The sequence below is a fragment of the Peromyscus eremicus genome, chromosome 13, assembly GCF_949786415.1.
Source record: "Peromyscus eremicus chromosome 13, PerEre_H2_v1, whole genome shotgun sequence".
In the NCBI taxonomy this organism is placed as follows: Eukaryota; Metazoa; Chordata; class Mammalia; order Rodentia; family Cricetidae; genus Peromyscus; species Peromyscus eremicus.
In genome coordinates, this window is record NC_081429.1 from 36,807,246 (window position 1) to 36,931,117 (window position 123,872).

The 123,872-nt window shown below is 46.7% G+C and overlaps 3 protein-coding genes and 1 long non-coding RNA gene across 8 annotated transcripts in view; 2 read left to right on the forward strand and 2 right to left on the reverse strand.

Moving 5' to 3' along the window:
• Positions 1-6,102, forward strand: part of LOC131923496 (uncharacterized) — a 9,403-nt gene extending 3,301 nt beyond the window's left edge. Inside the window, exon 2 of the long non-coding RNA XR_009382635.1 lies at positions 5,775-6,102. This is a non-coding gene — a long non-coding RNA (uncharacterized LOC131923496). The remainder of the gene's footprint in view (positions 1-5,774) is intronic.
• An 18,839-nt stretch (positions 6,103-24,941) lies between these two features.
• On the forward strand, positions 24,942-33,224 carry Prkag3 (protein kinase AMP-activated non-catalytic subunit gamma 3). Of its 2 annotated transcripts, XM_059278213.1 has the most exons (13): positions 24,942-24,974; positions 25,350-25,389; positions 25,823-25,975; positions 26,284-26,690; positions 27,920-28,001; positions 28,133-28,191; positions 28,297-28,342; positions 28,521-28,575; positions 29,026-29,152; positions 29,301-29,466; positions 32,156-32,193; positions 32,352-32,498; positions 32,813-33,224. In XM_059278213.1, exons 1-13 carry the CDS (start codon positions 24,942-24,944, stop codon positions 32,927-32,929), a joined length of 1,470 nt encoding a protein of 489 aa, XP_059134196.1. In that variant the 3' UTR covers positions 32,930-33,224. The 2 variants fall into 2 exon arrangements, with proteins under 2 accessions (XP_059134196.1, XP_059134195.1); XM_059278212.1 differs by lacking the exons at positions 24,942-24,974; positions 25,350-25,389 and having other exon boundaries at positions 25,745-25,981.
• Positions 33,225-35,907: 2,683 nt separating this feature from the next.
• On the reverse strand, positions 35,908-60,924 carry LOC131923256 (sterol 26-hydroxylase, mitochondrial). Its single transcript, XM_059278222.1, has 9 exons — positions 60,613-60,924; positions 42,077-42,267; positions 38,338-38,537; positions 38,036-38,233; positions 37,743-37,915; positions 36,943-37,109; positions 36,669-36,750; positions 36,384-36,596; positions 35,908-36,233 (listed from the first exon to the last, which is right to left on the reverse strand). Exons 1-9 carry the CDS (start codon positions 60,871-60,873, stop codon positions 36,114-36,116), a joined length of 1,605 nt encoding a protein of 534 aa, XP_059134205.1. The 5' UTR covers positions 60,874-60,924; the 3' UTR covers positions 35,908-36,113.
• An 11,862-nt stretch (positions 60,925-72,786) lies between these two features.
• Positions 72,787-119,573, reverse strand: Ttll4 (tubulin tyrosine ligase like 4). Of its 4 annotated transcripts, none has more exons than XM_059278571.1 (20): positions 119,352-119,573; positions 102,354-102,528; positions 95,707-97,275; positions 94,731-94,840; positions 94,317-94,380; positions 89,469-89,593; positions 88,947-89,057; positions 88,481-88,557; positions 87,434-87,625; positions 87,270-87,352; positions 86,959-87,087; positions 86,578-86,700; positions 86,212-86,310; positions 85,406-85,540; positions 84,678-84,824; positions 75,814-75,916; positions 74,989-75,199; positions 74,776-74,846; positions 74,311-74,396; positions 72,787-73,893 (listed from the first exon to the last, which is right to left on the reverse strand). In XM_059278571.1, the coding sequence occupies exons 3-20, from the start codon at positions 97,179-97,181 to the stop codon at positions 73,635-73,637; spliced, it is 3,600 nt and encodes a 1,199-aa protein (XP_059134554.1). In that variant the 5' UTR covers positions 97,182-97,275; positions 102,354-102,528; positions 119,352-119,573; the 3' UTR covers positions 72,787-73,634. The 4 variants fall into 4 exon arrangements, with proteins under 4 accessions (XP_059134554.1, XP_059134553.1, XP_059134556.1 ...); XM_059278570.1 differs by having other exon boundaries at positions 102,320-102,528; XM_059278573.1 differs by lacking the exon at positions 102,354-102,528 and having other exon boundaries at positions 95,707-95,816; positions 96,192-97,275; positions 119,352-119,571.
• Positions 119,574-123,872: the final 4,299 nt, after the last annotated feature.

Below are 123,872 nucleotides of genomic sequence, written 5' to 3' on the forward strand. Positions count from 1 at the left end.
TTCCCTTCTTCTCCACACCGCCCATGCTGAAAGAGCTAGCCATGGTGAGGTCGTAGGTAAGGAGGGGCGGAAAGAGGCGGCTGTTTGACCCTCTGCCTTACAGCTTCCCACCTCCTTCCCGTCTTTTCCCCAAATCCTGTTCCAGAGCCCTCCTGGCTCTTTTCTCCCGTCTTCACCTAATCTCTCACTATGGGTCTCATGACGTCCGACAGCTTTTCCCTATCTACCTGCCAATTCCTTGTGATATGAATTGGACACATTTCTTTGGGGGGGGGAAGAACACGGGGGGGGGGGACACACAACAGAATATCCAGGGGCAGGGAGCGTCAAGGTGGCACTTCAGAAGTGCTCGGGCAGAGACCAGAAAGCAACTGTCTGCTAGGGTCCCGGTGCAACTGCCCGGTGGCTGGGATCCCGGAGCGGGTAGAGCCTGAAGGCAGCCTGCAGGATCGTGGTACTGAGTTCCAATACTGGCTCGGGGTCCCCACCCTCTGGCGTTTGGAGTTGCGCGGGGGACAGTTCCCATTCAGCACTCACCACCACAGTCCCCCGACGTGCGCGGGGCACAGGAGCAGCAGCAGCAGCAGCCCGAGGCGGGAGGGCACAGGCGGCAGCATCGTGAGCGCTCTACCGCCGTCTGGCGCGGGCGGGGGGATGAGGCTGCGGGGTGAGCCGGGGCGCGCCGCCGCCGGGTTTCAGGGCGAGCGCGGCGACCGAGGCGGCGGCCGGGAGACGAGGACTCCGCCGGCGGCGGCGGCGGCGGCGGCGGCGGTGGCGGCGGCGGCGGTGGCGGCGGGGGGGCCCATCCCGGGCGAGGAGGGCGCGGCGGAGGCGGAGAGCGGACCGAGCAGCCAGCGCCTGTGTCTCCTGCGGAGCTCGCTGGAGAGAAGAAATCAGAGCCGGGGGCGGGGGTGGGAGGGGAGCGGGGCCGGAGCGTGGGCGGGGGAGGGGGACAGGGGGGCCACGGGGGTGGCAGTTGCGACAGTCAGGCGGCGGGACTCCTGGGAGGGAGCCGTGCGCCCCGGGGCGGCGGGCGCAGAGCGCAGCGGAGGGCGGGAGCCCGGTGCTGGGGCGGGGCCCGCGCGCGCTCCTGGGTGCGGGACCCGCCCGCCTGCCCCTCTCCTCGCCTCTGCGGGGGTTGTCCCCTGCCATCCCCGGGCCGGCGGCACTGAGTGGCGGGAAGAATAGTGGAGAAGGGAAAGGGGGGGGGGGGGGGGAGGAAGAAGAGGAACTGGGAGAAGTTTGACAGGTTTGTTGACTGTAAAGAGAGAAAACTTCCCAGGAATGAGGGAGTTTGGGGGGAGGGAACAGTGCTCAGGGAGATACAGATGGGGGCCAGGGAGGAAGTCGGCCCGGGGCGCGGGATGCTCCGTAGAGGACTGTCCAACTCGACTGCCGGCCCAACGCACTTTGAAGGCGTTACTTTCTTGTGGATAGCCAACTGCGTGTCATTTGCCCCTTCTTCAGCCCAAGGGAGCCAGCCCCAGGCCTGGGCTCTAGCTCCCCAGCCTCGCGTCCAGCCGGTGTTTGGGGGCGGACAGTGTGGGGGAGATAAGACTGCAGTGGAGCCTCTCCAGGGCCTGCGCTCCAGCATTCGCTCCTCAGAAGTGAGGTGCAGGGCCGAGCTTGCAGACTTCCAAGAGAAGCGGGGGGTCAGCGCTTGCTGTAGCCGGGTCTCGCTTGTCCACGGGTCCCTGCCTCGAGTTTCTTCCCCAACTTGGCCCGGGCAGAAGGGATGGGAAAGCCAGCTGCAGGTGAGGTGGTTTATCTGATTCTCTAATGCCACAAAAATGTCTTTGATGCCCCTGACCCCCCTCCCCACGCGGGGGAGATCAAAGGCCTCGTGGGGAGGAGGGATAGCTCCATTCATCAAGCCAAGCGGCTGGCAGCGGGGCGGCGGCCTCTGCTCCTCTGGCCTGGGGCAGAGGCCCCCCGACGTGCCCCAGGAGTGCCGAGGGACAGGTGGTGCGGACATTCCGAAGCAGGAGCCAATTTCTCTGCCACCACTATCTAGAGGGCCCATCAACCTTCAACAGGGGACCTTAAGCCCACGTGGCAGAAATTTCACACCAGAGGGGAAAGTTCCTTGTCGTTTGGGGTGGGGAGGAATTTAGAAGTGGAAACCGAGAACACGGCCAAGACAGACAAACACCACTGGTGAGCAGAGAGGAGGCAAGGTCCTGCGTCCAAAGAGTGGGGCAAATGGGTGAAGATGAGACTTGGGGCCAGAACCGAGGCAGGAGGAGACCAGAGATGCCTACATCAGGAAGGGGAGCAGATCCGGGGGAAGGAAGGGGAACGCAAAGTGAAGAAGAGAGAGAAGAGGAGAAATCTTAGCCTAGGCACAAAAATCAGGCCTTGGATTTTCTGGGAGCCCCAAGGCAAGGGTCCTGGTGTCAAAGGTGCACCAGTGTAGTCCTTGTCCTGGGTACTGAGATTTGAAGAGTGTGGGTTACTCTGGGGAAGGAAAGAAGCAGGGGAGGAGGAAGAGGCAGCGCTTAGCCAGATAATGGACCAACCTCTGTTCCTCCCACCCTAGCGCGCACACTGCTCCAGCACGTAGCAGTTTTCGCAGGCTGCCTTTGTATTAGGCAGTACCAAGCCGGCACATTGCACATTCAAAGATATACCAGGCTGGGTAAATACTGAAGCTAGTTGGTGCCAACCTGGCAGCCAGGAGGTTTGGGGGGTCCCTGGAGGCTGCAGGTGGCCAATGACCAGCTCCCTGGGAACCAGTGCCTCTGTTCCAAGCCCCTTATCCCCACCCTGCTACTGTTATTGCAGATTATGAAATGCTCTCCCTGTCCTGCATTCTTCTCCGAGGCAAGAATTTTAATGTATTTGTCTTTGTCATCAGGGGACCTGGGCTCTGGGATCGCCCTGAGGAGGGAGCGCCCCAAATCTAGTCTGTGCTGATTCCAGACCCCAGGCTCTCTCAGTTACCCCACCTCCCCCCCCCCCCATGCCCTAGCCCTGCCCCCTGCCTCCCCCTCCTAAGACACTGTCTCTCCGTGGGGTGGATAAAAATGATGTTATTGAAACAACAGAATTGGGAGCAGTGGCAGGGAGCAGGGATCAGCTCAGGAAACTGGGGTGTTTGCCAAGAAGCCTGCTCCCCCGCAGGCGGCCTTTCTGCCCCTACCCCCCACCTTTCCTCTAAACACACACACACACACACACACACACACACACACACACACACACACACACACACAGAGTTGGCCCCACCCCTCCTGCAATGTGTCCCAGCCAGATCTTGCAGAATCTTTAGCTATCCCTGGACTCTCCAAGCCTTCGTCCATCCCCCGACCCCCACCCCCAGCCCCACTGCAGAATCAGTTGGCAAATATTGCTTGCAGAAGCATCAGAGCCTAGAAGACTGGGGCCTGAGCCTGTGACAAGACAGCCGGTCTGGAGCCCCTAGTTCAGAGCTTTGGTCCCAAGGTATTTGTGTTTGTCATCTGGAAACCAGGGCTCCCGGGATCATCCTGCCTTACCTCTCTATCTGCACACAGGTGCTCCCCTTTGCCCTTGGACTGGAATCTGGACAGAGTCAGATCAATGACTTTTGTCCTTGTGTCCCCTCAAACCTTCAGAAACTTGAGTTTGGAGGTTCTGGGGTTTTCAAGCCACCGCTGTTACCTAGTAGATTTTCCCAAAGAGCAGAGATGGGGACTGAGGCACACAAACAGCTGGAGATGTGTATGCACACTCACACGTACATCAGATGGACCCAGGCAAATGCACAACCCCACAGAAACCACACCCTCGCCTCCCATTCCACAATACTAGGTAATTTTCATGGGCAGGTACAGATGGAGAGAGAGTTGATGGGCTGGCTGGGGCTGAGATTCACGCCAACCTCCCTGACAATCACACCCATGTACACACAAAGCATACACACACACACACACACACACACACACACACACACACACACACATGCTGCCTCTGCATATACGCCTGTCTAGATGGAATCGGAACAGAAAAGGGAGTAGTGTAGCCGCGGGCAGCTTGAGTTTGGAGATTTGGAGATGACAGCCTGGGCATCGGGAGCCAGCCCCTTCCCCCATCGCTTCGCCTTAGTGCTGTGAACCTGTAAATTCCACTTCTAGGTTCTGGTGCAAAGACCCTGAAGGGGAGACTTGGGTGTCTGGCTGTGGGGTTGAAGAGGAAGGAGGGGCAGAGGTGGAGACTGTGGAGGGAGAGAGAGGCAGCTGGAGACAGATAACATCGGAACCGCTGCAGGCGAAAGCAGAGCCCTCTGTCCCTACTGGATTCTGTGTCCTCATGTCTCCCCCACGTACAGAACTCGGTCTCTAAATCATTCTGTTGTGGGTTGTTGTTGTTTCCCCCCCCCCTTTCTTTCCTCAGGATGGCTGAAGCTGCAGGAGCCCAGGAATTTAGGCCTGTGAACCTTCCCCTCCCAATAAGCTCCATTCTCTCCCCTTTCCCTCAGTCCTTCTCTACATCTCTAGCATGGGGTCTAACTCTCCTTTTCAGGAAGGGCCTTGAGAATTCCTCCAAGCCCTGGGTCTCTGGGATTCAGAAGAACAGAGACCATTAGAGAGATGGAGGGGAGGAAAAAGGAAGAAAAGAGAGAATCATTTCTTCTCCCTCTGGGTATCCCAGATAGCTCTATTCAACTTCCATAGCCTGTATAATATATCCCGAGAGTGTGTCCACCCTTTGCCTCATCATACCTGCCTCACAGGCCCAGCTCCCGAGGAGATTCCGTCCGAACCATTGTCTCCACAGGGACTCCCACCTCAGAGCCCACCTGCCTCCACTCTTCCTATCTCTATCCTTTCTCTCAAGTCCAATCCAATCAGAGAGAGAAATAACCTGCCTGGAAGAATCTTGAAATAAAGGGCAGGGGCTGAGCACAGAGGCGCTGCCTCCCACCAAGGCTGTGTTGGGAGGACATGTCCCAATGTCCCTCCCAACACAAGGACAACACAGGACAGGGAACACTGGCTTCCACTTAGTTCAGCCCCAGCAGCCCAACAGGAGACGTTAGCCCCGTGAACTTCTGCAATGTCTTGTCCCAGGCTGTCTCCTGCACGGGTGTTCCTTTGTTGTCTGGTCTTTGTTTTTATGATAGTGGATCTGCTTCTTGAACTCAAGACCTCAACCATTCCAGGAAAGCATATTATCTCTGAGCTGCATCCCACAGTCCAACTCCTGCGGTTTTGACTGGGGGTGGGGGTGGCAGCCTACTCAGTCAGAGCTCCAGAGTCCAGGTCCTCAAAGCCAGCCTCTGTCCGGGTTGTATTACTGGCTGTTGATGCTCTCACCCTGGCAGCAGGAAGCACCTACTATGTGCTGGGCAGCCAACTAGATAGAATAATCACGTGGATTAGTGTAATGGATCTGACTAATCACAGTGTCTCAAAAAAAACAAAAAAAGGAAGAAAAGAAAAAGAAAGAAAGAAAAGAAAACAGCCTTGAACAGCCTTGACAGCACCTGGGAGAATGAAAGGACCTAGGAAGGTTCTTGGGGGACAACTCAGAGAATGGAGATGTTCCTCTGAAGAAGAATGTTCCAGCTAAGATCTAAGAAGACAATCAGGAGGCACAAGGAGGGAAGGGTGTTTTAAGCAGAGGGAACAGCCATTGTGAAAGTCCTGCTAAGAGTATGGAGGGGGGGACAGGTGGGGGTCAGTGAGCTTGTGGCAGAACAAGGCGATTAGGCTCAGGGATTTGGGGTGATCAGATGAAGAAAAGCTTTCTAGTCATGGGAGTGATTTTTTTTTAAATTATTGTTTCAAAAGCAGTGACGTGCTACAGACCAAATCCATTGTCGATGGGAAGAAAAGGAGATGGAGGGAGACCTCCATAGGACAAGAGACCTCACACGTATAAAGAACAAAAGATGCAAAGTTGTGCTCCAGTGTTTATAGGGCAGGCAAATTACAAATGCTCACCTTACCACGAGGCTATAGATAAACCCTCCATCAACCGAATATATCCTGCGTGGACAATGCATTCAATACATCTAACCCACTGAGTGCAGTAGCTTGGCCTGACATCTCATGGGCATGCTCAGAACCCTTACATTAGTCACTTGATTTATAATAAAGCACTGACTATTTCATATAATGTATACTGTTCTGAAATGAATGAAAAGCTGAATGGGGTACAGCCCACACAGGTGGGTACTTTATAGGCATGAAGGGTTAAAAAAGACAAGCAGCACAGTGTACAGGAAGGACCATCTCATGTTTCCCCCTGGTTGGGCTGCCCCGGAGCTCGGGAGAGCATCCTACTGCATATGACTAGTCCAAGAAATGAGATCCAAAGAATGATGTCTAGTGGATGCAGAGAACTTTCTTACCCTCATGAAGGCAAACCTTGGTAAGTGGGGTGAGCCAAGAGCAGTTTGTAAGTAGCTACTCACCACCATAAAAGTTTGGGGTAGTTGCTCTCGGCCTGGGAGAAGGAGGCAGTTGTATCTCGAGGAGCCCGTGGAGAGGGATCGCTAGCGAAAGTCTGTGTCTTTTCGTGGAAGTTCATTTCATTGGTGTGCAATTAATTGTACATTTGTTTATGCTCTTTTCTGTATTCTTATTTTCACTGGGGGAAAAGTGTGTGTGTTTATGTAGACACATGGTCAGATTTTATTTCTACAGAAAGGTAGAAATGCACCACGAGTCCAGCCTAGAAATATCCCTTCGTCTTTAATATGGGCCATCTTTGAGTTCTACATGGTCCTTGAACCAAGTATATGAAAGCCTTATGGGACTGCAGGAAACGAGGATGACCTTTAAGGAGGCCTGCCTGTATCCTCTAGAGAAACATCTAATGAAGTTAGGAGGTTGAGGATTATGGGTATCTTCTTTTTGGTTTTCCCAGAAGCCCAGAGATAACCCCCTTCTTCTCCAACATCCATTCTGTACTGCTTAGCCACACAAAATGATGTCCCCTGCAATGGGGTGACAGGAGCAAAAGGCGGGGGGGAGTCAACGTAGGAAACCCCTGGAGATTTCACTGGGGCAGTAGGGCATGGCCACTCCTATGCTTTGAGAAGATGGGTTATGACCCTCACTGTGGAGACAGGATCAGAGAACAGCCCAAGTTACAGGGAGCAAGAAGACCAGTTACAAGGCTCTGTGGTTGGCTGTCAAAACAATGTGGCTTGGACCTGAATGTGTGGCAGAGGGGAAGAGGGAAGAGGACATGGCGACCTGTGTCAGGGACCTGGAGTGGACCAGGAGACTTGGTGAGAAAGCCTAAGGGCAACTCAGGATGCCTCAGAGTCTTAACCCCTAACAGCATGGATGCTGGTGTCATTCACCCTCAGAGGAGTGCTCAAGGGGGATCGACTTTGGGCAAGGTTGTGAATTCGAGATGCTTCCAAAAACAAACATCCGTGAAGATTTATCTGGCAAGCAGTTAGATATGCGGGCCTGGCGCAGAGGGCTGGAGGGTACAATTAGTTAGATACATGGGCTGAGTCATTGCGATGTAGGGTACAATTACTGTGGATTTCCCAGAGGACAGTATGGGGTTGAGAATAGCCTTGAGGGATGGTGATCAGTCATGGCTCAGTGAGGGATGAGGATGTGGAGGAGACAGAGGAGAGGCTGTGGACCACCGAAGACAAAGAGCACAGCAGTTTCACTGAAGCCAAGGTAAGGGCTGCCCCAGGAGGCAGACAGTGGGCGTACCTGTCGACCCCTCTGAGAGGTCAATAGTAGAACTGTCTTCTAGAAAGCAGGATGAAAAACACCGAGTGAGCCAAACCCCAGGCCAATTTTGCTGATGCCCAAACCCCATCCCACCACCTTCTTGCCATGAAACTTTCATTGGCGCTGGTTGGCTTGCCAGATACAACCTGCGCTTAACTTGGCATCCTCCTGCCCCAGTCCAGTTTGGCTCTTACTTATCGCTCACTTTGTCCCCTGGGAAAGTCCTGGCCATCCAAGTAACTCTTGGTCAAACCCTCAGCCCTGGCCCACCCACTCCCCTTCTCTGACCTCAGTCAGCCCCATTCAACCCCAACTTCCCCCAAGACCTTTGATACCTGTAGCAACCGCCCCATTTCCCAGGAGCTCACAGCACTTTAAATCTGCTTTGTAGGAAATACAGCATTTAGACTGGGTTTACGCGGGTCTCACCCCTTTGCTTCTGAATGTGTTAGAGGATTTGAGCTGAATCTCAGGATGACCCTTCACACCTCCTGACAGCTGTTGAATTACTAGAAAGGGGGCGATATCCTGCAGGGAAGAAGAACCCAGGGCAGTTTAGTGGAGAGTGGTGTATCCTCACGCAACCGGGTCTTCTGAGCTTAGATAAGAAATTGGAGAGTCCCTCACATTCCTAGGCTGGGCCCCCTCCAGGCCTCGGTTAACTCCACACCCTGGTTAACTCCAAAAGCCTCCCCTCACAAAGTCCTAGCACAGGGCCACAGCGCCATCTCCTGGCAAAAGGCACACTGTTCCTTAGGAAAGACTGAAAGTGTCCACAGGACAGAAATGTGAAGGTAGAGTGAACTCCGATTTGTAAGGTTAGCAATACAGTTTTAGTTTTGGGTCTACAAAACTAAAGTCTTGAAGATGTGTGGAGCAAGCCCTTGTGTATTGGGGGTGGAGCTGCACATCTGGTCTTGCTTTCTGGAGATGTGTACCACCAAAAGTGATCAGACACCTCCTAGGACTTCTGAACTGACACTCAAAAGAAGCTATTCTTCCCCTGGAACTGGAGTTACAGACAGTTGTGAGCTGCCATGTGGGTGCTGGGAATTGAACCCGGGTCCTCTGGAAAAACAGCCCATGCTCTCAACCTCTGAGCTATCTCTCCAGCCCCCAAAGAAGCTATTCAAAAGGGTGTTTGAGTAGCTGGAAGTAGCCATGTTTATACACAAGTATGGCTAGACCACTTGATAGAATATTACACAGGTGTCAGCCACAGAGAAATCCTGTCTCAGACCCTCCCATTAAAAAATTACGAAGCAAGCTGGGCAGTGGTGGCGCACGCCTTTAATCCCAGCACTCGGGAGGCAGAGGCAGGTGGATCTCTGTGAGTTCAAGGCCAGCCTGGGCTACAGAGTAAGTTCCAGGAAAGGCGCAAAGTTACACAGTGAAACCCTGTCTCAAAAAAAAAAAAAAATTACGAAGAGGCCAGGCGGTGGTGCCTCACACCTTTAATCTCAGCACTCGGGAGGCAGAGTTAGGAGGGTCTCTGTGAGTTCGAGGCCAGCCTGGGCTACAGAACAAGGTCCAGGACAGGCACCAAAGCTACACAGAGAAACCCTGTCTTGAAAAAAACAAAAACAAAAACAAAATTACGCAGGCTTTAAAATGTGAAGTATGCGCATTGTATTGGAACCAGGAACACTCACTATAAAATAATACCAAGTGATGGAAAGACCCTCAAACGTAAGGCTTTTTTTTCTTTTTTCAAAGTCTCATGTTGCCCAGACTAAGTAGTCAAGGATGGCCTTGAACTTCTAGCCCACCCTGCCTCTACCTCCCTAGTGCTGGGATGATAGGCGTGCCTCACCATTCCAGGTTTACGAAATGATGGGGATTGAACCCAGGACCTTCTACATCCTAGGCAAGGACTCTACCAACTGAGCCGCATCCCCAACCTTGCTAATTTTTGTCATCAAAACATCAGCTATTTAATTGGGGGGGGGAGACCAAATAAGTGGGGAATTAATTAGGAAAATGTTGCAAGTTCACAAGGCTAAGTGTCCTTCGGGGACAGCCATGTTCAGAGACCCCCCCCTTAGCACGGGCCTGACCCAGAGCATGAGCTTCGTGAATGTCTGTGGAGCCACTAGGTGAACAGGACAAGGGCCTAATACGCCTGCCGCCTGCCACGGCCCTGTTCAGTTCTTCTCTGCCCTTCAGCCTGTGGCCCCCAGTTATTCGTTCTGACTGTGTAAGGGCCCAGCCCGTGCAGGAAGGCTGTCACTGAACCCCACAGACCAACCTCATGCTCCTCTCTCTCAGTACCTCCATTTCAGGTGAACCTCGCATGGCCAGAGGGTGGTTCACCAGTGAGCCAGGTAAGTCACACATTTGGATTCACGTTGAGAATCAACTCTTGCATCTTGAGCCTGTAAAATGGATCATCAGCAGGACGGGTTCTGTCGATTTAAATGTTGAGATGACTTTGGGGTATGAGAGGTTTGCTTGGAGCAATATCTGTATAAAGATGGGAAGGAATAGGGTTGGGTACACAAAGTCTCAGCCGGTCCCCAACCCAGGAGCCCCTTGCCAAGTTAAAATGGTCATGCCTTTGCCATCTTTATCATTGGCTACGTGGGCAGCCCCAGAAAGGGTAAGAGATGTTTCCGGCCACTGAGAGGCGTTGATTCTGGAGGACCTTGATGACTGGAGACCTACATCTGCCGACTGCACTCCTAGCAGCTCGTGAGAAACCCCTTCCTTGAAGAGGAACCTGGGCGGCTCGGCTCTGTGTTTACATGGATTCAGTGTTGGGCAAAGAGAAAATTAGAGCCGCGATCGCCATCAGGAGTGAGATGATCATTCCAGCTTGTGATACTACCCCAACCTCTCCCCCTACAAACCCTCTCCCTGCCCGATCTGTCTCCCCCACACTGGCTGGCATCCCCCACACAAGCCACCCAATCCAAACCAGATTGCCATGGAGACACCTTGAGTGATGGCCTGTCCAAAGTGAACCACGAGATACCCAGCGTGCTTGGGCATGTTCCTCCTCCTGACTGTCCCTCCCTGAGCTTCTGGTGTGCTCATACCCTCCATCTACCCTGCCTTTGTCACAAGTCCCCGTTACTGCTCTCACATGCCCACTGTCTTGCTTCCCTGGCACACCAAATATCCTATTGCTCAGACCCTGCCTCCACTATTACAGCTTACCTACCACTTTGGGTCATTTTACTTTAAATTTCAGAAGGCAAGCAAGATCTTACCAGTTGAATTTACAGATAGCTGGATGTGGTGGCCCCCAAAGGGAGTGGCACTATTAGGAGGTGTGGCTTTGTTGGAGTGGGTGTGGCTTTTGTTGGAGGAAGTGTGTCACTTGGAGGAGGTGGGCTTTAAGGTCTCGTACATGCTCTAGATATGGCCCGATGTCTCAGACCACTTCCTGTTGCCTGAAAACTAAGATGTAGGACACTCAGCTACCTCTCCAGCACCATGACTGCCTGCATGCCCCCATGTCCCACCATGATGACAATGAACTGAACCTCTGAACTGTAAGCCAGCCACCACAATTAAACCCTAACTAAGACACCAGAGTTTGATCAAATTCAGAAAAATCACTTATCAGCTCTGAAAATTTAGGCAGAGAACTAGCTGGCCTGTGCCTCCCATGAGAATCTTAATTTCCAGGGCCAACTCCCCCAGAGATGTGTAAGGATAGCATCCTGAAGACACAGAGAAAGGACAATACCAAAAGATACTAGGGCCAGGCATGATGGTGCACATCTTTAATCCCAGCACTCAGGAGGCAGACCCAGGTGGATCTCTGTGAGTTTGAAGCCAACCTGGTCTACATAGTAAGTTTCAGGACAACCAGAGCTATGTAGAGAGATCCTGAGATCCTGTCCAAAAAAAAAAAAAAAGATACTAGGTATCTTCCCCAAAATTATTTTATTTTATTTTATTGAGACAAGGTCTCATATAGCCCAGCCTGGCCTGAAAGTTGCTATGTAGCTAGGCTAGTCTTAAAATTTCAATCCTCCTTCCTCCACTTCTCAAATGCCAGGATTACAGGTTTGCATCCCACCCTCAGACAAAATTTATTATTTTAAATTTCTATTTATGCTTATGAGTATATGTCTGAGTATGCATATATCATGGGAGTGCCCTTGCCTGCAGAGGCCAGAGGAGGGCATTGGATTCCCAGGAACTGGAGTTACAGGCGGTTGTGAGCGTCCTGACAGAGTGCTGAAAACCACACCCAGGTCCTCTGGAGGAGCAGCAGGCTCTCCTAACTGCCGAGCATCTCTCTAGGCCAATGTGTTTTTTTAAGGGAAAAATTTAGGACGAGGACCAAATATTCCTGCACTAAATGAAGATAATTCCCAAAGAACCAGAGGTATCTATGGCTCCATTGCCTTGGAACTTTATGTTAAAATGAGACAATTTAAAGAATAAGGAATAAATCATAATGGTTTAAGTGGAACAGAGATAATGGCAAAACACATTAAGAATCCAGTGGTGACGGCATCTGGAGGAACAGGAACTATGCTCAGATGTTAAATTCATCCATGCTTTGAGGGGAACAGGGAGGGTCTCCAGGAGGAGAGACAGGATCCAATGTCCCTGAGTGCCACAAAGGACGGCCCAAGCTGGGCTCTCACCCCTAGATAGGGGTCCCCTGTGACTGATGCTCCTGAGAGGCTCGGGGGCCTGGTCTGGCAACTTGTCAGTCTTTGGCATTTTTTCCAACAATGGTGTTTGGCCTCCAGGAAGGCCAAAATTCTGGTCCTGGGGAGCTGAGTGCTGATTTTGTGTTCCAAGTCTGGCCCTTTCTCCACCACAAGGAAGAGTGGGCCCGGCTGAGTCCTAATCCAAGGCAGATCCCACAATCCTTGTGTGGTGACTCCTACGAGCCAGCAGAGGGCGCCATATCCTAACGAACAAATTTGAAGCACCCTCCAGCGATCACTTTGCAGCCACAGAGTCAGGAAAGTTACTTGGCTTCAGTGAGATCTCAGAGGGACCAACCAGACCGCAGCTGCTGTGGGCAAAGCCCTGAGAAGGGACAGGGTGAACCAGTGGGGACCAGGGCTGTCCTGGGAAAAGTTGTTTCTCTCTCTCTCTCTCTAGATCAGTGATTCTCAACCTTTCTAATGCTTCGACCCTTTAATACAGTTCCTCATGTTGTGGTGACCCCCAGCCATAAAATGGCGTTCATTGCTAATTCATGCCTGTAATTTCGCTACTGTTAAGAATCCGTAATGTAGCCGGGCGGTGGTGGCGCACGCCTTTAATCCCAGCACTCGGGAGGCAGAGCCAGGCGGATCTCTGTGAGTTCGAGGCCAGCCTGGGCTACCAAGTGAGTTCTAGGAAAGGCACAAAGCTACACAGAGAAACCCTGTCTTGAAAAACCAAAAAAAAAAAAAAAAAAAAAAAAAAAAGAATCCGTAATGTAGTTTTGGAGACAGAGGGTTTGTCGTGGGGTCGCGACCCACATGTTGAGAAACACTGTTGTAGATTAGCGACTACCCTGAGCCTTGGAGAGTAACATTCCATTCTGACACCACCTTCCCTTGGGGACCTCCACGCTGGAGAGGAGACTGCTTTTCTCTTCCTCCATCTTACCACTTCAAAGCATTTTTAGAATGCTCTTGGGGGAAGAGAAACCACAGCATCATCAGAAACCTGCTGAGTTCCACTGAAGACTCAAAGGTATCATTTTTGCCCCCGAGTTCAAAGTGAATTTGTGATTTCAAGATGTTCAAACAAAATTAGTTGATAGGTATTATTAGTGACGGTAAAAATAAATGCAAAAATGAAAAATGCTCGTAAATAGGAAGATTGTTATTTCTTTCACAGCAACTGTTATGAGACATGGGTGCTTCATAAACCGACAAAGCCAAGAGAGTCTGTGAGTGAGAAACTGGAACATATCTAGGATCGTCCTAGAAATGGCGGTGGTGGCTGCTTCTGCTTCTTCTTCCTCTCCTACTCCTCCTTTTTTGGGGGATGGGGGTTGAGACAGGGTTTCTCTGTGTAATTTTGGTACCTGTCCTAGATCTCACTCTGTAGACCAGGCTGGCCTCGAACCCACATAGATCCACCTGGCTCTGCCTCCCGAGTGCTGGGATTAAAGGTGTGCGCCACCACCGCCCAGCATCCTCCTTTTATTCCCTCCCCCTCTGGAGACAGGGTTTCCCTGCAGACCAGTCTGGCCTCAAACTCAGAGATCCACCTCTGCCTCTCAAGCGCTGAATTTAAGGTGTGTGCCAGGATGCACGGCCTGAGTTCTCTTTTCGAAAACTTTGTTATGATTTGTTTTAAGATAGGCTGTCCCCTACTCGTTACATAGCTAAGGAAGACTTTGGACTTCTAATCCTCCTGCCTCCATTTCCCAAGGGCCCAGATTACAGGCTTTTGTGCCACACCTGGTTTATGTGGTGCTGGGCTTCAAACCCAGGGCCTTCTGCATGCGGGGCGCACATTCCACATCCTTAGCCTCTTTTCCGTGTTATTCCTGTCTTCATTCTTTGGAATTTCCTAGTGATGTGCATGTGTTACTTTTGAAATGTCAACCCTTCGAGGGAGCTATTACTACTCCCATTTTAGGAACGTAGGCATCAAATCTCAGTGAACGTCTGCTGTGATCTGCTGAGAGTCACGTGACCAGCGCAGGCATGTCGGCAGCCAGGCAGAGCAAAGACTCTGTTGAGACCCTGAAACAAGGAGGCTACACTCTACCCACAGTCTCTTTTTTGTTTGTTTGTTTGTTTGTTTTGGGTTTTTGTTTCTGGTGCTAAGAACTGAACCTAGAGCCTCGTACACAAACCACTCTAGACCAAACACTGAGCTGTATAACTCCGGCCTTACCCAAGAGTTTGTTATTGGTTCTGGGTGAGCTAGAACTGTTCAGGACAGCCGAACAAGCTACTCTGTGGGTGGGAGCTTGAACCTGGCCTGGGGGTGACACTTGTTTATTTTTCTAACTTTATTTTATTTCTCCTTTACAGAACCGAGGGTTGAGCCTTGGGTCTCCCACAGTAGGTGAGCATTGTCCCCTGAACTACCCACCCCAGTCCCTAAAATCGACACCTAAACCCGTGGAACTAGTGGGATGCGAGTTCCTGAAGAAGGTCAGAGAGAGGAGGTAGGGAAGAGAAAGACGAAATAAACATTGTCGAGAATGATGAGCCCTGAAGGAAAGTAAGTAGAAGAAACGTGGAAGGCGTGAGGCTGTACTGAGCAGTAGTGCTGAGCTTGGTTATTGGAGGATGGTGTCGGTGAATCCAGGCTGAACAGTGAGACTGAGCTTGACAATCACTGTAATGAGGTACTCCCCGGCCTCACAACACACACCCTGAGACTTTGGGCTGTGGTATCAGGATTTTCCAGGGGCTAACAGCTGGGCTGTGGGATGTTTCCTTGTGGAGTAAAGTGCAGGCAATGACGGTCTCTTCCTCTGTGGAGGTTGCAGGGCGTGGGACACATGGACCCCGAACTGATATTGCCACCTCTGGACTTGGGAAAATAAGGGTTACGATAAAAGGGAAACATACCGGAGTTCCTGGTTTAAACAAAATCAAAGCCAGCCCTCCTCCAGTGCCCTAGGGACCCAACCAATTTCCAAATTAGTTAAAAACAAATAAATTGAGTTTACCATGGCATGTGGCTGAAATTATTCTAATGCAGCCTGTCTTCTGAGAATTAATTCGAGATCTCCCTACCTTCCCTGAGAGTGTATCTAAGTCTTCAAGTACTTACATAATGCCGAGATCTGCACTTAAGGATGGGTGTTTAGTCCTCAATCATCATCTGAGTGTGCAGACATCCACAGACACATCCATCACCCATCTGGTCCTCAGTTGGTAAGCCACACAGGTCGAGGCTCATTTCCGTCAGCTCTTTTCTCTCTCTCCATATCTGATCTTCTCTTGAGCATAGTAGACATTCTTGTTGCTGGCCTTGAACTCACGATCCCCCTGCCTCAGTCTTCCAAAGCTAGGTACATGTCACTGGGCCTAGCTTGTAACACGAAATCTAAATGGTCTTTTAATAAAAAACCAGGAGCCAGATATTGGGGTAAATGTTGAAAGATCAGACAGACAAAGGAACAAGCCACAGCCTTGTCTTACCTCTAGGACTCCTCAGCTGAAAAGCTTTTCAGCCAAAAAGGGCTTCTGCTGAAAATGCTTCAGTTCCTGTCTCCTCATGCCTTATATACCTTTCTCTGCCCAGCCAACACTTCCTTCTTAGTGCTGGGATTAAAGGCATGTGTGCTTCCCAAGCAAAGGCATGAGATCTCAAGTGCTGGGATTAAAGGTGTGTGACTCCCAAGTACTGGAATTAAAGGTGTGTGCCACCACTGCCTGGTCTCTATGTTTAATCTAGTGGCTTGTTCTGTTCTCTGATCTTCAGGCAAATTTTATTATGGTACACAATATATGACCACACTAGCTTCTCTCTATATTCATAAATTTTTTAATCTATTAATTTAAATTATCCATAGTTTCACAGTTTTTCTTGGTTTTTTTTTTTTCCTGTTTCTTTTTAGAGTTCATGGTCTACTATGTAAGACATTGTTTCCTGGAGCATACACTCTAGAATTTCCTGGACTAGGGGGATGAATTAACTGTTTTTACTAGTCATGAAATGTACTACGTCAGTTGCTTTTGCATAACTATAACCAGAGTTCCTGAAGGAACAACTTAGTAAAGACGTGTCTCGGCTCACGATCTCAGAGGGATCTGTCTGTGGCTGTGCAGCCTCGTGGGCTTAGTCGGCAGGAGTGCGGGGAGGAGGCTGTTCACTTCACGGCAGATTGGAAGCCGAGAGTGAGGAAAAGACTGGAGATCCTGTATAACCTTCAAAGTCACACTTCCGAGTGTACTGTTTCTTCCAGCTAGGCTCCATCTCTTAAAGTTTCCAGAATTTTCCAAAATCACACCACCAGCAGGGGAACTAAGCATTCAGCACATGAGCCTATGGGCATGGTTCATATTTAAGTCATAACATATATCCTTCTATCTTTTTTAACGTATTTATTTCTACTTAATGTGCATTGGTGTTTTTGCTATGGGTGTCGGGCCCCCTGGAACTGGAGTTACAGACAGTTGTGAGCTGCCATGTGGGTGCTGGGAATTGAACCCGAGTCCTTTGGAAGAGCAGCCAGTGCTCTTCACCGCTGAGCCATCTCTCCAGCCCTTCTATCTTTTTGATAAATTTTCTTTTGATATAAAATTACAATTTGGCAGCAAGGTGTGGCAGCACTTTAATCCCAGCACTCAGGAGGCAGAGGAAGAGGCAGGCAGATATCTGAATTTGAGCCCAACCTAGTGTATAGAGCAAATTCCAGGACAGCCAAAGCTACACAGAGAAATGCTGTCTACACACACACACACACACACACACACACACACACACACACTCCAAAAAAATTACTTCAGCACTTACTTTAAGTACTGAAGATATTCTTCTGCTTCCTGTTTTTTTTTTCAATATTTATTTATTTATTATGTATACAGTGTTCTGCCTGCATGTATCCCTGCAGGCCCAAAGAGGGAACCAGATCTCATTACAGATGGTTTTCAGCCACCATGTGGTTGCTGGGAATTGAACTCAGGACCTTTGGAAGAACAGCCAGTGCTCTTAACCTCTGAGTCATCTCTCCAGCCCCTGCTTCCTGTTTTATTATTATTATTATTATTATTATTATTATTATTATTATTATCATCTTGTTTTTGTTTGGAAGTCAGAGAACGCTGTAAGAAAGTCTGTTCTCTTCGTCCACTGTGTGGTGCTGGGAAGTAACCCCAGGTCTTCCCGGAGAAGAGCAAACTCAGGTGGTTCGGTCGGAGGTAATGAGTGACAGAAGGGTGTGGCTCTGTGGCGGTGATTTGACCTTATGCTGCAGGGCAGCCTCGGAGATCCTCACGTTTCATCCTCTCAGGGCCATTTCCAGGAGGAAAGAGCTCTGTTGTTTCAGGAAGAGTTAAACACGCTCCCTGTGGGATGAAGTCTATCGATTTCGCCATCGCTGTAGCCAGAGGTGCTCTGGTCAGCTGTCTTCAGCAGACACTTCTGGGACCCACCGGAAGCTGAACTCTCAAAAGCCACATGATCTGAGATTAGGGGGAGTGTGGTTTCTTTAGTAACTGAAATTGTTAGGTTAAAAATTTAAAGAGCAGGGGTCAGGAGATGGTTCAGGCCGCAATGTGCTTGTCGTGCAAGTGTGAGGAGGGCCTGAGTCTGGATCCCCAGCACCCAAGTAACAACTGGGTGTTAACAGCTGTGATACCAGCACTGGGGGTAGGGGTGGAGAACAGGTAGATCCCTGACACTCACAGGCCAGCCAGTTTAGCCAACTTGGTGAGCTCCAGGTTTGGCGAGACACCCTGTCCCCCAAAGTAAGGCGGAGGGCTAGAGAGATAGCTCAGTGGCTAGCCAGCTGTTGGTGTTCTTCCAGAGGCCCAGAGTTCAGTTCCCAGCACCTGTGCTGGGCAGCTCACACTAGCCCTGTGACTCCAACTTTAGGGGATCCGATGTCCTCTTCTGACCTCCACAAACACCCACACTTACTTCCATATACCCACGCCGTCAGCCACACGGATACACAGAATTAAAACAAACGAAAATGAATATTAAAGTGCGGGAAATTCAGGAGACACAAGTTTACAAAAAGATGGATGGAGAACAATTGTGAAAGACGTCTATATTGACCTCTGCCTCCATACGCATACACACAGAGGGGGGGAGTGGGCGGGGGGGGGGGGGGAGGGAGAGGGAGAGAGAGAGGAAGAGAGAGGAAGAGAGAGGAAGAGAGAGAGAGAACATTCTTTAAAGCATTGAAGGGAGACCTAAAGTTTTGCCCAAAGAGAGTCAAAGACATTCCTGATACCAACAACATCTGCATAACACCATCCCCAGCATCCCTCCAGAAAAAGGTCCAGAGGGGGGCTGTGAGGCCACCTGAATTGTATTAACAAGACACTCATTCTGTCCAGGTCCTTGGGACTCTAGCACCCATGCTGTTTTCCAGGAAAGGGTGGACAGAGGTCACTTTCTCAGTGTCTGGACCACTCAGGCCTTGGTTACCCCATTTGCAACTTCTCAGTGATAGGTTTCATCTAGGGCGCTCCCCCTCAACCTCTTCAAGGTGTTTTTATCCCTTTGATATAAAAAAAAAAATAATAACACTTAAAAACAGGATCTCCAACCTCATGGGCCAGACAAATCTGCTCTGCAGTGAGGGCAGCCAAATCCACCCAGGGTCAGAGTGCACAGCCCTTATTATATATCCAGTGTGTAAGAGAGCCAAGAAATAGGGTTACACGAAACATAACTCCACAGCCAGAGATGAAAACCAACCACCAAAGGAGTACACATTACCCAGCTGAGGCCTGTGCCTTCTGCTGATTCGCCTCGCCCGAGGGGATGGGTGGGGGTGGGGCTGGCAACCAGGACAGATGTGGGAACAGTGGTCAAGAAGCAGGTGCAAGGGAGGGGGGCAGGGCCAGGGCAGGGTAGAGGCAGGGCCAGGGCAGGGTAGGGCAGGGCCAGGGCAGGGTAGAGGTAGGGCCAGGGCAGGGTAGGGCAGGGCCAGGGCAGGGTAGGGCAGGACAGGGCAGAGAAGGGAAGGGTAGAACACTCCTTTACACAGAAAGCCACAACAGTTTGAAAATGGTACAGCTCTGTCTCTGCTGGAGGAGGCCACCTCAACTCTGAAGGCTGGTGAGGTAAGAATCAGAGCCATCCCACATGGTCTGCCTTCAAAGTCTTGGAACTGGAAGTCTGGAGACCAGGGAGCAGGTGGTGAGGTGAGACTAACCAGTACTAACCACTTACTGAGCATCTAGTACCTGCCAGGCCTGAGCTTTCCACAAGTCATCTCGTATGTCAGTTGTGGCTGCTGGAATCCAGAAACGGTAAATGTTAGCCTTGTCTCCATCACTTGATATTTTTTTATCAAGTTACTTCATCTATTTTTGCCTCTGTTTGTTCATCTGCAAAACAGAAATAATAAAACGATTAATCTCACAGGGCTGCAAGGGGCCACAGGCTCAGCAGCCTGTGATACATTTCACACCGTGTCTGGGAGATTACCGAACTCTGCATAAGCATTCTATGAGCACTTGGGGACTGCTAAGCCTAGCCCACTCCCACAGTGGGAGTGCTTGCCAGAGAAAGGTTTGGCTGTCCCAGCAAAGGTTCAACTTCTCAGTGGCTTAAACAAGGCCATTTGTTTCTAACGTAACTGTCCAAAGCCAAGAAAGCCAGATAAGGATGGGGTTGAGGATATGCTATGATCTGTCTGTGTCCCCAAAGTTCATATGTTGGAAAGATCTCCCCTGTATAACAGCACTGAGATGGGGCCTTTGAGGGGTGATGAGGTCAGAGTCTTCCCTTGGGAGTAGATGAATGCCGCATTCATGAAAGTAGGCAGGTTATCTTGAGAGTGGGGTTTCCATTTGAGTGAGTTCAGCTTTCTCTTGCACTAAAGCATGTTTCCTCGCCCTTCTGCCTTCGGCTGTGAAGTCCCTGATGGCTGAAGGTTCTTGATCTTGGATTTCTTCCGCCTCCAGATCCATGAGAAATAAATTTCATTGTGAATTACCCAGTCTAGGATATCCTGTTAGGGCAACACAAAACAGATACAGATAAGTCAATCTAGAAGAGGGCAGAGGAGGTCATTTTTTTTTTTTTTTTTGGTTTTTTGAGACAGGGTTTCTCTGTGTAGCTTTGCGCCTTTCCTGGGACTCACTTGGTAGCCCAGGCTGGCCTCGAACTCACAGAGATCCGCCTGGCTCTGCCTCCCGAGTGCTGGGATTAAAGGCGTGCGCCACCACCGCCCGGCATGAAGTCATTTTTAACCTATGTCTTTCACCATGGTGATCTAATGGTTGCCCCAGTGCTATCATATACACCCCATTAGGAGCCTAGGGGATGTTTCCCCCTTCCAAGGGCACCCTTATGAAGTTGAATGTGATAATGCTGCTGAAATCTCATTGGCCAGATTTAGCCACATGGCCACACAATCTGCAAAGGAAGCTGGGAAACATAATTGTAGGGTCTTACTGATAGAGGAAGAAAGAGAGAAGAGAATCCATGGGTTTGCCTACCCCACAGGAAGAAAACATTCACACCTTCTGAAGAACAGTGAGTCAGTTCCAGTTAGACACCAGTTCTCTGAGGCATGGGTATCCCATTACCAGGTGGCCCTGTTCTGATGCCCCATAGCCCATCAGGCAGAGACCTGTCCTTCATACTACCCACTAACGACAGGGGAAGAGAAGCAGGATAAATATAATTAAAACATTCCAGAATAGGAAAGGATGACCACCATGCAGATGCCACTGGATATTAACAACCCCCAAGTCCAGACTCTCCGGGACCTTGGTTTCCCAAACAGGCACCTTTGCCCATGAGAAGCTGGTCCTTACCCGGTATCCCCTGCAGCTGTGTGGGAGTGGCATGCCTTCCTCAGAGACATTCCAGTTTTCCCAGATGTCTTCCAGCTGTTGGAGACATGTAGGGTGGTTAATAACCGGAGAGGAGGGTCAAGTGAGGCCTTAATGGTCAGGTTTATTTGCCAATTTGACATCCTCAAAAGTCTTAGAAGGCTGTTTGGCTCCCAATTTGAGTAACCACAGCCAGTGGTAGCATGGAAGCATTGCTGACATGCCAGGCTTCTCTAGACTTGGAGTTCTTGCCTGTTCTCTCTCAAACTGGTATGGCTCCCTGGAAGAATGTGAGCAAAGTTGTTTGGCTCTAAAAGGAATGCGCCTTTCCTTTGCACATTTGTTTGTGGGGTTTTTTTGTTTGTTGGTTGGTTGGTTAGGTTTTTTTCTGTTTTGTTTTGTTTTTTGTTTTGGGTTTTTTTTTTTTTTGTATTTTGTTTTGGTTTAGTTTGGTTTGGTTTGGTTTTTCTAGACAGGGTTTCTCTGTGTAGCCCTCATTGTCCTGGATCTCGCTCTGTAGACCAGGCTGTCCTGAACTCAGAGATCTGCCAGCCTCTGCCTCCCAAGTGCTTGGATTGAAGGTGTGTGCCGCCACCACCCAGCTGATTTTGTGTGTGTGTGTGTGTGTGTGTGTGTGTGTGTGTGTGTGTGTGTTTGACAGGGTCTCATATACACCAGGCTGTCTTGAACTCTTTATGTAGCCCCTGCCTCCACCTCCTGAGGGCTGAGGTTACAGTGTGCACCACTGTGCTGATTTATGAGGAGCTGGGGATCAAACCACGGCTTCACGCAGGCTGGGCAGGCATTCTACCAACTGCGGTACATCCGGGCCATCTTCTTCTCTTCTCTTCATTCCCATAGCTGTTCTCATTCCCATTCATTTTCTTTCCCTTTTCTTTCTTTGCATGCTATGAGGCATGGAATTCAGGTTCTCCACATTTGAGGTAAATGCTCTCTATCGCCAAACTCCATTTCTAGCTCAGAAATCCTCTATTCTATGTGTGCCCTCCGGCCAATCCCACTGTCTTGGGAACCACTTGGGCAAGGGCTTGAGTCTAGGTCCCACCCTTGTTGCCTCTTCCAACCCCTCCACTGATAGCATCTCACTGAGTTCGTCTCTCTCGTGGGACTTTGACAGCAACAGCAGTAGTGTGTGTTTACACTGGTTCCATGAGAAACCAGCTCTGTGGACCATCCCCAAAGGCGTGTGATACAGTGGAGCTGGAAAATCCATCCCCCAACGCCCCCAGCATACCTCATGCCCCCTTCACAGATTCAGAGCAGGTTCAAATCACACCACTGCCTTCTCCTGCAATGCTCCAGTCTCCGTGTCCCACACATAGGACCTCCTCCTCCGGAAAGTCTTCCCTGACTGCACAGTGCACACAGATCTGGTGCATCATGCCCTGTGGCGTGTGTTCCTTGCTTCCTTCTTGGTACAGAGCTGCCCTTCCACATGCAGATATCTTTCGGCTCATTTGATTGCTGGCCCCTGGGTGGCCAAAATATGCTGGCTGGATGTGATGAAAAGTCCCTCTGGGGATCGGCCAGACCCAATTAAGGTCTATGCTGGCTGCTTGCTTGCCAAATGACCTTGGAAAGCATTGCCTGTTTTCTCTGAGTTCGTTTCCGATGGAATGAAAACATTCTGTAATAGAGACTGCCAAACGGGCCTACTGTCTAGTTTTCCTTTCTTTTAGGGGTAGAATTGAATGAATTTTAACTGGAAGGGCTGCCCATAATAATGACCAAGATCCTCAACTCCCTGCCCCTTGAAGCCAAACATGGCCTTGTGGCTAAATTTGGCCAATTAGCTGTGAGTGGAAGTGAGGGAGTAACGTCCACTTCAGGGCTTAGAAGATGTGTGGATTCTTTTCTTTTTCCCTTTTCTCTTCTTCTGGCTGGGATGCTGTGCAAGGGTAAGGTAGAAGCCAGAATGGCCATCTTGTATTCAGATGACCTCACAGCCACCCTATCAGCTCTAGACTGCCTATAGACTATTATTGTTTGAATCTCTGTGTGTGTGTGTGTGTGTGTGTGTGTGTGTGCGCGTGTGTGATATGTGTGGTGTATGCCTGTATTCCCAGAAGCCAGAGGAAGGTGTTGGGTGTTCTTTTTTATCAGTCACCACTTTAATCCTTCCTGGGACAGGGTCTCTCCTAAACCTGAAACTAGTCTGGAGACCAGGAAGCCCCGGTGACCCTTCTGTTTCCACACCTCCACAGAAAGTGACCGCATCCAGCTTTTTATGTGGGTTCTGGGGACTTGAACTAAGGTCCTCATGCTTGCAAGGCGAAGTGTTCCTGCCCATTGAGCCACCTCTCAAGCTCCTGAGGCATTCTTGTTTGTTTGTTTGTTTGTTTGTTTGTTTTGGAGACAGGGTCTCACTCTGTAGCCCTGGCTATCCTGGAACTCACAGAGATCTGCCTTCCTGGCTCCCCTGAAGTATTCTTTTTTTTTTTAGTTTTTCGAGACAGGGTTTCTCTGTGTAGCTTTGCGCCTTTCCTGGATCTCACTCTGTAGACCAGGCTGGCCTCGAACTCACAAAGATCCGCCTGCCTCTGCCTCCCAAGTGCTGGGATTAAAGGCGTGCGCCACCACCGCCCGGCATCTGAGGTATTCTTAAATTGGGTCTTCGTTACAGCAACCAACTATCTACCCTGACTTTGTGTTTGGAAGGGATGCTACTTGAAAACCTAAAACAAATACTAGTTTAGAGACTGACTAGCAGCTAGCAAGGAAAACATTGCACACTGGCAAGCTGTGGGCCATTGTCACGTTTCCACAAACTGTGACAGGGTATGACTGTCATCTGTCATGCCTAGTTACAGAGCAGAGGACATGCTGATGGCCTCCCATTCTTTGTCGTGGCCCCATTTGCTGTGCCTCAGAGGTTCCGCTCTCTGGCAGCGGATCCAGGCTCCAGGAACACTCCTGAGAAGGCAAAGCTTCCGCCCTGCACAGTTCTCCACCCTCCTCAGGGGCAGTGGCAGGTGCTTTGATGGAGAAAAGGGAATACGTTCAATAAATCCAGCAGGAAATCCAATAGTCCATTCCTGAGTGTTCACTCTAGGGCCGGGGGGTCCAGATGGAAGAGACTGGAATGAGAAGGGGAGGGGAGGGCCAGGGAGAGGGGAGCCAAGGCAGCTGGGTCAGCGGTTCCCATTTGGAACTCTGACTCAGGCCCTAGGAATGCCAAGGAAGGGGGTGAGCCGCCACCACGGGAGACAGGCTGGGTTCCCCTCTGGCACAGGAAGATGCACAGCCAGTACACATGGTGGGCTAGGGGCTGGGCTCCTGCACACCCCTCATCTCTCAACCACACGTCGACTCAGGGGTTGCTCCCTCTGCACACAGATATGAGCCCATGCTCTCAATCCCATCTTGCACCTTTGAGATGATCAGCAGAGTGCCCACCTGCTTGACCCGTGCTCCCCATCACTTTCGCCTTTCACCTAAGAAGGGAAACTGGTTGGCGGCACTCAAAAGGGGATGTCGAGACATACCCTGGCTGCTCTATGAGGACCACCCACAACCCCCTCACAGTCTCGAGTGTATCCTTCCTAACTCATTCCATCCTTGGCTAGGGAGGTTTGCGTGGAGGAGAAAGTAGTGAAGATGGCCAACTTTTCTCCTTTGAACTCTTAGCTCCAAGATGAGAGTTCCGCCTCCGCAGCGCCCCCAAGCCGCGGCGAGGGAACAGCTGCGGGCTGAGCGCTCCCTCCCAAGACCTGACAATCAGAGAGAACCTGATCCCTGAGGGCCCGCTGCCAGGGGCCAGCCCAGAATAGTTGCCACCCCGCCGCCAGCCGCCTGTCGCGCACTCGCTAGCGGACTTAGGGCTGGCCGCATGGAGTCTGAGCTGGAACACACACTGCCTGGGGTACCGGGGTCCCAGGGGGCCGGCGCTGGGATGTAGGGAGACAGCAAGCGTGTGGCCGTGTGTGTGTGTGTGTGTGTGTGTGTGTGTGTGTGTGTGTGTGTGTGTGTGGTGTGTGTGTGTGTGCGTGTGTGTGCGGCCCATGAGCTTGCTGTGCACTGTACTCTGTGGGTGTGAGCAGGCCGGTTCCATGTATGTATGTATTTTGCATGTATGTGCCTGTGTGGGATTCTGGGTGTGCCAGGAGTGTGCAAGTGTGTATGTTGTGCATGTGTGTATACACATGGTGTGTGGGTAGGTGTGTTTTTTAAAGGGGACAACCCAGGGACTTCAGAACAGGAATCATTTTCACAACAATTCAGATATTCTCTTGCGTAGACCCTGACCTGGAGCCACAGTGGGTGTCCAGAGAGTCAAGGTGGGTGGAGCGGGGCTCCCTGTGGGGCTAGCCTTTTCTCTATAGCTCCCTTGGCTCCCACCTTTCTGAACCCCAATCCCTAACCCCTCCCTAGCTTGGCCTTCTCCCTCATCCTTTCCCCAGCGTGTGTCCCCCACCTTCCCTTTCCTCTTTGATGAAGATCTGAACCCCAGTGCTAACCTTACCACTTCCCAGCTGTGTGATTTGTGGCAAATTGCTTAACCTCTCTGAGTTTCCGGTCCCTTGCTGCTAAATAGGAATGCTATTCCTATTTACAGTACCTGCCTCAGAAGATTTCTACGAATAGAAAATGAAAACTGTTGGGGGGAGAGGGGCGGTGCTTTGAAAACTTCCAATGTGGTCACTGATGACGTCGTGATGGGTTTTGTTGTAGCACGCCCTTCTAACCGAACAGGTCCTTTCCTCCTTCCAGAGATGGACTTCCTAGAACAAGGAGAAAACTCGTGGCCATCACCAGCTGTGACCACCAGCCCAGAAAGAACCCATGCAACACGGGGCGTCAAGGCTTCCAGATGGACAAGGCAGGGGGCTGTGGAGGAAGTGGAGCCACCCGGATTGGAAGAAGGTGAGGGTATGGTCAGTTATGGTGACAGGGGGCAGCAGGAATTCCAGAGTGGTGCCCGACCAGAGATCACACGGAGCCAGGCCAGTCTCATCTTGTGGCCTCGGTCTCTCTACATGAGAGGCAGTAACTGTGCTGCAGGCACAGAGCCCCGATGCGGCCGCCTTGGAAAGATGGAAGAGAGTTGCAGTCTGCTAGGACTCTGAGACTCCACCACATCCGGGCGCCCCAGCGCTGCCAAACCCTGAAGGCACCGAGAACGTGCTTTGGAAGATGCAGTAATGCTCCTCGCTGCCTTCTTCCCCCAACAGGTGCCCAGGCCAGACCAGCTGCTGAGTCCGCCAGGCAGGAGGCCACATTCCCCGAGGCCACACCCTTGGCTCCAGCAGTTCCCTTGGCTGGAGTGGAGACCTCCCCCAGCGGGTGGGACCTCCTCTTGCCCGACTGTGCAGCCTCAGCAGTGGGTTCCAGCACAGGTGACCTGGAGCTGGCCATCGAGTTCCCAGACCCGGAGGCCTGGGACGGTGAGCTCCAAGGCCTGGGGGAGGACAGGCCTCGGCCTTGCCCATCCCCACGGGCCCCACTTCTCAGCTTGAGTTGGGATGATGAGTTGCAGAAGCCTGGGGCCCAGGTCTACATGCACTTCATGCAGGAACATACCTGCTATGATGCCATGGCCACCAGCTCCAAACTGGTCATCTTTGACACTACGCTGGAGGTAAGACCCTGGTTTGACCCTGGTTGAGCTCAGGGCTCAGCCTCCTGCCTCTGCAGCTACCACTCATACCCTCCTGGATGTCTTGTCAAGCCGAAGTCCCTGCAAGTCCCTTTCTAGGACTCCTTAGTATCATAGGGGGAGTAGGGAGAAAGGATGCTCTGTGAGGACCCCCTAATTGTCATCACAGCTCTGTCACTCTGAATCTGCCAAAACCTGGGGTTGGCCACTTCATCTCCATCATCTCTAAAAATGGGGACCAGAGGCTTGCTCCTCCCTGTTTCAAAGGAGTCTTAGAACAACCCAGGACAAAGAAAGAACACTCTGTTAACTGTGTAAGATGTCGCAGAGTCATTCAGGACCAAGAGGAGGATACTCTGGCAACAGAAAAAAAAAAAAAAAAAAAAAAAAAAAGCAAATGGTTTGGAAGCTGCTCTGCCATTAGGCGAAACTGACTCCATCATTATCACTGTTACGGCAGGGCAAAAGATGCCTACGTGCTCGAGGCGTGGGATATGTGTCATCCGCAGAACACAGTCTGGTTCCGGTGCTTCGCAGAGGGATATGTTTTATTTTAATAGCGCCGCTTAATCTTGATGTGAGCTAAGAGTCGGGTGCAGTGGCCCACACTTGTGATCCCAGGCCTGAGGGGGCTGAGGCAGGAGGGTCCCAAGTTCCAGGCCAGCCTGGAAACCAAACACCACCACCACAGAAGCCTAGAACGGAAGGACAGGAGAGAAGAGAGAAAAGAGTTAAGGAAAGGGAAGAGATGGGGAGGAAGAAAAGAGAAGATGCAAACCAAGTATGCTCAGCACATGTAGGTAGTTTTGCTTAGGATAAGGGTCAAAATAAGTTAGCGTCAAATTTAGCGAGGAAATTGTTGTAGCTCTGCATATGTTATGGGAATAGTTATACCTCTGTCACTTAGATGAGCAAAAACTACACCATGTCTATATGCACACGACCTCCATGTAGAAACCTGCTGTATCTAATGATGGCCCCTCGGTGCCTCTGGGCACAAGCAGCCTTATCTGTGTGGTAAACGTGACGACAGCGGTCTTGTCATGGGAAAGAGGCAGACACATGTGGAGAGGAAGCAGAGCGAAGATCCCATGGAAGGACGGGGACACACACACACACACACACACACACACACACACACACACACAGCAAGAGGGGAGGCTGAGGGGCCTGCCAGTCCTCCCCCGCCTTTGTTCTTTCCTGCCCCTCAGATTAAGAAGGCTTTCTTTGCCATGGTGGCCAACGGTGTGAGGGCAGCCCCTCTGTGGGACAGCAAGAAGCAGAGCTTTGTGGGTGAGGAGAGGGGGTTGGGGAACGGCGGGAGGGACCTCACGTGGTATAAGAACGCCAGCAGGATGGGGTCCTCGATGAGCCTTACACCTAGGCCTGACCTTCCCCCAACTTGTCGCCTGTCCACCCTGCAGGCATGCTCACCATCACAGACTTCATCCTGGTGTTGCATCGCTACTACAGATCCCCCCTGGTGAGTTCTGGGGTGTCACTCGGGCTGGGCTGAGCTGGGGCGTCTTCAGGAGGCCCAATGCCCCAGGGCTCATGCCTGACCCTAAAATCCCACCCGTGCCTTTAGGTCCAGATCTACGAGATTGAAGAACATAAGATTGAGACCTGGAGGGGTAAGTTGGAGAAGCCTGTGGGGTTAGAGTTGGGGCCCAAGGCCTGGCAGAGAAGGTGGGATTTCCTGGAGAGCACAAGTCCGTGGGGAAGCCTCCAGTGCCTGCAGGAAGGAAAGGTGTTAGGAGGCAGGATGCAGCGACCGGGGACCCTTGTGGCCTGACTTGAGTTTTTCTTCAGAGATCTACCTACAAGGCTGCTTCAAGCCTCTCGTCTCCATCTCTCCCAATGACAGGTAAGCATCTTCTCTGTTCGCCTGAGCACACCCCCATCTGTCTGTCTCAAAGATTTTTGTTGTGACATTTACTGCTTGCTTAAGTGTGTGAGTGAGTGTGCATGTGTGCGTGTGCGTGTTCGTGTGTGTGTGTGTGTGTGTGTGTGTGTGTGTGTGTATTATCATGGCGCACGTGTGGAGGTCAGAGGACATTTTGCAGGAGTTGGTTCTCTTCCACCGTCTGGGATGCAGGGATTGAGCTCAGGTCATCAGGCTTGGCATCAAGGCCATCTTGCATCATCTTGCCTCAGCCTCTTGGATCGTGCCCTTGTGCTATCCCATTCAGACCTGGATTTGTTCACTTCTTCTGGGAAGCAGAGGGATGAGAGGACCCCGGTGCTCTGTCCGGGGGCCTCAGATGGAGGGTCTCTCCCGCATTGCTCCTAGTCTCTCTGCTTTCATTCGTTAAAGTCTGTTTGAAGCTGTCTATGCCCTCATCAAGAACCGAATCCACCGCCTGCCGGTCCTGGACCCGGTCTCCGGCACTGTGCTCTACATCCTCACACACAAGCGGCTACTCAAATTCCTGCACATATTTGTGAGCCTGGGATGGTGGGAGCAAGCGGGGAGCCACGGGAGACACTGAAGGTCAAGTGTCCTAGCCCAGGCAAAGGGAGCGGGGGGGAGCTAGAGCCCCTGGGAGCACCTTGATCTGATGAGATCACCACCGCATCCCATCCCAACAGGGTGCCCTGTTACCACGGCCCTCCTTCCTCTGCCGCACTATCCAAGATTTGGGCATCGGCACATTCCGAGATTTGGCTGTCGTTCTGGAAACAGCTCCTATCCTGACCGCGCTGGACATCTTTGTGGACCGGCGTGTATCTGCGCTGCCTGTGGTCAATGAATCTGGTACTACACACAGGGCGAAAGGCTCTAGCTAGGGTGGGCAAGGCCGGCCCGAAAGGACCGTGTGGGCAGGACGTGGAGCCAGAGTCTTAGAAGTCTCTGCTTGCTTTGAACTTTGGGCCAGTTATCTGAGCCTCAGTTTCCCCAAGTGTGGAAGGGAATTTTTTTTCTAGGCAGGGGTGTTGTTTTGAGACAGGGTCTCACCCTGTAGCCCGGAAATTCACTATGTAACCCCTACTGGCCTCAAACTCATGGTAGTTCCTCTGCCTCCGCCTCCTCATGCTGGGATTTGGGAGTGCACCACCACGCCCCATGTGTCGGGGACTCTTCGTCCTTTTTGCCTTTGAAGGAGAACCGGTAAGATTACCTGCAATAAGGTGACTATGGTAGTAGGGAACAGCAGATCCTTTTGTGTCTTGTATTAGTGCACCCTAAACTTGACCATGGGATCTTGATGTCCTGTTCTAGGAAGGTAGAAGGGACAGCAAGAGTCTCTCTTTAGTTAGACTGTGACCACAGATATTTCAAAGTTGGGGCTGGGAAATGGTTCATTGGGTAAAGGGCTTCATGCTTGACGCTTACATCAAGACCAGAGTTCGGATCCCTCAGCACTCATAAAAGTGGGGATGGTATGGAAGCCTGCCTGTAAACCCAGGGCCCAGGAGGAGGCAGCAGGGGACCCCTGGACATGAGCTGGCCAGCTAGACTGGCTGAATTTTGGGGTATCAGGTTCAGTGAGAGATTTTGCCTGAACAAAGTAGAAGGCAGTAGAGGAAGATGCCTGGCATCAACCCTGACCTCCACACGTGCACGAGCATACACACACACACACACACACACACACACACACACACGTGAGAACACATTCACCCCACACACACACACACACATACACACACACACTCACACACACACACGAGCACACACACACACACACACATACACACACACACACACACACACACACACACACATGAGCACACATATATACATACACATGCCCACACATGTGAGAACACACACCCACATGAGCACACATACACACATAGACACATACATGCTCACCCATGTGAGAACACACACCCACATGAGCACACATACACACATAGACACACACATGCTCACACATGTGAGAACAGACACACATAGACACTACATACACCGCATTAAAAAGAGGAAATACAAAGTTATATTCACCAGAATGAAGTTGAACATTATGAAGGGCTTTTAACTTATACTCAAACATGAAAACTCTCAAGGGAAATAAAAATGATAGAGAACAACATATCGCCATAACCAACTCATCATTTTTCTGAATTAAGAAAATAAATTACAGACATCAGGTCATATCACCCCCATGCACTTCAGTCTGGCTTACAGTCACCTTGTTTTATACTTCCCAACACAACTGTGAACAGCTGGGCGGGTGAGATGGCTCAGCCAGCACTAACAATCAAGCCTGGTGACCCGAGTTCAATCCCCAGAACACACAGGGAAGGAGAGAACCGACTCCTGAGAACCGTCTTCTTCTGACCCCCACATCCATGCTGCGGCATGTGCGCACACAGCAATAATAAATAGAACGTAAAGGGTCTGCTGCACTTATTTAGGTGTGTGTGCACGCACACGTGGGTGCCTATGTGCTACTGTGCATACAAGGAGATCCGGGGACAACTCTCAGGAGTCAGTTCCCTCCTCCTACTGAGTGAGTACCAGGGATCAAATTCAGGTTGTCAGGATTGACGCGTGCCTTTACCCACTGAGACATCTCATTGGCCCTTCAAGTATTTTCTTTTTTAAGAGAAAAGCTATTTTTAAAACTATGAATAACTTATTGCGACCTAATTTCCAATCCTGATTCTCATTTTCCCATTTCTCCCAAGAATGATTGTTTTTTAAACAGCCAACTTGTCCAAACCAAGTCCAACTGAAGTCCATTACTTCTCATTTCTTCAGTTTGTCCCTGAAGTCTGTTTAAATCTAAGACTGTTCCCTTTCCTCTCATTTTTCACGGCACAAGTCACTCGAAAAGTCTGCATTAGTTTTCCTGTATCCCACCTTCAAGGATACAGAGACGGCTCAGCACGGAAAGACACTTGCAGCCAAGCCTGACGACCTGAGTTCAATTCCCGGGACCCGCACAGTAGGAGAGAACTGTCTAAAGATTGTCCTCTGACCTCCATTCCCATTCATGTGTGCTGCGGTACTCTGATGTGTACACACACACACACACACACACACACACACACACACACACACACGCACGCACGCGCGCGCACACGCATGCACGCATGCATGCATACACAAACAAATGTAGTTTAAAGGGTTAAAAAAAAAATCCCATGTCCAGATTTGTCCATCTGCCTCCTGGAGGCGGCTGTGCCTCATTCTCCTGCTCCTGTTTCCTGTGAACCAGAAATTGAAATTAAATGACTAATGTCTGTACACTACGAGGCTGGCATATTTCACAGGCGCCGCCGCCGCCATCCTCTCCCTGCAGCTCACGGGAGCCTGAAGTCAGGCGTCTCAGTGATGCTAAGTCTATTTGTAGGTCGGGGCAGCATGATGCCCCATGACTAAGCCAGCAGCCTGGGGGGTACTATCAGGGAACTCATTTCAAAAGTCTTCCCCATGTCCCCTGAAGAGCACCCTGGTTCTGAGCTGGGCTTTTCTTCTCCATTCCCCGCTACAGGTCAGGTCGTGGGCCTCTACTCCCGCTTTGATGTCATTGTAAGTGTCTGTGGGACCTGGGGGTGCCACAGGGAGGCTGCGGCGTGAGGACCGATGGGAAGTCTCTGTGGTTACCCTTCACAAGTGTATCAGAGTGCCATCTCCAGGCTGCAGCCTAGGTAATGAGGTCATCCATGACTGTCTTCCCCCTGCCTCAGCACCTGGCTGCCCAGCAAACCTACAACCACCTAGACATGAGTGTAGGAGAAGCTTTGAGACAGAGGACACTGTGTCTGGAGGGGGTTCTCTCCTGCCAGCCCCACGAGAGCCTCGGCGAAGTCATTGACAGGATCGCACGCGAACAGGTACCTCGCACCCCTCCGGGCATGCCCTCAGCACAGATGGCCTAGTTCTTCTTTGTGTAGCTCTCGCCATCCCTGTATACCGGGCACTTGGCCTGCCTTCCCTTTCAAGACCAACTTTTGGCATCTGCATTGGTAGGTGTCTGGTCCTGTTCATAGGGCCCTCATGCCAAGATCCACAGCCAGCTGAGTGGTCAAAGCCACGGCCAGCTGTTCCCAGGAGATGTCCGTGGCTCCTTGAGCTATCTTAAGCTTTCCCCCTTATTAGCTGCTGGAGCCAAAGGCTCTGCCCCTCCCTGAACACTGTGGACCCACAGGTGCACAGGCTGGTGTTGGTGGATGAGACCCAGCATCTTCTGGGCGTGGTCTCCCTCTCTGACATACTTCAAGCGCTGGTACTCAGCCCTGCTGGCATCGATGCCCTCAGTGCCTGAGAGTGCCTGAGTCCTCACTCCCAAGCCATCTCCCTCACCTGAAAACCAATGGAAGGATCTAGGGGGACTTGGTCTTCATCTTCTTCCACCCCCGTTTGCTGGCTCTGCTCTGGTACAGGTAGGCTCTGCCATGAGCTGTAGGGTAGTCCCTTAGTATTTCTGAGCTCCTAGATCTAGTTAGGGTACCCTGAGCATGGCAGTGGTGCCAGTCATAATTGAGAAGCCCCATAGGAACTGTCAACAAAGGCTTTACAGACTGCTACGTCATCCCAATTCCAGCTGAGGTTGTGGAGGTCCTGCTGGAAGGGATGGATAGAGGTGGGAAATCCTGAGCTCTGGGAAGGTAGAGCTGCCTTCTCTCTACTCTGTTCCCACTGGGAATTTCTTGAGAATAAAGCAAGCTAACAAACTTTTGTTGAATGCATTTCTATCATCGGTATGGGCTAACAGAGGAGGGGGTGCCCACCTACTGCTCATCTCAGTGAATTTTGACAGATTGTGGACTGTCCTGGCACCATGCTTGGTTGGGGGGCATTGCCAAAGGATGGGGCAGAAATCCTACCCAGTTAGCAGTAGGGGGAGATTCCTGTTGGAAGGGCACCTCCTCTTCCCGATTTGGTCAACGTCTCCTCTTTTTCTCACAGGCTCTCCAGCCTTCCCTAATTGTCCTTGCTATACCTACACTCCCAGAGGCCTTTGGGCATGCCCAGTACACCAGGATGATGAAATTAAGAGCAATCGAGTCAAGCCTGAAAGTCCTGAACCAGAGGCACTGCGATCAGCCTAGGACAATCTGTATGCCCTGTCCCTTTTTAAGCCTTTCCCTCCCACCTGGGTCAGGGCTGAGCTCGATGTGGCCGTGAGCATGCAGCCGACGGATTTAGCTGGGCGCCTGGAATGCTTAGTTCTGGATGCATGTTCCCAGCTCCTACGAGCCCCGGCTGTTCTTTCCCTGTGGAAGCTCCCATTGCGCCACCACCATCATACAAGCTGCTGGCGGCCAACATTGAGCAGCCCTTGAGTCTAGAGCTGTCTGTTGGGGCTGAAGCGGGACTGTCACGGTGCCCTTTTTGGGTGTCCATAACGGGTCAGCCATTGAGGTCTACAGAAGTATGTGGTACTTACTCTCAGGCTCCAAGAAGCAGGTCCAGCAGGGCTTCTGATGCTGTTGTCCATTGGGCTCCTTAGCTCTCACTAGTAAGTCATGTTCTACCCCCAGATAGATTCAGATCTTTGAGAATGAGCCATCAAGAAAAAAGAAACAAAAGAGCAAGCCCTGACCTTGGATGCTACAGGCTTACTCAAAGGCTGCAGTCATTGAAATGAACTTACAGCAAGCTCCTTGTGTCTCCTGAATTCAAAGACTTGAGGGAAAGTCTGTCTGAACTTGGCAAAAACTACAAGTGGCCTTCCTTTTTGTGCGTAGAATGTTATTCTGCCAATATTTTTTAATCTTTGATTTGTAACAAAATGATAAGGAAAATGTTTATTCATTACTCACCTAGCAGGTGGAACTCAGTCTGCAAATGGGAGTCTGCAGGAAACATAGCTGATCCTGCAATGCTGGATGAACTCAATTCACCAAGTACAAAGAAATGAATCTCAGTCGATTCTGGGCCTCTTCGTCTGCCGTTATCCTCCCCCGTGATGGCGTGGGTCCTCAGATCCAGTGGTCCAACACAGAACAGAGTAGATTCCTATTTCTATGATCTTCTAAAATTCTTTTTCATTTTACTTTATGGCATTGTGTGTGCATGCAGGCATGAGTGTGCCACAGTGGAGTGTGATTGTGTATGTGTGTGTGTGCCTGGAGGTGAGTGTCCCACAGTGCAGATCAGTGGACAACCTCAAGCGTGGGTCCTCTGCTTCTACCTTGTTTGAGACAGGGTTCCCTTGTCGTGCTTCTGGGGATCTCCTGGGACTGCAGTACAGGGATGGCACACTCCAATATTCCTGCCTTGTTCAGCTGTACGTGAGTTCTGGGAACTCGATCTCAGGGATTCACACATGTGCACCAAGTACTTCGCCCACTGAACCACTGAGCCATCTCCCCAGCTCGCCTATTTTTCTCTCTTCCTCCTCCAGCTCCTCCTCCTCCAGCTCCTCCTCCTCCTCCTCCTCCTCCTCTTTTAATTTGTTTTGAGAAAGGGTTTCACTACATATCCCTGGCTAGCCTAGAACTCACCATGTAGGCCGAAATGGCATCAGACTCATAGAGACCCACCTGCCTTTGCCTCCCAAGTGGTGGGATTAAAGTCATGTGCCACCATGCCCAGCTGGGTAGTCAGTCCCATTTTTAATTTTTTTGGGAGGAGGGGAATCTTCATACTGTTGACCATATGGCCATGCTGTTGATCATATGTACATGAAGTATAGGCTATGAACACTGAGCTCCAAACTCCAATCCCCAGTCATATCACATAGACACCCCACTCTGTTGCTCAGGTGAGTGTTAAGCTCCTGGGCTCAACCAACTCTCCTGCTTCAGCCTCCAGAGTAGTTGGGGCTATAGGCGTTCATCGTGGTGCCCAGTGGGTAGCTTTTACTATCTACAGCTGAAGCAGGACTGTCAGAGTGCCTTTTTTTTTTTTTTTTTTTTTTTTTTGAGACAGGGTTTCTCTGTGTAGCTTTGCGCCTTTCCTGGAACTCACTTGGTAGCCCAGGCCGGCCTCGAACTCACAGAGATCTGCCTGGCTCTGCCTCCCGAGTGCTGGGATTAAAGGCGTGCGCCACCACCGCCCGGCAGGGTGCCTTTTTTTGGGTGACCATAACGGGTCTGCTATTGAGGTCTACAGAAGCATGTGGTACTCTCAGGCTCCGAGAAGTAGGTCCAGCAGGGCCACCCACCATGATTCTAAGGTGCAAAAAGGCATTTCCCCACAAAAGAGGGTCGGTCACATGCTGAGTGAGGGAAAAACAACAACAACAACAACAACAAAGAATCCCCCCAAATTTGAATTCAAAATTTTATTTTCAGTTGTACCCAAGGATGGCCATGTGATAGGAGATGCTCTACTGTCCTGAGTGGGTGCTGTTCAATAGAGATTGTGCCAGACATTTGGGGTCTATGGGAAGGGCATAAAGCTTCCCTGTCAAATCAGGCATCCTGTCATGTGACGTGAGACTGGCCATGGACTGCTGTGCTAGGGCTTCTGGACGAGCCCCATGAAGGCAGGAGCCCAGCTCAGGATTGTCTCTTCAGAAAGTGCAGCTTCACCTTCTTGTTGGGAACCAAGACAATGCGGGCCACAGACTTCACTTCCCCCGTCTCGGGAGCCAGGCCCACCTCATACTGTTGGATCAGCTGGCGGGGAGAGAGGGCGGGGCCACTGGAATCTTGATCTCCTATTCCTGTTCCTTCTGCGGGCTTCTCCCCTCGACCTCCCTGCCCCTCCTCTCCCTGCATTCCACCATCTTGCCTGACCCACACAAGCCTCCCCACATCCCTGCTCACCCTTGACAACAGGAGTTGCATCTCCAGTTCTGCGATCCTTCGGCCCAGGCAGGACCGAACCCCATAGCCAAAGGGCACAGAGCCGAATGGGTGCTGGATCCTGGAGTTTTCCGTCTCTTTCTTCCTCAGCCATCGGTGAGGCTGGAAGCTCTCAGGCTCAGAAAAGACACTGGGATCCCGGGACACCACATAGTGGCACAACACAAACTGGGTCTACAGAGGATGAGTGGCATGAGCAAGGGCGGCAGGCACTCCTGGGCACCTGGGTGCTCTAGCCCAACTCACGTTCTTGGGGAAGAGGAAGCCATCAATTTCCGTCTCCTTTTCCATGATGATCCGGGAGTTTGTGGGGATCACAGGGTAGAGGCTGCAGGGAAAAGAAAGTCTGGGCTCTGCTTGCAGATTGGGTGAAAGGGCATCCCATGCATCCCTGGCTTTCCAGTGCTCTCTTCCCACGTGACTCTTGTCCCTAGCCTCCAGCCTTGGGCAGTCCCCACTTCCCATCCCTGCCTGACTATAACCCCCATATAGACCCTGCGCACATGGCATCATGTCCTACCGCAGGGTCTCCTTAATCACAGCTTTGAGCAGGGGAATGTTGGCTAAATCCTTGTGCTGGGGCACCGTCCCAAAGGGCACCACACCCACCACTTCCTTGTGCAAGGCCTCCTGGATCTCTGGGTTCTTGGAAAGGTGGTACAGGGCCCATGTCAATGTGTTGGATGTCTAGGAGATAGAATGGGGGACGAAGATGAAGTAAGGGGGTAATTTCTAGGCAAGAGGCTAGCTAAGTGGCGGGAGGGTCTGTGAGTGGATACAGGAAAGCTGGCTTACTGCCAGGATGACAAGAAAAAGAGAAGAGGTTTCCTGGACATCTCTATGCTAAACATGAACCCACAGGTTGAATAAGGACCAATGTGGTGGAAGGTTGCATTTCAACCACAGAGGGAACTATATATAACAAGGAGAGAGTATGCCACAAAAAAATGCTAGAAATGAAGTCTTCTGAGTACAGAGGGCGCTTGTGGACAAGTTTCCAATTCTCTCCCTAAACTGCAGCAAGAGAATTGGAATCCTGTAGGATGGAATCTCCCAGCTGTCAGAGGGAAGAAGAAAGAGACAGGTGGACAGACAGACAGAGACAGGCACAGAGACACACAGAGAGAGACACAGAAAGAGATCCGGGGGCCCAGACACTGATGGAGTTCCCCTCACAGGGAATTGCCCTCAACTGAGCAAACAACCACAGTGATACAGAAGAAGCTAGGATGAGAGGTGAAGGTGTGTCAGAAGGTGGGGTGGGAACAGTACAGGATAAAATCAGGGAGTCCCAGGTCTCCGTCAGCCTTTCAAATGTACCGTGTCCACGCCAGCCAAGAGCAGCTCAGGAAAGGTACCCACGGCCTCCTCAGGACTGAGCAATTCATTGGTCAGCAGGAAGTGCAGGTAGCCCGATACCTGGACGCCGTCTGGCCCAGCTGCCTGTAGCTGGGCTTCTATCTCCTTAACTTTCTTATCAATCAGCTTCTCCCCTGCAGGGGCCATTGGGGAACAGAGGAGGGTGAGTTTAAACCACCCTAAAAGCAGGTAGTGTGAAGGAAGTCATGGGAAAGGCCAGCATCCTCCCCTGACTCCAGACTGGGACACCTCACCAAAGGAAAAAATGTTATCCCAGCCATTCAGGTACCGCTTCCAAAAGGGCAGCAGAGGACGAGTCCACTTGGGAAGGAAAGTGACGTAGAGTGAGTTCTGGAACATGAGCCCAACAGATCTGATGAAGGTGGCAGTGTCCTCAGGGATGGAGGGCTCCAGGCAGCCAATCCTCTTCTCAAACAGGACATAGCAGATGGCTGAGGAGTAGAGAGACTGTCACAGCAGGCAGAGCCAGAGGACTGAGAACCCGGGATCCCCATTAAGGCCCATTCCTACCCCCAGCCACTCCCAGCAAGGGTACCTTCCAAGGCAAAGTTGTAGAGAAGATGAGCAACGTCCGGCACCTGATCCCCCGACGCACTTTCTGCCCGCACTTGGTCCAGCCGGGTTACAAAGTCATCAATCACCTCATTGAAAGCGTCTGTGTAGAGCGCAGCCTCAGCTGGCTTCAGTAGTCGCTTGTTCAAAGCCTGTCGAAGGTGGTGCCACTGCGGTCCTTGTCTAGGGAAGGCCGAGAACAGCACGGGATTTGAATAAACGCTATCATCTCCCATCCACTACCAGAGAGTTGAGGGAATCTCAGACTCCTGGGATTTAGAATTAGGCCATCACCAAATATAACTGAGATGATCTAAGAACCACAAAACTGCCAAGCGTGGCTGCATACACCTGATCACAGCATTTGGAAGATGGAGCCCGGAAGATCAGGAGTTGGAGAGAATCCTTTACTAAAAAGTGTTTGTGAATGCTGCCTGGATTCCACGAGACCCGTCTGTGGTGAGTGGATTTTAAAAAGGAAGACAGGATGAACCACAAAACCTCAGAGTCTCACCACGGCACTACAATGTCTGGGTGCAGTGGTCTTCTAGAACAACTACCTAGGATCAAATCATAGGTCTAACCAAGGCTGGCGGTACACACCCGAATTCCCTATGTTGGCTGGGCTATCCTAAGTTGGAGGCCAACCTGGGCTACAAAATAAGATTCTGTCTCCAAATAAAAACAAACTAGCAAACATCACAGGTTTATAGCTGACTGGCTGAGCGACCTCAGAAAATAGGCTTAATGCCCATGTGCTTGGGTTTTACCCCTGTATGTGGAGAAGGATCCAAAGCATGTCATAACAGGGTTGTTCAAGTGCCCAGATGAATGCTTGGCACACGGTGTTTAGTAAATATTGACTGTGACTATCTTTGAATTATGTAACTCTGGAATCTTCTGTATGTGACATGATGAGAGATTCACCCAGACCTTCTGTGAGGAGGTTGAATAAAATAGGAGCAAGTTGGGGTTCCCCTGCTGCCAGGGTTCTAAGCATCTATGCTCTCCTTGGTTCAGGGGGGCAGGAGACCCACAAAACTAAAGCTCCAAGTCTCTGTTCTATAACTACACAGTAGATGCTTAGATGTCTGCCCTGGTTTACAGGGAGGCCCAACGGGGTGGTAGACATGCTCCAGAGACACGTTTAAGGACAGCCCCACACTCAACTAACTCCCAAACCCACACCCTTCCCTACGCCAGCTAGATCAAATCCATTTCCTTAAAGCCAGGTGCAGAGCCACAAGTGCAAGGTGTCCTGGGCAACAAGGAAGAGCGGGACCCCCCACACACACACACACAGCTGGGTGTGTTTGCACACTTCTGGTAAAGTGGAAGGGAAGACTCAGTCATCAGTACTGACGGCTTAGGAGAACAGAATGGGACCGAGGGAGACACTTAGCACTCCATTACCGAAAATCAGAAATTTCACTTGATGACAACAATTACTATTAGCCAGGCATCGTGGTACATACTTGGAATCCCAGCACTCGGGTGGCTGAGGCAGGAGCATCAAGATGTCTGAAGTCAGTCCTGGCAGAATAATGAGTTTAAAACCAGCCCTGACTACATGAGATCTTGTCTCAAACAAAGGAGCAAACAACAACAATAACAACAAAACAATATTGCTATCAAAAAATTTAAAACAATTAAGTTTTAAAGAGAAAAAAAAAATGGGCTGAAGAGATGGCTCAGAGGTTAAGAGCACTGGCTGCTCTTCCAGAGGTTCAATTCCCAGCAGGCACCCGGTGGCTCACAACCATCTGTAACTCCAGTTCCAGGGGTTCCACTGGCATCTGCAAGTACTGCGGGAATATGATGCTCCCATGTACATGAAGGCAAAATACAAAACACACACAAAATTTTTTAAAATCTTTAAAAAAAAAAAAAAGAAGAAAGAAATTTAAAAATCTGTAATACGCCTCAACCCCTAACTCCCAGGAGCTTTGTTTGTGCTTGAGGAAGGCTGTCACTAAAATAAACTAAGAGTATTGGGGAAAAAGAAACGACAATCAAAACAGACCCATCAGGTTGTTAAGGCTTTTTCAAGGAGCTAGACATACCGGCCTTTAATGGCGGCCCAGTCAGAAGCAGTTCCTTTGCGGGGAGGGCTGCCTTGAAAAATAAGACTCTAAAGACAAATCTGTTAAAACATGGCAAGAAAAACAAGTAGCATAGCTCTGAAAAATAGCTTTTACTTATCGATTATTTGGTGTTTGTTTGAGACAGGGCCTCATGCAGCCCAGGCTGCCCTTGAATTCCTGCTCCTCCTGCCTCACTTCCTGAGTCCTGGGATTGGAGGCATGCGCTACATACACACCTAGCCCAAAGTAGCCTTTGAAGGAATACCAGTGACGCACATAGAAAATTGGCTTTAGGGTGAGAAACATAACTAGATCCCCAAAGGGCCCTACATCATGTTCAGCTGAGTTGCCAAATCAGATCTCACTCTAGCTCACAGGGTCAGGGAAGTTAAAGAGATCTTAAATATCATTCTCTAGTTTCAGAACTTGGAACAAAGATCCTAAGAATTATTATCTTAGTTATGAAACTGTTCACCTGTGAAGGAGACAGAAAGAAGAAAGGAAACCCCAGAGACTGAATCTATGGACATCAGAGACAGCTACAGTGAACTATGACCAGGTTATTTTCTTTCCGAAATATTAAGGCTATATATATATAATTCCTTCAGTTCCAGAGTTAGGGAGATCTCCTTCATTACTGGCTAGGGGTGTTACGTAATGTAAGACCTCCCTTGGCTTCTGTCTTCGCCTGTAAAGTGGGGCTAGTAATACTACCCACTCCAGGGTAAAATGAGACCTCAGCCTGGTGTCCGGCATTGTCAAAATACATAGGTATGATCAATGTGGCAGCTGTACTAAAGCATCATGGGAAAAGCCACTTACTGTTTTTGGAGTTCTGCTGACACAGCTAAGAGACATCTGAACATACCCAATTATAATCTGTATCCACCAATAATTCCATCACCTACTTCAATGAGCTCATAAGCAAATAACAGTGCATCCTTCAAATGTCTCTGCCAGAATAATCATAACCTTTCTAGGCACAACAGAAATCTCTATCTATCTACATGTATGTGGAATGCATCCAGGAAGCTTATAGTCCATGATTTGTGTGTAATACAATACACTCAGAGACATATTTTATGAAATTAAATAGAGCCCTCACAACTAAATGATAATGAAACTTTCTCAACAACAAATTGATGTGTTTTCAACCATAATACAGAAAAATGGATCTGGAAGAAGAAAAAAAAAAGTGGTTCTGGCCTGTAATCTCAAGGTATTCATGACAGTTTCAGGATAGAGACCATGCTTCAAAACTTAAAAATTACACAGGGCCTGGGGATGTAGCTTAGTGGTTGAGGGGGTTGAATGAGTGCCTAGCAGGTACAGAACCTCAGGTTCAATCCCTACTACCGAGAACAAATCTTGCTGGTGTTTTAGTTCAAACACCCCATATTACAGGTCTGAAACACAGAAACAAGAAAATGATTGGCTTGTCCAAAACGACACAGTGTATCAGTAGAAAAGACAGTGGCTGGTCCCTGGGTTTCAGCCCACCCCAATGACTGCTTTCTAGACAAGCGGCAGGCTCCGAAGGTCCCACTCTGCCCTGCTTCTGACTGGCTACCCACACCTGCTCTCTTTCCACCTGGTCCTCTGTGGCCACGCCCCCCCATCCCTTTAAGCCCCGCTCACGTGACAAAGATCCCATAGGAGAAGCCCTTGTGGTCTCGGTGCGCCTTCCACTCCTCCATGTGGTCTCTTATGGGGTACTTGCCCTCCTGTCTCATCACTTGCTCCAAGAGCGAGGCACTGGCCAGGTTCACATGCTTCTGAGTCCCGAAGGAGGATGTCCACATTGGCCCATACTTGGCCTTGTTCTTTGTCTGTGGGTATTAACCAAAATGGAATAACTGGAAAGGCGGAATGACATTTCTGGAAGGAAAGATGGGGTGGGAGAGGATCTGGGGGCCACACCAGACCCAGTGGGCGGTACCAAAGTGCATTGTGCAAGAGGAAGGCACAGCGAGGTCAGTGGCTCTGCAGACAGGGACAGAAAAAGCGGCCTTACTAAGACTATGGAGGCCTCCGACGTTACCTGTCGGGTGGGAGGATCTGAGGCCTGTGGAGGAATATGGATATATGGGAAACTGGGGGTGGGGGCTCTTGCAGATTAGGGGCAGTTTGTTTGGGAATTTTTTTTTTCAAGACAGGGTTTCTCTGTGTAGTTTTGGTGCCTGTCCTGGATCTCACCCTGTAGACTAGGCTGGCCTTGAACTCACAGAGATCCGCCTGGCTCTTCCTCCTGAGTGCTAGAATTAAAGGTGTGTACCACCACCGCCTGGCTAGGTGCAGATATTTGTTTTAAGGGATCTGAGTAGGCCTAAAGTTCCTTCTTAGCATTTAAATCGACTGTAGCAAAAAGGTATAATGACATATTATGTATGAAAATGGCATAATAAAACCCATCACGTTGCATACCAACTTAGACAAATAAGATAAATAGGCCAGTGTGATGACTCAGTGGGTAAGGTGCCTGCCATCAGGTCATGACTTGAGTTTGATGGCCAGTACTCACATAGTAGGAGAGAACCAATTTCTGCAAGTTGTCCTCTGACCTACACACACACACACACACACACACACACACACACACACACACACAGAAACATGTGCACACTACACATACATACATACCACACCATGCACACACATACATGCACATACACAACAAATAAATAAATGTAGTAAAATTTTTTTTAATTCTTAGATAAATAGAAAATGTTAAAGATAAAGAAATAAATCTACTTGTAGCCTCATTGAGCTGAAGATGAATGTAATTACAAAGAGAAAGAAAGAAAAACACAATTAGGAATTCTAAAAAGAGCATAACTTGAGATGAGAAATGCAGGGTCCAATATGAAGTAGGCTGTGTTTTGTTTGTCTGTTGTTGTTTTTAAAGCAACAACAATAAAAGTAATTCATGTGTCATGTAATTCCTAAGCCTTTTCTAAGGACGAGGGGTGTAGCTCAAAGGCAGAGATTGTGCCTACCACGCACAAGACCCTGGTTGGACCCTGCACAGAGACACATCCTAGACTTTCTAAGGCACTTGCTAACTGATACTCTTAGCATCTGGGAAGTTGGCATTGCTAAGGGCTAGGAGCATCATTTAGTGGTACAAGGCTCAATCACCTTGAGCAAAGCCCTGGCTGTTACAACGTACTGATGGCTGCTGAAACGAGAGAGGAAAGAAGATGGGGGGAAGCCTAAGAGGAACCTGCAAATGTAAAACAGAATTGACTAGCTAAGTTACACCCACATAGTGAAATAAATAAAACCCTGTGGTTTTCTGGTCACTTCCTCTTCCCAATTGTTGCTGGAGACCAGAGACTCTGAGTCATCTCTTGCTACAGAAATTTAGGCCAGAGGGGTTCTGTGAAACAAACAGATTTACAGAGAAGAGACTCATCTCTGAGGTTCCAGAAGGAAACACCACCTGATCGATATACAGTCCAGAAAAATGTCAATCTTCCTGATTCTCTCGGGCCCACTAAAACATAATTGCTCCCAAACCAGTTGTCCAGAATCTACCCTGAGTTAACAAGGCTGCCCACTGCTCAGAAGCCAGTCTTGACAAGACCCCCACATCTATTTGTTCCACACTTCTACCTTCCAGGGACATGGCCACTGTGGGTGTGGTAGGATCCTGAATTGTTCAACCACAGTGACGACTCCTATTTCCCCTCAGGAAAGTCAGAATGTACACACCTGACTGGTGGGAGTCTCAAACGGCTCATCCCTATTTTGGAGGACAATTGTTGATATTTCTAAAATTCACTACAAGTTTACAAATAGGGCACAGGATAGCTACAGAATGGAATACAATAGCAACTTAAAAAAAAGCACAAAGTGGCCCTACTGTACTGACACAGAAAGATACCCAAAGTAGACTGTCAAAAAAGAATGTACAACCTCTGCCTAAGGAAGCCATCAATGGGGAGATTGCTCAGTGGTTAAAGCCCTTGCAAAGGACCAGAGTTTGGATCCCCACAAACCACATAAATCAGGTGGGCACCACCTGTAGTTCTGGAAGTGAACAAAGGGGACCTCTGGAGCAAGCTAGCCGGTGAGACCAGCTACACTGGTGAGCTCTGGGTTTGACTGAGGTCCTGCCTCAAAGAGTAAGTTGGAAGAATGAATAAGCAAGGTTCCCGACATCAACTTTGGGCTACTTATGCATCTGTGTGCACACACACACACACACACACACACACACACACACACACACATGCATGCATACAACACACATGCATGCATACAACACACACACATGCATGCATAACACACACACATGCATGCATACAACACACACACATGCATGCATAACACACACACACACACACACACACACACACACACACACGCACATACACATGAAGGAAAGAAGCAGGGAAGGAGGCTAAATGCATTTTCATTAAGAAATACTAAATGGGGCTGGGCGGTGGTGGTGCACGCCTTTGATCCCAGCACTCAGGAGGCAGAGACAGGTGGATCTCTGTGAGTTCAAGGCCAGCCTGGGCTACAGAGTGAGTTCCAGGAAAGGCGCAAAGCTACACAGAGAAATCCTGTCTCAAAAAAGAAAAAACAAACAAACAAACAAACAAAAAAATACTAAATGGATACTTCAGAAGACACAAGAATGATTACCCAGGGCAGAGGGGAACAGGAGCGAGTGTATTAGTTACTCAGCTGTTGCTGTGACAAAACACCATGACCAAAGCAACTTATAGAAGTATTTAATTGGGCTTATGGTTCCAGAGGGATAAGAGTCCATCATTGCTGGGGGTGGGGTTGGGGCATGGTGGCGGGAACAAGAAACTGATAGCCCACACCTTGAACCACAAGTTCAAGCAGACAGAGTAGGGTGAGGGCCTTGAGCACTCAAAGCCCACCCCCAGCGACATACTTCCTCCAGCAAAGCCCTACCACCTAAAAACTCCCCAAACTGCACCACAAACTGGGAACCAAGGGTTCAGATGTCCTAGACTTTGGGGTGCATTTTTTCATTCAAACCACCACAGGGCATAAGATCGCTCGATGTATACAGCATGGTATGTTGTTTTAAGTTTTCAACTATGGAAATGTCTAATTTTTTTAATTTAAGAGGAAAAAAAAGGAAACAGTATTTTCTAAAACTCAAGCCACTAACTATTGGCCAGGTAATTCTAGAAGGCAGAGAAACCTGTTGAACCCCTGCATTCATACAGATACTCCTGAAATGTATAAGTGAGCCTTAGTTGTATCCATTTGCCTGAAAATGGGTTTTGTTTACTTTTCTTAAAGCTTCCATTAAAAAAAAAAAAAAAGTAAAAGTCTGGAGATGTAGCTGAAGAGTGGGAGAGGACTAGCCTGGCTCACACGAGGCCCATAGTTTGGTCTCTAGGGGTCAGGGGAGAGGACAAGGACACAGACCACTAAAATTGGAGTTAGATGTGTGGCACATGCCTGTATTCCTAGCACTTGGGAGGCAGAGGTAAGGTTACAGGTTCAAGACCAGCCTGGGTCACATAACAACAATAAAAAAAAAATGTTGATGTAACATTTTTATTACAATGTGGATGGAAGTGATCTTCTGCAGTGACAAATAGTGCTTTGTAGATAAATTTACTTTCTTCTTTAGACTGTGATTTATTTTCCAAATGTTCTACCACAATCTTGGAATCAGGAAAAAAAAACATTTTTATAAGACTTGGTAAGGGGGTTGAAGAGATGGCTCAGTGGTAAGAGCCATCTCTTCAATGGACCCAGGATGGATTCTTAGCACCCACGTGGTGGTTCATAATTGCCTGTAAGCCCAGCTACAAGGGAGCTGATGCCCTGTTCCAGCCTCCACAGACACCAGGCATGTTCATGGTGCACAGACATGCATGTAGGCAAGACACCCGTACACATAAAACAGTAAACATTTTGAAGAAAAAAAAGAGTGGATAATAAGTTGGGCACAGGTGCCTTCCCTGCAACCCAGAGCTCCTGGGGTTTCCTGGCTATCAGGGCCGAGGTTTTAATTTCTCCCTTTTTCCTTTAGACTTTTCTCTGTCAGTTTACTTGGTGGCACTTAACAAGGACCTCCTTATGTAAGGACTTATTTTAGAAAGACATCAGGAGACTTGCTGAGAGACGTGTGCTGCCCGGTGTGCTGAACATTAGGAGGTAACCTGAGCCAGCCAGCCAGTTCCAGAGCTTTCACAGGGTGCTGCCTCAGAGCTTGGCTGAGCTAACATGTCATCAGCATGAATGAGAGGGCCAGTCCTCACCTGGGGGAACTCCAGAGATGAAGAGTGAGGGATTCATCAGCATTCACCTGCGGTGCTCCCGCCCCATCCTGGGCACAGGTAAACCAGTAAACACTACAGAGAACACCTGAGTGCAGAGTCCGCATCCCAGTGTGTCAGACAGACAGCTGAGAGAAGTGAATTACATAGACCCCCAAATTTCTTCCTAATTATTTTGTAGATGTCTTTTTACTGTTGTTGTTGTTGTTGTTGTTTTGCTTTTTTTTTTTAAAAAAAGGTCTGTCCTCTGACCTCCACATGAGCATCATGTTACACACGTGCCCTCATTCACACACACACACACACACACACACACACACACACACACACACACTCCAAATCAAAGTTATAATATAATATAACATTTCATGCCCAGTAGGACAGCTTGAAAACTTCAACAAACAAACAGGAAATAAGCACTGATGAAGGACAAATTGGAATCCTCATCTATTGCTAGTGGAGAATGCAAACAGGCTACTCCCTGTGGAAATTCCAGACCCATGTACCCAAGAAATGAAAACATGTCACACAGACTTGTCCGCAAAGAAACTTAGCAGCAGATGGCAGGCCAGCCCAGACACCCACCAACAGATAACAGATAACCAAGCTATATGCATACAATGGGGTAGTGTTCAGTCATGAAACAAAGGACTGACTCAAGTCTCAACTTGGACAAATCTTAAAAACGTATGAGGTGGTGGCACACGCCTTTAATCCCAGCACTCGGGAGGCAGAAGTAGGCGGATCTCTGTGAGTTTGAGGCCAGCCTGGGCTACAGAGTGAGTTCCAGGAAAGGCGCAAAGCTACACAGGGAAACCCTGTCTCGGGAAAAAAAAAAAAAAAAAAAAAAAAAAACCGTAGGATAAGTATGACACAAATACAAAACCAAAGGTCACATGTTGTGCATGTTGTGATTCATCCTCTCCCCACCCCCTTTAGAACCGGTTTACCCAAACACTGATTCACATAAAAATGGTGGTCAGGGATACTGGCAATCTCAGCATCCCAGAGGCTAAGGCAGGAGGATTACAAATTTGAGACCAACCTAGGCTACATACAGAGCCTGTCTCAAGAAAATAAGGCTTCTTATAAACTTGAAAAAGTATATTACTGCATTACTTTATTTCACCCACTAAAAGCAAAAGATCTTATGTATGTGTGTGTGTTTACATGTGTTACTTTCATGTACATATTAAATGTTATATCTACATACACGATAACATCTTCTAATGAATTCTTTTCAGATTAGTTTACAGATGAGAGAACACATAAAGTAAAACTGTTGAATTAAACCAAATGCCTTGTGTCCACCCGAAAAATAAATTTTCAATAAACAAGTTGGCCTAAATGGGTTGATAAACTAGAGATGAGAAGGTCTCCAGAGTCATTAGCATACATCTGTGTCCCGGCTGAAAGGTTCTGTTTATCTCTGCTAGACATCTCACAGCATCGGGGCCTGACCCAAAGTCATAAAACTATAACCCCAGCCTAAAACAAAATGATCTCTGCTGTAACTCTTTAATAAACAAGACTAACACCGTTGGCTTCATGAAAACACATCGCCAAAGCCGTCAGCACTAAATACATGGTAGACACACAACTTTCTCATGTTATTTTAGGTCACAGAGGTCTACCCGTGACCTAAGAATAAATATGCAAATGATGCTTAGCACTCTGTTTCCTGCATCCTGTGTAGCGGAGTAAACTTTGAGGCTAGTCTTCGGCAAAGAAACAACATCTCACAGCTCAGTTTGCATAGTGAATCTAGACATAACAGCTTAAATCAATTACATAAACATTGATAAGTCAGCTTTTCACACACCTTAAGGTCCTAAAATTACATGAAAGCTGGTAACAGGTATAAAACATCTAAGTAACTTCTAAGTTAAAAACTGAAAAAAAGTCTCAGAAAAAAAAAAAATTCCAGGCGGTGGTGGCACACACCTTTAATCCCAGCACTCAGGAGGCAGAGGCAGGTGGATCTCTGTGAGTTCGAGGCCAGCCTGGTCTACCAAGTGAGTACCAGGACAGCCAGGACTACACAGAGAAAGTCTGTCTCGAAAAACCAAAAACAACAACAACAACAACAAAACAAAAACAAAAAGATACCAGAGGAAGGGAAGACCACATCTTGATTAGAGAGCTAGTGGAGACACCATGCTAAGAAGAGACTCTCATCCGTCAGCCACAGACACCATCTGTGTCAGAGACTCTCCACTCTTTAGGCAGGAGTTGCCGTCAAAAAACCATAGTCAACAGGCAACGGCCCTCTTTAGTTGTGGACCTGAAACTTGCTTGACATTATCATCCAGAAGGCTCCATTTGAGAGATAATTACCTGCCAAATGCTATGGCTCACCTCTGTGAGCCCAGCACTCAGGAGGTTGAGGCCTGAAGACCAGGAGTTGGAGGCCAGCTTGGGCTACAGAACAAGCCAGAGAGAGAAAGCAGGCGAGGGTGAAGTATACTGTATAGCAGACAGTGATGCCCTCGGGAGGCAGGGGCAGGCAGATCTCTGAGTTCGAGGACAGCCTGGGCTACAGAGTGAGTTCTAAGGCAGTCAGGGCTACACAGAGAAACCCTGTCTTGAATCCTCCCTCCCCGCAAAAATGTGCCATGGACTTTAGTGGGCGAATCTATGGCAACAGTCCCTGGGTAAACCTACAACAATGCAGCTTATCGAATCTGATTCCTGGCAGTGTAGGCCGATGTCCAACAGCAGGATGACATCATGAGTAAGTCTCAGCCACTTCTGGGATGAACATTACCACAGTGTCACAAGCATGAGTGTCACTCATGCTTCCTATCTGTGATATACGCAGATCCCTATGGCAAAAGTCGGCTTGGGGCTAACACAAGTGGCTGAGTCAGTTGATCAGACTATATAGCCTCCTGGCACACCATTGTTGAGGGCACAGGAATCCATGCTCAGTTCTATCCTGGGCCACAGAGGCAAGAGACTGTAGTGCACAAGGAGGCAAGGAGGCCCAGGAACAGTCTGTGACAAACACTCCAGTCCTTCTCATGCCATGCCTACACTTTGGGAACCGAAACTATGAGAGTTTGTAGGTCGCAAAGATCAGGAAGTGAATGGCCAGCTCTGCTTGCTGATCATGAGCAACCACAGAAGACGACGACGACGACGACGACGACGACGACGACGACGACGACGATGATGTCCATAAAGTGGCAAATCCTAAGATGTGGTTCTCATGTGATCCACACATCAGACGGTGGGCAATGTTTTAAGATAGGAGAAGGTATATAGGAAAGAAGCCATGGAGCCACTTTGAGACAAACATGGACACATGTAGACATGTGGAGACATAAAGAACAAGGATATGTAACTGCCGTGGAGACCAAACACTGGAAGGAGAGTAACACTCTGCTTTAGAGGATCCTGGGAGCCTGTCCCGGTAGACCAGGGGTCATGGAAGAGACAATGACCTCTCTTTCAGTTCCTGTCCATACTGCATCTAATCTAGGTTGCTATTGTGTCTCAGTTAGGGTTTCCATTGCTGTAAAGAGATACCATGACCACGGTAACTCTTATAAAGGTAAACATTTTTTTTAAAGATTTATTTATTTATTATGTATACAGTGTTCTGCCTGCATGTATCCCTTCAGGCCAGAAGAGGGAGCCAGACCTCATTACAAATGGTTGTGAGCCACCATGTGGTTGCTGGGGATTGAACACAGGACCTCTGGAAGAGCAGTCACTACTCTTAACCTCTGAGCCATCTCTCCAGCCCCAAGCTGGGTGACTTTTCATCTCATGACCCTCCAGCCTCAAAAGGTAAACATTTAATTGAGGTGGCAGCTTACAGTTCAGGGGTTCAGTCCATTATCTTCATGGTGGGAAGCATGGCTGTGTGCAGGCAGACATGGTGCTGGCTACATCTTGATCAGAAGGCAACAGGAAGTAGACTGTCTCACTGGGTGATATCTTGAGCACATATTGAGACCTCAAAGCTCACCCTGACGGTGACACACTTTCTCCAACAAGGCCATACCTACTCCAACAAAACCACACTTTCTAATAGTGCCACTCCCTATGAGCTTATGGGGGCCAATTACATTCAAACTACCGCATACCACCAATTTTTAATTTACAAATGGCCAATGAAGAATCTGAATTCTAGAACTCATAGGAACTTCCCAACAGCCAGACTTCAGAAGGCTTAGCTTCCATGAAAGACGATAGGACAAGATCAATTTTCTGATTTGTTCTCTTTGATCTCACCCTTCTGTCAGTCTCTTTGGTGTTTCACCTTTTTTTTTTTTTCCCCACAGCTTGTTTGTTGTTGTGGTAGTGGTTATTGTTGGAGACACGGTCTCTCTATGTAGTCCTGGCTGTCCTGGAACTCGCTATGTAGACCAGGCTGATGTCAAACACACAGAACTCTGCCTGCCTCTAACTCCCGAGTGCTGGGATTAAAGATGGGCATCACTGTATGTGGCCTTGTCACAGCTTGTTAGAAGGCTGACAGCCAGTTAGGGCCAGCTGAGCAGGTACATGGGATTGGCAACAGCTCTATTTATTCTCCCCAAATAAAGTGCTGGGACAAATCTGTCCTCTAGGCAGGCACGACTAAGCTTTACAAGATCATGGTTTTGTAACAACACTGTAGTCAGATGTTGCCTAAAACAACCAGAGCAGATTTGATATAAGCTCTTATTAGGAAAATTAGTTAGGTCATCTGAGGAGAATGACCTGTTTCTGGACCTTTTTTTTTTTTTTTTTTTTTTTTTTTCTTTTCTTTTCTTTTTTTTTTTTTTTCTTTTAGCTGTTCTGGTTAAAAGGCCATGGAAGGAGGTTGGGGATTTAGCTCAGTAGTAGAGTGTTTGCCTAGCAAGCACAAGGCCCTGGGTTCGGTCTTCAGCTCCAGAAAAAAAAAAAAAAAAAAAAAGGCCATGGAAGGATTATTAGAGAATGACCCCCCCCCCAACCTGCCAACAGCACCTTGAACCTCAGACTCTGAATTTTTAAGGAACCCTGTGACCCTTCTGGAATAGAACAGAATCAGAAGCCTGGCTGGAGCTACCATGAGGCAACTTTTTGATGGGCCTTATCTCACCGGGTTCTGAGGTGTCCTGAGACTTCCTGCCTTATTCATCTTAGTAAGGGGGTGCAAAGCCAGGCACAGTGGCTCAGGCCATTGATTCCAGCACTCGGGAGGCAGAGGCAGGCGGATCTCTGTGAGTTCGAGGCCAGCCTGGTCTACAAAGTGAATTCCAGGACAGCCAGAGCTACACAGAGAAACCCTGTCTCAAAAAACAAAACAAACAAACAAAAAGGATGGTGAGGAAGAGGAGGAAGAGGAGGAAAGCAAGCAAGCAGGTGCAGAACAGAATGTCCTGGGGGGGGTGCTTCTCAGACTGGAGGTTATCCTGCAACTCACGCTGAGCTTATGGTTGCCTGGTGTTTGGGTGTTGAGTGGGTGGGGCAAGGATCTGAGGGAGTCAGCATCTTGGTCTTACTCTTTTTTCACACGAAGTAACAAACTAAACCTAAAAGTATCTCTTTGTGGTTTTTTTTTTTTTAAGATTTATTTATTATGTATACAGTGTTCTGTCTATATGTATGACTGCAGGCCAGAAGAGGACACCAGATCTCATTACAGATGGTTGTGAGCCACCATGTGGTTGCTGGGAATTGAACTCAGGACCTCTGGAAGAACCAGTCAGTGCTCTTAACCTCTGAGCCATCTCTCCAGCCCCCTCTTTGTGTTTTTACTGGCTGAATCTGTCAGGCCTTGGCTGACTTACACATACGAACTTAACATGTCTGTCCTTGTCAGAGAGGACTGGTGGAGGAATCGACCCCAGAGATGCACGGTATCTATCTAGCCTGTGTACTCAGAGTGGAAAGCCCAAGGCAGGTTCTGGAGGTTGCTGACTCAATTATAAGTATGGCGCCTGGAAGGCACTAATCTGATTCCCCGTGACAGAATGGGAACAAGGGCTGCCTGCTAAGCAGAATGCTGTTTCTCTCGAGAGTGATAACTACGTGAGTCAATGAGTCCACTAAAACCCTGAGTGTTAGATGACTGGAGAACATAGTATGTGATCATCCTGGTGAATCTGTGACTGGGCTGAGGGGGCAGCTAAGCAGAGAGTGTGGACTTGGCATGCGTGAGGCTCTGGGGCTTGATCCCCAGCGCTGCGCAAAGGAAGGAGGGAGGGAGAAGAAGGAAGGGAAGGAGATAGGAGAAGATCACTCAACTCAGAAACAAAAACAAACAAAAAAACACAGCTGCATTTTGACATCTCCTAGCTAGGGCCCGGTTTGGTTTAGGGATGGGTCCCTTAGGAAGCTCAGCAAAGCATAAACTGCTCAAACCAGCCAATAGCCCTGACAACTAAAGTACACTCACAAAGGCCAAGGCTTATTTTGCCATATCAACTAGGCAGGCCTTGAGGGCTGACAGTCACCAGTCACGTGGATAAACAAGAGTAAACAGGCACAGGTTGCTCTTTTCCCTAATCTGATTGGCAAGTGTCAGAAAGATGGCTCATTCTGAGTCACAGGCATGGGACTGCCGATGGGACAGCCTGTCTCAGTGCCTTCAGAGTGTCACCAGGACTTAACCCCAACCCCTCACAGAAGCAGAATCCCCATCTCCAAGTAACCGGCGGTGCTAAATAATTAACAGCATTCGCACCTCCCCTTGCTCTGAACCTGGGCTTGGATGAGCTCCTGCCACACCAAACCAAGCCAGTGAAGTGGCACTAGCTGGACTCCTGATAAGGGGCACTGTGCACAGTTAATTTATGAAGATGTTCATGTTGGAAACGGAACCAAGTGACATGCAGACTAAGCGCCACTATGATCCCAGCACGGAGGCAGAGGCAGGGATCGCTTGAGCTCAGGAGTTAAGGATCAGCCTGAGTAACACAATGAGACCCAGTCTCCAAACGAGAGAGCTGGAGGTGGGCAGGGTGGTGCACGTTGGTAATCTCAGGACTTCAACCATAAGTAAGGCAGGAGGATTTTGAATTCAAGGCCAGCCTTGGTTACACAGTGGATCTCAGGCCAGGCCAACTGGGCTACCAGCACCCTACCTGGAAAACAAAGCAAAACAAACAGTTGTATTCACAACAACTGTTTACAGAACTGCACTGTATGAGTACATACGATTTATTATCCTGTAGATAGGCATTTCACACGTTTCTACTATATTTATTTCTTTGCCATCACTAATTTTCAGGACTAGAGATGTATCCAGGGCCTAGCGCATGCCAGGCAGAAGGTTTATCATACAGCCATGCCACAAGCCCTACAAGAAGACATTTTTGTGCAAGTGTGCAGTGATTACTTCTATGTCTGAAAAATGTCCATTTTTTATGCAAGAAGACAGAACTGTCATAGAGAGATTCATACCAGACATCCTGACAGGAAGAACTTCCCACTGATTTTACCACTCAGGGAACAGTGAGATACAACAAGAAGAGAATAGAAGAGGATCTGAGAGCGATTCAAGGCTTTGCTGTAACACACTCAGAAAACTGTGAGCACTGCTTATCCCCAGACGCAACTCCCACAGCAGCCCAGCCCCGCAGCCTGGTAGAAAGCTCGGTCAAACAGCATGCACAGCATTGTTGACAAGCCCCAGCACAGCAAAATTGAGGACAAGGAGTGGATGACCCGAAGCAGATGCTGAACCTGGGGACAGGCAGACCCCAGCGCCTGGAACTTGGGGGACAGAGGTGGACAGACACAGGCTCAGACCTTCCTTGTTCAACTCAGTCTTTCAGCCATCTAAACAGACAATGATGAGAAATCCAATCCACAAAATGACACACACATGTGCAGGAGCTACTGAGGACCACAGGGAGTACCTCAAACCAGGGAATTTAGAACAAGAGATACGGACTAGATGGCATCTCATCATGCTCCGGATCAATATTTTTGAAAGGTCAAAATTTAGTAGAGGGCCTGGAACAATAGCTCAGCAGTTAAGAGCTCTGGCTGCTCTTCCAGAGGAACTGGATTCAATTCAAGCACCCACAACAATCTGAACCCCAGTACCAGGGGATCCAATGCCAGCTTCTGGACCCCTTGGACACTGTAGGCACATGGTGCCCAGACATACATTCAGGCAAACACTCGTACACATAAAATAAAAATAAAACCTCAAAAGATTTTAATTTAATAGACACTTACATGTAAACTTGGGGCTGGAGATATAAATCAATGGTTAAGAGCACTTATTACACAAACAGAGGACTGGGGTTCAAGTCCCAGCACCCACATTGTAGTGTACATAAACTCACAGAGGCACACATACATGCACATAAGATAATTAAATAAGCATTTTGAAAGGAAATTTATACATAAATTTAAAATATGTTCACATTGCATTTTTTTCCAGGATGCTTGGTATTATTTTTTATCAGAAAGAAAAAAAATGCAGGCCTAGGGCTATAGCTCAGTGGTACAAAGAGAAAGAGGCTTCCAAGTTTTATTTTATTTTGTATACACCATATGTGGTATTTGTGCATGCGTGTGTGTGTGTGTGTGTGTGTGTGTGTGTGTGTGCATGTGTGTGTGTGTGTGTGTGTGTGTGTGTGGCTAGAGGAAGATATAGCGTGCCCTGCTCTATCACATTCCACTTTATTTCCCTGACACAAGGTTTCTTACTGAATCTGAAGTTCCCTATTTCAGCTAGGCTGGCTGGCTAGTGAGCTCCTTGGATCCATCTCTCTCTGCCCCAACCCAATTCTGGAGTATTAGATTAAAGTGGCCATGCTCAGCTTCTTTCTTTTTTTCTCTTTTTTACAGGAGTGTTTGGGATTCGAACTCAGATCCTCATGCTTGTTCAACAAGTACTCTCACCCACTAAGCCATCTTCCCAGCCCCGGGTGTTTTTCATTTATTTCTTTTTTGCAGAACCCAGGGCGTGGAACATACTGATATCTTCAGCTTCTCAGCATTGCTTGCCCTATTCCTCTGGGGTCCCTTGTTTTCTCACATCCGAGGGTGTAGCCAGATTGTGCTCGGCTAGCTGCCCATAATACCCATTCAGCTTTCCCCTTTGTGTGGCAGCCTCCTGGTTTGGGTAAGAGGGACCCCAAGCCTGGCTTTAGAGGTGAGGCTTCATGGGGCAAAACAACCTCTGCCTGCCCAGGGAAGGGCAATTATGTTACACCAAGGCTTTCAAACAACTTCTGTAACACAGCCAAGCCAAGACACCTGAAGGAAAACAAAATGACTGCTTTTATGGCTCCATGAATCTTGCTGTAGGCAGGTTTTATTGCCCTAAAAGTCAAATGAGCTGGAAACCTGTACCCTAATGTCATAGTGTTAAAAAGTTATTCTAGGGGCTGGGCTGTTGGTTGTGGTTAAAACACTTTCTGTGTAAATGTGAGGGCCAGAGCTCGCTCCCACCCACCCCCATCTCACATAAATACATAAATGCTGAGGTGTGGGGACCCACCTGTAATGCCAGCCTTGGAGGGTGGAGATAGGGGATCCTAGAACAAGCTGGCTAGAGACACCGACCTAAGAAGCTTTGCTTTTGCACAAAACAGATGCATACAGAAGCTTTTTACCAAGGTGCGTGATAATGCCCTAGAGTGTGGTCGTGGCTTTAGAGCTAGGTAAGGTGTAGAGGTTGGAAGAGTTTGGAGGACCAGGCTAGGAAAGGTCTCTATGGCTGTAAACAGAGCATTCGAGAAAGCTGTGGTGAAAGCTGAGACAATAAGGAGCCTCGGAAGGAGCTATGTCCTCTTAGAGACTAGCTACCAGTCCTGACCAGAATTTTTTTTAAGAGTGTGCACAGTAAGGGCTCTGCTGACAGACAGGGTCACAGGTGCAAAGGAGGAGCAAGGTGCACCTTGTTATAAAGTAGCAACGGATCTAGCTGAATGGCATGCATGCCCCAGGGTTTGTGAAAGGCCAAATTTAAGGGTGAAAACTCGGAGCATTTGAAAGACCCTTCCAAGCAATATATGGAAGGAGCTGTTTGGATACATTTTAAACCACAGGCAGTAAGGTTCGGGAGCAGTGATAATGACCTAAGGGTAGAATTTATCATCAAGACAGTGCTTGCCCGGCCTGCAGAAAGTCCAGCTTTCATTCCCGAGCACTTCTTAAAGGATTTGTGTACTTGGAAGCGGGGGACGGCGAAAATGTGGAAATGGAAGTTAAATGTAAAGAGAGAAAGGAGATATGGCCAGGGGCAGCTGAGTGCCGCTTGCTCAGATTAGCACCCAAGAACAGAGGCGCTAGGTGTCAAGGCACCGAGAGAGAGACCTGAGGCACCCCACAAATTATCCTGTGTCAAGGCACCCCACAATTATCCAGGTTGTCCCACTCACTTCAGATCCAGAGGTTCTGGGGAGAATGGTTGCAGGGTAGACCTGGCGGCTGCTTTCCAGGGCCACCTGCCCAGGCCTCAGTTGGTCCTTTCCCAGTACAGCTACCCGGTCACTGCTTAAATGGGCTTGTGTGTAGCTGGTGCCACTGATGTACCAGAGGGTGAACCAGAAGTCCTAGCGGAGTGTGAGGAGTGCTAGGTTTGATGCACACAGAACACAGTAGCTGTGGGACTACAGTGGTTCAAAGAGATTAGAGACAAGGGAAGGAGGAAGAAAGAGGAAGGAGGAGAAAGGGAGAGGAGGGAGAGGAGGGAGGGGAGGAGGGAGAGGAAGAAGGAGGAGGGAGAAGAAGAGGAAAAAGGAGAAGAGGAGGAGGAAGAGGAGGAAGAAGAAGAGGAAGAAGGGGGAGGAGGAAGAGGTAGAGGAGGAGAAGGCAGCCTTCTGGCAACCTGGCCCAGAAGGTTGGAACACTTGCTGCAAAGTCTGATGACCTGAGCTGGATCCCTGGAACTCACATGATAGGAGAAAGCCATAGCTGTCCTCCAGATGTGTGCCACATCGTGCTCACGGGTACACATGTGCACACATACAAGTAAATAAATAAATGCAAAAAGAAAACTTGTAACTTAAAGCAAAAAAAACAAAAAACCAAGCCTAGGGAGTCAGGCAGGCGTTTGCCAGAGGGGCACAGTCACCACAGAGTCTTCATGGAAAGGCCTAGGAGAGCCATACCTAGGACCCCAGAAAGGTAGGGTAACATCTAATGGAGAAGCCCAGCAGGCAAGGCTGCTGGAGATACAGGGGGGCATCCCCGACCCAGGGTGCAGAGGATGGAGGAGTTAGGGCATTAGGACATGTCTGCACTGATGGGTTTCAGTTTTACAGGGCTCGCCTTCTCTCACCCTCCACGTTGTCTTGGATACAGGGAGCTTTTTAACTTTACTGGCTAACAGCAGAAAGGGCTTTGTCTTGAGTGTCAAGTCTGACTCTAGACTTGACTTGGTGCTCAGACAAGACAGTTGGGACTCTGGGCACCAAGGAGTGCATTTCGCCTTGTGAGAAGGACATGACGTTGGAGGTGGGAGTGGCGTGGGATGCTATGGTTTGGATGTGGTCTTCCTCAAAGATGTGTGTGTTGAAGGCTTGGTCCCCAGTGCAACAGTACTGGAAGGTTCTGGGGCCTCTAAGAGGTGGACCCTAAAGGAAGGAGTTTGGGTTATAACTACCCTAGACTCCCAAGAGTGAATTAATTCCCACAAAACAGGCTGTTATAAAAAAAAAAAAAAAAAAAAAAAAAAAGCAAGCCTGGTCCCTTCCCATAGTCTTACTTCCTTTCTTACCATGTGATCTCTCTCTCACAAGCAAACTCCTGGCATGTGACGCCATCCATCATGATACACACAGTAACAAGACCTTCTTCAGAGGCTAGCTAAATGGACCTTTTTGGACTTTCAGTTTCCAAAGTTGTGAAGGAAACACACCTTTTTCTTTACAACGTGTTCATTCTTCAGCATTGTGTTAGAGTTAAAACAAAAGAGACTAGGACTCAGGAGCAGATCACACCCAAAGGACACTCAACTACAGGAGTTTCCCATCTTGCAAAGACAGTTTGAAAGACAAACCAATTCTAACCGATACAAAATAAGTTACAGAAACACAGCCTTCCTCAATGATGCTGTCTCTGGGTTTCATGGATGTACAACACTCCTGGTAACTCACACCAGCCACAAGCATGTGCAGCAAAAATGACTGATGTGGTTCTCATGGGACAGCTCAGATTCATACGATCATTGTTTAGAGTTGTCCAAGAACTGCAGCCTTCTGCACTCCTTTAAAAGACCATTCATGGGGCTGGAGGGATAGCTCAGCAGGGGAGTTCCTTTGCTGCTCCCCAGGGCTTGAGTCTTTTTCCCAGTACCCATGAACTACCTGTAACCCCAGCTCCAAGGGATCCTCTTCTGGCCTCTGATGACAGACAGGCAGACAGGAACACTCAAACACATACACAGAAATAAAATTAAATCTTAAAAAAAAAAAATCTATCTCTGGGGCATTGTCCTGGCTGGTTTTGTCTGTCAATTTGACACAAGCTAGAGTCATCAGAGAGGAAGGAGCCTCAGTTGAGGAAATGCCACCGTGAGACCCAGCTGTAAGGCATTTTCTCAATTAGTGATACTCGGGGAGGACCCAGCCATGGTGGGTGGTGCCATCCCTAGGCTGGTGGACCTGGGTTCTATAAGAAAGCAGGTTGAACAAGCCAGGGGGTGCAAATCAGTAAGCAGCACTCTTCCATGGCCTCTGCATCAGCTCTTGCCTCCAGGATCTGTTGTTTAAATCTTAGATGGTCTTTTAATAAAAAACTCAGAGCCAGATATCAGGGTGAAAGCTGAAAGATCAGAGAAGCAGAACAGCCAGCCACTAGTTCTTACCTCTACGAAATCCTCAGCCTAAATATAGTGAATTCCTGTTTCCTCACATCTTATATACCTTTCTCTGCCCTGTCATATTACTTCCTGGGATTAAAGGCCTGTGTGCTTCCCAAGCAAAAGCATGAGATCTCAAGTGCTGGGATTAAAGGTGTGTGCCTCCACTGCCTGACCTCTATGTCTAATCTAGTGGCTGGCTCTGTCCTCTGATCCTCAGGTAAGTTTATTAGGGTACACAATATACCACAGGGATCCTGCCCTGTTTGAGTTCCCATCCTGACTTTCCTTGGTGATCAACAGCCATGTGAAAGTGTATGTCAAATAAAACCTTTCCTCCCCAACTTGCTTTTTGGTCATGGTGTTTCATCACAGCAATAGAAACCTTATCAAAGACGGGCATGCTGGTGCACATTAATAATTTCAGCTCTCAGGAGGCTGAGGCAGGAAGAAAGATTTATAGCCAACCTAAGCTATATAAGGAAACACAGTCTTAATAAAACTAAAACAAACAAAACCGTATACTCATGGTTTTGCTTCCTCAGTCTCCTTGGAAAGCCATCTAGAATTACGTCTTGAGCAAATCCCCCTGAGAAAGCTTCAGTCTCTAGCCCTGTAGGCGTTCCTCAGACCTCTCAATTTCTAGAGGCTGAAATCAATCCAGAATTTTTAATCTCCTTTGTTTCTTGGCTTAGAGGTCTGCAGGGAATGATTTCTTCTCTCTCTCCCCCCCCCCCTCCTCTTCTCTCTCTCCCCTCTCCTCTCCTCTCCCCTCCTCTCTTTCTTCCCTCTCCTCTCCTCTCCCCTCCTCTCTCTCCCATCTTTCCTTTCCCCTCTCCCCTCTCTCCTCTCCCCTGGAATTAGGTATGTAGACTGGCTGGCCTTGAATTTATTGAGATTCAGAGCCATTCCCACCCAGCACAATCCCTTCCTCTCACAGCGTGTGTCCGTCAAACTGCTGGTGACACTCGTCGCCTGTTTTAGCTCAAAGGGTTCTCTCCGCACCTTGCACACCCTCCCACTTTATGGCCAGAGCCTCAGACACTGGCGAGCTAAGTTCCCGTATTTACTATTTACCCCACTTCTCTCCCTCGCCCGGCTTCTCCATCCCAGTGCCCAGCCCCAGGTGGCTCTGCCAGCGGCCGGGTTACCTGGAGTTCGTGCAAACGCAGCACATAGCCTCGCACGAATAGCTGGAATAAAAAGCGAAGTGGTCCCGGTCCCGGAAGCTCCTCCAGACTCCGCAGCCGCCGCGAGTCCCGACCTCCTCCAGGACCCTCCACACTCGCGTCTGCGGGCAGTACGGCCGGGATCGCAGCCTTGGCTCGGGCCCCCTGTGGGCAGAGGCCAGGGCCCGCCACACGCGCGCCCAGGAGCGCCCACCTCAGCCTTGCGCGGCTCAACGCAGCCATGGATCGTGCCTGCGAAGCCAAGAGTTTGGATCCAGAGACTGGGAATCCCAATCAGAGGCAGAACCCGGGGCTCTTTGGACCGGGCGGATTTAAAGGCAGAGGTGACCTGAGGGCGGGCCAGCCAGATCCTTTCCAATCAGGATCTATCGATCACACAAGTGCCACTTTCTCCAGCTGCCAGATCCCAACCAAGGAGGCAGGCTGAGGTGGGCAGTGTGTGTGACCCAGGAAGAAGCCCGGAGCTCTCTGGCGTCTGCGACCTCCTCCTCCACGGATTCGCAAGAACTTGGCAGGCTGTTGAGCTGGAGCACAGAGGTCAACTTCCAAGAGCTTCAGGCCCCACCCAGCAAGACCCACCTTTGCTTAGCCCGCAGAGGGCTATCTCTGGTGTCCCTCGCTTTTCCAGATGGTCCTGGAACGCGCTGCTGTTTCCCGGCAGGCTGAGGCTGAGTGTGGAGCTGGGAGAGCTAAGGGAGCCCAGCAGCCAAGGTCATGTGAGCCCGGAGAGGAGGAAAACAAAACTGCGGTATTAGTGGTGTTTTAAAAACAGTGCCCCTACCACCGCCGCCACCATAGATACCTTCTCACCCCAAACCTGCTAAGGCGGCATTTTCCGACCTTCAGGCTGAGAACAGATTTAGGGATTGGAGTTTGTTTTTGTTTTTCCGGATTTTGATTCTGTTTTCGTTTTCCCGTTTTTGTTTTAAGACACAGGCTCATCGTGGAGCCAAGACGGGGCTCAATTCTCCACTTTCCTGTCCCAACTTCCAGAGTGCTGGAATTAAAGATCTTTTATGAATCAAGTGTGGTGGCGGACGTCTTTAATTCCAGCTCTCAGCAGGTGGACTTCTGTGAGTTCCAGGACAGTCTATAGCGTGAGTTCCAAGTCAGCCAGAGCTACATAGTGAGACTCTATCTCAAAAAAACAAAACTAACAGTAATAACAATCACGAAATTTTAAAAAGGAGGAGGGGCTGGATAGATAGATGGCTTTTCTTTCAGAGGACTCGGGTGGCTCACAAACTTCCAAAACCTTCTGCTGGCACCAGCTGGTGCACAGACGACATGCAGGACAAACAGCCACACATCAGAAATAAGTAAATTCTTAACAATTTTATTTGGGGGGAAAAAAAGACTGCCCAACATGTGGCCTGGCTTCAGAATTATTTTAATAGAGTGAAAAGGATAAAATAGGGCAGAAAACTCGCTGCAAGAAGAAAAAGTAGTAGTATTTCATGAATCCTTTCTTTTGTGTGTATTAGAAGTGTAGTTTTCTTTTGCTGTTGTTGTTGGGTTTTTTTGTTTGTTTCCAGACAGGGTTTCTCTGTGTAGCTCTGGCTGTCCTGGAACTCACTCTGTAAACCAGGCTGGCCTCGAACTCAGAGATCTGCTGCCTCTGGCTCCTGAGTGCTGAGATTAAAGGCGTGTGTGCCACCACCCACCCACCCCATTTTGTTTTTTAATGAAAAACACGATTTACGCAAATACAAAATGAACATGGGATTGGGGCTACAGTACGGTGGAAGAGCACTTGCCTAGTATGATGAAGTCCTATGCTTAATCCCTGGCATCCTCAGCTACACAGCTAGTTCGAGGCCAGCACACACTCCATGAGACCCTGTCCCAAAGAAAATAAAAATAAAGGCGGGATCAAAGATGATTTAACCAGTAAATGCAGAAGCCAGCAAGATGGTAACATAGGTGCTAACAGCATGTGAAGGGTTGGGTTTTTTGTTTGTGTTTGTTTTTGTAATCACCCGGAAGAGGGAAACACCAGGGATCATTCTCAAGACAGTATTCTCCCCAAGGGAATTAAGGGGCTTTTCATTAGGGTAAATTATGCATCTTTATACAGGAAAGGCTCATTACATGTTGAAGTGGGCACAGCCTTGAGCATGCCCAGTTCACTTCTCTCACTTTCTCTTACCTGCTCTTTCCTGCCTGTCCCCTTTTTTTCCCATAGTCCCTTCTTTTATGTAACACACACACACACACACACACACACACACACACACGTACATATACACACTCTTTCTATGTGTGCTTGTTCATGTGTGTACATGCCCATTCATGAATGGGTAATGTAGAGGTCACAGGGCATCTGTATTAGTTCTTTTCTGTTGCTGTGATGAGATACCATAACCAAGATTTTTTGTGTGTGTGTGTGGGTTAGTTTTATGCCAACTTGACACAAGCTAGAGTCATCTGAGAGGAGGGAACCTTAACTGAGAAAATGCCTCCATAAGAGTGGGTGTGGCAAGCTTGTAGGACATTTTCTTAATTAGTGACTGATGGGGAAGGGTCCGGGCCATTGTGGGCAGTGCCACCCTTGAGCTGGTGGTCCTGGGTGTTATAAAAAAGCAGGCTGAGCCAGCCAGCAGGAGCAAGCCAGGAAGCAGCACCCCTCCATGGCCTCTGCATCAGCTCCCGACTCCAGGATCCTGCCCTCACTGCTTTTGATGATGAACTGTTTGTTATATGGAACTTAGTGAAATAAACCCTTTCCTCCTCAGTTGCTTTTGGTCATAGCAGTAAAAACCCCAAGATAGATGTTCATTTTTCTCTGTTATATGCTTGGATTTTCCTGAGTGCTATAGCCAGATCACATGGTAGTTTTAGTTTGTTTCTGAGGGGCTTCTATATTGATTCCCACAGTAGCTGTACTAATTTACATTTTCCACCAACTGTGTATAAGAGTTTAGCCCCTATCCCCCCTCCACATTCGTGCTAGCATTTATTGATTTCTGGATGATGCCCATCATGTCTAAGGTGAGATGGAATCTCAATATAGTTTTTCTTTTCCTCTCACCCTGTAGCCCAGGCTGGCCTGAAACTTTTGATAATGTTCTTGCCTCAACTTCCCAAGTGTTAGGATTATAGGTATGAGGATCACATCAAGCTTTACAATGCAGTTTTGATTTGCATGTCTCTGCTGGGCAAAAAAAGAAAAAAAAGTCAATTTTTAATGCAATTATTGGTCACTTGTACTTCTTTTAAGAACTGTTTGTTCAGTTTATTTACCCATTAATTGTTTGGATTATTTGTTTTATTGCTATTTAGTTTTGGGAGTTTGTGTGTTTTAGATCTCAATCCCCTGTCAGATGAGTAGTTTTCCATTCTTCAGGTATCTTTTCATTCTTCTTCCTTTGCTGGATAAAAGCTTTTTAATCTTGTGTAACTCTACTTGTCAATTCTTGTCAGTATGTCCTAGGCTATTGGAGTCCTTTTCAGAGTCTCTATCTGGTTGTTCTGGATGGTGGTGATGCACACTTTTAATCCCAGCACTCAGGAAGCAGAAGCAGGCAGATCTCTGAGTTAGAGGCCAACCAGGGCTACACAGAGAAACTCTGTCTAGAAAGAGAGAGAGAGAGAGAGAGAGAGAGAGAGAGAGAGAGAGAGAGAGAGAGAGAGAGAGAGGAAGGAAGGAAGGAAGGAAGGAGGAAGGAAGGAAGGAAGGAAGGAAGGAAGGAAGGAAGGAAGGAAGGAAGGCAGGCAGGCTGGCTCTGAATCTGGAAGTGTTCTACCCTGTCATTTCAAAAAATTCATTTCTGAAAAAGATTTTAACTTATATGTATGTATGTATGTATGTGTACATACTTACAGGTATGTGTACATGTCTGCAATATACATTATATGTTTAGAGTGCTCTCAGGGGCCAGAAGAAGACATCAAATCTCTGGGGAATTAGAGTTACAGACTATAGTGAACTGCCACATGGATGCTGGGAACTGAAACCTAGGTCCCCTTCAAGAGCAGCAAGCCTTCTAAACTGCTTAGCCATCTCTTCAGCCCTGTGTCCATTTCCATACAGCAAGGCACAGGGATCTTGTTTCATACAGTTGTCCAGTTATCCCGACTATTTGGTGAAGAGACTGTCTTTACTCCAAAACATGTTTTTAGCAACTTTCTTGAAAATGATGTGTATGTAGCCCCATGATTTTACTTCTGGGTTCTTTATTACATTGATTTCCATGTTTTTGGTTGTTTTCATTAGAATTTGTAGATCACTTTAGGTAACAGTCATTTTCACTACATTAAGTCTACAGTTTTTGAGCATGGGAGTGAAAGAGACCCCCACATATGGGGGGGGCTTCCTCCCAGACCCCGGGTTAGGTACAAACCACATCCAAACACTTGTTTTCATAGTAATCCTTTATTAATCAGGGAAGAAGTTAAAGGGGCTGCTTTCTGACTCAGGCAGAAAAGCAGCAGCAAATGACCTTGCGGGAGTAATTTTTAAGAGGAAGAAAGGGGGAGGTCTGTGTTAGAATGTGCTAGGATGAGGTGATAAAGGAGACAGAGGATGAGGGAGAAGGGGGAGGGGACAAGGGAAAGGCGGAAGGGCATTTGTCCCCCCAAGAGGACAAAGGAATGCCTCTGGATAGAAAGAAAACAGACCCGACATATAGGCAAATGTCTGTTTATGAACGGCCGGTTAGGATGAGGTGTTATTTTAATTGGGCATGTTAATTAGGTGAACCAAAAGGGGCTTCTGATGGCAGGACTTTGGTAGTCAGCCTCAGGAGGAGGAAGTAGCCATCTAAGGGAATAGTCCTTGGTGGCTAGCTTTAGTAATCTAATGGGTTTCAGGAAGGCAGTGGGGATGGGGAGAAGAGCAAGGCCTGCCAGAGCCATGCTTGCCACGCTCAAGCTGGCCAGAGTCCCTTCAGTAGGTCTTTCCAACTTCTAGTGTCTTCAATTCTTTTCAGTGTTTTAACGTTTTCGTAAGATCTTCCTTTGAAGCGGCTGTTTGTTCTCCAATGCGTCTTTCTGGCACCCTTTAAAAACATTGGGTGGCTATAGATGCATGGGTGGCATCTGGGTCTTTGCTCAATTCCATTGATCTACATGTTTACTTTTATGCCAGTATCAGTCTATTTTTGTTACTATTTACTCGAGCCAGACACAAGACACTGGGTTATTGTGACCATGAGCACTTTTCTTTACAGACCTCAGCTCTACTACCTGGGTGATTCTTCTACTCTTTAGTGCAGTGGGTCTCAACCTTCCTAACGCTGTGACTCTTTAATATAGTTCCTCATGTTGTAGAGACCTCCCCCACACACACATACCACAGAACTATTTTCGTTACTTCATAGCTGTAATCTTGCTATTTATGAATCATAATATAAATATCTGATATGCAGGATATCTGATATGCGAGCCCCAGCAAAGGGTTGCAACACACGGGTTGAGAACCACTGCTTTAGAACAAGGAAAGCTGGCTGTCAACCCAATGGTTTATGGGGCTGATTCCTCTCTCTAAATACCTCATTCTATGTCTGATCCTCAATTTTCACAAAGCAAAGAATTGACTATTGTTGTTCTCTGCTGTGGCATCACATTTCTGAAGAGAAATGTTTCCAGCCTGAGACTGCTCCCCTGCAGAGACCCACTACAGAGACTAACTCCTCTCCCTGTGCCGCACTTCATATGAAAGCGGAGTTTCACTCTTATGGGACAGTCCTTGTGCTCTATCAGAGCCAGCACAAGCCTGCATGACCCTGGCTTTTCTGTGTCACTGTGTGTCTGTCCTTCACCCTCCACTTGGCACAGTCAGGTCAGTGACAAGCCTCTGTGCAGAGGGACTGGAAAACAGCATGGCAGGTGTCATGACAATGCTGACGTTTCACTGAGAAGAGTCAAGGGCAAGTCATGAAACCCTTTCATCAACTCTCCCATAGGACTGGAAGAATACAGTTAATATTCTGACCTGCCCCCTTCGAAACCAATGTTAGTATTCTGACTCGCCCCTGGGTGCTGCCCTGCGTCCTGATAGAAAAGCCTCATCTTAAGGAAAAACCTCTCTCCTTCTCTTCTGCTTCTTCCTCCCACGAGGTGTGCACCCTTGACCCCCCCTCTTTCTCTCTCCTCTCCCTCTTTTCCATCTTTCTCTTCGTCCCTCTATTATATATAATAAACCATTTCCAAACGGAGGCAGAGTCTGGGTCGTGAATGACTGTCTGCCGCCATGCCCATAAGGCATGGGTTGCCCACCAGCCCGACGCTGCATCTGCCCAGCATGCCAGCATGTTTCGCTGCACATGCAGGATACCCTCAGAATACCCATGCAATACATCATAACACATATAAAGTTGGTAATGGTGATAAATCATATAAATTTTATTTTCTTTATACTTCCTGGTATGTTTAAATGAATTATTTTTAGAATAAGAAAAATTTCTAACATTAAAGTACATGGAGCATGGAGTCTCTGCCAGTTTTACTTGTGATGAGATTAATATCTGGAATACATAAAGAACTTTTTAAATCAAATACCAACACCCCCAAAAGGCCGATTAATGGGCAAATAAACTGAACAGGCAGTTCTCAAAAATAATTACAAATGGTTGCATTAACACTTAATTTAAAAAAATTACTAATGGCCAATAAATACATGAAAAACACTGTTCAACATCCTTAACCATCAGAGAAATACAAATCAAAACTCTGTTGAGATTTCATTTCACCCAGTCAGAAAGGCTATCATTAAGAAAACAAACAAATGCCATTGAAAATGTGGGGGAAAAGGAACACTCACACACTGTTGGCGGGTTGCAGTTAGTGTAGTCACTACGGAAATAAGTATGGAGTTTCCTCAGAACTAGAAGTAGAACCACCACATGGCCTAACTATACTCCTCCTGGGAAGACACCTGGAGGAACCTAAACACACAGCAGAGAGACCTGCACATCTATGTGAATTACAGCAGTTAGTCACCACAGCTGGATTCTGAACTAGTCTACTAGACCATCGGTTGGTGGATAATATAGCACATACACACAAGGCATTTCACTCATCTATAAAGAATGCAACAGTGTCATCATCTGCAGGGAAATGGATGGAACAGAAGACCATGTTAAGCAAAATAAGCCCAGCTCAGAAGACAAATACCAAAGCTGGGTATGGTGGCACACACTTTTAATTCCAGTACTCATTAAGGCAGGAGAATTGTTGCAAATTCAAGGCCAGCCCAGGCTATGAAACCAAACCAACCCAAAACTATAGAGCTTCAAGGGTTGGAGAGATGGCTAAGTGATTAAAAGCTGTTATAGAGAACCCAGGTTGGTTCCCAGCACCCACATCAGGTGACTCAGAACAGCCTGCAACTCCAGCTCCAAAGGGATCTGACCTCTCTGGCCTCTGAGGACATCTGCACTTATGTGTCCACACACAAATTAAAAAAAAAAAAAAAAAAAACCCTTCACACAAACACTGTTTTCTCACATTAGTGCAGACTTTATTCAAAGCACACACACGTACAACTCTCAGTGAAGAGGAAAGAGACCAGGAGGATGGGAACAGAGGTCAATGGGAGATAAATATACATAATGAAAACGTCATGACAAAATCCATCATTTCCTAACACAAATAAACTAGTAATAAAAGGAATGAAGTATTGACTTGTTTTACAAAGTGAACATTGAACTCATGCTAAGTCAGACAAGCCAGACACAAAAGATCACAATTCTATTTATGTAAAACATCCAGAATGGGTGAACCTACAAAAACGGGAAGATTGGCAGTTACTATGGGTAGGGAGAAGGGGAGGGGAGGAGGAGCAACTGATTAATGGGCAGAGTTTGCCTTCAAGTTTAGAAAAACGTTCTAGAACCAGGGGAAGTGAAAGTTTTCCAATATTATGAATACCACTGAAATGTACACTTAAAATGCTAAAATTTAACACATCAATTTCACTTCAATTATAAAATGCACAGGTCTTACACAATTCCATGAGTTTTAGCAAGCATATCATCCATAAAACCAACACCCAGGAGTATAGTGTTGCTATCAAGCACGGTTCCTCCTTTACCATTGTTAGAAAGGCAACCACTGCTGCTTTTAGCACCCATAGCTGAGTTCCCCTCCAAATTTCAATTAACTATATATATTATAACCACCACGTCTGGCTTCTCTCAATGCTTTGGGTCACAGGTAGATACGCTGTCTTTATAAATTACTGCAAGAGTTCAATTGTGATCATCTTATGCTCACACAAGTCCCATGTGTAAGCTGCAATGGCTTTACCCCCTCCAACTGGTCACAGCTACCTTTCAATCTTAACTGTACCCGTTACCTCATTGTGAGCATGGCTTTAATTTCTACATCTCATGAAATGGTAGTGAGTGAGTGAGTGAGTGAGTGAGTGAGTGTGTGTGTGTGTGTGTGTGTGTGTGTGTGTGTGTTTCTGAATAAGCTTTGGGCCAAGGAGTATGGCTCAGCAGTTGCCTACTGTTTGAGACCCTCAGTTAGATCCCTAGCATTGAAAAATTAAAAAAAAAAAAAATTAAAAAAAGAAAGAAAATCAGCTTTATTTACTTACTTTCAACTGTACAATTTTGAGGTCTGCCAACTATATACAGTTGTTATCACAACCACAATTAAGACAAAGATATTTCCAATGTGCCTCTTTACAGTCAATCCCCTAGCCCCTCCATCATCTATAGGCAATCCCCACCTTCTGTGATGATCATTTCCTTTTTTAGAATGGAATCAGGAAGCATGGACACCTGCTTCTGGCTTCTTTCATTTATCCCAGTTTTCACGCTAATGTCTAAACAGTACCTACTGAACAGATGTGTTAGTTTGTTCTTTCAGTAACTGCTGGATACATGGGCTTGTTCTACTTTTTAAACTACTCAACAGTTGATGAATGGGCCTGTGCATCCTTGCCAACGATACAGGCATCTCTACCAGTGGCTATGCATTTCCAGACATGGGCATTTCAGTCTTGGAGCCTGTAAGTTTTTTTTTTTTTTTTTTTTTTTTTAAAGATTTATTTATTATATATAGAGTGTTCTGCTTGCATGTATGCCTGCATGCCGGAAGAGGGCACCAGATCTCATTATAGATGGTTGTGAGCCATCATGTGGTTGCTGGGAATTGAACTCTGGACCTCTGGAAGAGCAGCCTGTGCTCTTAACCTCTGAGCCATCTCTCCAGCCCAGGAGCCTGTAAGTTTTACTTGTGCCCCTGGCAGCTGATAGAGTTCTAAAATTTCAAGCTAATTATCTTGATCAAATCCACAGCTATAATCTCCCATGGGTAGAATCAAAGCACAGTTCTCCAGTCTATGTGGGGGTTGGTTCTAGGACCTCCCAGATAGCAAAGCACATGGATGTTTCAATCCCTTAGGTAAATGGAGTACCATTTGCCACATTTAACCTGCACACGTCCTGTGGTGGACTTCAAAATGTCACGCAAATGGCTGTACTGTTTTGGAACAGTGACAAAACAAACAAGTCGGGTCCTGTGGGCCACAGCCACCCCAGTCCTGAGAACATCTGCTGAGCTCTCACAGCTCTGCCCTACAATCCCTGGCACCACTGCGGCTACTCCAAGAAGGAAAGAGTTTGGTAATCATTTTGATATTTTAGGATTCTTTTGAAATCTGCACTGTGAGGCTTTTTTTTTTTGATGTCTTACACCCAATTTAATCCCCATAACTACATCCAAGAGATTGATATACTTGGTAACTAAACTGAAATTTAGACGATATAGAAACATTCAAATGTTGGCTTCTCCTGTGGTAATAATCTCTGGTATTCTAATCTCGGCACATTCTGCTGGTTAAGGCACAAATGGGTCTTAGAATGCCACACTACTGATCCTGCTGTGACCTCTCACTAAGACAACCTAAGACTGCTGCTGCTTCCACTGATCTGAAGCAGACAGAGGTCAAATGAGCCACCCGGGTGCCCAGGTGTTACAGAGGAATGTTCAAGGCTAAGCATTGCTGAAGAGGCTGGATCAAAATCCCAAGCGACAAGATACAGCTCTCTAAAAACCATTGTTTCCAGGCCCAACGCAAACTAGACACTGGAGCAGTAATTACATGGAGTCTTCAGTACTAACGAGGAGCCGACCGTGGCCGCTGCCTAGCAGCCTCCGGCCATCACCTTATCCCAATAACTAATTCAGCTGAAGGACGTGGAAATCGCTGTGTGTGAATTAACCTTCTTCACGGGCCCTCAGCAGTGCTTAATGGCCACAGAAGCCACCAAGAATGTTCTTTGGCTATGGTGATAGGAAGTTACTTTCAGTAAACAGCTGCCACCCTGAGAATGGCCCCCAAGTGACACCATCCCCCGGTACAACTGCTAGTCCTCTGGCTCCTACCTGACTCAGGATCTGTCTTCCATGCTGCTTCTCTTGGACACCAGGTACTCACTCACTCTTGTTCTTCTCTGCCAATCAAGGTTCTTGGGATAACTAAATTATCAATTCACATACATATTCATTAACGCTTAATGTTCCCCTCCCTGGGATACCAGCATGCTATAAAGATGAACCCAGACAAGAGATTCCCACAGGAATGGTGACATTCAAAGGATAATGAAAATTATGCACTAAGTGAAGGGGAGTGAGGTGTCTAGCACTATTCTGGCCTTTCCTGGGACATCTCTGTAGCTGTTCCCCTTCCTTCAAGGAACAGCTTTATTGGCCTGCCTCTGCTTCCTAAGTGCTGGGATTAAAGGCATGAGCCACCACGCTGTTTCAAAGGAAGATTTTTACATTTCTTGCACAGAACAATCCCCTGGTGCTTTCGTTTGGCTTAGATTTTCACAAGCCTGCAGGGTAGGTCTCACATTCATACTGTAATGAAAAAGACTTTCATATTCATTCATACTGTAATGAAAAAGATTTCATTCCTTGTCCCCGGCATTTGCTTCCATTCTTCCAGAGGCTGGCTAAGCTATAAACTTGGGAGAACAACTGAAGCGTATGGTAAGTATGTATTCAACTACACTTCCAAATTTAAAACTTTCAAAAACTATTTCTGTTTAAAAATCACTTTCAACTGAATGTTATCTATTGTTGACTCACCAGCGCTGAAATTTGCAGTGAAATAATTTACCAACATTTCACACTCTTGAGAATAAAAAGGTAAGGCAAAACATTAAACCCCACTTTTTCTCCCACTAGCGAAACAGACCCATGGGCCTTCAAATGTAATGAAGACGAGATACACCATGCAGCTGGGCACAATGCCTACAGGCTGCCCTGGCATTTGTGAGGCCAGCCTGGGTCACACAGACACAAAGCAGAAACCGTCAGTGCACTGCTGTCTCATCGGGGTCCCCCAGTCCCTCCCTCTGGGGGGCCCAGTCTGCTGCAGTGCTCATCTCTGCAGCTGCATGGTTGGAGACTGACGGTGTGATGGGGACCCTCGGAGGGCAGGCCAAGGAATCAAGTCCACGTGAAGGAGTGAACTGATTCAAACGGGCCTCTGCACCGAAGACATGCATTAGGGATAGTGCTGCTGAGCAGAGGCCTGTTTCCCCGGGCAGACTATGGCCCTTTGTTACGTGTGCACTAGAATCCGGTAACCAGGAAAGGAGGGTGTTGGCTGTTGAGATCAGATTCTCTAGAACGGCCATGGACTCTCCCTCCACTGTGGACTGACTTTGAAGTCTTTATCATTGAACAGGAAGTACCGACTAGGACTTTGCTATCCAGCTTTCTTCACAACTGTCAACAAAGCCTTAGGACTGACCGTCATGTCTACCTACTCTGTGACCTTGAACACAGTCAGGTCTCTCTTATCTTTCCAGGCTCCATGCCAATTGGCCACAGGACTCCAGGAGCCATGAGAAAAGAAGTCTCCCTCTTTCCAAAGCTCAGAAGAATGTGGACAAGACCAGGCTGAGACTGAGCTGCTGGGCTTCCAACCCGGTGTGCACAGGGCAAATCTTGTTTATCAGATCTAGGGCCAATTGGCTTCTTCTATGCCCGCTGCTGGAGAGCCCGGAGACTGCAGGTCCCAGGGAGGAGGGGTGCCAGGCTGAGGAAGACCACAGTTCTAGTAACGCTCTCCCACCTCAGGCTTCCTTGGGCTCTGCTTCCCCACACTGGGGACAACAGCAGTGCTTCTGGTTCAGGGGCAGCGTCCTCAGAGAGCTGTACACACAGTTCAGTCAGTCAGTGTTTATTCAGTGCTCAGTGTTTACTAGTCCAGAAGGGAGGTAGCTATAGCTGAGTATTAACTGTCAGGGATGAGAAGCCTGTCCTGCAAGAATGACTGCACTAAAACCCCTCTGCCAAGGCACCAAACCCTGCTCAAATCAAAACAGACTACAAGACTTCCTGTGTCGAGAAACACAGCTTGTTCCACCCTCCTCTACATAACCTGACCAAAATTATCTGGGATCTGGAGAGTCACAGAAGACGGAGGGCTACTGACTGGGTGGAACCTTAACTGGAGATATGTTATGGAGGTCACCCCAAGACCAGGATGCCAGGAAATGAGTGCAGCCTGCCACGGTTTCCCCTGTTTGTCTTTGAAGAAGACTGAAGGTTTCTAGAAATGGCTCTTCAAAACCAGGATGTGTAGGGGACAAAAGACCTAAGGAAACCAGGCCTTTCAAGGAATCCCTCTCAGTTACAGAACAAGAGACTTCTGTGTGTTTAGCACGCTTTCTCCTCTTGAGCAACAACTCCAGCCCTGTATCAGGGCCTCAAAGAAATCACACATGGCTCTCAGAGTAGAAACCAAACCCTGCTTTATAAGGCTGCTTGGCCGTCACTGGCTTCTCTACTGAGATATGAGGCACCAGCCAGGCAGTGAGGTGACAGAGGGTGAACCTTCCTCACCTTCTCCCGTCACCCCCACCCCTCCAGCCCTCCAGATGCCCATATCTACAATAGAACCACTTCAAAAAATACTCTGAGGAGGGGCAAAGTGGAGGGCGGTGGAGGCTCAGGCTGGTCAGCAGGTTGGTTCCCTTGAGGTAGCTGAGTGCTCCCACGCAGGAGACTGGTCATGGGCTCACAGCAGTCAGGAGGGAGTCACCGGCTGACTGGGAAGCAGAGGAAGCAGAAACTCTGGAATTCTGCCCAGAGTACTTGAGGACAGGTAACACCTGGGTAGAGTGGTCGGCCTCTTTGCTGGTGTCCTCCTTGTTCTTGGAGGATGAAGTCTTCCTGGATATGGGGGAAAGGCCAGCTTGACTCTTCTTGGGCTTGGCTGGTGTCCCATCTTCACAGGACAACACGCTTCCCTCGGAGCAGCTTTGCTTTCTGAAAGGAAAAACACAGCTGAAGCTAGACTAACGTGTCATTTATGCCCCTCCAGTCTGAGGCAAGCACCCACACCATGACGGTACTGGAGACTACCATATGGATACACAATAGCCATAAGATACATTTTATTACTGCGGCAGTGAGATCTCACGTACAAGGGCCAATTGGATGAAAGGGTAAGAGGCCTCGGGACTTCCTACAGACAGAGGGTACAGCTGAAAACGGTCTGTTTCTGCAGAGGGGTCTTTGCTGAGCATCCCACAAGTCACCAGGAAGAAGATATTGTGGCTGTATATTCTGACATTCCTACCACCCCTAGGTGGAGAATCCCTTTCACCGTCATGGTCTGGGGAAAGAAGAAAGACACTCCAACTTCCCAACTCAATAGCCCTCTCTCACTGAAGTAGCACTCACCTTGACTTGATGCGTTCTGATTTGCTGATGGCACTGGGTGTCCCATCACTCTTTGCGCTAGTCATGAGTGATGTTGGCAGAGACCACTAGGAACAAAGAAAGCAGTGAAGAAAGAGGGCCAGGCTAAGTCCAAGAAGGAATGCTCAGGGCCTTGAGGTTCTTGTTCAGCTCCGCCACTCTGTGAACACAGGGCTCTCATCTGCCCTATGCTACATCATGGACTCATGTGAATAACTCTTGGTTCTCTCCCGAAAGAGACAGAAAGTTAAGGCTACAGATCATTTTTTCATCCTTCAAAGACAGACATCCAGTGTATTCAGTAAATAACTACATCCTTGAAAGGGAAACAAAGAGGTGCGGACTGAGAAAGTAGGAAGAGGTGGGTACCAACATACCCACAAGCCAACCATAATGATAATGCACTTAGCTTGAGAAGAAGCTGTGCCCCTACACTGGTCCACTTACCAGTGGAGCTGAGTCGGAGACGATCCCCGTATGGAAGCCTTTGTAGCACCAATTCCGGAGCAGATCTACTCCTAGGACAAGATGAGCAGAGGTTGGGACTTAACAGGGAAGACTCATTTGCTCACCTCTTTTCCAAAGAAATCTATTTCTTGGCCTAATGGGATTGAATCTCCTACTAAACATGGCCTCCTGTGGGCCAGAAAGGCGTATCACCTTTGAGCTTGTTTCCATGGTACTTCTGTTCCCACTGGGTGGTGAGAATGTTGAAATATCGTGGCTGCTCAAAAAAACGAAGATAACGAGAAGAGATTCGAGAAGGAAAAATTCTTTCAAATTGACCACGACGAGAAAACTCATCTTCCATCTCGACCAGAACCCGAACATCATCTGGTGTCAAGACATCCAGCACAGATGCATAGAAGTCCTGTAGCCCAGGGAACAGGAAGAAGGGCAATGTGACAGTGTGAGCCAGACACTGAAGCAAGCAGCTGGGGTAGGGAGCAGAGCTCTGGGGCTCTAGTCTCCAGGACTCCTGTGGGACTCCCAACGCTGCCTGATCTGAGGTGTGCCAGCTCTTCGCCTTATCTCTTCCTAAACCCAAAGGACGGAGCTCCTGAGGAAAGACACTCTTGGCTAGAGACAAGGAACCATTTGGGCTGAGGGAGAAGAGGGTGTTGTTGAGTCATGGCCAGTGCCCAGCAACTCCGATTTGGCAGCCTATGCCCACCTTTCTCACATGCAGGCCCCACATTTACTTTGAGAAGCTCAAACCTCTAGTCTCCCAATGGCTCTCAGGGGGAGAAGTCCACAGTGTTAAATGTGATGGTTCTCCCAAGAGTGAGCTAAGATAACCCAGTGCTGAGAGCATGGTGACAACCATCCACTGTCCCAGAAAGATGCAAGTTCCAACAAATCTCTGCATATAACAAGACTCCATTTGGTAAGAAACTCTGATCTAGACAGGAAAGCTCATCTTCCTGGAGCCTGTGCAGTTTGGCCGAGGGCTGTTGGTAACTGGAGGGAAGATAAATCTCCTACCTGGTCAGGAATTTTCGGGGTCAGGTAATAGGCTTTCTTCATCTTCTGTGCAGTAAAATGCTCTGGAGACATTTGACATTTGTCCCCAGGAGAGCTTGGCAGGCTAAGACAGAGGTGGACAAAAAGCAACAGGCAGGTCAGCAGCTTCTTGTGCTGAGAAAACACGGCGAGAGAGAGGATCCAGCGCGAGACTCCTTCCCAAGCACCGATGAAGACACATGGAGATGCTTGTCCCTTGAATGCATCACTCTAAAGTACACTCCATTCAAACAACTTGTCGCCCACAACCACACCACTAGATATCTGAAAGAGGCAGGCACACCAATTTGCCAAAAAAAAAAAAAAAAAAAAAGCACGGAGAAAGCCCGATTATTGGATACTTCAGTTAACACTAACTACAAATCAAGCTCTGCCCTATTGGCTGGGGACTTCGGGCAAGACAATCTCTGGTACAGTTTCATTATCCATGTCATTATGATCACTATATCACTAAGATTTTTTTAACTCTTTCAGACAGAGTCTAACTCTGGAACTCAGGATGGCCAGGAACTCACTATGTAGTCCAAAGCTAGCCTCAATCCTCCTGCCTCCTTATGGGATTATAGATATGGGCCACTACATGGCTATGGTCACTGTTGAGATATAAAAATGGCTAGCAGGCCAATGAGATGGCTCAGTAGGTAAGGATGCTGGCCACCAAGCCTAATGACTTGAGTTCAACTCCTGGAATCTACATGTGTCTAGTAACCCAAGAAATTCCTTTAACCAAAGAGGCTTGAAGAAAGTTCCTATTTGATAAAAAAAAAAAAAAAAAAAAAAAAAAAAAAAAGTAGTCATTCTCCTTGTCTCTGACAAAAGGCACCTGTGGCTCTTCCATTAACATAAGACTGCAGTTCCTACTAACTTGTCAAGGTCAAGGCTAGCCTCTAGGCTCACTCAGTACCTGCTTACCAGTCCCACACCAGCTCTCAAGCTCCCTTTCTCCAGTTCCCACACAACCCTAGAAAGAACCATCACTTCTCCCCGCTTTCCCTGGGAGACAGCCTCAGCAGCTCACAGTACACTTTCCCTTCTACCCTGAGTGGCTTTCCCTGGGAGACAGCCTCAGGAGCTTACAGTACACTTTCCCTTCTACCCTGAGTGGCTTTCCCTGGGAGACAGCCTCAGCAGCTCACAGTACACTTTCCCTTCTACCCTGAGTGGCTTTTATTTACTGAGCCCATTTTTTGTTCTTCTGGTGAGGAAACCCCAGGAGCAGCATAAATGAGATCCCTTCCAAGGGACTTAGCTACCCCGAACCAAGCTGTTGATCTGACTCTCCTAAGGTATGGACGGATCAATAGTTTCTGCTGGCTTTTGCCACCTACCATATTTGGCCTTGTTCCAAATTCTAGAATCTTACCTCTCCTCTCTTGGTTACTCTGGCTCCTGAAGTCTGCTATGCCCACATGGCAATGTCTCTCTAGCGGATGTCCCTCCAGAGCAGACTGCTTTATTTACTACTACTACAAAAGCCAAATCAGTGTGCCAGGAAGCTCCTCCTGCCCCTCTTGGGCTCTACTCACAAGGACAAGGGACACCTTTCTTCTGTGATTTGGAACATTTCTCTTTGACAAGTTTCCCATTCTGCATTGGGACACACCAGATGGGAATTCTTGTCACAATGACACTTTATGCACCTCAGTTCAGCTAGCTTTCTCTCTCCTTCCTCTAGGAACTTCAATTCCACCTGCAGTCCCACTAGGCTATCTCTCGGCTCCCACTTGCCTGCTCAGCTCTCTCTCTTCCTCAAGCCCTCCTAGGCCTCTCCTTCCTCGGGGACAGCTCCTCCCACAGCCTCTCTAGGCCCACGCACTGCTCTTCTACACGTTCTCTCTTGGGGCTTATAGTAAATCCTTCGTTGTGAAATATTTGTTTACACTGTGAAGATGTGTCTTTGCCAAAGTGCCTTCTGATTGGTTTAAGAGAGCTGAATGTCCAACTGCTAGGCAGGAAGAGGTTAGATGGGACTTCCAGGGACAGAGAGAACTCTGGAAGAAGAAAGGTGGAATCGTCAGCCAGACAGGGAGAGGAGACAGGAAGTGCAAGATGGAAGAGAGATAAAGTCACATGGCAGGACAAAGATAAAAAAACACGGGTTAATTTAAGTTATAAGAGCTAACTGTGACAAGCCTAAGCTAAAGGCCAAGCTCTGGGCCATTATTTACTTGATGGCAGTTCAAAGATAGTCTGACAAGAAAGCTTGCTACAAATGGCACCCAACGTGGGGCCATGTATATCCACATAAGGCCTGAGAAAGCTTAAAAAAAAAAAAAAAAAAGTTCAGAACATGGAGTGTCAGACCTGGTGACCATGGTCTCCTGGGTAGGCTCAGTATACAGAAGCACAGCTCTTTTAAGAGGCCCTGCTGTGCAGCAGAGCACATGAGTACCCAGTCCACTAGGTAAAAAAAGACCTGCTACTTAGACTGAGCAAATTCCCAGAGCTGGGGCAATAAGGCTCCGGCTGGTAATTACACAGTACAGATACAGACACACGGCTAGGCTCCCACCAAACTGAACAAGGTGAAGCCAGCCACCAATGCTGCAGGTAGCCTCGCCATTTAAGGTTTGTCTCCCCTGGTCAGAGAAGACTGCAGACGCAGAGTACAGTGGTCCAGACCAAGAAAACCTTTAAACAGATACAGTAAAAAAATGGGTATAGTCATTAAAAAAATAGTTTAAAAACAATAAGGTCTTTAAAGAAATAATAGAAAAAGAATAAGCCACATAAGGATGGAAATATACAGGGCATCTAGATCCTGTATGGTGCTCTGTTGACTTTGAATTTTTTAAATGGATAATGGAAACTGCTAAATTAAACCAACCTATATATTTTAAGACTATCTTGGCTTCAAAATGGAAGTCAGGAAATGTGTTGCATTGGGGGAGAGGTTATGCCTTTGTTTCCACAGGAAACAACAAGTTATGGTTCTCTTTTAAAATTAATAAAGGTCAGATTGATCAGGAGAGACCTGAAAATCTTGGCTACAGACATGAAGGAAAAAAAAAAACAAGAAAGACTACAGGACAGGCTTATCCCTCTACTATGGGAACAGCTCTGAGACTGGATGAGAAATAAATCTTGTTGGCTAGCTACAGAGTCCTTATGACAGTTTGGTTATGCAGTCCAAAAAGACTTATAAAGTTGACAGATGTCTTTTACCTGCACAAACATAGAACAAAAAATGATCTTTAGTTGACTAGTATACACTGCACATTCCATACTTGTGTTAACACAGATTTTATATATATTACCTCTAAGAGTTTGTGTGTTTTCAGAAAAAAGATTAGACACAATAAAGACAAGGACCCAGGTGATCCAACCTCTCAGAATGCTTCTGTTGCAATTTCATCAAAATTCTGCATCTAGAACAACTTCAAAGCTGCTAGCTAAGATGGTTTGGCCATACAGACTATCCAGCCAAGGCTTCAGATAAACTCTACACTTTCCCATCACATAGAGATTAAACAAAAATAGTAAGAGCTGGCTCTCCCAGGACTTGATCATTATCCCAATTTTCTTAGGGTCCTCTAAAAATGCCAGCGCTCTAGACAACAGAAAACAGTTGAGAAAACATGACCCCTAGAGGTGGAGTTGGTGGTTTTTGCTTGTTCGGTGAGTTATGGATGTTTGTCATCATTTAGTGGGGTTAGAGAGGTTAGATTCAAGGATCTCTTTTTTAAAAAAGAAAAGTGTGTGTGTGTGGGGGAATACAGGAATGCTAGGATAAAAAGTAGATTATTGAATCTACTTTAAACTAAAAAGCAACTATTAATCACAAATATTTTACCCTAGTATAGATTTTTGTATACTGATACAAATTTAATGTTATTTTTGTTAGAAAATACTCAATGTATGTTTCTACTCTTAATATAGTTTTGTATATTGATACAAATTTAATGTTATTTTTGTTAGAAATTACTCAATATGTTTCTACTCTTAAGATAGTTTTGGATATATTGATACAAATTTAAGGTTATTTTGTTACAGTGTGTGTGTGTGTGTGTGTGTGTGTGTGTGTGTGTGTGTGTGTGTTTCCACTTTTGTTTAAGGTATTGTACCTATGCAGCTCATTTAACAATGTAATGTAAATTTCTAGTCCTTGAAAGTTATTATTATAAACTATTTAGTATAATTAAAAAATACAGGTTAATAGTCACCTAACAATTAAATTTGTGGCCATGTTAAGTATATTTTCAAGGTCAGAGTATATTTTAGATAGACAGATGGTCTTTCAAACACTTCAGAGACCTACAGAATATGGCATTTAAAATGTTTTAATAACCTAAGGCTTTTGATGACAGTAAGACAAGTCTGCTCCTGGCAGCACCAATTTACTTCAAAAAAAGATGATAGACATCAAAGGACCTCCATACGAAGTTTGCTTTTATTGTGGCGAAGTTGGCCACTGGGCAAGAAATTGCCCTTGCCTCAACTGCTGATGGCATGCTGTCCAAATTGGACAAGCAGGACACAAAAGAAGGCAACTGCCAAACTTTGCCAAGACAAGGTAGAACAGTTCTTCAAAAATTTCCTGTTTCACAAAAAAGTCTTGTCAGATATTCTAGGCCTGTAGGCTGAAGATGGATGCCCCAACATTGCAAAGGAACCTTGGGTGACTGCCCTGGCAGCCAGCTGTTTCTGTCATTTGTTTGTTTGTTTGTTTGTTTGTTTTTTTCGAGATACGGTTTCTCTGTGTAGATTTGGTGCCTGTCCTGGAACTTGCTTTGTAGTCCAGGCTGGCCACAAACTCACAGAGATCCGCTTGGCTCTGCCTCCCAAGTGCTGGGATTAAAGGTGTGTGCTACCACCACCCAGCTGTTTTTGTCATTTCTATAGTCTGGAAATTGCTTGCTCTGCATGTCCTGTTACTCAGGTAATATTATATCCTTCTCAGGTCTCTGATGGAGTTGAAGACTAGATAGACAGTTATAGTTACAGTTTTCCTTGTTACCAAATTCAGAAAAGAAATTCACAAAAGAGGGAAAAAGTGTCTAAGGTTGAGAAACATAAAAGCATGTTTATCTAAGAAAAGGTTTTAAGGTCTAAAAAGGTATTTTTAGGATGGTAATATAACTTATGATAGAAAATGGTTTAGGTATAAGACTCTGGACTCTTTAAGAAAAGGTTTTAAGGTCTAAAAAGATATTTTTAGGATGGTAACACAACTTATAATAGAAAATGGTTTAGGTATAAAACTTTGGACTCACTGAGGTAGGACAGGTAATACAATAGATTCTCTGAATTTGCCAAATACAAATGGACTGGACATTGTGATGTAAATTCTTAGCTGATAATTGTCCTTATTGTTTATAGTTTTACTGTGTTAGAGTTAAAACCTTCCCTTTTTATTTAGACAAAAAGGGGGAAATTTTGCAGAGTATTTGTTTACACTGTGGAAGATGTGTCTTTGCCTGTAGAATTTCATTTTACAACCAACTCTCTTTCATTCTTGGACTACAAACAACTTGGCCTCAACACAGATCAATGGCCAAAGGTTGTATGCTCCATTTTCAAATTCTCTCATATGGTAACAACTTCTGCCACTGAACAAAAAAAGATCCCCAAATCGCTTGTATCTAAATTTCCTCTGCTCTACACTTCCAAGGCTCTTATCTTTAAGGTTTTTCTACTTCCCACTTAAAAATCTTTTACTCTATAATTTCTCCACGTTCTACTCTCAAAAAATCCCTTACGATTATGCTGTAAACTCTCTCAAGATTTTTAAGTTAATTGGGCATGGTTACTAAATCTATAAAAATCATTACCTAAATCTGGCTTGAAAGATAACAAAAGGTTTATAGCTAAATCTTACGTGGGTAATCTTAATTGACTACAACTTACTACACATGTAACTTGGATTCAACTCTTGTTTAAAAACATGAACTTACCAAAAGATATTTTAAATAGTAACCACATGGTTGGCAGCCATCTTTACTAAGGTTAAAGGATACATGGCATATGACTTTACCATCTTAAGGTGACCACTAAGGTAACACCTATAAAACCTCTTAGTCTTACTGAGTCCTTGGTTTATCACTGTATCTCCTTTTAGACTAAGGAAGCAACAGCAAGTCTCCAAAATATTTTGGATTAGTATGTATTTTTGTATGATAAGAAATTCCCAAGGTTATAAAGGTATACTCTGGTTAACAGAACTTAACTTAGAAATGTACGTCTAACCACTTACGTCTTTGCTAACTCTGTTCAACACTAGGCTTCTAAAAAAAATTTTAAATAAGGAACAACATAGGTATGTTTGATAATAAGATTTATAAATTCGAGCTGGAGAGATGGTTCAGAGGTTAAGAGCACTGACTGTTCTTCCAGAGGTCCTGAGTTTAATTCCCAGCATCCACATGGTGGCTCACAACCACCTGTAATGAGATCTGGCACCCTCTTCTGCATACATAATAAATAAATCTTTTAAAAAAAGGATTTATAAATTCCTAAGGTCTACTCAGGTTCACAATAATATATGATTTAGCCTCTTTGCCTTTGCTAACTTTGTTAAGTTTCAGCTATTTGGATAAACTGAGCCATACAAGAAACTATGATGCTCTATAATGGTGCACGATAAAAGACTAACTTCTAAAGAGTTATATAATTCATTTAGTGACAAGTTTTATTTAGCCTCCTGTATATGTTTAAAACAAGTAACTTAAAACAAGTTTGTTGAAATCTATTAAATACTTAATAGATTATGGTCCTCAAACTCTTCAGAGATCTGATGAATAAGGCATTTTTAATTTAAAAAAAAAAAAAAAAAAAAAAACTTGCCAGGGTCTGGAGAGCTGGTTCAGAGGTTAAGAGCATTGGCTGCTCTTCCAGAGGGCCTGAGTTCAATTCCCAACACCCACATGGTGGCTCACAACTATCTATAATGAGATCTGGTGCATTCTTCTGGCATGCAGGCATACATGAAGGAAGAATATTATACACATAATCAACAAGTAACTCTTAAAAACAAAATCTTCCAATGATAGACAGAAATGCCAGCTCCTAGTGGGAACTCCAAGGTATCCAAAGAAGATAGATGGAACATGACTCTACCTGATTTGTGGTCACACTGGGCAAAACTTCCCCATGCCTCAACTTGCCACCAGGGCTCTACCCAAGCTATGGACACTGTTGGGTTGACTACCCTATCTCTCAGACCTGGGTCTGGTAGCCATGCTGCTCTATGTTGTAGATGAAGATTTACTGCTGTCCTGTACGGCAGCCAAAGAGAGACCACTGCTCAACGAAGCCGCCGGAGCCTAGGGCAACCTTCTAGGTAGTAGGTAAGTCTCTGTCATTGTAATTGATACATATATTTCCTACTACAATTTATCCTCATATCTCATATCACTGGAGATATTGACTAACTGTATTGTTTTGTTTTGTTTTTTGTTTTTCATTTTTTGAGACAGGGTTTCTCTGTGTAGTTTTGGTTCCTGTCCTGGATCTCACTCTGTAGACCAGGCTGGCCTTGAACTCACAGAGATCTGCCTGGCTCTGCCTCCCGAGTGCTGGGATTAAAGGCGTGTGCCACCACCGCCTGGTGACTAACAGCAACAAGCATACCAGCTCCTCCCCAGGGCAATAGCATCCTTCTCTTCGTTTGTAAAAATCAGGCCTTCCTAGAACTACCAGGTCTCCAGCTGAGGAAGACAGCTGACCTTGCTACCAGGCTCTGAAAGGAGAGAAACTCACAGATGCTTTTAATACAAAATCATTTTTTTGGGTTCCCAAGCTTTTACTCTGACTCAACGACATGAGTCTACAACTTTCTCTCCAATATGGATTTCAATACAGATTACAAATAGTGGTAGGTAATGCTAACCTACATAAAATTTTTATTACTTTTTGTAAACTTCAACAATTCTTGTAAGCTTCAGGGAGTCCACTTGGATCTACCTCTCACAGGTCAAACAGAAAGAACTGACTCCCTTTTGGCAAATGGAATAATTCAGGTAACTGCAGGACAAGGCCAAGTTTACCTCCAGAAACACACAGTGGGTAAAGTGGGTCAGTTACCAAGAAAATCACCTTTTTTGTTTATTTTTTGTGTTTTAAGATAGAGTCTCACTCTGTATCCCAGACTAATCTCTATTGCATGAGATGTCCTGGCCTGCACCTCTAAGTGCTGGGATCACAGGTGTGAAACAGCATGTTCTGCTGGGAGCCAGAATTCGTACTCTACCCTCTCATTCTCTTGGGCTGAATCGATTACTGTTATAGGATCTTCAATGTCCTTATTTATAAACTACAATACTAATATGCAGGCTACAGAATTGAGTGGATAAACTATATTTCCTTAACTACCCCCCCCCCCCCGTACTTACTAAACATTAGTTTCCTCAAGAATAGTTTCAAAACTTTGGAGCGATGAAGGAAAAACTCCACACTGAAGTGCTTCAGAAAGATGTTTAGAACTAGGTTTTGATGGATAGAGAATCTGAATGACGACATCTTTAGAATGAAGAAACCACATAAGCAGATGAAAGAACACTACATAGTCCTTAAGGATCTGCCAGGGCACCAGAATCAAGCAGAATAGAAACATACACCCAGGAAAAATGGCTGGGGCCTCCAATATCCAGGTATGGAGGTTAAATTTGATCCTTGGGTCCTGTGGAGATTCTGAACCTAAGTAAAGTAATCAGACTTACTTCCAGGGTACTGATATGGCAGTGGTATGTGGACAGACAGCAGAAGCAGACTGAGCCATAAAGGAGACCACGCAAGCGCAAGCGAGAGGCTCCCAAACCCATTCCTTCCCCAAATTACAATGGGCTGCTCCTGCTGCCATCCCAACCTAGGGAAGCTGAGAAGCAGACCTGGTGCTGGAGCCACTGGAGCTGCTGGGGCTGCTGGAACTGGAGAGGATATCCTCCATGGTGGGCAGAACGAAGCCTGCCAGGTTCAGGAGATCTCGGATCATCTGGCCTTTGATGCTGATGTCCAGGGGAGAATTGGAGTGGAGGCTGCAGGGGAAGAACGCAAACCAGGGTCAAAGCAGCACTCCAGAATGATTTGGGGTCCTCCATCAAAATCAGGGTTTCTTATTTCCTGGCTTCTTTACAACAAAAGAAACCCCAATACCACATGTGTGAGCATCTTCAGCAAATATGCTCAGCTGGGTATGGTGGCGCACGCCTTTAATCCCACCACTCAGTAAGCAGAGGCAGGTGAGCTCAAGGCCAGCCTGGTCTACAGAGTGAGTTCCAGAACAGCCAGAGCTACAACAGAGAAACCCTGACTCAAACAAACCAACAACAACCAAACAAATACCCTCAAAGACAACAAATACCCTCATGCAGCTTGGTGAACTTGCCCACGCCCTTGGTTTGCTAGAAAATGGTAGGGATCAACAACTTTTAATAACACTTTTCTATTCTCAAAGATCCTTAAGTTAACAGCAAAGTATCAGTGAATGAGTATAGACCATGACAGGAAGATACATATCCTAGTGAGAGAGACCTTCCCAAGTCAACAAGACGATAATGACAGGGATTCTGAGGATGAAAGGTGGATTCTACTCAGAGTAACTAACAGTACCACCTACCTTGGGGAAATGTTGACTTCTAGGACCCAGGGCTTTAGGTTCTCATCCAGCATGATGTCAAAACCAAAGAGTTCATGACAGCTGTAGGGGCGCCGCACATACAACTTCAGTAAGTTGGTCACGTAGGGCTCTGACCTGCCGGTGGGATATCTTGAATTAGGAGGGCAGAATCAACTTTCTCTTTTAAAGTGCCTCCTCAGAGCCAACAGGGGATGTATGCGTACAATCCCCATGCAGAAAGCAGGGAAATAATCTTGGCAGCATCAGACCATCTCAATCACGAACACCATCCACTCCCATCCCAAAACAGTAGCTCTTAAGAGATGTGCCTGATCTGGGCCATCACCTTGATGAAGTTTGGTAAATGAGAGGTATGGTGGTCTGAGTGAGAACGGCTTCCCTAGGCTCATATATTTGAACAGTTGGTTCCCAGTTGGTGTACTGTTAGGGAAGGATTAAGAGGTGTGGCCTTATTGGAGAAGGTGTGTCACTAGTGGTGGGCTTTGAGGTTTCAAAAGTCCAAACTATTCCCAGTTAGCCCCCAAGCCTTGTGCTAGCTCCCTGGAATCCTAAATCCCAAATTAAATGCTTTCTTTTATAAGTTGCCTTGGTCATGGTGTTTTATCACATTAACAGAAAACTAAGAAAGCAGAATTTAACTCTACTTCTTCCTATCTGCTGTCCTCAAAACTGAAACACAAAATGGGCACAGCTTCAGGGCACAGCTTCAGGGCACAGCAGAGGGGCAAGGAGAAAACATGAGGGTTCATGGCACACCCAACAGCCAAAGAAGCACTGAAACTCACGAGATGATGGTTTTGACAACAACATCCTTTATCTTCTCCCAGATGATATCACTATTAATTCCCTTCTGGCTCAGGTAATTCCACAAAGCCTTCAGTGCCCTGAAGGGAGAGAAGGAAGGACTTGTGCTTAGTCCTAGAAATGAGTGATGAGAAAAAATAAGGAGTAAGGAGGTAAAGACACCTTCTTTGTATCTCCCCAATGGTATCTGGACATAAGAAAGAGATGCATTTGGATGCAAACAGACCAATTCTGAAATGACAAATGCACTAATATTCCTCAACTCCTGCCCCAAACCTCCCAAAGGCAAAGAAAGCCCTTCCTAGGTTCAAGACAGAGTTTTGATCAGGACACACTGCCCTCAGTACCATTTGTGGCCCTGGCAGGCTGTCTCATCAGCGTTGGCCTGGTACTCGGCATTCTTTTTATTGACACTGTAGTTGGTCAGGTGCATGAACTTGTTGCTAAGACTCTTCATGGAAGGTGAATACCTGGAAGTGAGAAAATGGCAGAGGCATGATGGCGAGAGCAGATGGAGAAGAGGCCAACTATTTCCCCAGGAAGGAGATAAAGGACAAGTGCTAATCCACTCGGCAAGCTCAGGAATTCGTTCCTCATTTCCCACCCTCCCACCTTCCTTACTGACAAAAACCACTACTGAGCTATCTGTTCCTTTTCTGCTCAGTGACGTCATCCCGAGGAAAGGAAATCTCCCAGTGTCAGGGGAATGCCTCACCACCAGCACATACTTGCAACTGGCAAAGCGGACGAGTCCATCCGAAAAGAGGTAAATCCGTAGAGGATCATAAGAAGTAACGTAAACGTAGATCCGAAGATCAAATTTGCTGCCACTAATGAGGTAGGGTTTGTGTAGATACCTACGGAGAGGAAAGGCTACCTTTACACCAGCCGAATGAGTAAGGAGCTGTGGTGAAAATCTTCAACAGTTGACTAAGGAAGGTCTTCGGCTGGGAGGTCACGAGGTACAACACTCTAAGAAGGGAATTCAGAGACCAAGAAGACAGGAAGGTGGAGAGGAATGTGAGCTAGACAGGCTCACCTCTGTACCAGGAGGGGCCTGCGCTTGGGGAGCTGACTCCATTTGTGAATGACCTGAATGCCAATGCCTCGAGCAGATGCTGGCTAGAAGTCAAAGGGAAGGAGATGAGATCTGCTGTCTTTCCCTCTCGTCCCATCATCTACTTCTCCCTTTGCCCCACTCACTGGCTTCACAATCCACTTCTGGCGGCTGCTGCTCTCCCAGGCTTTGCGCAGGAGCTTGGCATCCTGGGGCAGGATGAAGGACTGGGGGAAGAAACTGAACTCCTTCTTGCCAAAACGGCTCTGCATGCGAGACAGGTTCCGCCACAGCCGGTCCTTCCTCCCAATCTGGAAGGAGCCTGGGAAGTGGTTTAGCTACAGAAGGCAAAAAGGCAAGTAGAGGGGAAGGCAGAGGTGAGACCAAGAAGAACAAGAGAAGGCCCGCCCACCCCAACACTCCAGCATCCCCCGCAAAGTTCATGTTCCTTTTTCTGCCACCATCTAGACACAAACCAGAGTCACCCGGCAAGGGTGAACTAACCAGGGAACTGCCTCCACCAGACTAGCCTGTGCCTGTGCCTGTGTCTATGGGGGCATTTTCTTGATTAACTAACTATTGAGGTGAGAGGGCCCAGGCCCACCTAGGCAGAAAGCAAGCTGAGCAAACCATGGAGAAGGAGCCCGTAAGCAGTGTTCCTCCACAGTCTCTACTCAGCTCCTGCCTCAGCTTCCCTCAGTGACAGACTGAGCTGTAAGCCAAAGTAACCCTTTCCTCTCCAGACTGCTTTTGGCCAGTGCTTTATCACAGCAAGAGAGAAGCAAACTGGAACAGTCGTGACAGTCATTTGGAATACAAAGGAAAAACTATTACCTATTTTCCCATGACAGCATGTGAGACAAGACCACGGGGAAATCTAGGGGCATGAGGACACAGTGTTCCAACAGAACCACAGAACACTCGTGACATAAACGTAGCTTGTGGAGTAGAAGCAGTTAGTGGTAACAGGAAACTCATCCAACTGAAAACAGACAAGGCCTCTCAAGACACAGAAAGAAAATCAGCTGAGCAGCAACAGGCCTGGGGTGGGAGACACTTTGCTAAGACCCCCACTGTGTTCTCCAGAACTCTCCTCTCCAACTGTCCTCACGTGAATGCTCTCCAATGTTCCCTCTCACTGCCCCAACAACACTCTCATCCTGGCCTAGTCCTAGTCCTTGGAAAGGGCCCACCTTCTGATGCTCTCGAATGGATCGAAAACCAGGAGACTTCATGTGGTGACCCCAGCAGCCCAGCCAGTCATCATTCCCTGCAGAAGGCAATAGAAAGTCGGTCTCACTTAATAGCTCAGACTCTGGGACAGAACAAGGCCTCACTGCTGGACTCACAAAGGTGATTTAAGAGTTACCATGGAGCTGTCCTACATGAGGCCTTAAGACCAGAGCCAAAACAATGGTCTTCTGCCTCCCAATTCTGAGCAACTGGCTCAGCCCAGAGGATTTTTAAGCCAAAACAATGGTCTTCTGCCTCTTAATTCTGAGCAACTGGCTCAGCCCAGGGGATTTTTAGAGTTACACCCTTCTATGAGGTTGGAAGCTTCAAGACAGGGTCCCCACATACAACAAGGGGTCTCTAAGGCGCTCTTCCTGTCCAAACCCCATCTGGCAGGGCAAGGAGGTCAGTGGAAAAGTAACTCACTCTTGCTGATTTTGAAGTGCGACCGTCCAATGGTCTGCTTGACTATGTTGGGGGTCACTGTGCTCATCTTCCACCGCAGAAGCTTCCTCTGTTCCCAGGGAAGCTTCTCCACTGGGGAAAGGCAAGGGCAGGAGGGTCCCAGTGAGGAGATGAAAAAGATGGCAGTGGTACCATCCTTTCCTGGGCAGACAGATCACTACAAATGTTCCAGATCAGGTTTTAGAGAAGTGCACTTTATGGAAAGGGGGCTGTGCAGAAGTGAGGAGCAAAGGAAAGGTTGGAAGGGGAAAGAAACCGATTAGAGGCCGTGTGCTAAGTCAGGGATTATGAGACTGAGAAAGGCCAACAAAGGACAGACATGCAAAGTCCACTATTGAACCTAATCCCTGTGAGAACTGAGCACAGGGCAATAACTACTACAAGAGCCATTCTGGAAGAGCTCTCCCACCTTGTCCCCTCCACCCAGGTTAGCTAGCATCCTCCTGTGAGTTCCTCTGAATTTTGTCCCTTGGTTACATTTACCTCTTTCATCCCGAGTTCCAAAATAAATGGTAGGGGACACATTGGGGAAGAGACTATAGATGAGGGCTGGTCGTACAACTTTCTCATGATTGGGAAGGGATTTGGACATTAAATCCACGCAGTTCCTGTGATGGAAAACAAACAGAGCATGGGAAAGTGACAGCTTTGAGGTGTTAACAGGATTGCATATGACTCTGAAAAGACAAGTGTTTAATAGTCATTCTGCAAATATGAACTCCTACAGTGCTAACCTGCCTATAGTTATGGACACCACCAAGTGTCAAAGAGCCCAACACTCTGATAGTACATCTCCAACACATCCCATGGTAAGTCACAGATTGGGGGATCCCCAGAAGGAGTTCTGAAAGAGGGAGTCTGGGTGGACACTAGGAGAAAGGAGAAGACTGCTACACTACAACAAGGTGGGGGAGGAGGAAAAGGATGACAGTGATAACTGAAAGGAAGAGACAAATGTTGGTGTCTTGTTTTTGGTTTCTTCCAGACAGGGTTTCTCTATGTAGCTTTGGCTTTGGCTGTCCTGGAACTCACTCTGTAGCCCAGGCTGACCTCAAACTCACTGAGATCACACCTGCCTCTGCCTGCCAAATGCTGGGATTAAAGGTGTGCGCCACCACCGCCTGGCCCAGAAATATTTTAAGTGAGGAAAGAACAAAAGAAAGAAAAGCAACAGTGAAACGTGTTCTAAGCTTTGGCTCATGTGAAAACATGGCTGGCTCGTGTCCTTCTCTACTCTCGACTCTGATGGCAACCCAGGTCCGGATCTCATAGACAGAGGGAGGAGGACCCTGGGCCAGGGTCTTTACACTGAACTGATATGAGCCATAAATATTACCGTAAGATTAATTTTCACATTGTAAAGAAAAGAAGAAAAAAACAAATATCTCAGTAGCAGAGCCCTTGCCTAGCAGAGAAGGCCCCGAGCTTGATCCCTAGAACTGTGACAATACTTTTTTTAAAAAGTTACTCTTGTTATTTTCAGTACAACAGAAACAAGCTCTATATGTAAAATAATTCAGTGTTCCATAACTTATGATTTTTAAAATTTGTTTTAAAGGTAGGAGTTTCTACAGAAAGGCAAGGCTGGTCTCAAATTCCTAATCTTCCCACCTCAGCCTCTCAAGTGCAGGCATTAGACATGTACCACCATGCCTCACCAAACAAGGAAAACTGAAGAGAACGAGCCATGCTACAGAACAGAGACAAGGCAGGAAGATACGGAGGCACTGAAAGCATCCGTCCACCCTACAGCTAGCAAATGCATTTCTGGACGGACCCATGGCTCCGAGAAATAAAGACTGGTGCATTGCAGGATATTTCATCACACTGTGAACCCCAAGATTGTGTTATTACTGGAAAAACCTGTTTCTAGTTGTCGTACAGCTCAGCCCTAGCACACACTTTTAAGCTTTCTGCTCAAATAATGTAAATAGGATTAAAATAAAGTCAACCATAGGTCAAGAGGTGGAGCAGGCAACCAGCTGACAGGAAGGGAACATAGGATTATTAAGAGTTTTTAAGACAGTGTAGTTCTTGAGAAGAGGGAGACTTCTGGGATGTCAGAGGAGGAAGGTCAGCCAGGTGCTTTCTCTGCCTGAGTTAGCAGGCTTTCACCCCAGCATCTGGCTCCCAGAGAGTCTCTATTGGTAAAATCGAACAGTTGAGATTTTGTTAAAAACACTCATGTTCACATAAAATAAGGGCGGGATTCCGTTCAGTAACCTTACTTACGAAGGTTCAAAGTTGGAAACAACCCAAACAGCCTCAACAAGAATGGTGAAGCTAATGACACGTATCAGTAGAGTGTGGCAGTAGTAGTGGCACATGCTGGGGTCGTTCTATCATCTACAGTCACAAGGTCTGGGCCAGCCAGGGCTGTACGAGACCCTTCTTAAAAAACTAGGGGCTGGAGAAACGGCTCAGTGGCTAAGAGCACTTGTTCTTGCAGAGGATCTGGGTTCATTTTCCAGCATCTATATTTCAGTTCACAACTACCCATAACTCCGGTTCCAAGAGATCACGGATGGACGGGGACAGACGGACGGACAGAAAGCCAGCCAGACACACACACACACACACACACACACACACACACACACACACACACACACAGTTTTTAAAAGGAGACAGAACAAACAGCATAATGAAAGGGCACTGAACTTATCCTTAGGCAAGGCTATAAGCTACGATCCTGGAACATTTAATCTCCTTCAACGGCTCTCAGTATTTTCGCTGGTTTCAAATGTCTTCCATTGCTAATATCACATGATTCTGCACAGCAGCAGAAAATGCAACACAACTATTGCTGGGAGGCAGGGGCATCACCTGAGCTTCTGAGTTTGGGGACAAGGCAAGGATCCATCTGATTTATTGATTTTTCCTATGTTGTCAAATGTAACTTTTTTAATAACGGAGGAAACTAGGCATGGTGGTTCACATTTGTAATTTCAGTATTCTATAGGCTGGAGCAAGAAGGTTACCATGAGCTCAAAGCCAGCCTGGCTACACAGCCAATTTTTCTTTGATGGAGCTTGAGATCAAACCCAAGGCCTCACACTAGCCAAGTACTCTACCAGCAAGCTAAATCCTTCACCCATGAAATTTATCTTCTCCATCTAGAAGGCTAAAGGGGTGTGCAGCTTTCTTGATGATGGCCCACAAATGAACACACAGCCACTCTTGTATGTGAAAAGGCAGGACTCCAATTCAGTAGATCTATGATCTTTCTCTTATAGCAAACAGAGGCACTTAACTGACATCTAGTATCTGCAACCAGAACCAGCTTCACTTTTATGAAACCAAGACAGGGTGAGCTTAAAGAGACAAATCATGCAACATACTGAGGACACACATGCCAGGACTTCTGTTCCCTTCACAGAAAGATCGAATTTCATTTCTCCCATTTCCAGACACCTCTGCCTTCACCTTGCTGGTTTGCTGCTGCCGCCACACCATCTTATTTACAGAGACATGACAGCTTTGTTCATGCTAACCCAGACATTTACTTATTATGGGCTGTGCGTACATGACTGCCAGTGTCATTCAAGTCAGGGACACTTGAGGGAGTTGCTTCTCTCTCCCACCATGTTAATTCTGGGGCTTGAACTCAGGTCATCAGGTTCAGTAGCAAGTGCCTTACCAGCTGAGCCATCTTGTCACCCTTAATTTTCCAATCCTTTGTATTTTTAGAAGAGAAAAACCTTCAATATTCAATAATTCAGGAGTTCTCTCTTTTTTTTAAACAAATGATTAAAGAGTTTAATTAATGAAGACAGGCCTAATTCTGAGGCAAGGCTGGAAGGGAAACAAAGAAGACTATGCTGGAGAATATGGTTTACTCTTTGTTTTTTGAGCTTGTATAGGCTGGCCTCAAATTCACAGTATTTATCCAGCATCAGATTCTGGAGAACTAAGATTAATGCCATGGCACCTAGCACCAAAAGTGTCTTATTTGGGGCTAGAGAAATGGTTTCAGCTTTGCAATAGATCTGAGTTCAGTTCCTAGCATCTACATCAGGCAACTCATAACTGCTTAGAACACCTTCACTGGGACCCTACAGGCACCTGCACCAACTTACACACACCCATTAAAGATGAAATAAATCTCCTCAAACTGACACGAATCTAGCCGTATCTGGGAAGAAGGAATCTCAACTGGGAAAATGCCTCTGTAAGATTGGCCTGTAGGCAAGTCTGTTGGGTTTTGGTTAATGATTAATGGGGGAGGACCCCGCTACCTCACTGTGGGTGGTGCCATCCCTGGGCAGGTGGGCCTGGGGTATATAAGAAAGCAAGCTGATCAAGCCAGGAGGAACAAGTCAGGTAAGACGTGTTCCTCCATGGCTTCTGCCTCAGTTATGCCTTGAGTTCCTGCTCTGACTTCCCTTCATGATGGACTGGGATATGGAAGTGTAAGCTGACATGACATAAGCCCCTTTCTCCCCAAGCTGCTTTTGGTTATGGTGTTTTTTGTTTTTGTTTTTGTTTTTTTTTTTTTGGTTTTTCGAGACAGGGTTTCTCTGTGTAGCTTTGCGCCTTTCTTGGGACTCACTTGGTAGCCCAGGCTGGCCTCGAACTCACAGAGATCCGCCTGGCTCTGCCTCCCGAGTGCTGGGATTAAAGGCGTGCGCCACCACCGCCCGGCCTTGGTTATGGTGTTTTATCACAGCAATAAAAACCCTAACTAATACAAGTACCTCTTTGCTTATTTTTAATTTTAATAACCTTTATTTATTTGTGTGTATGTGTGCTGGGGGTGCACACATGCTAAAGTGCACATACAGATGACAGAAGATAACTTTTGGGGGAGAAGATTGGTCCTCTTCTTCCAGCATGGGGTCCAGGGACTGAACTTCAGCTGTCAGGCTTGGAAGCAAGCAGCTTTACACTCTGAGCCACTGTTTGGTCCAAATGTGGTTTAAATAAGAGTCCTTAAATAAGTTCTAAAAGCCTTTTACAGAATAAAAATACAGAAGCTTTCAATATCTTTTGACATAGCATTCCAAAGTATTTGCACTACAAAAGGACTTAAATGGCATAATGGTGCGTAATCACAACACTCAGGCAGATCTCTGTGAGTTCAAGGCCAGCCTGCCTGATGTACATACTGAGTTTCAAGACAGCCAGGGCTATCTAGAGACCCTGTCTCAAAAAAATAAAAAAATAAAATAAATCAAAACAAACATTTCTTAAACTACAAGTATACACAAAACAAACAAACAAGAAACTTGAGGAGAATGAATTAGGGTTCTTAGGCCCAGTTAGGGTAATGTCATTACAACCTTCAAGTGTAAGGAATGAGCATCTGCCAATGATCGGCATAGCACTCACCGAGATATTATTGCCACTGACTCGCTGGGGGAGATAACACTTAAGGAAGAGCACTCTGAGTCTCCTGTAGAGGAAGAACAGAGAAATCCTCAGCAGAAGACGGTGCTGCATGTGCACCCTCACCAAGCCCAGGCAACTATTTCTACACCCCGGCTGTCAGCCCTTCTTGAGGGAGGAATGAGCACCACTCCTGCTCTGCACTGCATTCCTTGAACTTAACAGATGAGAGGAGGCAAGACCAGTGGGACAGAGGGGCTAGAGACCAAAGGCCCTCACAAGCTCCCAAGTTAGGCCTCCAAAGCAAATGACTGATCCAGGATAATGTCAGTCAAGCCTGGCATACACTGTTATCCCCCTTCCCTAGGGGACAGTGACCAAACCCCATAGTAAGAGGCAAAAGGATTCCTTACTTACCTTCCTCTTCGTCATTTTCATCATGGCTGCAGCAATCTTCCAAACCATCTCCTAGTTCATCTTCTGTATCTTCAGGCTCCACCTGGTTTGGCTGGAGGTCAGTAGCTGAACTGAAAGAAAAGAATCATGCCTCCACCCAGGCCAACTCCATAAAAGAAGTCACACTGGAGTCTCATTCCTTCACTGTCTCCCAGTAACAGTCTCATCACTAATCTGCTATTTCTTGCCTGGACCTCATAAACTATTTCTCAGGTCCTCAGAATTTAGGTCCAGCCATAGTTCCTCAGTTGTACATCCCTTATTTGAATATCATTTTCTTTGAAGTCTCTTTACAGTATGTAAGTTTAAAATTCTGCATACAAAAGTCATCAGTGAGTATCTGGTAATTTATATGTCCTTGGGATGCTCACTGGGAACTCAGAAGGCCTTGGTGGATCAAGGTTCTGGAACAGTAACAAGACACAGGAGAAGGAACCAACTATGTCTATGTCTTCAACTCTGAATTGCTATCATACCAAGAATGCATGGAAATACAATTTGGTTTGGAGTAAGTAGAAAAGTCACAGATCCTAAGATGTGGTGTCTGGAATTCTTACTTCTCCCCTGGTAATAACCTAAAACAGGGATGGGCAAACTCTCCAAAGGAACTATCAGTAAACAGCTTCAGTTTTGTAGGTCATTCAGTCACAACTTTCCAACTGTACTGTTGTAGCAAGAAAGCAGACAAAAAACCATAGTAAATAAATGGACAAGGCTGCATCCAATAAAACTGTTTACAAAAGCAAGAATTAGTCTGCAAGCTAGTTTTCCTTCCCCCCCTTAAAATCAATCCCTACATTAGAGCGAAAACTAAAACTTGTAGGACAGCTAAAAAATAAAACCAACTATCAGAGGTAGAGGGTAGCAGTGTCCCCAGATTATGGTCTAACTACTTACTGTACTGTTCTAAATGAACCAAAGACAGGGTGCAACTTACCAACTACCCCTAGCACTTGAGCTCAGCTCCTTGGCTTCCTCAGGCTCCTTCCCAGGCTGGCCAAGATGGACAGAAGAAAGGCGGGTGGCCACTTCAGCTACACCAAGAGGCTGGAGGGAAGAAGGGGGAACAGGAGCTCTGTCTTCTCCAAGTAATTGGGGGTCAACTATAGACCCACAGGTAGGGCTGGGGTTGAGCCCATGGACATGTGAGGCAAGGAGGTGAATGCTGATCCTTTTGGTACAAAAGACTGTACTGTCCAACCCCAAAGTGTCTGAGGCACCAGGAAGGATCCCACTGTCTAATCCAATATCCTCCTGAGGAAACCGCTGGCCCATCAGAGGTTTCCACCGCCTGCTTCTGTTGAGAAGACCCCACTGGAAGCTGGGATTCACAAAACAAGCCTGCTCAAACTGGTAGCCTTGCCGTGGCATCTTCTCAAAGCCTTTTGCAGTCAACTTCCTCACAGCCTCAGTGAAGTGTACCTCTTTAGTAGCGCTCTGGGAATCCGGGTTTTCATCCAGGCCACAGGGATGTGCCTCCATCCTAAAGTTACTCTGACTGCACTGGGAAGAGGTAACACTGGCTGTGGATATATTGAAGGTGCTAGGGATAGACGGGGTGTTAGGGGCAGTGGCATCATCTAAGACAGCGCCAATGCTTTGGGGTACCTTACGGTCACCAGGCTGGGATACACAGTCTCCAGTACCCCCTGAATGATGCCAGGAGACAGGCTGGATCTTGGATGAGGATACTGGCTTCAGGCCATCTGTGGCTTGTGATAAGGGCACTTTAGTGCTATTTGGCCTCATGAAGGAGTTGTTGTTCAGCATGGGCTTGTAGGAGGACAGTGGAGATGCAATCTTCCCTGAGATGGCAGAAGACAGGCTCTTCCTTGAAGGATTTTCCCCAGCTGCTGCCAGTGAGAGGTATGGATCAGTGGGTGAAGACGCCATGGGCTGGGCCATGGGGAAGACTGTAGAAGATGTGACTTTATTGGCAGTGACACTGATAGGGAGACCCTTCTGAGGGAGAGAAAAAGGTCTTTTCTCTGATGGGCTGGAACGCAAGCAGAAAGATTCCAGTTGCTGGTATGGTTTTTGCCTCACGTTGGTGCGGCGGTACAGCAGAGTATTGCTGAACAAGTCAGGGAGAGATTGCAGGTAACAGGGATTGCTGTGGCCTGCAATGACAGCTGTAGTCCCAGAGCTACATAGAGTGCTGGGGCAAAAGAAATAGGCTGGCTGGGGCGGGACTCCCAAGAGACTGGTGCCCAGCCCTGCTGACAGTGTGCCTACGTGCTTCCTTTCCAGTTTCCAGATTGGCTTCACCTGCTGATGGGCCTGAGACCAGACTTTGACCTCCGAGGGTTTCTCAGGTGGTGAAGCAGACACTGTGCCTGAGGGATGTCTCTGCTTGAAGCTGTTTCCTCGGCGCAGGCCAATATTGTAGTGCTCTGTTCCTGCTGAGGCCATGAGGGGCCCACATCATGGTGACATGGCCTCATGGTCTGGCTCAGGTAAGGTGCCACACACCTCTAGCACCAGCTGCATCCTTGAATCCGTCAGCCTGCAGGGAGAGAAATGATTGGAAATGCTGCTGGCTTGTAAGGATGGGTCCTGAACTATGTAAGTAATAGGGTCTTGCTTCCATGTTAGTGACCAGTCTTGGTCATCATTTGGGGTCCTGGGAGAAGAACACAATTCCAGGGAGTTTGCAGTGGCCTTCCTGAGGCCTTCACAGGATCAAATCTGGCTCTCTCAAGGACTAAGATTTTAAGGGTCCACCAGTGCGAGGCTGCTCATGTGTCCACACTCTTGGAAAGCTTGCCTCTCTCCAAAGAGGAGTAGTTGTTGGGTAGATATGAGTAAGAGACACCCACACATAAATATGGAACTGTCAAAGAAAAAGTTAAAGCCTTTTTAAAAATAATAATAATAAGAAGAAGAAGAAGAAGAAGAAGAAGAAGAAGTGTCTATCACCATCCCAGACTGTATCTGAATGCCTACCTTTTGTACCTAATAGGTAGGTCTGAAAGTGGCAAAGACCAGCCTGTACCCCCTTCTCAACTCATTCAGAAAGCTCAAAGGTTGTCCAAGAATGCATTGGCTCTACTGTTCTTGCTCCAATTAAACTGTCTTTACTTTGGTCCTTTTTTTTAAACTAGACAAATTCAGACAGAAATAGAAAATTTTCTGGCTAACCCTGAAATCTGTTTGAGCAATTTCATCTCTTCAAGAATCTCGTCAACCATTCCAACTACAATTCCAACCAACATACTGGTTGGAAAGAAGGAAGGCTGGAACTAAACACCAACACTTTCTTACTTGTAGTGGTGACTTTATCCTCAGCATCCGTATGGAACGGAGAACTGAGGGAGAGGCAGAAAGGCAGGAAAAGAACAGCACCTTTCACTCCAGGACCCAGCCTACAGTCTGGTACTCTCTGGGGGTGGAGAAATTGCTTTGTATGTCTTCTCTTTCAAATTTTTCTCTAAAGCAATATATGCCCAGCCTTATCTCACAATTCTTCAACATGGTCACTGTCTAGATAGAACTCACAGAACATTCTAGTTCTCACAGCTGTGGGGAAAAGGTGGATCTGCCTGCATGACCACATCCAGAGGGAACTAACACCTGTCTAAACCTCAGATGATGGAATCCTGATATCCCTATCAAGAGAGCTAGAGAGAAGGAGTTAGCAGGGAGATTTTTGTTCAAGTTGCATTTACGATATAATAGGAAGAGATTTTGTATTTTGAACAGAGTATTGTCCAAGATCCAAGAGTCCTGTCTACCACCACTAGAGGGAAGACACCAACAAAGAGCCTGAAGAAGTCATGTGATGTTGCCCTCCTTTCCTACAAATGCGGACCTACAGGGAGCCCTTTTCAAGAGTACAAAAACATACAAGACGACAAAAGGAAGGATGAGCTAAAAACAGGTAAGTGCTATAAACAGTATTGAGGTCAGTATCCTCAAAAGGAAGAGACAAAATGCAACTCCATTCAAGTCCAAATGCTGGAAATAGTGTTTAGGGGACAATTAACCTGTACACATACAATAGAGAAGCCTGACATTGAAGGAGTCAAGCCCTACTGATGACTTTGTAAGACAGCACATGTGTACGCATGTATGAGTGCTGGGTACACTCAAAAGACTCACAATTCAACCCAATTCTCTTTCAGGAACCCACATCTTGCCCTACCAATGCAAGGCAATAGATACCCCAAAGCAATAGGACACAAGCGCTAAGGAAATAAAACCCAAGGCTGACATCCCCTGAAAAGCAATTCCACTAATGAGTTCCCAATCACCTCTATGCTTTTATAAGGTCTGGCCCAAGGCTTTATGGGTGACATGTCTAAGAGCATTCCATAGATTTCTCACCAATACCACAGACAGTCCCACTTTCCCCCACAGCTGTCAATCAAAACCACTGCATAATACCTCAGAGCTAGACAGGTGGATGAAGAGACCCTTCCTTCTGACATACATACTACTCGATTTTTCTTCTCTGTAACTCACCAGGTAATTAATCCTCTGTGTCATGAACATCGACCACAGACTCCAACTGGTTTGTTCTTTGTTTTTTGTTTGTTTTTTGACAGGATTTCACTATACAGCTTTGGTGAGCTTGAAACTCAATATGTAAACCAGGATAACCTCCAGCTCACAGACATTTGCTTGCCTCTGTTTCCCAATTCTGGGATTAAAGGCATATGCTGCTGCACCTGGCTGGCTTGCCTTTTAATACAACTAAGGAAGGAGGAGTCTAAGGATAAAATCCCACCATCTTCAAAGGCTAAGGGTAGCTGGCTCCCATATGGTATCCAACTGGCAACCTGAGTTAGCCCCAATGTAGGTGAACTCTTTTCTCACTGATGAGATACTCTTGTCTCTGAGACAATCATTTCCATTTTTTCTGTTCTCTCATAAGTTCCATGGTGTGTAGGATAACAATTTAGAGGAAGGCCTTTGTCTTTAAGAAAAGTGTCTGTATGTACGGTCCAGGGAGGTGAGACGGTTTCTTTAATTATGACAAAGAGTTCCACAGCTCATAAGAGACATCCAGTGTCGGCTAACATGGAGGTGTTACGAAGTGCCAAGCAAACAAATCTGCTGTGTCAGATACTCTGTAGACAGTGGCTCCAAGAAAACAAAGTAAACAGTACCACTCCACAGCAGTGTCACTTAGAGGTGCCTCAATCTGGCTTTAGTTCAGAAGTAGTTTCTGGCTCAAACAAGGAAATGATGTTTGCTAAAAGCAACTTCTTTCTCTTTGTGGAAATTCCTAATGAAATCAAAACTCAGTGTCATGGGAAACAGATTTAGTTACAATATTCAAGCACTGTGTGTGTCCCCACCACTGCCAGAGGCCACATTTTCCTGTGTGATTCCCAGTGCCTACAGGAATGTGAGTGTCAAGCTTTAAAAGATTTGAAAGGGTCCAAATTCTAATAATTTGAGGAAATCAAATTATTTTCAAATCAATTTGAAAATAGTTTCAAAAGCTAACACACTAAGAATGGTGAGTTCTAGTTGGGCAAAGTGACACACGCCTTTAATCCCAGTAGTGTGTGTGTGTGTGTGTGTGTGTGTGTGTGTGTGTGTGTGTGGTGGTGGGTGGAGGCAGATAGGACAGTCACGGCTGCACAGAGAAACCCTGTCTCCAAACAAAACAAAACAACAAAAAATGCTAAGCTCCACCATCAAGTCAAAGTCCACACAGGCAGACACTGCCTGGCTCCCAGACACCCTCACAAGGCAGTTTCCTGCTGGGCGAAGCCCATCCCCTGAAGTATTCTCTTGATTTCGAACACAGTATCATTTCACAAGCTTTTTCGCAGCCCCTTAAACATGTAAGTGTACTGTGATGACACACTGTGGATCTGTCTGTATGCCTTCAGGACCCAGGGATCAGACTGTCCTTCTCCCAAAGGAAGCATTAGGATGAGCCACCCAGGGAAAGAGAACAGAAAGTAAAGACATGTGTGGAAGGCCATGCACAGACCATTGGTAGAAGTCTTCCTTCACAAATACCCAATTTAGCCCGGTGTGTTAGTGTGCGCCTTTAATTCCTGCATTCAGGAAGCAGATGGCTCTCTATGAGTTCAAGGCTAGACTACTCTACACAGTCAGTTCTTAGCCAGCTAGAGCTATACAGTAAGATCCTGTCTCAGAACAAAGACAAATACCCAATTTAGCCAGGCATGGTAGCACACGTCTTTAATCCCAGCTCTTGAGAGGCAGAGCCAGATAAAGCTCTGTAGATTCCAAGCCAGCCTGGACTACACAGTGAATTCCAAGCCAGCTAGGGCTACATGGTGAGACCCTGTCTCAAAACAAAGAAACAAAGAAACAAAAAACCCCAAACCACCCTACCATGACTTAGCATGCACATGGTGTACACACATACATGGAGGCAAACTTACACAGATAAAACAAAAATATTTAAAAGTAGCCAACTTAAGTCAAATTTCATAAAAGCAATTGATAATTAAGCAAATTAAAAAGCATTTTCTGGGGCCTGAGAAATGGCTCAGTGGTTAAGAGCACTGGCTGTTCTTTCAGAAATCCCGAGTTCAATTCCCAGCAACCACATGGTGGCTCACAACCTTCTGTAATGAGATCTGGTGCCCTCTTCTGGCCTGCAGGGATACATGCAGACAGAACACTATACATAATAAATAAATAAATCTTTTTTAAAAATTTATTTAAAAAAAAAAAAAAAGGATTTTCTGAGGCTGGAGAGATGGTTCAGTGGTTAAAAAGCACTGACTGCTCTTCCAGAGGACCCAGGTTCAATTCCCAGCACCCAAATGGCTCACAACTGTCTGTAACTCATTTCAGGACATCTGTTGCCTTCTTCTGGCCTCCACAGGTACCAGACACATATGGACAGACATACAGGCAAAACAACCATATGCATAAAATAAAATTTTAAAAAGAGAATTTTCCATAAGCTCTATTATTTTCATTTAATTTACATACTTTTAAAACTGCGCGTGCACATACCACACACACACACACACACACAAAACTTAAAGACAGGCACAGGCATTTGTACTTATTTTCTCTGCATATAACCAAATGACCCAACATTGCCTGACCCTCCAATCAGGCCCTTGCAAAGAACTTTCTTAGGGAGCCAATAAACTGAACTCCCCTGGGAAACAGCAGTGTGAATAATCTAACATTTTAGAGAGTAAATGAAATTACATGGTTCTTGTCCCTATATATTATCCCCAGGGAACAAGAAGAGCTAAAAGGAAGAGGGTGTACAGACACTGAACTACTGCCTGTAGGGTTCAAGTTTAAAAGAATACAAGTCTGTTTCTGTGGCTAAGTTCCTCCATGTAGGCCTAAACAGGAAACTGCCCAGCTGAAAGGAAAGTCAAAGTTAATTAAGAGCACAGTTAGTAGTTAAGGAGAGAATTGTTGGAAAGTCCCACTAGAAAACTTTCAGGGCATCTAAGTCTATTTGTGTAAAAGCAAAAGGCTAGGAATACACACCCCATTGTTAGTGGGGTCATCCTGGGCAGAGGGATAAGACAAAGGATTAGGCAGGTGAAGGTGAGGGGATACCTGATAATTTATTTCAAGACACCTACATTGTTTAACATTTCAAACAAAAACACGTATTACTTGTGCGAAGTTTTCCAAGAGTCTCCAGGGTACTCTTTCTCTTCCCAGCCACGCTGCATTAGCAGCTACCAGCTCACAGGAGCTCCTGCCAAGCAAAGTCCTGGTCAGCAGTTCATCACATTCAGTGCTCAGCAATTAGCCACTTTATAATGCTGGGCCTCACAGCTGCAGTATTCTGGGAAAGACATGAAAGAGGAAATAACCATAACCCTACTAAGTAGTTTCAAGAAACCAAATTTGAGGGGCTGGAGAGATACCTGAGAGGTTAAGAGCACTGGCTGCTCTTCCAGAGGTCCTGAGTTCAATTCCCAGCACCCACATGGTGGCTCACAGCCATCTATTTTGAGATCTGGTGCCCTCTTCTGGCCTGCAGGCATACATGCAGTCAGAACACTGTATTATGATAAATAAATAAATCTTTAAAAAAAGAAAATTGAAAATTCACATAAGGCACACAGAAGCATAGCATATACCAACCAATCGGCATGATGGCACACCCATAATCCTAGCAGAGCCAGAGGGTTGTGAATTTTGGGCCAGCACAGTACCTGACTTATGGGGGGGGGGGGTGCTTATGGAGAGCCTGCTCCAAGGCCACCTCCAGGGTAATGCAAGAAAATCCACGAAGGTGGTGAGAGCTAGACTTTTTCTATCTGAGGTTATTTACAAATAAGTTTCTATATATCTGACTGGTAAAATTAAAAAAACACACGTTTTCTAATGTTAACTTTCTTTTTTACTTCATTTTAAGAACCATCTCTGACTCTTTCTGTTTCCACACAGCTATGTATCTCGACATTGCTACATTCTATACATGCTACATGTCTCTATACACAGTTACATCTGTTTTCACATGACTACACATCAGTCTTTTACATACATTTCTCTTCTCTATCTCTTTTCTATACAGCTTCATCTTCCTTGTCTCCACAGTTACAAATCACACAGCCACAGCTAAACAGCTCTCACACCATGTAGCACTTTACAGTTCCTAGGCACAGCTCCTCAACATAGCACCAGCTCTTCCACACAGTGCTCTCTCTCACACTTACTCACACACCTACTTCTACATTATTCATTCACTTTACTCACTCTTTCACCCACTCACTTCCGCACACTTCTCTCATGCTTGCTCTTCATCTCTCACCCAGAGCTTGCACACACACACACTCTGCAGCAGCTCTCACATAGCTCTCCACAGCCATCTCTCTCCACACCGCTGCTGCTGCTCCACAGCCAAACTCTGGACAATTATAAGTTACATTTTCAGGGCCCTACCTATTCTCAAAACACAAGATAAGTCACGTAGTTTCTCTTAGGCTAGTAATGTCACATTGACCCATGCCTCGTAGTTCTAAGTTGGTGAGGAGTCTCAGACATTAAACAATTGGCTGAACCTTGAGCAGTCAGGGTACCTGCAGAAAGAGAGCTACTGCAAGGACTATGTCTTGATGTAAAAAGCCTGGCCTTGATTTAGCAATAAACACCACCTGGGAATTAGTCTTTTTCTGCAGGGGCAGTTTAGTCTGTATTGAATTTGTTCTAAGGTCTTTGCAAAATGTGTAAAAGGCTGTCTTTGAGACTGAGAATACTGTTACATTCCAGTATCAGTAAAGAAGAATATTCTGGAAATATTTCTGTTCAGCAGAATTATACAGCTTAAACAGAAATCCACAGCTAAATGTGTGCTCAGAGACGTGAACACACTACCCAGGGGCTGTGGAGAGCACCCACAGCTGTTTTTATAGGGAGGTATAACGGTGGCACCTGAGAAAGTTACAGACAGAAAACAGCCAGTTTCCACAGCCAGTGAGTGACCCTAAGGCTTTGCCAGGTGGGGCTCCTCATCAGGGAGTTATGCATCTAGTGGGTCAGCTTTTCAAACACTAGTTGTCACCTGCTGTATACTCCCATGGCTCTCGCCACTGACCCACAATGAACATTGGCAGCATAACAGTTACTATTCTTTGGTATTGATACCTGTCCTGTTTTTGTTTGTTTGTTTTTGCCGATTTGACATAAGGTAGAGTCATCTGTCAAGAAGGACCCTCAACTGAGAAAATGCCTCCATCAGACTGGCCTATAGGCAATTAATCATTTATGTGGGAGGGTCCAGCCCACTATGGGCAGGTGGTCCTGGGTTGCTTAAGTAAGGTGGCTGAGCAAGCCATGGAGCACGAGCCAGTAAAGCAAGCAGCACTCCTCTGTGGTCTCTGCTTCAGCTGTCTCCAGGTTCCTGACTTGTCCTGACTTGAGTTCTTGTCCTGACTTCCTTTCAGGATGGAATAAAACTTAAGATGAAATAAACCCTTTTCTCCCTCAGTTGCTTTTGATCATAGTGTTTGTTTTATCACATCAATCAAAAGCTAACTAGGTACCCAAAGACCCCATCTTTCCCCTCAGTCTTTGTATAAGACTGCTTGAAAGAAAAATACAAGGAACAGGCAATGATCGCTCCACTAGGAATTTCAAAATTTAACCAGGACAAGCAATGTTCTCTTATAAAGCCATCACTGGAGCTAGGCAGGGTAGTAGCTCAGGCTCATAATCCTAGTACCTGGGAGGCTAAGGCAGGAGGACCACCTCAAGTTCTAGGCCACTCTGGGCTATGTACTGAGTTCCTGGTCAGTCTAGGCTACAAAGTGAGACACTGTCTCAAAACAAACAAAAAGACATAAAAGCTATTTGGGAGCTTTTGTGACATTTATTATAATACTAATACTTAGATTCTTCAGCTATAGTATGATTCCCATTAAAACATATCAGAAGCCGGGCGGTGGTGGCGCACGCCTTTAATCCCAGCACTCGGGAGGCAGAGCCAGGCGGATCTCTGTGAGTTCGAGGCCAGCCTGGACTACCAAGTGAGTTCCAGGAAAGGCGCAAAAGCTACACAGAGAAACCCTGTCTCGAAAAACCAAAAAAAAAAAAAAAAAAAAAAAAAAAACAAACATATCAGAAAGGCCAAATAGCTCAGTAAATAAAGGTGCTTGCCACCAAGCCTGATGACCTGAGTTCCACCCCCAGTACCCACACACAGGAAGAAGCCATTTCCTCAAGTTGTCCTCTGACCTCCTCCTCATATACACCATGGCATGTGTATACATGTGTGTATACATGTACGCACACACAGTAAGTAAATAAAATGTAAAATTGAAAACTAAAAACTATCATGCCAGGAGGTGTGTGGTAAACTAAAGCCCTTTCTGTTCTCTGGCTTCTGGGTCTTACTGGCTTTTACAATTAGATAACTTACGATTCCCGAAACACTGCATAAAAGAGTTTTAAACGAAATTCTTCCTGAACTCTTCCTAGACTCTGATTTCTTTTCTTCTTTTTTTTTTTTTAAATTTATTTATTATGTATGCACTGTTCTGTCTGCATGCCAGAAGAGGGCGCCAGATCTCATTACAGATGGTTGGGAGCCATCATGTGGTTGCTGGGAACTGAACTCAGGACCTTTGGAAGAACAGCCAGTGCTCTTAACCGCTGAGCCATCTCTCCAGCCCTAGACTCTGATTTCTAAACACCATCTGTTAATAAAAGGAGCCAGAGCCATTTGAAAGTGAATGATTCCAGGGCTGGGACAGGAAAACCACGAGACAGGCCTGGAACATTTAGTGTACCAAAACAGGAAAGAAAAGGTAACCCAAAAAGTAGTGCTGTTCTACAGCTGAGAGGGACATCAAAAGATCCCCAAACACCTATCAACCTAATAGTGAGACAGACAATGGTGCCTTCCCAACAGCTGGGAAGGAGGCAAGGACAGCTGTTTATCAGTGTTAGTCAACGCTGTCCTGGAAGGCAAAAGGAAATCAAAGGAACCAGGCAGTGGTGGCTCACACCTTTAATTCCAGAACTTGGGAGGCAGAGGCAGGCAGATCTCTATGAGTTTCTGGCTAGCCTGGTCTACAGAGCTGTAGTTGCAATTTTCTTTGGGTTGCCAACCAATTCCCAAATAAAGACAGAGTATTATTAATTATGAATGCTCAGCCTTAGCTTAAGCTTGTCCCACTGGCTCTTTTACTTAACTTAACCTGTTTCTCTTCATCTACATTTTGCCTCGGGGCTTTTTACCTTTCTTTCACTCTGTATGTCCTGATTTCCTGCTTCCTCCATGTCTGGCTGGCTGGTCCCTGGCATCTCTTTTTCTTTCTTCCCAGAGCCTAAATTCCTCCTCCTATTTACTCTCCCTGCCTGGAAGTCCTGCCTATACCTCTTTTTCTTTCTTCCTTTGATACTGGTTGTTCAGCTTTTTATTAGACCAATCAGGTGCCTTAGGCAGGCAAGGTAAAACAGCAACACATCTTTACATAATTAAACAAATATTCCACAACACAGAGTGAGTTCTAGGGCAGCCAAGGCTACCTAGAGAAACCTTGGCTCAAAAAACTAAAAAAGAGGGAAAAAGATAGGAAAAAAAAAAGGAAATCCAAAGAATACAAATTAAAAAGGGACAAATAAGGTTGGGGGGGGGTGGAAGGGAGTTTTCTTGGCAGCAGAAATAGAAATCTAAGAAATCAAGTCAGCTAGATGGCTCAGTGGATAAAGGCTCTTGCTGCCAAGTTTGAAGACCACTTGAGTTCAATCTCAGAATCCACATGGAAGGAGAGAGCCAACTCCCACAAGTTGTCCTCTGACCTCTACACATGCACTATAGAACATGCTTACTTGACGCGCACACAATATATGTTTAAAAAAAAAAATAAGTCCATAGCCAGGCGGTGGTGGTGCACGCCTTTAATCCCAGCACTCAGGAAGCAGAAGCAGGTGGATCTCTGTGAGTCCAAGGCCAGCCTGGTTTACAAATCAAGTTCCAGGGCAGCTAAGGATGTTACAAAGAGAAATCCTATCAATGGGGGGATGGAGGTGGGGGGGACGACACACATACATACACAAAGTCCTAAGAAATCTATAAAATCCCAAGAAATCTACAAAAGAAAACCGACTAGAATAAAGAAGCAAGTTTAGTAAGGCCAGAGGGTACAAGGCTGATACACAAAAACAATTAAGAATTTTTAATTCACCTTTCATGTATGTGTAAAGTCAGCTTCTGCTGGGTTTGAAACAAGAGCTCTTGGTTTTTTGCTGCATATGCCAGGTTAGCTACTTGCAAGCTCCCGGGGAGTCTCCTGCTTTTCCGTTCTATCTCCCTGTAGGAACATGGGATTGCAGGAACAGGAGCTACTGCTCCTGGCTTATGTGTGGATTCTGAGGATTCAAATTCAGAGGCTCACACTTGCATGGCAAGTGCTTTTACCTACTCAAACTCTAAGAAAATGGTCCAGTGGGGGAATCAGTTAGGAGAGCGCTTGCCTAGCAAGCCCTCAGTTCAAGCTGCAGTACCACATAAATGGCATGGTGGCCCAGATCTGTAATCGGGGACGGAGGGAAGAGGATCTGAAGTTCAAGATTATTCTCAGGGCTGGGGAGTTGGCTCAGCAGTTAAAAGCACTTCTTGGAGGACCTGGGATCCATTCCCAGAACCCACACAGTAGTTCACAACTATCTTGAACTCCAGTCCCAGGATATCTCACTTCCTCTTCTGACCTCTGGAGGTACCAGGCATGCACATGGCACACATACATACATGCAGCAAAACAATCATACACATAAAATAATAAAATTAGTAAATCTAAAAAAAATTTTTTAAAGACTATTCTCAGTGTGAGGCCAATATGGGTACACCTGTCTGCAAAAACCAAGCCAAACCAAGACTGGTCATAGCTCCACAGTAGAGCAGTTAGCTAATGCACAGTCCCTGGGTGTAATCTCTAGCATCATACAAGCAAATCAACAATTCCATTTACAGTATCATCAAAAATAATTAAATCTCCTAGGTTCCTGTTTGGGCCTATATGGTTACTTTCAGGTTGGCAAAGGGTCTTGCTGTGTTGCTCAGGCTAGGTTCAAACACCTGGGCTCAAGCTAGTCTTCTGCCGCTATCTCCTGTAAAAACTAAGGATGTCTTATCGATGTGCCCAACCTTAGGAATAACTTTAACATTAACAAAAAGTATAGACCTATACAATGAAAAATACAGAAACTGCTAAAAGAAATTAGAGGTGTAAACCTATGAAGAGATAGCATGTTCATGAATCAGAAGTCTCACTATGAAGTTGGCAATTCTTTCTGATTGATACACAGAGTAAATGCAATTGTTATCCAAATTCCAGAAGGCTTTTCTGATGAAGCTGACAAGTGGACATGAAAATCTATATACAAATAGAACAGAACAGGAGACCTAACAGCTGGGAGACTTACTCTGCCTAATTTCACAATTTAGAACAAGGCTATGACACTAGTGTTAAGAATAGACATGTAGGCCAATGGGACACAACAGAGTCCAGAAATAAAACACATTCTGGCCAATTAATTGTTGCCTCGGCAATTTCATGAAGGGATCATCTTTTTAACAAATGATATTGATGCAACAGGATGTTCACGTTCAGGCACATTCTACTACCTAAAATAAGATTAACAGGAATCCACCTGTCATGCTCTAAGGTACACATGCCCATATGAGAAGTCTTTTAAATGTAGCTGTTTTAAAATCCATCTGTCAGTAAATTTGCAAACTCTGTTTCAAGGCAACTCAGAGGAGGCGGCAAACACCAGGGTCTGGCAGATGAAGCTTAACAAAGCAGTTTCTGGGGCCAGTCAACATGCTATGGGGTTGGGGTTGCATGAAGAATGCCATTAAAACCTGATTCTCCACAGAAACCTCCCTGTCCACAAAACCCAAGTCTTATCCTCAGCAGAGAGAGCAGGTACTGTCTACACACAGCTGAGAAGCAGGAACCTGAGAGGCCGAGAGAAGGTCTCTGGTGCTAGAAAGAATGAAACAAGAGAGGCACTGTGGGAAATCAAGGTTCCTACAGCTACTGTCATTTAAGAGGGAACAAAGGATCTTTTCATCTTTTTAAAAGCAGATGGGAATGTCAACTTTTAGGAAAGCCACACTAGAGGACAAGAGAGAAGTACTAAGGACACCAGAACGAATCAACCCTTCTCCCCTGCCCAGTTCAACTTTAATTAGTATCAGGGGCAGGAAAGACGCTGATATTCCATATTATGACTTTAATATACTAAAATTCAAACCAGGTATGGTGACAATGACATAATTTCAGCACTCGAGGCTGAGGAAGGAGGAGTGTAAGTCTGAGGCCTGGACTACATGGTGAATGACCACTCTCAAAAAAAAAAAAAAAAAGGCCGGGCGGTGGTGGCGCACGCCTTTAATCCCAGCACTCGGGAGGCAGAGCCAGGCAGAGTTCGAGGCCAGCCTGGGCTACCAAGTGAGTTCCAGGAAAGGCACAAAGCTACACAGAGAAACCTTGTCTCGAAAAACCCGGGAAAAAAAAAAAAAAAAAAAGGGCTGGAGAGATGGCTCAGAGGTTAAGAGCACTGACTGCTCTTTCAGAGGACCTGAGTTCAATTCCCAGCAACCACATGGTGGCTCACAACCATCTGTAATGAGATCTGGTGCCCTCTTCTGGCCTGCAGGCATATATGCTGTATACATAATAAAAAAATAAAATCCTAAAAAAAAAAGATCTAGGGAAAAGAGAGGGTCTCAGGCCCAAGAACAGAAATCTATGTAACACAGGAATTTACAACCTGCCAAGAGTAATGAGGACTTGACCCTGACCTCTGCTGACCTTTCTCTTCCACTCAATCTATCAACAAGTATTTCCAGCTTCAAAGAAAATTTGTGGGTTTTTGTTGGGGTGTTTCCCCCGCACCCCAAGATAGGCTTTCTCTGTGTAACAGTCCTGCCTGGCCTCGAACTAACAGAGCTCCACATGCCTCTGACTCCTGAGTGCTGGAACTAAAGGTATGCACCCAGCTCAAATAAGTTTTTTAATGAATTGTTCCTGATCTCCAGTCACTACCTCAATCAGGTCACCATCATCGGTCACCAGCTGAATTCTCTACTTCTACACTTACTTCTCCTTAGAATCTCTTCTACTTCTTTTTGGTGTTAGTGTGGGTGTGACTCAAGTGCATATGCCACAGTACTCATGTGGAGGTAGGAAGACAACCTCAAGTGTTTGTTGGTCCTCACCTTCTCCTGTCTAAGACAGTGTCTGTTTTTCCATATCGTATAGCAGGCTAGCTGGCCTGTGAGCTTCCTGCCAGCTTCTGTCTCTCTCTCCCATCTCTCAATAGGAGCATTGGGATTACAGATGCTTGTGTTGTTACGTGGCTTCTGAGGAGTCAAACCCAGGTCTTCATGCTTGAACAACAAGCACTTACCATCTGAGCTCTCTCTCTAACCCCCCCCACCCCACCCCCCACGTTCCATTCTGTAGCTCAGGATGACTGAATTTGTGGCAATCCTGTTGCCTAGCCATCCTAAGTGCTGTGATGTGTCTTTCTGTACACTGTGAATATGTGTTGCTCTATTGGCTGATAAATAAAGCTGTTTGGCCAATGGCGAGGCAGATTAAGGATAGGTGGTACATTCAAACTAAAGAGACAGGAAGAAAAAGGTCAAGAGAGCGCCAGCCACCGCCAAAGGAGCAACAAGATGCCAGCAGACCAGTAACGCCACAGTCATGTGACAACATATAGATTAATAGGAATGGGTTAATTTAAGATTAAAGAGCTAGGGGCTGGAGAGATGGCTCAGGGGTTAAGAGCACTGACTGCTCTTCCAGAGGTCCCGAGTTCAATTCCCAGCAACCACATGGTGGCTCACAACCATCTGTAATGAGATCTGGCGCCCTCTTCCGGCCTGCAGTCATACATGTTGTATACATAATAAATAAATAAATCTTAAAAAAAAAAAAAAAGATTAAAGAGCTAGCTAGCAAGAATCTGAAGCAATAGGCCATACAGTTTGTAAGTAATACGAGCCTCTGTGTGTTTACTTGGGACCCAGCGGCTGAAGGATGTGGGTGGCAGAGACTCGTCCTCACTGAGGCTGGGTAGGACTAGAGAAACTTCCGGCTACATGTATGCATCACCACAAATGGCTCACAATGCTCTTTTTAAAATACAGCTTAGAGCCATCAGATGCTCCTGATAGTGCAGATCTGTAATCCTAATTTACTGGAGGATGATCAGGATGATCACGGGTCCAAGGTTTTCAGGAGCTACAGAAGGAATTCAAGACCAGCTTGGGCAACTCAGTGAAAGACTGTCTCAAAATAAAAAGTAAGAAATGGCCGGTCGGTGGTGGTGCACAATTTTAATCCTAGCACCCAGGGGACAAAGGCAGGAAGATCTGAGTTCGAGGTCAGCCTGGTCTACAGAGTAAGTTCCAGGACAGCCAGGGATACACAGAGAAATCCTGTCTCAAAAACAAAAAAAAAAAGGTAAGAAGAGTTGGGATGTAGCCTAGAACAGAGCAGTTAGTTGCCTGGTGTGCTTGAGGTTCAATCCCAAATCATATTTTCACTCTCTCAGACACACACACACAGAGACAGAGACAGAGACACATACACACACACACACACACACACACACACACACACACACACACAGAGAGAGAGAGAGAGAGAGAGAGAGAGAGAGAGAGAGAGAGAGAGAGAGTGTGTCTCTTTTCTGTTCTGTCCAATCTGCAGGGATACTTTTGCCTTGTTTCTTTAAGCAAGTGAGAACAATTAGTAGCCTATGCCAAAAAAAGAAAGCAATTATTCATTACACACTGATTAAATCATTACCTTGGACGTGGCACTGAGATCTGTAGTTTCCTTTACCTCCTCCATCTAGGTGTTTCTGTAGGTCACCTGGGGAATGTGGGGCACTGGAAATGGTTCGTCATCTACATACAATCCACAAGGTTCCTGACAAGATCCCTTGATGTAAGTAACTCACCTAGCAAATGGACAGGGCTTTGTGAAGGAATCAAACCCACTTTCTCTGACATGATAAATCCCACACTCTAGCCCCCTAAAGTAAGCTGGAGAAGCAATGAATTTAATAAATTTTTTAAGGTTTATTTTTATTTCTCATCATGTGTATGTATGTAGATACTCGTGAGTATGTGCACATCAGTGCAGGTACCCTCGGAGGCCCCTGGAGCTGGAGTCACAGGCAGTTAGTTGTGTGGGAACTGAAGGCAGGACCTCCACATGTGCAGTGATAAGCTCTCAGCCACTGCCTGAGCAACCTCTCTAGTCCCAGGCAAACTGATTTCTAGAAGTCACACAAAGAAGGTCAAACTCCAGTTTTTAAGAAACTTGGGAAGGTCAGTATTACTACAAGTGAAGAAAGGTGAAGTCAAAGGCAGTCTGGCAGAGCACAGTGCAGGACTGCATCTGAAAGAGTAAACCATGAAAAAGATACAGGTCACAACAGCTGGACCCAAGAGGGTAAAACTACAGACTGCGGACAAGGGAAACCAGTCGAAGCTTTATATGACCAGGCGACTAGCTCTTCTCAAGTTTTGATTTTTATCAGTTTCCACAGACACCTCAGGCAAACAGCAGTCCTCAAAGCACAGTTCACAGAACCTGATGGAGGGAGCCCTGAGACTCTCTCAGAGGTTCTACTAGGTCAGAACTGTTTGTCTACCAGAAATAAGAGGATATTCGCCTTTTCCACTGTGCTGACCTTCCCACTGATGGTACAAGAAAGGCAACGAGGAATAGAGCCACTGTCACCCCAGCCCAGCTCAGGACAACAGCTGCTCAGATTCTCCACAGGCGGGACTGACCGGCAGCACACTGAAAGGTCAGCAATTTCATGTCACAGTACAGCAATAATCATTGTTAGGTTTCAAATAGTCTATGTGACAAACAAGAGGCAAGATCTGAGGGGACAGCTCGTGGACAGCACTTGCCCAACAAGACGAAGGTCTAGTTTCAGACCCCAGCCCCCGGGTGGGATGGCGAAACAGAGCACTTAGATACACTAGTGGCACACGGTGGCACAGGTCTGGAATCCTAGCACTTCCAGGTAGAGGCAGGAGTGTACGGCAATCCTCAACCACACGGGGAGTTCCAGGCCAGCCTGGGCTCCAGGAGACCCTTATCTCAAACCAAGTGAAACACAAAACCACTTAAGCTCATAAGCTCGTGTGTCACTCGAGGGACTGAACTGCCAGATTTCTCTGCAGAACAACATGTTTACTTGAAAGAATGAATGACATAAGCGACAAAGTCCTTCAGACTTTGGTATCTGGCAGACATTTCTGGAAAATGAAACAAAGTAAAGCCTGTCACTTCAAGTAAACAGCTGACAGTACTCAGTGCCAATGAGAAAATTTGAGCTTCCCAAAGAAAAATCAGAATTTTGGCAAAACCGTATCCACCACTTGAAGCAGGACTGTTTCTTTGGAAATTGTGAAGGTAACACAAATGGCTTTTTATTTTACTTTATATAAACTTTATATAAACTTTCAACATTTCTTTCTCTACTTGTGAGTATGTGTACATGTTAATGTCACAGTAGAACGTGGAGGCCAGAGGACAACTTTCATGATTCTTCTCTCCTTCCACTATGTGGGTTCCAAGGATTGAACCCAGGTCATCAGGCTTGGCAGCAAGTGCTATTAGCTGATGAGCCATCTCAATGGCCCACTTTTGGTGTCTTCAGACAAGGTCTTGCTATGTAGCACAGGGTTGGTCTCTAATGTAATAGGCCCACTGGTACCATCATGCCTGCTTTCAAATATGATTTTTTTAAATACTGTGTAAGAAACATGACAGTGTTTGGAAGAGCTGTATAACTCAATCAGTGCCTACCACATGATATCATGGAGTCAAGAATACATACAAGCCGGTGTGGTGGCGCACATCTGTGGTTATCCCACACTTGTGAGACTGATGCAGTAAAATCTTAAAATTCTAGAAAAAACTGAACTCCCCAGTGAAACTTCAACTCTGAACAACCAAATAGCAAACAAAGCCCTACCAACCAAGAGTTGATCCTTCTTTTATATAATACCAAAGTATAATGCTCACAAGCTCCTGTGTTTCAGGCCCTTCTAACCATCTAAGGCCAAATTCTCTTTTTTTTAAATATTTTTGTTGTTGTTTTATATGTCTAAGTATTTTGTCTGTATCTATGTCTGTGTACAAGGATGCAATATTCAAAGAGGCCAGGAAAACCAAAATCAGCAGTGAGCCTGGTTCTCTGGAGGAACAGCCAGTGCTCTTAACCACTAAGCCACCTCTCCTAAATTTTCTTCCTAACACAAAAACTAATATATCAAAATAGAATTGAGTGAAGAAATAAGTATGAAAATCCAGTTATCTTCTCTTCATCTAAAAAAAAAATCTAATTCATTCTCAAAAATGATTTTCATTTAAAAACATTTAATTTATACTAACCATAACATGTAAATAATGGACCTACTAATTTTTCCAAATGAAGTAAATTTCAGTTTCTATAATATGGTAAATTTGAGATATACCTCCTACATTACAAAAAAAATCAAAGCTCTATATAGTGGAACAAGCCTGTAATCCCAGCACTCGAGAGGCAGAAGCAGGTGGAGTAAGGCAAGCCTGGTCTACATATCAAGTTCCACAGGCGAGGAGGGAGTACATAATGAGATCTTTTTTTTTTTTTAAGATTTTTTTATTTATTTATTATACAGTGTTCTGCCTGCATATATGCCTATAGGCCAGAAGAGGGCACCAGATCTCATTATAGATGGTTGTGAGCCACCATGTGGTTGCTGGGAATTGAACTCAGGACCTCTAGAAGACCAGTCAGTACTCTTAACCTCTGAGCCATCACTCCAGACCAATAATGAGATCTTGTCTAAAAAAAAAAATTATCACCCATCATCATGGCCTGGGGATACAAATCGTGGTAAAATGACTAGCATGCATAACCCCTGGGTATAATCTCTAGTACATACACTCACAAATGTCTGACTAGCATGACTCCTTGAGTATAATCTCTTGTGTGTACACACGCACGCACGCACTCAGTCACGCACACGCACCCCAATAATACTCGAAGGTGAGAAAACTCAAAGAGCTTTCTGGAATGCATGAAGGAATAAAAGGGGGGGTCGGGGAGCAGCTGGCCCGGAGCAGCACTGTCTATCCAGGACACATCTAGCAGGCCTCTAAAGGACAAGGTTCTTGGTATTTCAGTGCCCAAGAGAACTCAGAATTGTCAGTTCTCAGCTCTCACAGAGAAGGTGAAAAGTTCAGGGCGTTGGAAATAAAAACAAAACATCTTTCTCTGTTCTTTACTGGCAGGTCAGGGCATCTGGTCCCAAGCTAAAATCCAGGGAGATTCTGGTCAGACAATTCCAAGGTCACAGAGTCTGGTGGGAAGACGAACCCACTCCAGATCTTAAGTGCTGAGCAGACCCTGCAGCAGGCTCACTTCCCACCAGGGATGGCTCTCCACCCACATGGCCACTCCCTTCCTTGGCCATGCCCTCCTGTCTCCCTTCCCATGCTCAACCTCCCTCTCTCTCTCAGTGCTGTCTCCTCCAAGCTCAGTCTCCTCCCTTGGCTAGAGACACTGCACTCCTCCTCACTGCCACGCTCCCAGAGCAAGCCTCTTCCACGGCAACCACCTCCTCCACTCAAGAGCGCCAGACCTACAAAATGGCTTCCTGGGCCCTTCTTCCTGGACATGGTGTGGATGATTCTACTCCAAAATGTAACTCTAATCTTCCCCTTCACAGCTGTGGCTCTTTGCAGCTCTTAACAGTTTCCTGACCCATGTGGCCACTAAAGGTGGAAACCCAGACCATTCCACTCTAACCCTTGTCCACCTTTCTTCATTCTGCCAGATTTCACTTCTAGGCTCTGCATTCCCACAGTACCAACCACGAAAATCTTCACTATCTCTGGATGGCCATTTTCTCACTGGCTCCTTAGGAAAGACCAGGAGTTAGACACTCCTTGATAGGCAGAAAGATGGCGAATTTCCAAGATGGCCAGCTTCTTCCTCAACCTCCACCCTTGAAAGAAAAAAAACAACAACAACAACAAAAAACTGGGGCTGGAGAGATGGCTCTGTGGTTAAGAGCACTGACTGCTCTTCCAGAGGTCCTGAGTTCAATTCCCAGCAACCACATGGTGGCTCACAACCAACTGTAATGAGATCTGGTGCCCTCTTCTGGCCTGCAGGGACACATGCAGGCAGAATACTGTATACATAATAAATAAATAAATCTTTAAAAAAAAACTGCCATGCCCCCTGCTGATGGACTGGCTCAACAAATTCAAGGCCTAATTAGGACATGTCACACCACTGTTTTGGACCAAGCAACCATCCTGTCTTCAAACTGACCAACCCTAAAATACAGGAGGACTCTCCAGAGGCTTTAAAATCCCCAGGCCTTGAGAAAAGACTAGATTTTTGGCTTTCCAAGTCCCCTCTCTGTTTTGCAGAGGATTTTTTTCTCTGTGTCTGGTTGTGCATGTTTCCTCGCCCCCCCCCAATAATTTAACTGATAGTCTTTTTGTGGCACTTGAGATCTTGCTGTTTCCTCACCCCCCAATAATTTAAGGGATAGTCTTTTTGTGACGCTTGAGATCTTGCTGTTCCCCCCCCCAATAATTTAACGGATAGTCTTTTTGTGGCACTTGAGATCTGGCTGTTTCCTCACCCCCCAATAATTTAACGGATAGTCTTTTTGTGGTGCTTGAGATCTGGCTGTTTCCTCCTCCTCCAATAATTTAAGGGATAGTCTTTTTGTGGAGCTTGAGATCTCTCTGCTGCTACCTGTTGCGATTCAGATTTTTCCTGCCTTTTAATTCTTTAACTGGCAGAAAAAATAAACTAATCAAGACCCCTAAGCTGTATCATTTCTAGACTGTGGTGTCACTTGGCTCTAGTCTGAAATCCTTAATCAACCTACCCACCGGCCGCCTCTGTACTCTTAGACACAAACCTGACGTTATTTTCCTGCTTTTTTATCTTTACATGGAAAAATATACTCATAATTTTACTCATTTCTTTCCATAAGAATTTTTTTTTTTTTTTTTTGAGACAGGGTTTCTCTGTGTAGTTTTGGTGCCCTGTCCTGATCTCGATCTGTAGACCAGGCTGGCCTCGAACTCACAGAGATCCACCTGTCTCTGCCTCCCAAGTGCTGAGATTAAGGGCGTGAGCCACCACCTCACTCCCTGGCCCCGTAAGAATTTTTTAAATTGTGTATTCCAAGCCAGACACAGTAACTCACACCCATAATTACAACACTAAGTTCAAGTCACCCTGAACTATAGAGAGTGAGTTCAAGGCTAGCCTGGGCTACTTAGTTGAACCCCTCCCCCCTTTAAGAAACAGCCAGGACTACTTAAGAGACCCTATCTCAAAAACACCCTCCCCCGCAAAAAGAAAAAAAGAAATCATAGCTAGGCAGTGGTGGCACAGCCTTTAATTCTAGCACGCCAGAGGCAGAGGCAGGTGGATCTCTGAGTTCAAGGCCAGCCTGGTCTACAGAGCAAGTTCCAAGATAGCTCTCAATGAATGAATGAATGAAAGAAAGAAAGAAAGAAAGAAAGAAAGAAAGAAAGAAAGAAAGAAAGAAAGAAAGAAAGAAAGAAAGAAAAGGTCTAGTCATATTTAACTGCTGTATTTTTCTGAATTCAGAATACCCACAAAAAACGAACAATCTGCACAGCCAGTAATGTATATTAGGGAAAGACAGGAAGGAACTTATCAGGGTTTAGAAGGTAGCTTAATTACTAGAGGCTTTCCTGTAATCAGGATCTCCAAAGCATTCTTAGTTTGGCATTTAAGAAAAAAAATTTCTTTTGGTTTCTCATATATATATTTGCAATATGTGAAACACATTCCCTCCCTTTCCTTTTAGGACCCTCTTAGAAAAGAGTTACCTAGAAACTGTTAAAGTCAGGAAATGGATTCATTTAAACTTATAATGTGAAGTCTTAGGCCCTCATAACCCCAGCTCAAAAACCACCGCTCTGGAGGATACAGTTCTAATGCAGCAAAACCCCCCAAACCGTTTGTGATCCCTATGAACATTCCTCTTGCCATCTGTTCTAGAAATGGCCCACAACAAACAACTCCACGCTGCTCTTTTCAAGCCTTGCTGTATCTTTTTCTAAAGCTACTTTGTAACTTGAATGTCTTCCCACCTCTTATTCCCACAGAACATTTGATAACTTTTAAGGCCAGGCTTAAGAGTCCAAGTCAGTAAGTAGCCAGTAACATTCCCGGCAACAAAGGGAATAGTTTTATGCAAATAATCCCCGTATTTATTGCAACAAATGAAAGCATAGGATCCGATGATGTCTTCTCTCAAAGGGTCCTCCAGATTATTGCAGATTGGCCAAATGAACAAGCGCTGAAATAAAGGAAGAGATTTGGAATATCCAACATGACTCCATAAAGGATGGGTCTCAAAAAAGGATTAAAACATTCCCAAGATTCAGAACTGGAATGTAAAGAGTGGAGGTGGGGTGACGTATTTTTCCGAACAGGTCTCGGTTAAGTGCTCCATTTCTATCACAGCACATACCACACAGTATGGCAAATACTTGATTAAAAATCCCCCGTTCTGTAAACTCTTGAAAGCATGTTTGTCTTGCTCGCCAATGTACCCTCCCTAGGACCTTTCATAGTGTGGCTTCGCTCTTTACCTACTTGTCGATGTTTGTAAAAAACTGTCTGTAAATGATTAAATGAAGAAATGGCTAGATAAATGAGTTAAATTACATAGGATCACAGCTCCTGCTTGGACTCTAGGGAAGTGCTGACGGATAACTCCGAGTGGGGTCGAGGAAAAGCAGGCCTTGAGAAGAGCCTGGTCTCCAACCCAAGCCAGAATTTAAACCGCAGCGCGGCGGGAAAGACGACCCGCTGGAGCCAGGACCGAGTAGGCTGCGGGGCTCGGGCCGCCCGAGAAGCCAACTAAGTTCTCCCCGCGTGGCGGCTGCCGAGGAGGGCTCGGGAGCGGGCCGGGGAGGAGGCCGCGGTGCCGGCCTCACCGGAGAATGGCGAAGTGGCGGACCGGAAGCGGGGCTGGGGGCCCGTGCCAAAGGCCGGGGCCGAGGCAAGCGGGAGCGGCCGGCCGGGGTGGGGCCCCAGCTCCGCGGCCACACTCACCTAGGGTACCCTCCTTCACCACGGCTTGGCGCCGGCTCCGCGCTGCTTCCTCGCTGCGCCTGCTGGGCGAGCGGGCGACCTCAGGTGTCCCTAGCAACCACGCTCTGCCACGCGACCCGCACTCCGCCGCCGACGCCGCCGGCCGTCTGCCGCGCGCTGCGCGCGCCCCTAGCAGACAGACCGAAGGCCAGGAAGGGGCGGGAAGGGGGCGGGCCCGAGGCAGGCGCGCCGAATCCGAGCGCTTTATGCTGCCTAGAGAATGGACGGGAGAGGGGGGTGGGGGGAGGTTTTTTGAAAAAAAAAAAAAAAATGCAAGAGAGTTGCGCACGCGCAGCCTTGGTGGCACTCTGGAACTCTGCGAGCGGAATTCTGGGAACTGTAGTCCTGCAGTTAAAGGCTCCGTTCTGGGAATCCACGACTCAATTCATTCTACCTAACCACTATGGACCATGCGGTGCCCAGACTCTATTAAAGAATTTCCACTAAAATTCCATGAGTTTGAGTCAGATTAGAAGAGGTAGCTCAAGCCACTTTGACTCCCTCCCACTCACCTTTCTCTAAATTCAACCATGTGGCGGGACAGGACTAATCGGGGACGTAACTACAACTACCTACCTGCTCTGTGGGATTCAAGGGAGGACTTTAAGAACTTTAAGTGAGTCCTTCATTCTCACCCCACACAGAAGAGATCTGCCGCCTGTTTCAGATGTCATTGGACCTATTGAATTTTTAGAACTACAGAGACAGTTGGAGGGCAATGGATCTTTCTCAGAGAGCAAGCTACAGAAATTTAGAGAATAATCAATGAGAAGATGAACCTGATGGAAATAATTTAGACCACAACAAGGACGCTCAACAAAATATTTAGGCGTCATTGGTGGATGGTAAACTATTAAAGGATTACTTGGCCAATCTTAGATCAGGAAAGCTAGGGCAGTCGTCCAGTTTGTCTTCTGGTGTGATTTAGATTACACAGCAGTATTTATGAAATACAACATATTTTATAAAACGTTAAATTTTAAAAGAATTTAATTTTAAAAATTGAATCTCCAATCAAGCATTGGCTGTAATTTGCAGTATAGAGGATATAAAGAAAAACAATTGAATAATGTTATAGTCATATAAATACAGAATTTGAGCCAATATGCAGTATGAATGAACTTTCTTCGACAAAATGGAAGAGCTGCAGCTAGAAGAAAAACCTCGTGGTTAAGAGCACACTACCCTTCCAGAATACCTGAGTTCCATTCGCAGGACCCATGTTGTATGGTGCGCAACTGCTGTAACTCCAACCCCATGGCATCTGACATCCTCCTCTGATGGCTGAGGGCACCTGCAGTCACTTGGACATAACCACCTGCGCCACACACACACACACACACACACACACACACACACACACACACACACAAATAATGGGGGGGGGATTTCAAGACAGGGTTTCTCTGTGTAACAGTCCTGACTGTCCTGGAACTCAATTTGTAGGCTAGGCTGGCCTCAAACTCACAGAGATCCGTCTGCCTCTGCCTCCCAAGTGCTGGGATTCAAAGTGTGTGCCACCACCACCTGGCAAATATTTTTTAAGAAAGAAGTGTTTTAGATGATAATATGTAAGAGGTCAGGTCAGCTAGATGGCTCAGCATCTAGATAAAGATGCTTACCGCCAACCCTGAAGATCTAAGTTCGAGCCTTAGGACTACATGGTGGAAAGAGAGAACAAATTTCACAAAGTCCTCCTCTAACCTCCACGACTGACAAGTTTGTAGTAACTTCTTATGAAAGCCACAGGAAACTAAACCAAGTGTTTTGACTTTTAGTGATTTAGGAGGTAATCTTGTTTTCTGGGAAGCATAGAAGTTCTCAGGGTATAGATGGTATAATGTTAGTGGTTTGCTATTGTTTTAAAATACTGCAGGAAGGGTAGGGGAGGTGATTCAGTCAGTAAAGTGTTTGCTGAACAAGTATGAAAAACTAAGTTCACACCAGGAGGTGGTGGCAGCACCCGGGAGGCAGAAGCAGGCGGATCTCTGTGAGTCCTAGGCCAACCTGGTCTACAGAGTGAGTTCCAAAACAGGCAAGGCTATAAAGAGAGACCCTGTCTTAGATCCCTTATTCCCCGAAAAAGAAAAACAAAGCTCATATCCCCAGCACCCACATAAAAAGCGGGGCACAGTTGTGCAGGCCTGTAATCCCAGTGCTTGGAAGGTAGAGACAGGAGGATCCCTTCTACTTGCTGGCCAGTCCATTTAGCTTATAGGTGGGCTCCAAGTTCAGTGACAGACAGTATCTCAAAAATTAAGATTGAGAGTGATTGAGGAAGCCACTCCACATAAACTCCCTCTGTACATAAACATGTACATGCATAAAAAATGTAAGTAACCAAATAAATGCTATAGGAAGATCAAGGGTATGACCTTACCTAGAGAGAATGCTTGCCTAGGGAGTATGCACACAGTTATGGATTCAGTTCCCATCACAAAAACCAAACAGCTGGACATGGTAGAATACACTTTTAATCCCAGCACTCTAGAGGCAGAGGTAGGTGGTCTCTACCAGTTCAAGGCCAGCCTGATGGAAATAAAGAATTCCAGGCCAGCCAGAACTACATAGTGAGACACTATCTCAATAAGTAAGTTAATACATAAATAACCAAAAGAACAAGAGTAAGAAACCCCAACACCTACAGAAAACACACCTTAGTAGTAAGGAATACAGTTATGATCCAGGTCTGTCTGTCTGTCTGCCTTCCTTTCTTTTCTTTCTTTCCTTCCTTCCTTCCTTCCTTCCTTCCTTCCTTCCTTTCTTTCTTTCTTTCTTTTCTTTCTTGTCTGGTTTGGTTTTTGAGACAGGGTTTCTCTGGGTAGCTCTGGTTGTCCTGGAGCTCACTCTGTAGCCCAGGCTGGCCTTGAACTCAGAGATCTGCCTGCCTCTGCCTCCCAAGTGCTGGGATTAAAGGTGTGTGCCACTATAGCATGCCACCACTGTGAGCCCAGCCAGGTCTTAGTTCCTAATACGTTTTTCCATGAAAGGGAACCAAGCATCTTTGGAAAAGAGATTGATTCTAGGCTTCAGCAGAAAATATATGAGCCTGGAGTCTCTTGTTATCAGCGAAGGAAGCCTTGCATACACAGCCACATGCACACATAACCTCCCACAATGGTAGGAAAGAAGTGTGTCACTGGAATTAATTGAAAGAGCTCCCAACAGACAAGGCTGAAACAAATTAAGAACAAAGTAAAGAAATACTACTTCCTAACCCAAATAACCATGTGTCCTTGGAATCATTTGGTACTTTAATAGAAAGGACAAATCTGGAGCAGAAATCTAAGTATGTAGACACTCTATCGTGAAGGAGGGAAGGGGGTACTCCCTCTCCTTAATTATGAGTAATGCCTGTGTGAGGCAAAGAGAATTATTTACAATGGAGAAATCCTACAGAGCAAGATATGGTGCTGTATACTTATAATCTCAGCACACGGGAGACCGAGGTGGAAGGACTGTCTGAGGCCAACCTGGGCGTCGTGGTGAGTTCCATGCTGGCCAGAGCTATAGATGAGACCACGTCTTAAAAAATAAAACCATGCCAAACACTTCCGCTGGTTGACCAAGGTCAGCATCAAGACATGAATCATGCTCATAGCATGTACTTGGGTATGTGGGCACCTTGCGTCTGCTGTCATAGGTGGCACTGGCTCTGGTTTGTATGTATGTATTCACGTGGGAGTGAAAGTAGGCATCGGCGATGACATTTAGAAAGGGGATGTGATGGATCTCGATTGTCAACTCGACTGGAATCAGAAATCAACTAAAGTCCCTGTGCAGTCCTGTGAGGGACTTTCTTGACCAGATTACTTGAATCGTGAAGACCGTCCTGAACGGGGGCAGCTCAGATAAAAGGCCTCAGAAGAAGGAAATGTTTGCCTTTTTCCTGCTCGTCTCCACTCTTGCTGGAAAGTTCGAGCATCCTGTCATTACTGAACTCTTTCACTGATATTAAAACGAGCTTCTTTGGGCTTCCAGTATAGACTAGAGACCAACAACTCTCCAAGAATATTCTAGATCTTCAACACCAGATTAGGACTGCTGAGACATTCAGCCTCATGACTGAACAACTACAGGATTTCGGGTTCTCTACTGTGAGGCAGTCATTGTTAAACTACCCAGACCATATTGTGTAAGCCAATGTAGTAAGTCCCCTTTTGATACATACGTTCATCCTGTCAGCTCTGTTCCTTTACAGCAGTGGTTCTCAGCCTTCCTAATGCTGAGACCCTTTAATACAATGATTCGTGTTGTGGTGACCCCTCAAGCATGAAATTATTTTGGTTGCTACTTCATAACTGTAATTTTGCTACTGTTGTGAATCATAATGTAAAATATCTGATATATAGGACATCTGATGTGTGACCCCTGGAAAAAATGCCATAAATGCAACCTGCTGCTCTGTATGATAATTAAATATGCAAATTTAAGTCAGGCAAAAAGGTACATACCTGTTCAGGAGACTGAGGCCACAAAATG

Excerpts from the sequence above, each read along its gene's own strand:
- Prkag3 (XM_059278213.1), top strand. The coding sequence starts at position 24,942 with ATGGAGTCTGAGCTGGAACACACACTGCCTGGG. Across the intron at positions 29,153-29,300 it reads TCAAATTCCTGCACATATTT|GGTGCCCTGTTACCACGGCC; the intron begins GTGAGCCTGGGA and ends CCATCCCAACAG. Across the intron at positions 32,499-32,812 it reads ACAGGATCGCACGCGAACAG|GTGCACAGGCTGGTGTTGGT; the intron begins GTACCTCGCACC and ends GTGGACCCACAG.
- LOC131923256 (XM_059278222.1), bottom strand. The coding sequence starts at position 60,873 with ATGGCTGCGTTGAGCCGCGCAAGGCTGAGGTGGGCGCTCCTGGGCGCG. Across the intron at positions 38,538-42,076 it reads TCCTATGGGATCTTTGTCAC|ACAAGGACCGCAGTGGCACC; the intron begins GTGAGCGGGGCT and ends GGCCTTCCCTAG. Across the intron at positions 37,916-38,035 it reads GGATAACATTTTTTCCTTTG|GGGAGAAGCTGATTGATAAG; the intron begins GTGAGGTGTCCC and ends TGGCCCCTGCAG.
- Ttll4 (XM_059278571.1), bottom strand. The coding sequence starts at position 97,181 with ATGGCCTCAGCAGGAACAGAGCACTACAATATTGGCCTGCGCCGAGGA. Across the intron at positions 87,088-87,269 it reads AGGCCCCTCCTGGTACAGAG|GTATCTACACAAACCCTACC; the intron begins GTGAGCCTGTCT and ends TCCTCTCCGTAG. Across the intron at positions 75,200-75,813 it reads CCCCGAAAATTCCTGACCAG|GACTTCTATGCATCTGTGCT; the intron begins GTAGGAGATTTA and ends CCTGGGCTACAG.